This window comes from Mobula birostris, chromosome 13 (assembly GCF_030028105.1).
Source record: "Mobula birostris isolate sMobBir1 chromosome 13, sMobBir1.hap1, whole genome shotgun sequence".
In the NCBI taxonomy this organism is placed as follows: domain Eukaryota; kingdom Metazoa; phylum Chordata; class Chondrichthyes; order Myliobatiformes; family Myliobatidae; genus Mobula; species Mobula birostris.
The window spans coordinates 97,465,270-97,609,448 of record NC_092382.1 but is presented as its reverse complement, the minus strand read 5'-3'; the positions used below and the strand labels follow the sequence as shown (position 1 = coordinate 97,609,448).

General features: G+C 46.4%; 2 protein-coding genes across 5 annotated transcripts; one reads left to right on the top strand and one right to left on the bottom strand.

Annotated features, from left to right (window-relative positions):
- The first annotated feature begins 22,060 nt into the window (after positions 1–22,060).
- On the top strand, positions 22,061–54,951 carry LOC140207199 (NACHT, LRR and PYD domains-containing protein 3-like). The gene is made up of 14 exons (XM_072275559.1): positions 22,061–22,165; positions 23,942–24,113; positions 24,210–24,275; positions 30,554–32,345; positions 33,701–33,787; positions 39,660–39,830; positions 42,049–42,219; positions 42,958–43,128; positions 43,930–44,100; positions 47,371–47,541; positions 48,232–48,402; positions 48,943–49,113; positions 50,543–50,705; positions 54,733–54,951. The coding sequence occupies exons 1-14, from the start codon at positions 22,094–22,096 to the stop codon at positions 54,751–54,753; spliced, it is 3,570 nt and encodes a 1,189-aa protein (XP_072131660.1). The 5' UTR covers positions 22,061–22,093; the 3' UTR covers positions 54,754–54,951.
- Positions 54,952–74,162: 19,211 nt separating this feature from the next.
- LOC140207200 (NACHT, LRR and PYD domains-containing protein 3-like) lies at positions 74,163–130,754 on the bottom strand. Of its 4 annotated transcripts, none has more exons than XM_072275562.1 (16): positions 130,718–130,754; positions 120,743–120,920; positions 114,938–115,098; positions 112,890–112,943; positions 111,332–111,448; positions 101,365–101,538; positions 96,412–96,585; positions 91,459–91,632; positions 86,254–86,420; positions 83,444–83,615; positions 83,276–83,341; positions 76,777–78,514; positions 76,131–76,217; positions 75,820–75,993; positions 75,497–75,664; positions 74,163–75,332 (listed from the first exon to the last, which is right to left on the bottom strand). In XM_072275562.1, the coding sequence occupies exons 5-16, from the start codon at positions 111,429–111,431 to the stop codon at positions 75,251–75,253; spliced, it is 3,276 nt and encodes a 1,091-aa protein (XP_072131663.1). In that variant the 5' UTR covers positions 111,432–111,448; positions 112,890–112,943; positions 114,938–115,098; positions 120,743–120,920; positions 130,718–130,754; the 3' UTR covers positions 74,163–75,250. The 4 variants fall into 4 exon arrangements, with proteins under 4 accessions (XP_072131663.1, XP_072131661.1, XP_072131662.1 ...); XM_072275560.1 differs by lacking the exon at positions 130,718–130,754 and adding an exon at positions 123,898–124,251; XM_072275561.1 differs by lacking the exon at positions 130,718–130,754 and adding an exon at positions 123,898–124,251 and having other exon boundaries at positions 114,938–115,080.
- Between the last annotated feature and the right edge of the window lie 13,425 nt (positions 130,755–144,179).

Here is a 144,179-nt window from a genome sequence, read left to right as displayed (position 1 = left end):
TGCCGGTGTACCGATGACATGATTTGATAGAGGTGTGTAGGATTATGAGTGTCATGGGTAGAGTGGACAGTTGGAGCCTTTTTCCCAGGGTGGCCATGGCCAATATTTGAGGACATCTGTTGATGGTGAGTGGAGGAGAGTTTAGGGGAGATTTCAGTCTGGTTATTTTACACAGAGACCGCTGGGTGCCGGGACTGCACTGCCGGGGTGGTGGGAGAGGATGATATAATCGGGGCATTGAAGAGACTCTCAGATCGACACATGGATGGAAGAGAAATGGAGAGTTATGGGCTGTGTAGGAGGGAAGGTTCATACAGGTCAGCATCACATTGTGGGCTGAATGGCCTGTAGCGTGCTGTACTGTTTGGTGTTCTCTGTGAGGCTTGGGTAGCTGTGACTGGTGTGATGCTGAGGGATCGGTGCCGGAGATCCCAGTTGTTCACTCTGTTTCCCTGTGGATTTCCAGCGATCCTCCTTTTGAATTAACCCTGAATCTTGTGCCTGGTTCCTCTCCCCACAGACACTGTCCAGTCTGAGAGATTCCAGATCCCAATGTTGTTATTTCAGACCTGAATCATTCTCTCTGTTTCTCTGTTCACAGACACTGTCCAGTCTGAGAGATTCCAGATCCCAATGTTGTTATTTCAGACCTGAATCGTTCTCTCTATCTCTCTGTTCACAGACACTGTCCAGTCTGTGAGTTTCCAGCGCCCGATGTTGTTATTTCAGACCTGAATCGTTCTCTCTGTTCACAGACACTGTCCAGTCTGAGAATTTCCAGCGCCTGATGTTGTTATTTCAGACCTGAGTCATTCTCTCTGTTTCTCTGTTCATAGACACTGTCCAGTCTGAGAGTTTCCAGCAGCCGATGTTGTTATTTCAGACCTGAATCGTTCTCTCTGTTTCTCTGTTCACAGACACTGTCCAGTCTGAGAGATTCCAGATCCCAATGTTGTTATTTCAGACCTGAATCGTTCTCTCTATCTCTCTGTTCACAGACACTGTCCAGTCTGTGAGTTTCCAGCACCTTCTCTCTGTTCACAGACACTGTCCAGTCTGAGAATTTCCAGCGCCTGATGTTGTTATTTCAGACCTGAGTCGTTCTCTCTGTTTCTCTGTTCATAGACACTGTCCAGTCTGAGAGTTTCCAGCAGCCGATGTTGTTATTTCAGACCTGAATCGTTCTCTCTGTTTCTCTGTTCACAGACACTGTCCAGTCTGAGAGTTTCCAGATCCCGATGTTGTTATTTCAGACCTGAATCGTTCTCTCTGTTTCTCTGTTCGCGGTCACTGCCTGGTCCGCTGAGAGTTCCCAGCCTTTTCTGTTCACATATTTTCTAGAGATGTAGAAAGAGACCCTTTGCCCCGTCAAGCCTGTTCTGGATTTCCAGAGCATTCCTCTGTATATTGCGCTGGAACATTTCTGTCTCGCAGGCTCCCACCAGTTCCCCACCATTCCGCCACCGCCCACTGACGCTGGAGGTGATACGCTAGGTCTAACCGATCCTCTGATGCACATCTTGGGGGCGTGGGAGGGAATCGCAGCACCAGGAGCATACGCACACGGTACCAGGCAGAACATGGAAGCTCCACACAGACAGGAACTGATCAGACCCACGTCCCCAGACGTGTGTGTGTGTGTGTGTGTGTGTGTGTGTGTGTGCGCGCGCGCGCACCTATATGCGTCTCTGCGTCAGTGGTTGTGTGTGCTGGGTGAGGGGTCGGGGGGGAGGTGGGGGGGGGCGTGACGGGTGTCGGTGGTGATGTTCGTCGCAAATTTCTGAGAAAATACGGGCGCTGTGTGCCTTCTTTTTATGGGCAGTTGTATGTGCTGTGTCCGGGACTGATCCTCTGAAATGATAACTCTTCACCTCTGATCCCCAAAAGGTGCCTGGCTGATGGATCTCCGGGTTCCTCCTCCTGCCGTTAGTAAACAGCTTTTCGGTGTTGCGGAGGCTGAGTGAGAGGTTGTTGCGGTGGCGCTATTCCGTCAGATTTTTGATCTCCCACCCTCTATGCTGATTCGTCACCACCCTTGATTCGGCCAATGACCACGGTGTCGCCCGCAAGGCTAAGCAGGGGCGTTGGAGCTGTACGTAGCCTCACAGTGGGAAGTGTAAAGCCTTGAGGTGCACCCGCGCTGATGCTGATTGTGAAGGAAATGGTGCTGCCAATCCAAAGTGACTGGGGTCAGCACGTGAGGAAATGGAGGGCCCGATTGTACAAGGAGCTACTGAGGCCAGGTACTTGCAGCCTACTGACCAATTTTGCGTGGATGGTAGTCTTGAACACTGAGCTGTAGGAAATGCAGGGTATCTTTGCTGCCCAGAGATTCCAGAGTCGAGTGAAGAGCCAATGAAATGGCATCTGCTCTGGACTTGTTTGTGAGGGTCTCAGAGACTGAAATCAGAGTCCGATTTCTCCAGCCAGCTTCTGTCCAGCCAAATTTCTCCTGTCGCTCCTGTCCCGGGCCCAACTCCTCCCCACCATCACCCACTGACCCCAGAGTTCTCCATCGGATCCCACTGATTAAATCCCCATCCATATTCAGCAGCACCTACCCATCCCGCAATTTCCCTTCGGAACCCACTGACAGGGTGCCCGCACAATACACACCTGCTAACTACGATTGCCCATCCGCTCCTGCTGACCAACCCCCTCCCCCATGGCACCAGAACCCACTAACCCCATTATTCTGCATCAGCTCCCACTAAGCCTTTTATTATCACTCTGTTAACCCCTTTCTCCCGCCTTCACCCCCATAGCCTTTGAAGCAGTTAATAATCAGGAACCTATCGACCGCTGCTTTGATCATACCCAATGACTTGCCCTCCACAGCCTTCATACGTTAACGCTTTCATCCCCGGAATCACTTTTGTGATAGTCCTCTGAACGCTCCCCAATGCCAGCGCGATTCTTCTTCGATAAGGGACATAAAGTAGTTCCGAGCGCTCCCCGGCCAATTCCTGATAACGTCTCAGCATTGAACCATTCCTCTTAACACCTTTTAGTAATCAAGATCCTATTCACCTCCCCTTTCAATGTACCCAAATCCTGGCTACCAGAGCCGTTTGTGGCAATGAGTTCCCGATTCGCCACCCTGTGCCTAAAGCAAAAAAAAAAATCATTTTCATCTCTATTAGAAAGGCGTTGCCTTCTAATCTGAGCCACCCCGACCCTGCTTGTTTGTAGAATCCCCCCACTATAGGGAATACCTTGGCCTTTCAGTATTCGACAGGCTTCAATAGAGCCCTCCCCACTCATCCCGCTAAGCTCCATCGAGCACAGGTCCACAGGACTGTTGTAAATCTCTGCGTAATGGTTCAAACAGATTTGATGGGCCAGTTGGCCCGTTTTGGCACCCCCTTGGCCCTTTGGAGTGTATGGGGTGTCTAGGGAAGGGTAGCACCTCTGGTGGGGGGGTGCCTGCCGTGCCCTTTTTTAGGGCAGCTCGTCCACCTTTGGTCCCCACCTGGAGCTCAGCTCTCACCTGTGGCTCCAAGTAGCTGTAGCACACACAGCGGCCACACCCTGGTAAACCGTCTCGGCAGACAGGCCAAACCAGGTGAGGGTAGCCGACGGGTCTTCGACCCTCGGTGAGGTAGGGGATCTGCCTATCCCAGTGTGTGAAGTCTGGCCCCGGCAGATTGAGCGGAGGAGACCGATTAATGGTCCAACGGTCAAGAAGGCAGGCCAGCAGGCGTTGGTGGAGCGCTAAGAGCAGGACAGGGCACTCAGATGTCCTGGTCATCCACTGCAAGAGGTGGTGTCCTCTTTAACCTCACCCAGCAGAAGGCAAAGGCAAACCGCTGCTGTAAACTGCCACGTACATGATTTCCCAACATGTCAGAGCGGCGTGGAGGGAAATCGCCCGCCAAGTGGAAAATCCAGATGCGACCTAACGACGACGTCGGCGCTTTGGTCAGTGTAAATGGCCGCCGGATGGCCGGCACAATCCGGGGAGTCCCTGCCCTGCGTGACCGCACGTGGACTTACACAATGGCGAGAAATGCAGCATCACTTCTGTAGGGGAAGGCTGCGTGGATCCAGGAACTCTGCGCGTCTTCCAGCCTCTGTCGGGGAGCCGAGCGTGATACAGAAGGCCCGAAATCAATCTGTCATCGGTCGGATCGGCTCTAGGATCTCTCCTGAAAAGAAGGATAATCAAAACCTCTGGATAAAATACAGGGGACTGCAACTGACCGGGCAAGGGGAGAGCTCCAAGTCCTGGGCCTCGATACTTCCTTGTGCACCGTCAGCACAGGTGCACCACAAGATAGTACACTGGGGGGTTCAACTGGTCAGACGAGGGAGAGAACACCAAGGCCTAGTCTGCAATATCTCCTTGTGCTCGATTTCTTCACCTGCAGACCCAAGTGATTTCGGATCGGCAGGAACATCACCTCCACGATCGCCATCAGCACCAGCACAGCAGGCGATAAAAATGCGGCGAGTCCAACAGGGAGCAGTTCACAAACCTCCTTGTGCGGTGAAATGGTCGATGTCCTCACTTGCGGACTCCGAGCAGTTCGGACTGGCGGCAACACCCCCTCCACGATCCACATCAGCACAGATCCGCCACAGGGCTGAGCCCCCAGTGACCCTGTGATTTTAGGCTCAGGGGCTGGCACGGGCAGGTCCAGAGCAGGTGCCATTTCATTGGCTCTTCGCGACCCTGGAACGCCTGGACGGCAAAGATGCTCCTTATTGACTACAGCTCAGTACTGAGCTGGCCAAGTGGTTAGGGCGTTGGGCTCACGACCTGAAGGTCGTGGGTCCAAGTCTGGGCCAAGGCGCTTAACCACACACTGCTCCAGTCCACCCAGCTGAAAATGGGTACCAGCAAAATGCTGGGGGTTAACCTCGCGATAGACTGGCGTCCTATCCGGTGGGGTGGGGTGGGGTGGGGTGGGGGGGGGCGAGTCTCGTACTCTCAGTCGCTTCACGCCACAGAAACTGGCAAAAGCACCGGCCTGATGGGCCACAAAGCTCGGCTCGGGACAGACTTTAACTTTAACAGTATTCAATGCTACCAACTCAAAACATCTGTATTGACTGCTTCTCGGAATGCAATGTATATCAACCCCTCCATCTAATCAATAACCACCGAAGAACTTGGGCCTCAATAACTCCTTGTGTAATTCGATTTCCTGGATTTCCTCACTTGCGGACCCCAGCCAGTTCGGATGGGCAACAACATCTCATTCACAATCACAATCAGTACAGGGGCAACCACAAAGTTGCGTGCTTAGCTCCCTGCAGTACCTGCTTTATACTTATGACTTGTGAGGCTAAGCACGGCTCCAGCAGCCCGATGTAAGTTTGCTGTCGACACTATTGTCACTGGCCCAGTCAAGGGCGGTGACGAATCAGCCTACAGGGAGGGAGACTGAAAAAAAAATCTGGCCGAACGGCGCCGCATCAACGACCCCTCGCTCAATTGGCAACAAAAACCGCGGGGCCGTTTAACGGCGGCAGCAGGTTGAACCCGGAGGAGGAGAGAGTCAACACCTTCACATTCCTCAGCGCTGTCATTTCAGAGGATCGGTCCTGGGGGCCCAGCACGTCACTGTCATTAACTAGTTCACTCCCGATCGCTGAACAATCACGGGCGTGAACCTTTCGCTCTCCCCCTCTCTATCACAGTTGCAGGATCATCTATTAATCAATTCGGCTCTGTTACGACTTCAATTGGTCTAATTTCAATGTCATCATTAATATATCCAGCCACGTTCATAACCATATTCCCTCACACACGGTGTAGAAGTCTGTTGCCAAACCGGTCGGGTTAGATTTCAGCGGAGAGGCCGCTCCTTACCCCGAAGCAGGCGAGGAATGTTTCTGCTGAAACACGTACCGCGGCAGTCAGACCGGCTCCTGCAGGGGGGCGGAGCTCGGAGCCCCGGAGAACCAGCGGCGGATCAAATTCACAGGTTGCCACTGGTTGAGCCTATCACCAAAAAGCCAGGCGATAAACTGTCGGAGAATAACAAAATACCTATTATGCAAAGAACCCGCGCGGAAGCCGATACAGAAGCTACTTGCTGCCGCGAGGTAAGGTTAACTTTATTCCCCTCTTCAGTTTCCTTGATTTGCCCCACCGTTTCCCTCCACCGCCTTCCCCCTTCCCCACCCAATCCCTTTCGCTGTCTGACCCGTCCCGGGCAGAGGATCCGAAATTTCTGCGAGGGTGCAGCAGTCGAACCGCACCCTGGGCCAGAAGCCTCAGTGCTCAGCAGAGTTCGGGTACCCCCCACCCCCCACCCCCGCCTTCCCTTTCTCCCCCACCCCCCGGAGTACTGTGTCCAGTTCTGGTCGCCTCACTATAGGAAGGATGTGGAAGAATTGGAAAGGGTACAGAGGAGATTTACCGGGATGCTGTCTGGTTTAGAGAGTATGCATTATGATCAGAGATTAAGGGAGCTAGGGCTTTACTCTTTGGAGAGAAGGAGGATGGGAAGAGACATGATAGAGGTGTACAAGATAATAAGAGGAATAGATAGAGTGGATAGCCAGCGCCTCTTCCCCAGGGCACCACTGCTCAATACAAGAGGACATGGCTTTAAGGTAAGGGGTGGGAAGTTCAAGGGGGATATTAGAGGAAGGTTTTTTACTCAGAGAGTGGTTGGCGCGTGGAATGCACTGCCTGAGTCAGATACACTAGTGAAGTTTAAGAGACTACTAGACAGGTATATGGAGGAATTTAAGGTGGGGGCTTATATGGGAGGCAGGGTTTGAGGGTCGGCACTACATTGTGGGCGGAAGGGCCTGTACTGTGCTGTACTATTCTATGTTCTGTGTTCTATGTAATATTTAAAGTGATGAGTGATATGTTCGTATTTAGTAAGTGTGTTAAATATTACAAAGAGGAGGCAGGAGAATAGAGGTTGAGAGGGATAATGGATCAGTCATGATGGAGGGGCGGAATAGATTCGATGGGCCGAATGGCCTAATTTGCTCTTACGGCTTGCCCATGACCCAAGTGGAAATCAGCTCAGGGACACAGAGGAAGATTCAGATTCAAGTGGGGGGTGGGGTTCAGGTTTATCACAATCCAGTTCAGCGACATTTTCTGATCAAGGTGCGATATGAAATCCCACCCGGCTTGGCTTGTGACTTGCCGCATCTTTGCTGTTTTCCACTTCCCATTCGCACCTGGCTGGCTGGCGGCCATGACCTTCCTTTTTCAGAAGATCAGCTTCACGTTTCAGTCCAGTAACGAGAGCTGAAGTCGACACGGGTCATCTGTCACGCTCTGCCCTCCACTGCACCCACTGCGGTGACAGGTAGCGACTGCAATTTAGTGCAGGGAGTTCATATTGGCGGTGCTAGTCAGCGTCGCTTGATATGGGAAACGAATGCGCTGGGAGGCTCAAATCATCGTGACCACAAGAGATTCTGCAGAGAGCTGAAACCCAGAGCAAAACACGCACAAAATGCGAGAGCAGCGTCTCCTATCCACGGACCCCCTCGGTTAATAGTGGGGGTCCCTGGCGTTAAAAACAACGTCGGAAACCCTTGAGCTGGAAGAACTCAGTCGGTAACAGCCTCTATGGAAGCGAACAGACCGTCTATGTTTTGGAGCTAGACCTTTCCGGACTGGACAGGAAGGGGGAAGTCCCGTTCGGGTGAAACTTTCACTGACTGTGCGAGTTTCCGCGTTAAACCAGAATTCAAAACAGACGGAGCCTGCATTGCGAAATGCTGTTAAGGAATGCCCTGAGTCTGTTTCCCTGTGGAGAACATCAAGCCGACACGAACTGAGACATACAAATTCCTGGAGGAACTAAGCAGGTTGGGGAGCATTGGTGGAGGGGAATAAAGAGTCGATCTTTCGGGTGGAGACCCTTCAAGTAGACTGAGGAGGAAGGTGGAGAACCCCGGAATAAGAAGTTTGGGGGGGGGGGTGGGGAGTGGAGGAGATGGAGTTAATGTTAGAAGGTGGGTAGGTGAAGCCATGTGAGGATGTAGAAAGGTGGGTGAGAGAGGGGGCTGAAGTGAGAAGGTGGGATGTGATTGGTGGAAAAGGTAAAGGGCCGAAGAAGGAGGAATCTGACCATGGAAGAAAGGGAAGGAGGAAGCACACCGGAGGCAGGTGGTATGCAGGGAAGTGGAAGAGAAGAGGTGAGAGGGAAGCTCGAATGGGGAATGGAAGGAAAGGGAAAGAGGATTGGGGGTGAAATTAACAGAAGTTAGAGAAGTAAATGTTCATGCCATCAGGTTGGAGGTTACCACCACCCACAGCTGCCATCGGTAAGAAGGTACAGGGACAGTCGCCACTGTTTTAAGGAATGGTAGTTACCCCTCAGATATCAGGATCATGAACCAAAGGGGATAGCTTCACTTATCTTCACTTGCCCCAGCACCGAAATGCTCCCAAAACCTATGGAGTGGCCTTCAAGGACTCCTCATCTCATGTTCTCAATATTTATTTATCATTTGTTTATTATTATTACTTCTTTCTTTTTTCATTTGCAGAGATTTGTGTCTTCTGCACAGTGGTTGAATGCACAAGTTGGCCGGTCTTTCATTGACTCTGTTATACTTGTAATTCTATTATCGGTTTAGTGAGCATGTCTGCATGAAACTGCATCTCCAGCGAGTATATGGTGGCATAGATGGACTTTGAGGAAAAAAAATTACTTTATTCACTCACAACACGCTGTAGGAACTCAGCAGGTCGGGCAGCATCCGTGAAAACGATTAGTCAACGTTTTGGGCCGGAACCCTTTGTCAGGACCCTCCCCAGCTGTCTATCACCTCCCTCATGGTCCCACCTCCTTCCACTACCTATTGTGCTTTTCCCCATTCCTCCTTCATCTTTCCTGCCTATCCCCTCCCCCACCCTTTTATCTTTCCCCTTACTGGTTTTTCACCTGGAACCTACCAACCTTCTCCTTCCCACCTTCTTTACAGGGCCTCTGCCCCTTCCCTCTACAGTCCCGATGAAGGGTTCCGGCCCGAAACATCGACTGATCGTTTCCACGGATGCTGCCCAACATGCTGAGATCCTCCAGCGTATCCCGAGTGTTGCTTTGACCCCGGCACCCGCAGAGTATTTTGTGTTTAAAATTTACTTTGGCGTTTGCTTGCACTTAAAATGGTTGGCCACCGGGATATCTGAAAGGTTTTTACTTAAGTGAATGATATCTAAATTGACCTAGAGGTGCAAAAGTTTTATTAACTCAGGATTAACCGCGGTCAGGATGCCACAGAGAACAACGGAGGGCACAGTTTATATAATGTTGTGTCCCTGGTGCTTGCAGAGAAACACAAAACTCATGTGTTAAATTTAATTACATTGGGAGGTCACTTTATGAAGCTCCTCCTGTAACTAATAAAGTGGCCACTTAGTGCATGTCGGCCTGCTGCAGTTGAACATTTGCCTCAGTGCACATCATTGCTGTAACACGTGGTTATCTGTGGTACTGTCGCCTTCAAACAGTCCGGCCATTCTCCTCTGACTTCTCTCATCATTAACAAGGTGTTCTTGCTCACTGAACTGCCACTCACTGGATGTTTCTCTTTTTTTTTTGGGACATTTTCTGTAACGTCTAGGGAACTGTTGTGTGTGAAAATCCCCGGAGAAAAGCTTCTGAGGTGCTCAGACCCCTCCGTCTGGCACCAACAATCATTCCTCAATCAGCCACTTAGACCACATTTCTTCCCCGTTCTGAGCAACTGAACCTCTCGACCATGTCTACAGACTTCGGTGCAATAACTTGCTGCCCGACGATTGGCTGATTGGGCGACGGCGTTAATGAGCAGGAGTACCCAATAGAGTGGCCACCGAGCGCATGTGATATTGTATCCCTGTCACCCACAGAAAGGAAATGTGTTAAATGTAATTGCAAAGAACCTCTGTTCAGAGCTTAACCGAGCGTGGATTGTGAAACCTGTTCCAAAACTTTTCAACAGGACGGCCTCTCCCTGTTGTGAGGAATGCGAGAGTTGGAATCCATGCGGTGGGCGGGCATGCAGATTTTTTTTTACACGCACGCAGAGCAAGCTGAGATTCTCTCAGGACAGCAACTGATGCATATTGAAGCAATCAAAGAAGCGTGTTGGTCCAGACGAAAAATAGAAACAGCTTGAAAAAAAAAAGAGACATTTGCGGATTTAAGGTAAGATTTCCATAACACAGTTTGGTCTGTGTCTTTTATTTTTAGTTGGGTCTGTGTTTTTTATTTTTAATTGGGAACATGAAATATTGAACGTAGAGCAGTACAGCATCGCGCAGAGCATTGTGCCCACGATGTTGTTCTGAACTTTTACCCTACTCTCTGATCAATCTAAGTCTTTCCTACACACAGTCGTCCACTTTTCTTTCACCCATCTGCCTTTCCAATGGTTTGTTAAAATTCCTTAAGGCAACTGTCCCTACCACCAGCGTGACAGTGCATTCCACGCACCCATCACTCTCTGTGTAAAAAGAACTTCCTTACCTTCTGGCACCCTCCTCTCGCTAACCTCCAATCATAATAAAAATTATTTCCCTTATGTGATAAGCATTTCCTCCCTTGTGGGGAAAAAAAAGCTGCTGGCCGCACACTCCATCTGTGCCTCTTCTCATCCTGTACACCTTCATGAAGTCTGCTTTGCTCCACAGAGAGAAAGTCCCTACTTCACTCAGCCTATCTTCTGAAGACAATGCTGTCCAACCCAGGCAGCGCCCTGCTGTACCTTCTCTGCACTCGCTCTCTAAAGCTTACAGATCCATCTTGAAATGATTTCAGTGCTTTTAAAGGGATGGGGGTGGGGGAGGGAGAAGGGGAGGCATTACTGGTCAGGGATACTATTACAGCTACAGAAAGGGTGGGTGATGAAGCAGGATCCTCTTTTGAGTCAGTATGGGTGGAAGTCAGGAACAGGAAGGGAGCAACCCACCCTTCTACCCCCACATCCAGGTCGTTAATAAAAATCACGAAAAGTAGAGGTCCCAGAACCGATCCTTGTGGGACACCACTAGTCACAACCCTCCAATCCACATGTACTCCCTCCACCACCACCCTCTGCCTTTTGCAGGCAAGCCAATTCTGAATCTACTTGGCCAAACTGCATTGGATCCCATGCCTTCTGACTTTCTGAATGAGCCTATCATGTAAAACCTGTCAAATGCCTTACTAAAATCCATATAGATCACATTCACTGCACTACCCTCATCTATACGCCTGGTCACCTCCTCAAAGAACTCTGTCAGGATTCTTAGACATGAAATCTCCTTCACAAGGCCATACTGACTGTCCCTGATCAGACCATGATTCTCTAAATTCCCGTAGATCCTATCTCTAATAATCTTTTCCACAGCTTTTCCACCACAAATGTAAGGTTCACTGGTCTACAATTACCCGGACTATCCATACTACCTTTTTTGAACAAGGGGACAACATTAGCCTCCTTCCAATCCTCTGGTACCATTCCCGTAGAGAACATAAAGATCCTAGCCAGAGGCTCAGCAGTCTCTTCTCTCTTCTCGTGGAGCAGCCTTGGGAATATTCCCTCAGGCCCCAGGGACTTATCCATCCAAATGTATTTTAACAACTGCGACACCTCCTCTCCCTTAATATCAACATGCTCCAGAACATCATCCTCACTTAGATTGCGTCACCATCATCAAGTTCCCTCTCAGTGGTGAGTACCGAAGAGAAGTATTCATTGAGGACTTCGCTCACTTCCACCGCCTCCAGGCACATCTTCCCACCTTCATCTCTAATCCGTCCTACCTTCACTCCTGTCATCCTTTTGTTCTTCACATAATTGAAGAATGCCTTGGGGTTTTCCTTTACCCTACTCACCAAAGCCTTCTCATGCCCACTTCTTGTTCTTCTCAGCCCCTTGCTCCTTGCTTCCTGAACCTCATGTATGCTGCCTTCTTCTACCTGACTAGATTTACCACCTCACTTGTCACCCATGGTTCCTTCACCCTATCATTCTTTATCTTCCTCACCAGGACAAATTTATCCCTAATATCCTGCAAGAGATCCCTAAACATTGACCACATGTCCATAGTACATTTCCCTGCAAAAACATCATCCCAATTCACACCCACAGGTTCTAGCCTTATAGCCTCATAATTTGCCCTTCCCCAATTAAAAAGTTTCCTGTCCTCTCTGATTCTATCCTTTTCCATGATAACGCTAAAGGCCAGGGAGCAGTAGTCACTGTCCCCCAGATGCTCACGCACTGAGAGATCTGTGACCTGACCCAGTTCTTTACCTAATACTAGATCTAGTATGGCATTCCCCCTAGTCGGCCTGTCAACATATTGTGACAGGAATCCTTCCTGGACACTCTTAACAAACTCTGCCCCGTCTAAACCCTTGGAGCTAATCAGGTGCCAATCAATATTATGGAAGTTAAAGTCACCCATGATAACAACCCTGTTATTTTTGCATCTTTCCAAAATCTGCCTCCCAATCTGCTCGTCCGTATCTCTGCTGATACCAGGGAGCCTATAGAATACTCCCAATAGAGTAACCGACCCCTTCCTGTTCCTGACTTCCACCCATACTGACTCAAAAGAGGATCCTGCTTCATTACCCACCTTTTCTGTAGCTGTACTAGTATCCCTGACCAGTAATGCCACCCCTCCTCCCTCCCCCCATCCCCTTAAAAGCACTGAAATCCAGGAATATTGAGAATCCATTCCTGCCCTGGTGCCAGCCAAGTCTCTGTAATGGCCACTACATTATAATTCCATGTATGTATCCAAGCTCTCAGTTCATCACCTTTGTCCCTGATGCTTCTTGTATTGAAGTACACACATTTCAGCCCTTCTACCTTACTATCTTTGCACCGTTTATTCTGCTTCTCTTTCCTCAAAGCCACTCTGTATGTTAGATCTGGCATCTTGAGGATTTGTTAATAGCGAGATCTTATAGCACACTGGTGAGGTCACTGTTCGCGTATTAAGAGCCACTTGGTCACCTAATTTAAGAAAGGATATGCTGACATTGGAAAGGGTTCAGAGGAAGTTCACGAGAATGATTCCGTGGATGAAAGTCTTATTGTATGAAGAGAGATCTGGAATTTTGAAGAATGAGTGTGTTATCTCATGGAACCCTTTTGAATGTTGAAAGGCCAAGGTAGAGTGAACATGGGGAAGTATTGGGACAGAGGGCACAGCCTCAGTTTAAAGCAAAGCCCATTTAGAATGGAGGAATATCTTTAGCCAGATGATGAGTATCTGTGGAATTCATTTCCACCGGCAGCTGCGGAGGTCAGGTCATTGGGTGTATTTAAGGCAGATGTCGATAGATTCTACGTTAGTCAAGGTGTGAACAGTTACGGGGAGAAGGTAAACGATACGCGTTGAGAGGGAAATGGATCAGCCGTGATGACATGGTGGAACAGACTGGGTGGGCCGATTGGAATAATTCTATTCCTATGCCTCATGATCGTTCATTGTAAAGATAAACAGACCTGTTCAGACGTATATTTGTACTTCTGCTATTTTTGAAAAGCTTCCTACTGCTTCTTAATTAGTTTTCTGAAGTAAGATTAGTATTCTATACAGTTCTTCGGATGAGGGCTAGCTGATGTCTTGAAGTATGACTAACAAGCTCCGGACATTTCTATGCAACTCCATTAAATTCTGCGAGACCAATATTAGACAAGTCACTGAGATGTTGTATCTGCGTGTGAGCGCTTTAGGATCATTAATGTAAATGTGACAAACTTTGAATTACTGAAATAACGTTGCAATGATGTCCAAGAGAAATTAAATATTGTATCGTGAGCAAAGTCTTCTATTGAGCCGAATTTAATTGAATTTACTTTATTTCTTACATCCTTCACATACATGAGGAGCAAAAATATTTACTTTTCCGTTAATGTGTAATTTGCAAATTTTAGTAATTTGTAATAAATAGTATGTACAGTAGGATATACAACAGAACAGCCAATTTAGCTTAGAAATGCAATTGTGTCAGCGTGAATTAATCAGTCTGATGTCCTGGTGGAAGAAGCGGCCCCGGAGCCTGTTGGTCCTGGCTTTTACACTCTGGTACCGTTTCATGGATGGTGGCAGATGAAAAAGTTTGTGATTGGGTTGACTCGGTTTGCCAATAATCCTCCGAGTCCTTTGTACACACCTGTCACTGTAAATGTCCTGAACCGTGGGATCCTAATGCCACAAAGAGGGAATCAAGCCGGTCGATTCCTTGTAGTCGCAGACTTCGAAAAAGAAGGGACCAAGAAATAGGGAAGTGAGAAGAATGTTTATTATGTGAGAATTGAACGAGGGACACAACGAAGCAAAGAATGTCTTCAGCACTGGGTTCTAAAGTTATTTTATTCTTTATTTTTCCAATTATTTGGAGCAATTTCACGTCAGAATTTGTCGAACTATGGATGAAGGCAAGGCAGTGCATTGACCTTAGTAAGATATTTCCCAAATTCCCGCATTGGAGGTCGCTCGGCATTCAGCATGAGGTAGAACATGGGATAAGACATTGGCTTTGTGAGGGAAGCCAAAGGTTGGCAGTAGAAGTTCGCCTCTCTGACTGGAGAGCTGCTACAAGTGTAGTGCCGCAGGGATCTTTGCTGGGCCCATGATCTGGATGGTAATATGGTTAACTGGATAAGCAGATCTGCGAGTGACATGAAGATTGGGGGTGTAGTGGACAGCGAGGAAGGCTATCATGGTTTGCCAAAGGGTCTGCGACAGCTGGAAGTATGGACTGAAAAATGGCAAATGGCACTTAATGCAGACAAGTGCAAGGTTTTGCACTTTGATTGGACCAACCAGCCAAGGTCTCACAAAGTGATCGGTAGGACAATTAGTAATATTGTAGCACAAAGGGATCTGGGAACACAGGCTCATTATTCTTGGAAAGTGGCGTCACAGGTAGAGAGCGTCCTAAAGAAAACTTTTGGCACATTGGTGAGTGCAGAAGATGGGATGTTCTGTTAAAGTTGAACAAGGTGTTGGTGAGGTCTAATTTGGAATATTGTACGCAGTTTTGGTCACCTACCTCCAAGGAAGATATAAACAAAGTTGAAAGAATAGAAAGAAAATTTACAAGAGCCGGGTCTGGAGGATCAGTGTTCTGAAGAAAGATTGGGTAGGTCAGCACTGAATTCTTCACAACATAGCAGATTGAGATGTTATTTTATAGAGCTATACACACCTATGAGGGGGGTATGGGTAAGGAAAATACAAACAGACATTTTCCACAGAGGTTTGGTGGGACCACGACCAGTGGTCATGCGTTAATGGTGAACGGTGAGAAGTTTAAGAGGAACATGAGGGTAATCTTCTTCACTCAGAAGGCTGGGAGTGTGGAATGAGCTGCCAACACAGGTGGTGCATGCGAACACAATTTCAACATTTCAGAGGAGCTTGGATAGGTACATGGATAGTAGGGGTACGGAGGGCGATGGTCTTGGTGCAGGTCAATGGTATTAAGCAGTTTAAATGGTTTCAGTGTGGACTATATGGGACGAAGGGCCTGTTTCTGTGCTGTAGTTCCCTCTGACTATGACTCTATGAACACATTCTGATGGGAGATGTTAACAGTTTCTTTCTGCAAGGTAGCGGAGACCAATACTAGGTGTCGGGTGAGAGGGACAAGATTTAAAAGGGACCTGAGATGCAACTTTTTTCTCGCAGCAGGTAGTGATCGATCTGCCTGGGGAAATGGTTGAGGAAAGCGCTATTGTGTCGTTTAAGAAGCACTTCAATAGGTACAGTTCCTTACGGTTACTACAGTCCGGGGTGGTAATGGGGATAAGCTGCCACTACCTATTAAATGCCCCCAATCGCGTGCGCCTCATATAGCCTCTGACGACGAAGTCCAGCTCCTGGCCTTCACGTGTGGCTCAGCTATGCAGCATGATGGAACCGTTTCTATTGACGGGAGAAGGAGCAAATGCCATACGACCATAAGACATAGGAATAGAATTGGGCCACCCAGTCCCTCGAGTCTGCTCCACCATTCCATCATGGCTGATCCTGGATCTCACTCAACCCCATACACCTGCCTTCTCGCCATAACCTTTGACGCCCTGACAGGTCAGGACACAGTCGGATTTCCGCCTTAAATATAGGGATGGAAATGTTCTCCGCCGCAGTCTGTGGCAGGGTATTCCACAGATTTACTACTCTCCAGCTGAAAGAAAATCTTCCTCACCTCTGTTCTAAAAGGCCGCCCCTCAATTTTGAAGCTTCAATCCAGTGGGTGACTGGCGCCTTAAGACCAGTCGGGCAGATGGGGCTCCTAAGCCGTGATTGGCAGCTCAACTAGGAGAAAGAAGCCAATGATCTTAAATGTCCGCTGCCTTGCGTCCATACCCACGCAGGGGGAAGGAGTCGGCAGTAAACCCCGAGGGGAAAAAGCCGGAGCTGGGCACCCTAAGGCAGTTCTACGCCGTGTTCAACGCTGACAGGCAACTCCCTGGACGCTGCCGGTGCCAGACGGAATTGCTCTCTGCCGTTCCTTTGGGTTGGTCAGATGCGTGGAGAGGGGGAGCTTCCGGCACGGGCATCAGTTGCTCTCCACGCTGTACTACCCAGGCTTGGGATGTAATATCAACTCTGACTGACGGAGGCCTGAGCTCAGCAGGACGGGGACATGACCTGGAGGGTTCCCGGAGAGCTGCGACGCAAGCCAATAGGCTGGGACTGCTGGACGGCAGACTCCACATGAACCTGTTCGCTGCAGCGCCTGGATCCACGATGTATTGCTCTATCACTCCACCTCTCGTGATTATCATCTAAAACAACATAATTTTCTGAGAATATATCTGCAAGCCTCATCCCCTTTTAATGTGTGGTCATTGACGTAAAGTTCTTTGAACTGTCCGATTTCCCTGTCGCAAAGGATCAGCCCAATCATCCACAAACAAGAGAAAGTCTGCAGACACTGGGAATGATATGCGAAGGGAAGATGTATTTGCACAGTTGTTCCCCTTTGTCGAAAGAATTGACATTTCTAGTTAACCACCTTTGATCAGAGCTCGGAAGTACTGAGCCTATTGACTAGTAGAGGGAGGTGGGCCGGGGAAGGGGAGGAGGGATAGCGACGGGAGCTGGAGAGGGGAGAGGGGAGAGCATGGGGCGGCGGAGAGTAAGGCGAGTGGGAGAGGGTGGAGGGAAGATGGAGAGGGAGGGGTGTGGCAGTGAGGAAGTGGGGAGGGAGCAACGGGAATTAGTGAGAGGGAGGGGTTGAGAGGGATGGGGAGAATAAGTGTCAGAGTTAGAGGTACTTTTGAAGGAAATAATGTGAGTACAGGCTAGAGGGGGAGAGAGCGGGGGGGAGAGGGGGAAGAGAATCGGGATGGAGAGGAAGGGGAGGGAGGGGAAGAGGAGGGGCAGAGGCAGGGAGAGGGTGGGGAGGGAGCAACAGGGGTGAATGAGACGGAGGGGGTGTGTGAGATGGGGAGAATAAATGTCAGAGTTGGAGGTACTTTTGAAGGAAACAATGTGAGTACAGGCCAGAGAGGGAGAGAGCGGGGGGGAGGGGGAAGAGGATCGGGGTGGAGAGGAAGGGGAGGGCAGGTGGCAGGGAGAGGAAGGGGAGGGGTAGAGGCAGGGAGAGGGTGGGGAGGGAGCAACAGGGGTGAGTGGGACGGAGGGGGTGTGTGAGATGGGGAGAATAAATGTCAGAGTTAGAGGTAGTTTTGAAGAAAACAATGTTAGTACAGGCTAGAAGGGGAGAAAGGATGGGAGGGAGGGAGAGAGGGAAAGGATCGGAGGGAGGGAGGGAAGGATGGAGGGAGAGAGGGAGAAGCAGCGGGGAGTGTTCGAGTTAGAGTGACTTTTGAGGTAAGCATTGATGCCTGTCACCAGGAGCGGCGAGGCGGAGAAAGTGGCAGCGTTAGCTCAGGCCCTGTGACGTCACGGAACAAAATACACAGCAGACTGTCGGAGGAAGAACAGGTCGGCCAGAGACTCAGTGAGCGTGGAGCAGGAAGATGTGCTTTTAAAAAGGAGAGAGGGAAAGTGGTGACGCGGTGAATGGCAGGTGATCAGTGGATTGAGGAGGCTTGATGGATGAAGGTCACACTTCTGAACAGATGAACACTACCTCACGTCTCTGGCTCTCGCTTTGCATTACTTAATCAATTATTTATATTTATAATGCTGTATTCATAGATATTAAACAATTATCTAATGCAGAAAATGATGAGGTAGAATTAATCATATACCAACACCGACAATAAGCTGGGGGAACTCAACAGGTCAGGCAGTATCGAAGGCAGTCGATTCTCAGGACCAGATCTTTTTTCAGGACTGGAACGGAAGCGGGAATAAAAAAAAGGTGGGTGGGGGTGGGGGTGGGGGAGAGTTGAAAGAGGACAGCTCGAAGAAAATAGGTGAAGCCAGGCGGGTTGGGAATGAGAAGGGCTGAAATGAAAGGAATCTGACAACAGGAGAGCGGATCATTGGTGTGTAACAGTCGTTGCATCAGGTGGCATGACCTCGGGGTTGGCACCCCGTACCCGGCAAAACTTTAGCACTCTTGCCTGGGTGGATGCTGCGTGTTGTGTCCCCTGTGTAACATCAGTACCCCGAAATAACATTCAGTCCACAATGTGCAGTTAAATGATTAAGATTTTATACTTTTTATGATGGGGTTAGTGGAGAAACAAAAGAAAAGGAAAACAAATAAAAGGCACCAATAATCTCATAAACATGTCCAGTGCACAAACGTTGAAGCTCACGGATTCCCTTTCGCTGATCCTCCTTCGCTCGCCATCGACCCCCAGGATCCCGCCCCGAGCCCAGGCCGAGCGGGTCCAGCAACCATCTCCTCAAGCCACGTCTTCTCTCTTCACCCTCCCCACACCTTCTCCCCCGAAGCCCGCGTGAGCTAATAGCTTTCACACAGACAGAAAGAATAACATCTATCCCAATTGGTTAGCAAATCAATACAAGTCCCGTTATCACTAATTGTCACCCTATATAGAGAATCACTGCCTCAGCAGCTAACAGTACAGAGAAGCCATTTTATGCACCTCAGCAGTAACATAAAAAAGAAAGAAACCCTTAGAGGTGAAAGGGAAGTAGGTAGTGTACCGACGGAGATGATAGACAGGTGAGAAGTGGTGAGGAGCCAGAGTGGGGAATATAAGAATATGCAGGGGCGGGGGGGACGGGATGCGTCGGGAATTTTTTTTCCTCCAGAGAGATCAATATTCATTCTATCAGGTTGGAGCCTACCCAGACGGGACCGAGTGTGTTGTTCCTCCAACCCGAGAGTGGCCTCAACTTGGCACAGGAGGAGGCTGTTGACAGACATGTTGGAACAGGAATGGGAATCAGAATTCAATTAAAGGCAGACAGAATGGCAGAGAAATGGAAAGAGATACGGCAATAGAATGCTAGATAGGTCATCGTCATATGACGCAGGCGATCAGGATTAGTCTTGACATTTTTTTTTGTCTGCAGAAGTAGTTTGGCATTGCCTTCTTCTGGGCAGTGTCCTTACAAGACGGGTGACCACCAGCCATGATCAATATACTTCAGGCATTGACTGCCTGGCGTCATTGGTCGCATATCCAGGACTTGTGATTTACTGCTGACATGACCAACAACGCTTGCTCCAATGGCGTCATGTGAACCTATTGGAGGGGGTGAGGGTGGGGTGCTAAATTGGAGGGGGTGAGGGTGGGGTGCTAAAGTGACCAAGGTTGACCTGCAGACCTAGCGGAGCGAAGGAGCACTTTACACCTCCTTTGTTAGGGACGTATACCCACCCCGCCACACGAGATAGAAAGAACTAATAAATTTGATTTTTGATTATGAATTCAACTTAAACTCACGATGGCCCTGAAACTAAAGTCACCCCCTCGCCTTTCATGATTCCGCAGGGACGGCCATGGAAACGGCGATCGCCATGGCTGCAGATTCGAGTGGAAATCAGGATCTGAGCGGATCGCAAGTGAGCCCAGGCAAGTGCAAGCTATTTATAAATTGCGCATGTTCTGGTTCAGTCAAAATTGTCGGTGACTCACTGCTGTAAGTACGGTCAGTTCGTGGATAAGGAGTGTCTTGGACTGCAACATCACCGATAGAAGTTTTGCCAGAACTCGGGTTTTGTGGTCACGATAGTTCAAAGGAAATTTTCTTTCTTCTCGTGATTAAGAGCATCAGCAGTTGGTAGCCAAACTTAGAACTGTGTGCTGGGCTAATTAATTCCCCGGGGGAAAAAAAACTCCCTTCCGGAAGACGTGGGCACCAGCGAACAACGGGACCGAGGGCGACATCTCCAGATGGTTCGTGAATTTATTTCTGTTTCTTTCAAATGTCGCTCTACTACCGTTGCAGCGTGTGATCTACATGTTGGTGGCGTGGGTTTTGGACTGGGTGAGCAATCTGGCCCTTTAGCGTCTACGAGTGTGTTTGGCGAGGTCTTGAGCGAAATGTGCGGCCTCAAGGCCAGGAACCCTGTAGACGCGACAACTCCAGTTCTCGCCGATCCGGCCGACTTAAGCATTGAGGAAGATTGAATTCATCGAGGCGAGAGTATTGGGCACGGGTGGTCACAGCCGTCTACCAGCCTCTCATTCGCTGCTGCCGGGGGAAGGTGGCTGCTAATTAGGTTCTCTCTCTCTCCCTCTCACTCACTGCTAATGGAGGAAGGTGACTGTGTGTGACTGTCCTTTCTCTCTCCCTCCCCCTCGCTTGACACTGTGCTGGAATCCCGGGTCTTAGGCAAGGTTTAATCGATGCAGTTTGTACAATGGACTCCGTACTGCTCTGTTTCTGGTCGCTCCTGTTTAGTGTTGCTATTTTGAGCGATGTTGATCGGGGAGGCTTGCAAAAACAGAAACGAACGACGTCGCACAGGACTGAACAAGAATGAGCTGAGCTCAGTTTTTGCCATTTGGGCAATTTGATTTTCAGTGTGAGTGTGTGTGTGTGTGTGTGTGTGTGTGAGTGTGTGTGTCTGGGGGAGGGGGTGGTGTTGGTTTATGTCTTTCTCTGAATATGTTTCATGCTTTTCTTTGCTTCGTGTCTATCCATGGGAAGACAACTCTCAAAGCTGTAAACTGCATACATACTTGGACAATAAATGCACTTTGAATCCTCGGGTGAGACCTTTCAAATCCATTTTCAAAAGTGAAAGGGGCAAACAAAAAAAGTAATGCCAACACAGCTGGTGGGAATCCCTGGGCAGGTATCCAGTGAAAATGGAGAGTGTGCATTTGGGAAGGGTCATGAACTTTGCGTTTATTCACGAGCAGCACATGGGAGATCAGTGTAGTTACAGGGATCAGGATGAGCTCATGCAAACAAACCGATCGTCCTCCATGTAGTCACCTATCCTTCACTTCAGCGCCCCCAAGTGGACATATCGGCCGGACATAACCTACAACACACACACACACACACACTCACACTCACACTCACACTCACACTCACACACTGCTGGAGAAAGTCAGGTAACACCTATGGAAATCAATAAAACAGCCATCTTTCCGGGATGAGACTGGAAGTGGACAATGATTAACCAGCAAAGGTCATCAAGGAGACTCAGAAAGGAGGGTGAGAGAGAGAATGGGAGAGAAAGAAAGAGATTCACAGAGATATACGGTCAGTCAGACATATAGATAGAAGACAGAGATAGATATATAGAGCGAAAGAAATTTAGATAGACAGACAACCACTTAGATACCAGATGATAGAGAAAGGGGGATAAGTGAGCAAGTGTTTACAGAGAGAAAGGAGGACAGAAGAAAGGGTGCTACAGAGAGGGGGAGGAATGTAACAAGGTGCCAATAGGAGAAATAGCGATGGTGCAAATATCCGCCAAGAGAGAATGGGAGGAGGAGGAAAGACTCGAGTAGAGAGTGCGGGTGCGGAAGGAGTGCAAGATGGAGAAAGAAAAAGAGCAAAAGAGAGAGAAATAAGAGATTCTACTGTGCAGAGAGTAACCTTTGCAGTGGAACATTTCATTCTTTTTAAAGTACTTTGTGGAATCTTTAACGAGAATCGAGACAAGTGCAGTTTTTTTTTGTTTTCTATCCTTCTCAATACATTTGTGTTTTTAATTTCCCAGACACAGCTTCTTTCACTCTTCATCGTTTGAATGACTCCGACATTTTGAACGTGACGAAATTCTACCACAAGAGATTGCTACAGGCAATGGAAGAGGGGGTGATGGGCGTCAGCCTAACATTGACCTTCAGAGAACACTTTAATGAGGAACAGCATCGGGTGAGCGGGTGCAGCTATTGGGTGGGGTAGATGTTGGAGAGGGGAGTTCTACTGGGCGTCACATCAAATACACAATGCTCTGGAGTTTGTGCATTGTGTGTTTTCTCTAACAGCCAAAGGGCAAGTTCGAATATTTATTTATTGAGATAGAGCCTGGAATATATCCTCCTGTCCCTTCGAGCCATGCTCCCTAGCAATCCCCCGACGCAGTCAGGGGATAATCACGGAACAATATCCAAGGACCAATTAACTTACTAACCAGTATTGTCTTTGGACTATGGGGGGAGACCCACGCGGTCATCTCGATAACATACAAGCTCCTTACTTACAAGCTAACTTACAAGGAAATGAATTTGAAATGGGGTCTCGAGTTAAGATAAAATAAATCTCTTCAAAGTGAAATAAAACTCTGTAAGGCTGGCAGGATTCACAATGGGAGGACATAATATAAATAACATCAGACATGCTGATGACATCGTACTAATAGCTGACTCAGAAACAAAATTTCAAGAACTACTCACTACAGTGGCAGCAGAAAGTAATTGCAGAGGCCTCTCAATCAACAGCAAGAAGACAGAAAGCATGGTCATCTCCAGAAAGACAAACATCCCACAATGTGTGATCAAGATCGGAAATACAAACATCAAACAAGTCAACAAATTCAGATATCTTGACAGCCTAATAACAAGTGATGGCAGGTGCGACACAGATATCAAATACAGAATAGCAATAGCGAAAGAAGCTTTCCAAAAAATGAAGACCATATTAACAGACAGAAAGATGAGCACGTACACTAAAAACAGAATACTGCAGTGCTACATTGATTCTATCCTGACTTATGGATGTTAATGCTGGACCATTTCCCCAGCAATGGAAAAGAGACCAGAAGCAGCTGAATTATGGTTCTGTAGGAGAATGTTAAAAATATCATGGACCACACACACATCAAATGAAGAAGTTCGCAGAAGAGCCCAAGCAGTTCGATCACTCATACCAACAATAAGAGAAAGACAACTCAGATTCATAGGACACATCATGCAGAAAGATGAACTAGAAAAACTCATACTCTTGGGAAAGATTGAAGGGAGCAAACTTAGAGGAAGACCTCGGCTTATGTACGTCAAAAGCCTAGCCAGGTGGCTACACATCGAGGAAATGGAAGTCATCCAAAACACGAAGGATAGATCTATCTGGAAAACCATGGTCATCAACGTCCGCATCGGATATAGTACCGAGACAGACAAAAACTGGCAGGAGCAAAGGATGTTGGGAATGGTGAGGGTGGCGCATCGCAGGAGGGGTGTGGGAGAAGTGGCGGAGAAGTATTGCCTGGGGCAGAGATATGGCGCGAATGCAGACACACCCAGCCCTGAGACATCAGACAAGGCCACTTGATTTCAAACAATTGGTTTATTGATCATTAAAGAAGGTCTCTCTGGTGTTTCTTGTTCCCTGCCCTCTTCCTTTCCCTATTCTCAACCATGATTCCCCTTTCCCAGTCCCCTTCCCCACTCTCTGATGGAGACACTTATCAGAATCAGGTTTATCATCACTCACATATGTAATGAAATTTGTTATTTTTTTTATCTGCAGTGCTATGTAATACCAAAAAATTCAGCAGAACTGTGACAAAGTCTCTGGTACCAGAGCTGTATATATGTGCCCCAGACTTTTACACAGTACTCTTCACTTGTGATTGCTCCAACTGAGCCTCTTCTTTGCGCGCCAAATCCATTTACCCCAGTTTCTGATCATGCTGCTGCCTGTTTCCTTCAGAGGGTCAGCGAACTTGCGGACAAGGGGCAGAAAACAGAAAGCTCTGAACTTCTCCTGGATCTGGTGATGAGGAAGGGTCCCGCGGCCCAAAGAGCCATGTGGGAGTCCTTTGTGAACATGCGTCATGGAGTACCCAAGCTGGACACAATACTGAAGGAAGTTGAGGAACACGGTACGGCGCCGTCGCGTGCTCGCCTGGCTTTTAACGCGGCCTCCTGTGCGAATACGATGCATTGCTGAACTGATCGGATGTGCTTCGATCCAACAGGTACCACTCTCCCAAGCTACGCAGTCGTGACAGAAGTTGCATCAGAACTACCCAGCAAACTGCATGGTAAGTGGGTAGGTTTAGCAGGAGATGCTGAGGAAGAGGCTGAGGCGAGTAAAATTGCAACATTTTAGGATGCATTTGGATGCAGTCCTGTGCAAAGGACTTTGGTGGTTAACAAGATCAGCAAATTTGACACCAAGATTGGGGTGTAGTGGACAGCGGGGAAGACCATCACGATGTGCAGTGGGCTCAGGACCAGATGGGAAAAAATGAAGTGAAAAATGGCGGATGGAATTCAATGCAAACAATCTCGAGGTGTTGCACTTTGGTAGGACCAAACAGGGTAAGGTTTTACATTGTGAGTGGTGGGGAACTTGAGAAGTGCTGTAGAACAAAGAGATCTTGGAATACAGTTCCACTATTTATTGAAAGTAGCGTCACATGTAGATTGGGATGTAAAGAAAGCCCTTGGCACATTGGCCTTCATAAATCAAAGTACTGAGTACAGGAGATGGGATGTTATGTTGAAGTTGGTAGGATGTAGATGAGGCCCAACTTGTACCATCGTGTAGCATTTTCATCACCTACCTGCAGGAAAGATGTAAGTAAAGCTGAAAGAGTGCAGAGGTATTGAGGAACACAAAGAGATAGAGGTATAGAAAAGCACAAGGGGTATTGACGGTCTGTCCAATCAGCAACACACGGAAAATGCTGGAACGAATCAGCAGATCAGTCAGCCTGCATGGAAATGATTCGGCTGCTGACGTTTCGGGCCGAGACGCTTTTTCAGGGCTGAGAAGGAAGGGAGAAGACGCCGGAGTAAGAAAAGGTGGGAGGAGGGGAAGGAAGAGAGCTGGAAGGAGATAGGCGAGGCCATGTGGATGCAGAAGGTCAAGGGCTGGAGAAGAAAGAATCTGACAGGAGAGGAGATCGGCCTATATCTGAAAGGAAAGGAGGAGGGTTTCCTGGGGGAGGTAATAGGCAGGTGAGAAGAGGTAAAATGCCACAGAGGGGAATAGAGGAAGGGGGAGGGGGGAATATGTTTGGCGAAAGGAGAAATTGATATTCATCCCAGCAGGTTGGAGGCTCCCCAGATGGAATATAACGTGTTGCTCCTGCACCCTGAGTGTGTCCTCATCTTGGCACAAGATGAGGCTGTGAATTGTCACGTTGGAATGGGAATGGGAAACAAAAAGTTGGTCCACTGGGACGTCCTGCCTATGGGGGGAGGTGGGGAGGTGATGGACAAAATGGTCCGCCAATTTATGGCGGGTCTCATGAATGCAAAGGAGGCCGCAACGGGAGTACGGGATGCAAGAGACGACCCCAGCAGATGTGCGGGTGCAGTGTCGCCTGGGAGGTCCGCCTGGAGACCTGAATGGACATGAGGGAGGAGGTGTCTGGACTCGGTTCGCTTGCAGCGATAAGTGCCGTAGGGAGACACGAATGGACAAGGGCATCTCAGGGAGCGAGCGGTCCCTGCAGAAGGAGGGGTGGGGGAGGGTGGAAGGTGAAAATGCGTTCCGTGGTAGGCTTCATTTGGAGATGGCGGACGTTGTGAAGGATGTTGCGTTGGATGGGGACGATGATGAGGAAATGGATAAGGAGAAGAGGAATTCCCATCACTGTTAAGGCGGCGGGAAGATGTGGTGTGCACAGTGAGGGCAGCATCAATAGTGGAGGGAGGATACCAATGGTCGTTAAAGGAGGGGGACATTTCTGATGTCCTGGAACTGAAAGCCGTGTCCTGGTGAGGTGGTGAAGAAGGCGTTTGGCACAATTTGCATTGTTACCAAATGCAATGAGTTCGAAAGTCAGGAATTTACATTGCAGCTTCATTAAAAACTCTAGTTACACCGTATCAGGAGTGGGGTAGACAGTTCTGATCACCCCAACTTACGAAGGATGTCAGAGCTTTGGTTCGGGTGCTGACGGGGTTCAGCAGGACATTGCATGGATTAGAGGACACGAGCTATCAGGAGAGGTTGGACAAACTTGGATTGTTTCCTCTGGAGTGGTGGATGCTGAGGGGAGTTCTTATCGAGGTTTGTAAGATTACGGGAGGCTCAGAGAAGGTAGCTGGATGGTATCTTTCTTCCAGCGTTGAAATGGATTTAAAGAGAAACTGGGTCAGTCAAAGGAGATAAGATAGTTCGACAAGGGGTGATTGATAAGTTCGTGGACTAAGGTAGAAGGAGTCAATTTTAGAAAACCTAGCACACTTATTTTTCAACATCGTCCCCTCTTACGTGTACACACTTAGTCCAGCGGTCGTGGAGCATACAGATTCCTTCTTTGCAAGAAGTGGTCCACAGCATGGGGTGATCGATAAGTTTGTGGCCTAGGGTAGAAGGAGATGAGTTGTCAACTTCAAACTTTCTGCATTATCACTTAAAGAGTTGAACTGCACGTGCATGTAACGAGAGCGTCTTGGACCTCCAGGTGGTCCACAACAGGGGCGATTGATAAGTTCGTGGCCTAAGGTACAGGGAGAAGACTTATACAGCTCTCGTCACATGCACGTGCAGTTCAACTCTTTGAGTGAAAATGTAGAAAGTTTGAAGTTTCTGCTCATTTCCTTCTACTTCAGGCCACGGACTTGTCAATCACCCCTGCTGTGGTCCACTTTCCGGAGGTCCAAGACACCGACTTCTACAAAGGCGGGATCTGTATGCTCCACGACCGCTGGACCAATGTGTAAATGTGGGACAAATAAATGTGCTAGGTTTTCTGAAATTGAATCCTATCTTAGGCCACAAACTTATCGATCACCCCTCGTGTACGGAGCGTGGTGGCCGGGGGTGATCGAAGCAGATACTTTCGGGATTTTTAACATATATTCAGATAGGGGCATGAATAGGAGGGAAAAAGTGCGGAATATTTAGATAGGGACATGAATGAGAGAGACTTGGGGGTCCTTGTGCAAGATAACCTAAAGGTTCACTTGCAGGTTGAGTCGGTTGTGAAGAAGGCGAATGCAATGTTGGCATTCATTTCTGGAGGTATAGAATATAAGAGCAGGGATGTGATGCTGAGGCTCAATAAGGCACTCGCGAGACCACACTTGAAGTATTGTGTGCAGTTTTGGGCTCCTTATTTCGGAAAAGATATACTGACATTGGAGAGGGTTCAGAGAAGATTCACGAGAATATTTCCAGCAATGAAAGAGTTACCGTATGAGGGACGTCTGGCAGCTCTTGGGCTGGAGTTCAGAAGAATGGGCGGGGAGGATCTCATAGAAACATTCTGAATGTTAAAAGGCCTGAACACATTAGATTTGGCAAAGTTATATCCCATGGTAGGGGCTTCTAGGACAAGAGGGCACGACTTCGGGATAGAAGGGCGTCCTTTCAGAACTGAGATGCAGAGAAATTGCTTTACTCATATGGTGGTAAATCTGTGGAATTTGTTACCACGAGCGGCTGTGAAGGCCAAGTCACTGGGTGTATTTGACCCTTACATGCAGTTCATATTCTATACCTTCACAGTACGGTCCAGGTCAATTTTGACCCGGCCCAAGAATCCCCTCATAACAAGTGTCCATACCAAATTTTAAACCACACATCTATTTAGATTGTATAAATAGCCTATCTGACATTAATAAATGGGTGATTGACCCTTAATTAATGTTTCAGACATCTAAAATCCATTTCAATAGATACGGGTCAAATTTAAACTGGAACAGCCTCAATTTATATTAATCCTTGATTAATGTTTCTGATTTTAATATCCGATTCAATAGATACGGGTCAAATTTGATGCGGAACAGCTTCAATGTACTAAAATTTGTAGCGCCTGTACAAAAGTATAAATTTTTTAATATTTTCATTTTTCTGTATTTTGTGTCACTTCAGGAAAAGTCATCAAATTTCGGGTAAAAAATGGTATTTAGGGCGTTTTTGCTGCTGTCAAATGTCAAAATGGGTCAAATTTGACCCAATCAGTATGTAAAGGTTAAAGGCAGTGATAGATAGCTTCTTGACTAGCCAGGGCATCAAAGGGTATGGGGTGAAAGTAAGGGAGTGGGGATCACTGGAAAAATTGGATCAGCTCATGATGGAATAGACAATAGATAATAGACAGTGGACAATAGGAGCAGGAGTAGGCCATTCGGCCCTTCGAGCCAGCACCGCCATTCACTGTGATCATGGCTGATCATCCACAATCAGTATCCAGTTCCTGCCTCATCCCCATAACCTTTGATTCCACTATCTTTAAGAGCTCTATCCATCTATTTCGTGAAAGCATCCAGGGACTTGGCCTCCACAGCCTTCTGGAGCATTTCCTTTGCGACATGCCAATTTTAAACTCTTGATTCAACTTACACCCTACATCCAGACCACTGTTTGGGGACCTGTAGATAACTCCCATTAGGGTCTTTCTACCCTTAGAATTTCTCAGTTCTATCCATACTGACTCTGCGTCTCCTGATTCTATGTCCCCCCTGGCAAGGGACTGAATATCATTCCTCACCAACAGAGCAACCCCATCCCCTCTGCCCATCAGTCTGTCCTTTCGATAGGATGTATACCCTTGAATATTCATTTCCCAGGCCCTGTCCACTTGAAGCCATGTCTCTGTTATCCCCACATCATACTTACCAATTTCCAACTGAGCCTCAAGCTCATCCACTTTATTTCTTATACTCCGTGCATTCATATATAATACTTTTAATTCATTACTCCCCTCACCTCCCATATCAATTTCTATTTCACATGGCCATACTGTACGATCCCTTCTTGAGCTTTCTGCTCTGTTGATTCTGCTGTCATTCTTAACTTTTCTTATTCTCACTTTCCCTTTATCTCCATCCTTATGTTTCTAGTTCGTCCCCTCCCCCCCACTATTTAGTTTAAACACCCCCGTGTTGCAGAGGCAAACCTGCCTGCCAGAATGCTGGTGCCCCGCTTATTAAGGTGCAACCCGTCCCTTTTGTACAATTCACCCTTACCCCGAAACATACCCCAGTGGTCCGAGAATGTAAATCTCTGCTTCCTGCACCAGTTCCTCAGCCACATATTCAGATCCATTATTTCCCTGTTCTTGACCACTCCAGCAAGGGGAACTGGAAGCAAACCTGGGATAACCACCCTGGAAGTCCTGCTTTTCAGCCTTCTTCCGAGTTCTCTGAAGTCCCGCTGCAGAATGTCTTTTCTCTTCTTCCCCATGTCATTTGTGCTGACATGCACCACCGGATGTTCACCTTCACTCTTGAGGATTCCCTGCAATCGGTCCGTGACATCCTGGATCCCGGCACCAGGGAGGCAACACACCATCCTTAAATCTCGCCTGTTGCCACAGAAACCCCTTTCTGTAACTCTCACTATGGAATCCCCTACTACCAAGGCTCTGCCTGACATCTGTCTCCTTGGCTTTGCCTCAGCACCAGTTGTTGACTCGCAGACCCGTCCGCCTCTCAGGCTGGCATCATCTTCTGTCCCAACAGCTTCCAAGAGGGAGGACCTGTTTACGAGAGGCACATCTCCCGTGGTCTCCTGTACTTCAAGCATCCTTTCCTTGCTCATCGTCGTCCTCCTTCTCTCTTCCTGTATCCTGGGTGTAACGACCTCACTGTAGATCCTGTCCAGAAAACTCTCGTTTTCCTGGATTAACCTAATGTCATCCAGTTGCCTCTCCAGTGCTGCAACACTGTCCTTCAGAAGCTAAATCTGGACACATTTTCCGCAGGTGTAGGATCCAGAGGCACCATCAGTGTCCCTGACCTCCCACATCATGAACGCAGCACACTGAATCAGCCTAGCGGTCATCTCTTCACCACTTCTCACCCTCTCCAATTGTGGCGTAGTCTCCTCTGTCAGCCTCCTCGCCGAAGACTCCTGAGACAAAGACTTGCACTTTTCTCACAAGGCACTTCCCTCGACAAGGCCGCTCCCTGACAGGCCGCTCCCCTAGAGCGAGCCTTGCTTATATTAGCTGATAATTTGAGTAATTTGCTTCACCTGCCGCGCCTCCTCCAACCTGGAAGGTCTGTTTAGCACGCTGCTCAGGACCGGCTTTTTCAATCAGCCGCTCCCTCTCAGCCAGAGAATGGGCTGAATGGCCTACATCTGCTCCTGTATCTTATGGTCTTATGATATAAATGGAAGGATATGGGAATTGTGCAGACAGAAAGGATTAGTTTTGTTTGCCATTTCATTACTAGTTAGCTTGGGACATCTTTGTTTGCCGAAGAACCCATTCCAGAGCTGTTCTATACTCTATCCTTTAAGTCAAGTTTAGTGTAAATGACCGGCTCACATTTCTCTTCGACGGGGAAGGATTCTTAATATTGCAGTTTACAAGCCGCTGAGGTGGTAAAACTTTGTCTACTCTGTTCAAAGGCGTACAAAAGCAACACAAAGAATACCTCCTGAAGCTGACCGAGACTTTTGAATTGAAGTCAAGCCTGAAAAAGGGAAAGGTGAAGCTTTCTCAGCTGGGCGACCGATACACGGAGCTGACCATCATTTCCCCGATACGTCAGTGGAGGCTGGTGGAGCACGAGCTGCTGGCGCGCGGCAGTGATCACGAGGAATGCCGGGATTCGTATCTACGTAGAAACCTGGAGAAAATCCGCATTGGGGAACTATTTCGCAGCTGCTTTTCTCGGGAGGTCCGCGTGGTGCAGAGGTCAAACGGGCAGGCGGAGGAATTTCATTCGGGGTGTTCAGCGGCTGCCTGCGGAGTTCCGGGGATTGGGAAAACGACCTTGGTGCAGAAAATAACTCACGACTGGGCCGCCGGAGATCTGTATCCACAGTTCCAATTTGTTTTTAGTTTCAAATTCCGCGACCTGAACACCATTAACGGAAAAGTATCTTTGAAATATTTGGTTGTACTTTTCTATCCTTATTTGCAGAAAATTATAGATGAAATTTGGAAGAATCCAACAGTTCTGCTCTTTGTATTCGACGGATTTGATGAATTCAAGGGCAGCATCGACTTTGATGACAGCAGGAGTGGAACAAAGCCTCAGCACATGTGTCCCGATCCCGATAGCCCTGGTAAAGTATCAGACATTGTCTACAGTTTAATCCAGCGCAAACTGCTCCCGGGGTGTTCAGTGTTGCTAACCACCCGCCCCACAGCGTTGTATCTATTAGAAAAGGCACAGATCAATCTCTGGGTTGAAATTCTTGGATTTTCTGGTGAGGAACGGAAAGACTACTTCCACAAGTTTTTTGACAAGGATGAGAAGGTGTCATCAGCTTTTTTCAAATACATGGAGGAGAACAAGATCCTGTACACCATGAGCTACAACCCCTCCTACTGCTGTATCCTCGGTCAGGTTCTGGGCCCCTTCTTTACGCAAGATGGGAAACGTACATTAATTCCCAAGACCGTCACCCAGCTTTATTCCCATTTTATTTACAACATCCTGAAAAATCATATTGCCGACACTGAAAGATGTAAAGATATATTGCTAAGTGTCGGTCAGATGGCCTTCACAGGATTGTACGAGAAGAAGATTGTGTTTACGGATGAAGATTTGACGAAGCACAAACTGCAGCCTTCCCAGTTCCTGTCTGGGTTCCTGGTGGAGCTTGTAGAGAGAGATGATTTTGATAGGAAAGTTGTGTATGCCTTCCCGCACCTCACCGTCCAGGAGTTTGTCGCTGCACTTGCGCAATACCTGACTCCGGATCCTGGGGACGTCCTGAAAACTCTCACTGAGGCCCACAGCGAGGGCGATGGGCGGTTTGAGGTCTTCCTGCGCTTTGTAGTGGGTCTGTCCTCCCCCGGGGCAGCTCGAATACTGGATGAGTTTCTGGGTTCTTTCAATGGCGAAACCACCCGCCAAGTGATTGACTGGCTGAAGGAGAAGATGGAAAGCCGGATTGGACTGACTTGGAGCGAGCAAGGTAAAAGGAGCTTGTTGAACACTTTGCACTACCTGTTTGAGACTCAGAATCCTGGGCTGGCTCAGACCACGCTGGGCTCTGTACCAAGACTTGCATTTGGAGATTCGGACTCTGAGAAGGCATTGTTACTCACTCCCATCGACTGCGCCGTTCTGTCGCATGCGATTCGGCTCTGCCAGTCTGTCAACCAACTTGACCTGCGGAACTGCTCTCTTCAATGTGAGGGGCTCCTCCAGCTGGAAGCTGTCCTGCACAAGTGTCAAGTGTTGAGGTGACTCTGTCTTTCTTTTTACCTGACGTTGCAACAAGATATGTCTTTAATGTTACTTTTGTTTTATTTTGCATTGTATTAGGTGTTTTATATACGAGCAATTATGACAAGGCATGTACGAGCACATAAATACTCAGGAATCGACAGGTCACAGATTGGTGCTGCAATTCTTCGTCTGGAAATCTAATTCTGGTCCGCAGAAAGCAATCATTCACTAAACAGACACTGATTAATCTCAATGTAGCCCGATAAGACGTGGGAGCAGGATGGGGCGAGTCTGCCATCCGATCGCGGCTAGTCCATTATCGCTCTCAATCCCATTCTCCTGCCTTCTCCCCGTAAACTTGCCCTTACTAACCAGGAACTTATCAGCTTCCGTTTCAAATACACCCAATGATTTGACCTCTTCACCGGTCAATGGAACCAATTCTCCCGATTTACCACGCTCCAGCTGAAGAGCTTCCTCCTTGAATTCTGTGGCTGTGCCCTTTGGTCCTAGACTCTCCCACTGTAGCAAACATCCCCTCCACGTCCATTCTATCCAGGCCTTTCAATATTCGACAGATTTAAATGAGACGCTCCCCTCAGCCTTCTGAACTCCACAAGTAGAGGCCTCGTGCCATCGAATGCCCCTCCTGCTTTTAACCTTTGATTCCTGGGATCATCCTTTCGACTATAAACTCTGTTGAATATAGCACCTGACATTGGGTTCCTATATATGACAAGCATTGCACCACCGTAAATACAAATTTTATGACAATCTACCAGAAACAGATTGCACTTCTGAGAAAAGGGTATTTTGACATGAAAGTTATCAGGTGTGTTCCTTCTTCTACCAAATTTGAAAGCCAAGATGTAGAACCTTTTGACAAAATATAGGCACACATTACCTGTCTTCTGGACGTGAAAACACATACATATAGCGCGCAGACACATGCACGCGCACAGAAAAGGGAGGAAGTTTCAGGAGTATCGAGTGTACACATCCCGTATGTCACGATAATGCTAAATATAAAATATGTGTGTCAGGATTTACCTTAGTTACATAAAGTTCTGTTGTATTCCTAAAACAAAACCATGATTATAAAGCAATAAAAAATATGAAGTGGTCCCCCTCAAGACAGGGCAAGGTTCTGGAGGATATTTCCCAGGGCTAGTACATGGGACAATGCCAAGGAACATTTAAAGCACTTGATTTAAGTGTCCCTTCAATCCGTATGAAGTCAATTAACTTTAATTTACTGCAGCATACTTTGCATCGATGATACAATTCATGTTCTCGCAATGATCACAGAAAGCCCCGAATCGATAAACCATCCATAATTGTTTTGTGTAATCTGTCCATTTCCATTCAGGTTGGAAGGAAACAACCTGGGAGATTCTGGAGTGAAAATATTGTCCAAGATTCTGACGGAGTCCAACTCCAAAATACAAGCAGTGGGGTAAGTCACTAACTGTGAAAATGTAAACAGAATAACTGGATGTTTTACATCTACGGTTGGTTATTAGTAGAGACAGGTGTATAATTAACAGGTTATTTTCAAACTCGCATCATATTAGTTGACTTTTATCTTCACTGTTTCAATCCATTATCTTTCTCTCTCTGCTTTCCTTATTCATTCTGTAGACATATACGTCTTTTCTCTTTCCCACTTGCACCTCGAATGCTTTCAAATGCACCAACTGCTTGCAGAGGGCTCCCACCCTGACTGGCTAACTCAAGGAAGGACAGTAGTCAGAATGAAGGACCCTCACAAAGGAGCAACACCATCAAACAACCGGCCCATAACCTGCCTTTCAACAACACGGAAGATCCTGTTGGGCATCACAGCCACCAAGTTGACGGAACATGTGTAAAACTTCCTGAGCCCTGGTCAGAGAAGTTCGGTAATGGAGTCAGAGGCTCCAAACATGAACTACTGGTAGACAAGTAGTCAAGCGAGTCTCCGAGCGGGTAAACCAAGCTAAGAACAGCCTGGATCATCTGCCAGAACACATATGACTCAATGCCCAGCACATGAATCCTTGAATGCCTGTCTCTGCACAAAGTCAACGAGACACTAAGGACCTTCATCAAGAACTCAATGGCCTTTGAAGGACAATGTTAGAAGTTATCTCAAAGCCAATAGCACAAGTGACCGTCAGATGTGGAATACGCCAGGGTGGTGCACTATCCCCACTGCAGTTCTGCATCGGCTTGAACCCCCTCAGTCAGAGAGTGGATGTGGGTACAGGTTCAAGAATGGAGTGAGCATCAGCCACCTCCTGTGCATGGATGACACCCAGCCATCTGCCAGACATGAAGGAGACATTGACTCAGTAATCCACACGACCAGGCGTACGGCAGAGACATTGGGATGTCATTTGGAAAAGTGCACCCAGATGGCAGTGAAAAAAGGCAAACTCATGAAGACGGAAAGAGTCGAGTTACCTGAAGGCCACGTACCAGGTGTGCAGGACAGCTTCACACACCTGGGGATCGTGCAGGCGCATGGAAGCAATAATGAGGACACGAGGAAGTCTGCCACGTCCAAGCACCTCTACAGAGAGTGAGGTGTGAAAAAGTCGGCTGATTGGGAAGAACAAGATGAGAGCCATTAACACATCACCCTGCCTGTTACCAGATATCTGGACGCAATAGTGTGCTGACCAAGGAACGGAATGGAAGCCGCTGACGTCACTAACAATACATGGAGGATTCCATCCAAAGTCCAATGTCGAGCGACTGTACATTCACCAGAATATAGGATGACGGGAACTTGGAAGTGTCAGAGCTACAGTCCCAGAAGAAAAGTGGAACATCTATGCATATGGCAGAAAGATGGCTCCTAAGGATGACCTGCTGGGAGAATATCTCAGAAAGCAGGCAGGGGCCAGGGAAATGGAAGTGGGTGAAGCAAAGCCAGAGGAGCAAAGCCCACGGCAGGACAAAGCCACTTCCCGAGATGTACCACCACCAGATATCGGAGGTAACTGACATAAGAAAGTCCATCCAATGGCTGGAAATGGCAGGGCTGAGGGACATCGCCCAGTTACTCCTCACGGCTGCACAAGAACAGGCACTGAGCACAGGAACAATACAAGTGTCACAATGGGGAGCTGGGAACAGACCAAAATGCAAGACACAGACACTGAAGTACAAGGAGCAGGAGTTGACTAGAGAAGGGACATGCAGGATTCAGACCAGGAGCAGGGACAAGAACGTAGACTTGGGCTAGAGAAAGCGGGACCAGGAAAAGGAACCATGGACGGGAAGCAAGGCTTCAACTCCGAGCCCGAGACTGGACAAGGACCCAGAACTTGGGTCTTGCCTCGGGCTTGAACCCCAGAACCAGGCAAGGACATGACATGGCTTCAGGACAGGACATGGCTGTGGTCTAGAGGCCTGAGCTTGGAGACAAGACAAGGCTTGGACTCCGATCCCGAGACTGGACAAGGACCCAGAACCTGGGTCTTGCCTTGGGCTCGGACCCCAGACCCAGGCAAGGACATGACAATGCTTGAGGCTGGGGTCTTGGGTCTCTAAGCCTGGCTTGAGGCTGGAGTCTTTGGTCTCGAGGTTTGGCTTGAGGCTGGGGTCTTGGGTCTCGAGGCTGGGGTCTTGAGGCTTGGCTTGAGGCTGGGGTCTTGGGTCTAGAGCTTGGCTTGAGGCTGGGGTCCAGGGTCTTGAGGCTAGGCTTGAGGCTGGGGTCCAGGGTCTTGAGGCTGGGGTCTTGGGTCTTGAGTTTGGCTTGAGGCTGGGGTCTTGGGTCTTGAGCTTGGCTTGAGGCTGGGGTCTTGGGTCTTGAGCTTGGCTGCGGGATCCCTGAGGCTTGGGATCTTGAGTCTTGTGCTTGGCTGCGGGATCATCGAGGCTTGGGTTCTTGGAGCTCAGAGACATACTTGGAACCGAGCATCAACATAGAGCCAGGACTTATCCTTCTACAGGCCGGGGCTCATCTTTAACATGGCACTAACATGAGACAGGACAGAACATAGACAAAGAGCCGGGGCTTACCTAAAGACAAGCCAGGACTGAACTTCATCTCCACACCAAGGTGGGACAGGACTTTCCGTCAGGTAATGGCAGAACGGCCAGACTTACACAACAGAGGCAAGAACAAGACAAGACAGATCCCCCCACAGGGCAAAGGCAAAATGGCATGACTTCCACCACAGAGGCGAGGACCAGACAAGGCAAGACAGGAACCCCCACAGGGAAACAGCAAAACGGCCTGACTTACCCCACGGAGTCAAGGACAAGATAAGACAAGACACGACCCCCGCAGGGCAACGGCAAAATGGCCTGGCTTATCCCACAGAGGTGAGGACAAGAAGAGACAAACACCAAAGAACAACAGACAATCCCATCTCTGCTCCAGGGTAGCTCCAGGTCTCAGTTCAGCCAGCAACCTCAGCTGGCGACAGAAACAGCCGGATCCCTACCTAGCTCAGAGCAGCTGGCAGCCACTCAGCTAGCCCAGGAAACAGCCGAATCCATATTACAAAGACTACTCCAATGAGTGCAGCGAGGCTCCATGAAGCAGTGGTCCTCCAACCAGGCCTAGAGATCACAAATGGTTTCACTAGCCTTCCATCAGCAGGTTGTTCCAAGGGGGACTGACAAGACAAGCCAGCAGCCCACACTCAATCCCAAGACTACTTATATCGCAAGCCCAAAGATGGGAATCAGGTGCCTATGATTAATTCAAACAAGGGACAGCTGGAAGAGCCGGAGTCCTGAGTCCACGAACCGGACCGTGAACCGGAATGCGGACTTCACGGACCGGACCATGACAACAAGCAGGGGTATACCACACCAGACAAGGCCCAAGATGCAGATTATGCAAGGAACCCGCTGAAACCAGCCGGCACATAATAGCAGGCAGACACAGCGTACTCTGAACGGCACAATCAAGCTGCAGGAATTGTGTGCATTAACCTCAGCGCTGAGTATAAACTGGACACTCTGAACTCCGAATGGGAAACTCCCGAGTATGTGGTGGAGAATGTCAGATCTAGGATCCCATGGGACTTAGACTGACAGACTGATGAGCAGGTACTGCCCAACCAACCAGATATAGTAATACTGGACAAGGACCAGGAGCAAGCAATTGTAATATGAATTAAAAAGTTAAAATACATAAGTAGTGCAAAAAGAGAAAATAAACAAGGGAATAAACAGCAGTGTGTCACAATGGCGGGGGCATTGGGAGCAAGGGTGGACCCAAATGCAAGACACAGCTTGTGAGGTTAATTAGATTTAGTTTATTGTTCAATACCAGGAGAGCAAAGAAGGAGTAGGTATAGTGAACTGGATAAGGACTGAGGACTACGACTGGGCTGGGACCAAGGGTCTGGGCTTGGACTTGGAATTGGCTCCCAGAACTAGAGGAGACATGAAGAGGCTAGGGTATGGACTCCGAGCCCGAGACTGGGCAAAGACTCAGTACCTGGGTCTTGCCTCGGGCTCAGACTCCAGAACCAGGCATGGACATGACATGGGCTAGGGAGAGGAGGAACATGGAAAAACAAAGCCTCAGTCTTGGGAGAGCAGGTACATGGAACCATGGACACATACACAAAATACAGAGTCAGGACCCCTCCTTGGGTACAGGATATAGGGCTGGGACTCATGACCCTCCGCAGGGCAACGGCAAGATGGCCTGACTTACACCACGGAGGCGAGGACAAGACAAGACAAAACATGACCCCCTGCGGGGCAACGGCAAGACAGCCTGACTTACCCCATGGAGGCGAGGACAAGACAAGACCAACATGGAAGCACACCAGACAATACCTGTCTAGCTCCGGTAATAGAACTAGACTGAAGCGCAAGCGAGGGCTGCAGATGAGGGCTAGAGGTGAGAGGGGCAGAGAAGGGATTCAGACAGAGGGGTAGGACAGGAATCACAGACCACCAGGGCCAGGACTCGACTTGGAACTTGGAAGCCGCCGGGGCCAGGACTCGACTCGGAACTTGGAAGCCGCCGGGGCCAGGACTCGACTCGGAACTTGGAAGCCGCCGGGACTAGGACTTGGCTTGGTACTTGAATGCCCCCAGAGCTAGGATTTGACTTGGTACCTGAATGCTGCCAGGATCAGGACTTGACTTGGTACTTGAGTGCCGCCAGGACTAGGACGTGACTTGGTACTTGAATGCCCCCGGAGCCAGGACTTGACTTGAAGCCTCCGGGTAGTGGCAAGCTCTTGACTTGGCCCGGGAACAGTAGACAGCGGTTCTTGATTCCCTCCGGCGGGTTAACTGACGGACCCATCTTGATGAGGAAACTTTGCAGGCTCGCTTTGGCGAGGTAACTGGACAGGGTTGCTCCGGTGAGGAAAGGCGAATTACCGGCACTCGCTTCGGGCGGAGACCAGGCTTGCTCCGGCCAGATGACATTGGCACACCGTGACTTTGCAGATGCTCCCGCACCGAACGGCTGAAAGCCGGAGACTATGAACTACTGGTTCAGTCGAGAGTAAATGCCTCCAATCATCAAAGCCGAGGGACACGGGAAAACAACCAATCAACGGTCCAGATCGTAACTTAAACAAAGTAAACTTAAATGGACCCCGATCCGGACCATGACAGTATCCCCAATCTGGACAATGACACAATGAGGGAGTATTCATGGGTTCAACGCCCATTCAGTAATCTGCTGACAGGGGGGAGGGAAGCTACTCCTGAATCGTTGAGTGTGTGCCTCCAGGCTCCTGTACCTCCTTCCTGATGGTAACAGTGAGAAGAGGGCACTTCCCGGTGAATGCGTGTCCTTCATGGAGGATGCCTCGTCTTTCAGGCATCGCTCCTTGAGGATACCCCAGATGCCGGGGAGGGTAGTGTCTATGATGGAGATGAAATAGTTCACAAATTGAATGAAGGGTCTTGTCCCGAATCGACAACTGATTATCCATTGCCATCGATGCTGCCTGACCTGGCCAGCATTTTGCATGTGTTGTTTTGGATTTCCAGCATCTGCAGGCTTTCTGGTGTTTATAAGTTCACAGTTATCTCTCGCTCTGCCTCACCCCCTTCTTCCCTCTTTTCCCTTTACTTTGCTCTTCACCGCCACCTCACCGCTTGCCCTATGCCATGATGCCCACTTTGGGACTTTACTTCTGACTCCTTCGTTAGGCCTTTCCTCTCTCCATTTCAAGTTTGTTCAATCTCCTTTCCCCTTTATCTCGTTCTTTCTTTCCTTCGCGCTTTCTTCTCTCCTTCCATTTCCTTTCTCCTGCCATATCTGCTTCATTAAGTAGTATCCCGTCCCTCTCTTCCTTGCATTCATTCTCTCACTCTCACTCACGTATACCGTTTCTGTCGCACCGCAGGCTGGATAATAACAAGCTGACGGACTCCTGTGCCGAACATCTCGTGTCTGCTATCACTAAAAACCCATCGTTGATGGAGTTGGAGCTGGGTTATAACAATCTCGGGGATCCTGGAGCGGAACAACTGTTCGCGGCTCTCGGAAGCCCTGAGTGTAAAATGAAGAAAGTACGGTAAGCCCCCGATTGTACAAGGAAAGCCCCAATCACAGTGAAGGGTGGAAAGCGATTCGACCACTGCAATATATCTGAACCACTAATGTGCAACTGCTCCATTATAATCACTCAAGATTCAATGTGCTTTATTGTCCAAATACCACAATAAACAATTTTGAGTCTTCAGTAATTATAGTGGAGCGGTTACTGTCGTCACGCAAAGAACTTCACCGGAGAGAAGTATTGGCAGGTAGGAAGCAATCTCTGTACTCGACAAAATGAGATACAGCAGGCGTAGATGGAGACCCTCTCGGAGGAAGAGGGTCTGCCTGATCCAACGCTACATGACATTTTATGTGTTAAACACCAAAGTAGAATTCCATATTTACAATGCATCCATAATGCTTTCTTTGAACTACAGACAAACTTCACAGCACGCGCTTGGCACCCACACCAAGAAACGAACTTTAATCAGCATTGTCTGGTCTTCTGATTAACTGTGGTTCACAGTTCTTCAGAAGCCATTGTTCAGAGCTGCAATTTAGATTTAATCCGGAGTGCATATTCACATCCGAGGATCAGTGGCTGAAGTCAGTTGCTGCAGTTGTGTGACCCCTCAAAAAAAGCTCCAACGGTTAGAAACGAGTGGCTGGAATATACCGCAGTTATCCAAATCAAGATTCAGGGTTGTTTGTTGTCATTCTTCAGTACACGATTGCAAAGGAAAACAAAATGATTGTTCCTCCGTATTCGGTGGAGGATAAAAAACACAATAAGCTGAAGTAACACAGTAAATATAAAGATATAAGCAATATGAAACATAATTCAGGAGTGTTATATAAGATCAGTTCATGCACGTAGACTGATGATTGATATATAAAGTGATTCGAGGTGCAGGGGTATCTGCTCATATGGTAGTTGACAGGAAATGCTGAAGTGAGGACGTGACTCTCAGGTAAAGGAACTCTTCAAGGGAGGACCGGGGCTCCTGAAAACACAGTAGAGCTGCTAATTCTATTTATTTATTTATTGAGATACCGCGTGGAAAAGGCCTTTCTGGCCCTTCGAGCCACACTGACCAGCAACCCCAAATTTAACCCTTCCCTGTACGCCGGACAATTTCTGATGACCAACTTACCAACCAGCCTGTACGTCTTTGGACACCGTTGGGATACCGGAGCACCCGCGGTAAACCCACGTGGTCGGGGGGGTGGGAGTGGGGTGACGTACAGACTCTGTTCAGGCAGCTGCAGAAATTGAACCTGCTGTGCTGACCACGAGGCTACAGTCCACACTTTGAGTGGGTTGCTTTGCATTTCCAGCCCTTGCAGGACGTCTCGTGTTTACAGTTTACATCCCCTCCATCGATGCCTTGGGTATTTGGTTTGAAAAGGCTGTAATGAAAGGCGTTGTCCTAACCACCACGATAAGCCCTTCTCATGCTCGACACACAAATCAACACACACACACACACACACAATGCTGTTACAACTCAGCAGGTCAGGCAGTATCGATGGGAGTGAATAAACTGTTGATGTTTCCGGCCGAGGCCCTTCTTCAGGACTGTCGAGGAAGGGCGAAGACGCTGGTATAAGAGGGTGGGGCGAGGTGAAAGAGGTTGGTCAGCAGGTGATTAGGGAAGCCAGGTGGGTAGAAAAATTAAAGGGCTGGAGAGGAAAGAATGTGTTAGGAGCAGAATATGGACCACTGGAGGAGGAGGGGACCCAGCGGGAAGTAACAGGCAGCTGAGAAGAGGTAAGGGATCAGAGTGCGAATTGAAAAAAGAAAGAGAAGGAAAGGGAAATTGATCTTTTCTTCCACCGGAAGTAGAAATCAACAGTAGGTCGATGTAGTTATGAGGTGTGGAACACAAGTGTAAAGTGGTCGTGCATGGAATAGGGTGAGCAGGTGATGGGTGCCGAGAGTCTGAGGTGGATGGAGTAGCGGTGCGGAGGAGGTGTTGATCGGTCTTGACGGCTTGAGGGAAGGACTGTTCTTGAGCCTGGTGGTCCTGGTTTGGCTGGTGTGTTGCATCTTCCCAGATGGGAGTGGGGAAAACAGTCCACAGGCAGGGTGGGTGGGATCCACCATGATATTGTGGGTCTTTGTCCATCACCTTTATGTATATATGACCTTGATGGCAGGTTGTCTGGTGCCGGCGAGTGTTGGGGTAATTTTAACCTGTTTTCCCCGTTTTCCTTCAATCTCTTTATTTGCTTCCATGTGCGACCCCCAGCCTGAATAACAACAGCCTCACATCCTCCTGTGCCGAGGATTTGGCCTCGGCTCTTCTCACTAACCGTTCACTGACGGAGCTGGACCTGGGTGGTAATAAGCTGGGAGATTCTGGAGTTCATCTACTGTGTATGGCTTTCATGGACCCGGAGTGCCAAATACAGACGTTGCGGTAAGATGACGTGAGCAGAGCAGGAAGAAGGATCACCCTTCTGTGTGTGTGTGTGTGTGTGTGAGAGAGAGAGAGACTGTGAAAGAGAGAGGGAGAGAGATCGAGAGAGAGATGGGGGGGCGGAGAGAGAGCGAGCAGATAGTGTGAAATTAAACGTGTGTGTGTGATTAAGAGAGAGCGGGTAGATGGTATGGAAGAAACTATGAGAGAGAGAGAGAACGAGCAGATTTTGTGGCAGAAACTGTGTGTGTGTGTGAGAGAGAGAGATCAGATTGTGTGGAAAAAACTCGGTGAGGGAGAGAGACAGAGAGTCAGCACATGGTGAACCCACACCTCCTTTCGCAGGTGAAATTGGGACTGCCCGTGGCAGAATTCAGCAGCTACTAGAATCCATTCAATATTCTTCCGGTCTTTCTTCCCTGCCGAACTGAGAAAGACCAGGGACGGCTCAAATCGAGGCGGCGGGGCGAGGAATGACCCGATGTTTGGACGATTTCAGTAATGGCCGGGTTCATGGCTGTGGATTCACTGTTGTGAACTTCATTTCAAAATGTTATTTGCTTACATTTATTTTCCGCACAATTTGTTTCTGACATTGGGTGTTTAGTTCTGTCAGGGTTATTAGCTTTGTGGCTGCTGGAAGGAGACAAATCTCAAGGATGTATTTTGTAAACATATTTTGGTAATGCTTGCACTTTGACCTTCTCCCTGTTTTGTTTTCACCTTGTTTGGCTCCAGTCTGAACAGCAACGGCCTCACGGCTTCTTGTGCTGAAAGTCTCGCCGAGGTTTTCCGTGGAAACGGCTCTCTGAAGGAGCTGGACCTTGGACACAATGAACTGGGCGATCTGGGAATAAAGCGGCTGTCTTCTGCTCTAAGGGAATTCGACTGCTCGGTGCAGGAGCTGTCGTAAGTGTCTCGCTGAGGGGGAATTTGAGATCATCTGAAAATCCCAGAAGAAAAGTAGACGATAAGACATACGAGCAGAACAGGGAAATGATTTAACATCACTCTCAACCCCATTCTCTTGCCTTCACCCCATAACCTTTGACACCCTCATTAATCAGCAACCAATCAGCGCCTGCTTTAAATGTACTCAATGATGTGGCCTCAGTAGCCGTCCGAGGCAATCACCGCTCTCTGTCTAAATCTCTGTCTCATTCTCATCTCTGTTCAATACGAGTCCCTTAATCTGAGGAAATACCCGCTCTTCCTGGACTTACCCCTCATCCTTCTGCGGTAATGAATTCTATAGATTCTCCGCCTTCCTCAATATCTCTTTTATTCTGATCCTGTGCGCTCTGGCCTTAACAATCCACCGCCCCCACCCCCCCGGCCCAAAACTATAGGAAACATTCTCTCCACGTCCACTCTATTTTGGCCTTTCAATACTTGATAGGTTTCATTGACATCCCCCGGCACTCTGCTCAGCTCTAGCGATTCCAGGCCCAGAGCCATCAAACGCCCCTCATACATTAACCCTTCCATTCCTGGGATAATTCCTGAAGCCTCTTCTGGACCCTGTCCAATGCCAGCACATCCGTTCTTAGATAAGGGCCCCCAAGTAGAGGGTAGATGAACCTTCAGGGCAATCCCTGATCTGGTAACTGCTTTGCTTTAATGTTGGGCGTCAATCGCTCCCAGTAACGTTACCACATTAATCCTGAGTTTACCTTAGTCATCTGCATTTTGTCTCTTTCCGATGCTCAGGGTGAATGACAACGGCCTCACTGCCTCCTGTTCTGAGGACCTCGCGTCTGCCCTCCGTGCCACCCCCTCGCTGACGAGGCTGGAGGTGGGCAACAACAACTTGGGAGATTCAGGTGTGAAGACACTCTCTACTGCCCTGAAGGATCCAAACTGTAAAATGCAGAAACTGTGGTAAGCAGGCGATTGAGTCTGACTGTGGAGAACACTAAACACAGGGGTGGCTGATGCCCAGAGGCCACTTTATAAGGTGCACCTGTGCACCTGGTCGTTAATGTGAATATCGGACCAGCCAATCACGTGGCAGCAAATTGACGCATAAAAGGATGGTCAAGAGGTTCATTGGCTGTTCAGGCAAAACATGAGACTGGGGAAGTCATGTGATCACAGTGCCAGACGGGGTGGTTTGGGTATCTCTGGAACTGCTGATCTCTGGGGATTTTCATGCACAGCAGAGTCTAGAGTTTACGAGAGACTTGTGTGAAACAAACAAACAAACAAAGTTGTGTGAAACAAACAAAAAAAAAAATCCAGTGAGCAGCAGTTCTGTGGGCGAAAATGCCTTGTTAATGGGAGAGGTCAGAGGAGAACGGCAGGATTGGCTGAAGCTGACAGGAAAGTGACAGCAGCTCAAATAACCAGACATTGCAACAGTGGTGTGGAGCAGAGCAGCTTTGAACGTACAACACGTTGAATTGTAGAAGTCATGTTATGTTTATGATTAGAGATAACGGGTGCTTTGGAATATGAGCCATCCAATCCAGGAAGCGCTTTTTTTTTTTTGCTGCATGCCTGTGTGAGCTGGGCGCTTTATTCGGCGGGAGATGAAGCGAGAAGACGCCAGAGAGAACCGGTCGTAGGATTCGACCCGTCGGGGGACGCTGAGTGGATGGAGCAGGGTGCCGAGGTCAACTGAGGGGTGGCGAATATGACTTTGGGAAGAGTTGAGCTCCGACCTGTGCGCATTTGACTGTTTCATTATTGTTCTCTTTTCTTTCTTTGCTGTCCTAACCCTTTATTTAGGTTAAGATTCATAAATATAGTTCATAGGACATAGAATAGTACAGCATGGTACAGGCCCTTCAGCCCACAATGTTGTGCCGACTCTCAAATCCTAACCCCCACCTTAAATTCCTCCATATACCTGTCTAGCAGTCTCTTAAACTTCACTAGTGTATCTGCATCCACCACTGACTCAGGCAGTGCATTCCACGCACCAACCACTCTCTGAGTAAAAAACCTTCCTCTAATATCCCCCTTGAACATCCCACCCCTTACCTTAAAGCCATGTCCTCTTGTATTTAGCAGTGGTGCCCTGGGGAAGAGGCGCTGGCTATCCACTCTATCTATTCCTCTTAATATCTTGTACACCTTTATCATGTCTCCTCTCATTCTCCTTCTCTCCAGAGAGTAAAGCCCTGGCTCCCTTAATCTCTGATCATAATGCATACTCTCTAAACCAGGCAGCATCCTGGTAAATCTCCTCTGTACCCTTTCCAATGCTTCCACATCCTTCCTATAGTGAGGCGACCAGAAATGGACACAGTACTCCAAGTGTGGCCTAACCAGAGTTTTATAGAGCTGCATCATTACCCTGAGACTCTTAAACTCCATTCCTCGACTTATGAAAGCTAACACCCCATCAACTTTCTTAATTACCTTATCTACTTGTGAGGCAACTTTCAGGGATCTGTCGACATGTACCCCAAGATCCCTCTGCTCCACCACACTACCAAGTATCTTGCCATTTACTTTGTACTCTGCCTTGGAGTTTGTCCTTCCAAAGTGTACCACCTCACACTTCTCCGGGTTGAACTCCATCTGCCACTTCTCAGCCCACTTCTGCATCCTATCAATGTCTCTCTGTAATCTTCGACAATCCTCTACACTATCCACAACACCAGCAACCTTTGCGTCGTCTGCAAACTTGCCAAACCCACCCTTCTACCCCCACATCCAGTTCGTTAACAAAAATCAGGAAAAGCAGAGGTAAAAGAACCGATCTTTGTGGGACACCAGTAGTGACAACCCTCCAATCCGCGTGTACTCCCTCCACCACCATACTCTGCCATCTGCAGGCAAGCCAATTCTGAATCCACCTGGCCAAACCTCCCTGGATCCCATGCCTTTAATCGTGTGCAGTGCGCTGCATGCTACTTCTTGGCACCAAGTTGTGACAGGGTAGCAATTTACACAGCATCCACACAAACCAGATTCTAGGGTGGGAGAGCCAATTGAATGGGACCGTAGTGTGCATTCCCTGGACTTACTCAGCCCAAGGAAACCGGAACTGGGGGGTTTCATATACCTTGCTAATAACTTTACTTTAACTTTTCTCCTAAATGCCGTTTTTAGGATATATTTATTATTTCTTTATTTGTTTGTGATATTACTATTTTATGTGTGGTGTCTGAGTTACATGTGTTGCGTTGTGCACCTTGGTCTGGAGGAATGTTGTCTTGATTGGTGCTATATGGAGGAGAAGATGGCGGCGCGACACAGAGCGCACACTCCGATTGATATCGTATTTCTGAAGTAGAATGCTGTGCACAATCCTGATTTGATGGAGACAGACGTGAAGAAGCACGGAGGAACATCTGGAGAAACTTCTGACATGCCTGCTTTGCTGCCGCTGCTACTGTGCGGTCGAGAATCTCCGGAGAGGAAGGCCCCAAATCCTCGGCTTTGCCTATTGCCTGTTGCCGTGACCAGGGTCGAAGTGCTCGGCAGAGACGGTGCTCGGTGCTCGGTGTCGGAGGGCTGGTCGGAGGCTCGAAGTTTTCGGGTGGACTCAGAGTCGGACTGTGGTCGGGTTGCTTCCCTGATGCTGCATCAGTAAGTTTGCGGCGCTGGAAGCTCATGGAAGGAAGAGTTTCTCTCTTCAACCGTCTGCGTGAGATGATGGGACTTTCAAGAGACTTTGAGACTTTGTTTTTACGTGCCCATGGTCTGTTCTTCATCAAATTACGCTATTGTTTTGCACTGTTGTAACTATAAGTTATAATTATATGTTTTTGTCCATTTTTTTAGTCTTGGTTTGTCTTGTGTTTCTGTAATATCATTCTGGAGGAATAAATTGTATCATTCCTTAATGCAAGCATTACTAAATGACAATAAAAGAGGACTGCGTGTCCTCATAATCTAATAATCCAATCTAATATGTGTAAACGGTTGAAAAACAAAGAACGTGATCTTTGCTGTAATGGTACAATTTATTTTCAAATCATTTATGGATATTCTTACATTTGTTTGTGATATCATTGCTTTGTGTCTGCATTTTGCAATTTGGTCTGGTGGAATGTTGTCTCGATTTGTGGTATACATGTATACAGACAACTTCAGAATGAACTTGTCATCGCTGTAATGGTTAGATTGAGTTGCTGTACATTTATGGATATTTTATCTTTATAATATTTACTTTTTATTCCTTCTAATGACCCTCAGCCTGAGTAAAAACGGTCTTACCGCTGACTGCGCTATAGATCTCACCTCCATTGTCGATACAAACCCAACGCTGACTGAGCTGGATCTGGATCAAAACCGGTTAGGGGATTCCGGAGTGGAAGTGTTGTCCGTGGCCCTCAGGAAGTCGGACTGTAAGGTCCAGGAGCTGAGGCAAGTGTCAGGCTGAACGACATTGCGGACGGGACAGTAGCGGGGCGGTTAACGTGATGCTACAACAGCGCCAGCGACCCAGGCTCAGTTCCCTCTGCTGTCCGAGATGAGTTTGTACACTCTCCCCGCGACCACGTGGGTTTCATCCGTGTGCTCTGGTTCACTCCCCTATTCCAAAGATGGACCGCCTTGTAGGTTAAGTGGGAGGCGCAGACTCGTCTGGATGGAAGGGCACGTCACCGTGCTGAAATACAAAAGAAATAAAAAAATTAAAACCAGTTTTTAAATGCCTCAGTAACATTAGGGCCACCAGACGTAGGAGCAGAATTAGGCCATTTGGCCCATCGAGTCTGCTCTTGGCTGACCCAGTTCCCTCTCAGTTCCAATTCCCCACCTTCTCTCCGTATCCGTTCATGCCCTGACTCACCATAAACTCATTAACCCGTGTCTTAAGTACATGGCCTCCATAGCCGCCTGTGGCAATGAATTCCGCAGATTCACCACTCTCCGGCTAAAAAAAACTCCACCTCATCACTCTTCTCAATGCACATCCTTCTATTGGGTGGCTGTGTCCTCTGGCCTTAGACTTGGCCCACCGTACAATTACGTGGAGCGCAGTCGGGCATATCCTTTCCCTCCAGTCTGAAGCTCACCTTATCTTCATTCCTCTTTCCTTTCTCCGTTCCCCAGTCTAAATGACAACAGTCTCACCGCGTCTGCCGCCGAGCATCTCGCCTCGGCTCTCGGCACTAACCCCTCACTGACAGCACTCTCAGTGGGCGACAATAATTTGGGAGATTCGGGAGTGAAGCTGCTGTCTGAAGCTCTGAAGACCACAGAATGTAACATACAGGAATTATGGTAAGAAAGTGTGGGGCATACCCAAAACCTGACAGACTTCACGGGAGCCGCTAATCTGTAAATAGACTTTATTAGGCACAAGAGTGCAGTTGTTGTTAATTGTTGTTGGTGTCACCACTCACATCAGAATGGCACGTTTGCCTGTTTTTTATGATGCTAACGGTTGGAAAGCTGTCAAACTGCTGGCCGGATTCGAACTGGGCACCATCCGCCCGGAGGTCTGGTGTTGGTGCCACTGCACCACCGGCCGGCTGGCGGGTGTGAATGCAAATGTCCAGTTAGCCAGTCATGTGGCAGCACCCCAAAGCATAACAGAACATGCAGACATGGTCAGGAATTGCTGTTCAGACCAAACATCAGAGTAAAGAAGAAAGGTGACTGTCGCCGTGGAATGATTGTTGGCGTGAGACAAGGCAGGTTTGAATATCTCAGAAACTACAGGAGCTACCGCATAAAGCGGGCAAGGAGTGTATTGCATCAAATTTACCGGTAAATCAAATTTTCATTTTGTTTCTGGGGACGTGATTCTCTGATCCCTAGGCTGAACAACAATGGTCTCACACCGTCCTGCGCGGAGGACCTGGCTTCGGCGCTCGTCACAAGCTACACGTTGACGGGGCTGTACCTGAATGATAATAATCTGGGAGATGCCGGGATGAAAGTGCTTAACGAGGCGCTGATGCACCCAGACTGTAAGATAGAGAAACTGGGGTGAGTACCAGCCTTTGAGAGGCACTGAGGCATTGGACCTGCCCGGGCCTTTCAAGATTACAGCTGCAGCACATCTTCCAATGCAGTAGCTCATTGCATTAAAAACGATGGGCGACTCTGGAGCCAGGATTCAGGATTGCCTACTGCAACAAATTTAAAGGGGAGCAAAATGAATGTTACTCCAAATCCCATTCAGAATGAAGAAACACGTTGCCATAAAACATGAATCATACAGAGTACTGTACAAAAGTCTTAGGCACATACAGTATATCTGGCAAGGGTGCCCAAGAATTGTGCACTTTACTGTAACAAGTCTATGTATTACACTGTCCTGCTGCAGCCAAAGAGAATCACGACACATGATAAACCTGATTCTGATATGGGCCTGCACTGTGGGCTGTAAGTGGGAAGGGGAAAGGTAGAGAGGAGGGAGCAGAAAACATTCCGGAATGATCAATATCTCAGGGCTGGGTGCATCGGCACCCGCGCCAAACCCCTGACCCTGGCACTCCTCTGTCAACTGTCCGCACCCCTCCCACGGTGCTCCACCCTTGCCATTCCCGACATCCTCTGCTCGCATGGGGTTTACCATCTCGCACTCTGTTCTCCACGTTGGCCAATGTAATATTATGCGAAAAGTTTAGAACCCTAGCTCTATCTATATGTACTCCTAAATCTTTTGTGCAGTCCTGTATATAATCATGTAATCAGTCCTATACAACATAGTGTACAACGATCTAAGTGGGAGATGTGATTACTTATATAAATTGACAGATTCTGTATACCGAAACTGATACTAGGCTCAGGAATATATGAAATTAAGGGGACTTAGACATGAAGTAACAAGAGTTAAACTGTGACTCTTGGCAAGAGCAAACCTTGTTCTATTTTGTCTCTCTCTTTTTCCCTCCCCCTCTCTGCCCTCTCCAACTCCCACCATGTTTGTTTTACTCCCTCTTTCTCTCTGGCTTTCTGTCTCGGTCTCTCTGGCTTTCCGGCTCTTCCTCTGTCTGTCTGTGTCTGTCTGTCTCACTCTCCTCTCTCCCTCGTTCTCCTCTCTCTGTCATACACACACACACACATTATGTTTCTTCTACAAACTCCACTTTCTCCCCCCTCCCTCTCACTCACACTCGCATACATAAACGATTTCTCCGTCTTCTCCATCTGGCACACTTGTTCTTCCCCTCTCTTTTGCCCTTTCCCATACTACTTCACTGTCACACACTTTCTCTCTCTCCTACACCTCCCTACTGGCTCTGACCCACTCTTTCACCCCGTTCTCTCTCTACCCGAACCCCTCCAACACCCTCCCCCTCTCCCCACTCTCCTTCTCCTTCTTCTCGGTTCGCCCCTCTCCCCTCCCTCTCTCTCATCCCTCCCCCTCCCTTTCCCCCTCTCCCTCCTTCTCCCTCTCTCACACCCTTAGACTTGCCGGCACTGGGCTCACTGACTCCGGCTCGGAGGACCTGATCTCCAACCTCAGCACCAATCCCAAAATGAAGGACGTGAACCTGGGGTCCAGCTTCTCATCAGACCAACTCAGTTGCTCATTCTCCTCGACCGATCATCAGGAGTCTGATGTGGACGCAGTGAGTGTTTCCCATGTTGATTGGAAAGCATAGAATTCCACGCAATGTCTCACTGATAGAAACCAAATTGTAACTTGGAGCAGCTGTAACTTTCACTCTCTGTGGATGCTTTATGGCTTGCCGAACAGGACCAGATTTTTTTCTATTTCAATGCCAGATTTCAGCCATCTGTAACTATTGGCTTTGGGGGCACAACAAATCATACAGGATGCCAAAGGGATGAAGGTCTTCTTTGCAATGCAGCACAGAACCAAAAGCTGTCAGTCTGTCTGCTATTAGTACTGTGTTTGGACAGTTCGGGGTTTTTTTGCGTGCAAAGGTCTTTGTATGTGTAGTTTTATAGGTTTCGTTTTCATTTTTTGAAATCTTTTTATTGATACATAATCTTCTACGGCTTAAAAACGGTGCGAGATTTCAGCAAATTGAAATACATGCAGTTAATAAAGCTGAAGAAAAGAAACTTATCAAAAAAGAATAATACATGATAGTAAAAAGAAATGTATAAAGAAAAGAAGGAAAAAAAGAACCCCAACTACTAAAAGAAAAAAAACAGTAACTACAAGAGAAAAAAAGAAAAAAGAGAGAGATAAAAAAAACATTAAGAACCAACTCCCAGAGCAATACGTCTCACGATCATCTATATATATAAAGAAGAAAAATCATCAACCGCCAATTCACATTTATATAAAATAAGATTGGAATGAAACCATATAAATTAATTCAAATTAAATGATAATATTTGGCAAAAGAGCCCCATCTTCTCTCAAAATCGAATCAAGGATCGAAGATTCTACTCTAATTTTTTCCACGCTAAGGCATAACATTACTTGAGAAAACCATTGAATTAACATAGGGACAGAGGTAGCTTTCCATTTCAATAAAATAGCCCTTCTTACCAAAAATGTGACAAATGCAATTACATGTTGGTCTGAAGATGAAATACACTGAATAGGATGCGGAACTATTCCAAATAAGGCAGTGAATCTATTAGGTTGTAAATTAATTTTCAGAGCTTTAGAAATTGTAGAAAATAAAGATTTCCAAAAAGATTGTAATGAAGAACATCAGTAGAACATATGTGACAAAGTGACTACTTCAGTTTTACACCTATCACAATAGTTGTCTATGTTAGGAAATGTTTTGGATAGTCTCTCCTTTGTTAAATAATAACGATGAACAATTTAAAATTGAATTAAACAGTGATTGGCGCATATCGAAGAAGAATCGATCATTTTCAAAACTCGCACCTATTCATTTATAGGTTTCAATGGTCCTTCTCAGTTCTTTAAATGTGTGTAAGGAAATGAATCTCAAAGCATAAGGTGACATGTATGAACTTTGATAATAAATTTACTTTGAGCTTTGAACTTAAGACCATAAGACTGTAAAATAGAGGAGCGGAAGTGAGCCATTCGACCCATCCAGTCTGCTCTGCCATTCACTCATGGGCTGATCCAATTCTTCCAGTCATCTGCACTCCCCTGCTTTCACCCCATACCCTTTGATAACCCAGCTAATCACGAACCTATCTATCTCTGCCATTATTACACCCAATGACATGGCCTCCACAGCCTCTCATGGCAACAAATTCCACAGATTGGCCACCCTCCGACTAAAGTAATTTCTCAGCATCTTAGTTCTAAAACGATGTCCTTCAATCCTGAAGTCGTGCTCTCTTGTCCTAGAATCACCTACCATAGGAAATAACTTTGCCATATCTAGTCTGTTCAGGCTTTTTAACATTCAGAATGTTTCTATGAGATCCCCCCTCATTCTCCTAAACGCCAGGGAATTCAGCCCAAGAGCTGCCAGATGTTCCTCATATGGTAACCCTTTCATTCCTGGAATCAATCTTGTGAATCTACTCTGAACTCTCTCCAATGTCAGGACATCCTTTCTAAAATAAGGAGCCCTAAACTGCAAACAATACTCCAAGTGTGGTCTCACAAATGGCTTAGAGAGCCCCAACATCACAACCCTGTCCTTATATTCTATACCTTTGAACTTTGTTCAGCATGAGATTATATCCATCTATTTCTTTATTTATTGACCTGTTTATTCATTTTTTGATCTATTTACCTGTGTATTCATTTATTGACTTACCTTATTTATTCATTTATTGATCTGTCTGCCTATTTATCTACCTGCTTCTCTATTGTTTGGTTTATCTGTCTATTTATCTATTGTTGAGTTACAACACAGCAGCAGGTCCTTCTAGCCCATCGAGCCCATGTTGTCCCATTGCACCCATGTGACCAATTCGCCTACTCGCCCCGGACGTCTTTGGGACGTGGGATGAAAGCAGAGCACGCGGAGGAAACCCAGGCAGCCACGGGTGGAAGGCAAAGCTCCTCACGGGCAGCCGCCGGGATTGAAACCGGGTCGCAGCTGCTGTACTAGCTTTGCGCCGACCGCGGTGCAACCGCCTCGACCTGTGCACCACATAACACCTGGAGTAGTGCGGGCAGTTTTCATTACGTATTCGGCAGGGGTTATAGGTGGACTTGTCGAAAACCTTTCAGCGCGTCAGTGGAAAGCTGAGCAGGTTGGGTCTGTGCTGATTCAAGCTTAGAAGAGTAAAACACACACACACACACACACACATATACATCTATATTTATTTCACTCACACATGTAGATGTGTGTCTCTGACTGTGTGTGTGTGTGTGTGTGTGTGTGTGTGTGTGTGTGTGTGTGTGTGTGTGTGTGTCTGAGTGTGCACATATTTTGCTTAAAGTAGCCGTTTTTTCTAACAGGGGCAGAATTGAAAATAAGGACCCGTCGATTTGATGAGCATTGGGATCTGGAAACAGTGTTATCCACCCCAGATGCTTTGTTCAAAGTAAAATTTGTTATCAAAGTACACCTACTGTATGGGACCTTATACTACCCTGAGATTTATTTTTGTGGGCATTTGCAGTAAAACAAGGTAACTACAAGAGAATCATTGAAAAAAAAACTACACATAAAGACTGATAAACGACCAGTGTTCAAAAGAAAACAAATTGTGCAAATGCAACAAAAAACTAAATAATGATAATTAGATAGTTTAGTAAGTGAACAAATAAACAAAGACATAATAAAGTAATAATGCTGAAACAAGCAAGAACAACTTACTTCATCCAAACACACAACACTTACAGAAATGAATAAGTGGTTAACACAAGAAATATGGTGAATTAAAAGAGGAAATTGAAAGATGAACAGGGTATACATTGTCCCGATAATGGGTATCATCACAAAGGCACTAATGCAATAGCATTAAACAGTTCGGGCTACATAGTATTATCTATGTAAATATTCAGAAAGCCACATTTATACTAGAATAGTCTGAAAGCTTCTAGGAATTGAGAAATGAGTGTCCTTGGCTGTATCCCTACGTCTGGTTTTACCAGCTTGAGCTCAGAAAATAATATTCATAACAATAATAAATTGAGAATATGAGTTGTATATTTCTTTAAATCGTGAGTCCACGTTTTGAGGAATCAGTTCAGTTTTCAGTTGTGTAGTTTTCCTTCAATGATTCTCTTGTATTTACCTTGTTCAAATGCCCACATTACTGAATCTCAGGGTAGTTTTCTACTCTGCTTCAGGAGCCTGATGTTTGAAGGATGACAACAGTTCCTGAACCTGGTGGTGTGGGACCGGAGGCTCCTGTACCTCCTTCCCAATGGCGGCAGTGAGAAGGGAGCATGGCCTGGATGGTGGGCTCCTGGACACAGATGCTTCTTTCTTGTAGCAGTGCTCCTTGTGGATCTGCTCAATGGTAGAGAGGGCTTTTCCCTGCGATGGACTGTGCTGTAGAGTTTTATGCTTTAGGGGAGAGAATTGGGGGTACGTGAAACAGCCAGTGATGTAGATTTGCAAGCAACTCCAACTGACATGATGTCACCTAGAGCTGAGCCTATTCTTATCAATTGGGCTATTACACCTCGCCCATGATTCACGAGAAAGCGTAATGTGTTTGTGCCACTCTGCGTTATGTGATACAGCGGACTTTATTGTCTAATCTCACGTTATTTTACAGCCTGCGGCAGAATCTGTTTAAAAATTTCGGGCTGAAAGGGCCAGGGCTGCTGCAGAAATCTGGATCGTGCTTGTTGGTGCAAGTGTGTTGGACCCACTGTTTTGGCATTGACAGTTGCCTTGTATAAAGAAAAAAAACTTCTGGTGATACGATGATGATGATGATGATGATGTGTCTTTTTGTATTTATATTTTTTTACAGTGCAGTATTCATCTTGTTAACCCAATAAAATGCAATAAAGTTCACATAAAAGTGCATTGCTTGTTTATTGTGCAAGATCCTTTTTTTCAGATTAGGGCCTACAAACTTACCTGTAACTTTGATAACAATTGCAGATGTCCCTATTGATCTTTCTGGCAGAATTTTCTCCAGCATTTATCCAGTCACAGAGACAGTCGATGTTTCACGTCAAGGCCTGCATCTGGACCTGGATAGTTGACGCGTGAGGTAACCAGTAAAAACAGTTGAGAAGGAGAGGCGAGAGGAGACGGGACCTGGGAGGTGATGTCTGACCAGCTGAGGTCGGAGATGATGAAAATAGTCACAGAGGAGAACGTTGAGAGATGGAGGCCAGTGGAATTCAGATGGGTCCTCTGGATAGGGAAAGACTTGTCAGGGTGAAGTGGATAACTCTTGCGTGTCTATTAACTTAACGTGGTTTCATAATTTCAAACCAACTAACACGTGGTCTTGGCAGAGTGAGATCTTGGTTCACTGACGGGGAGTGTCAATGGCGCTGAGAACTGAGGCTCGTATCATGAAATTTGTTGTTTTGCAGGAGCGAACCCTTCGTTCATCATGTGCCGTGTTGTATGACGAGGGCGATTATGGTCTTTCCATAACATAAAATTACTCTGCAGATGCTGGGGTCAAAGAAAAGGCATGGGAATTGAATTCTCCAGCTTCCGGTAATTCCCTCCCCCTTCCCTTCCCCTATCCCTATTTCACTCTGCTCCTCCCTCAGCTGCCTATCACCTCCATCATGGTTCCGCCTCCTTCTACTACCCATTGTGCTTCCCCCTATTCCTTCACCTTTCCTGCTTATCCCCTCCCCCGCCCATTGATCTTTCCCCTTACTGGTTCTTCACCTGGCATCTACCAGCCTTCTCCTTCCCACCCTCCCCCCACCTTCTTTATAGGGAAAGCAATCATTGTGTCATCAAGCTCGATACAAGCCAGACAGAATATAAGGTGTTGCTCCTCCATAGTGAGGGTGGCCTCATCTTATCTCAAGAGGAAGTCACGGACTGGCATGTCGGAACTGGAATGAAAATCGGAAGTAAAATAGCACACACAAAATGCTGGAGGAACTCAGCAGGCCAGGCAGGGACCCTAAAACGTCCGAGCCCGAAACATCGATTGTTGACTCTTTTCCATAGATGCTGCCTGGTCTGCTGAGTTCCTGCAGCATTTTCTGTGTGTGTTGCTTTGATTTCCAGCATCTGTAGATTTTCTCTTGCTTGTGATCAAATTAATATGTTTGTTCACTGGGGAATTATGCGTATGGCAGTTGGTGCTGAGGTGCTTGACAAAGCGGCCCCCAATCTATGGTGGTCTCACCAATGTAGAGGAGGCCACAGCCGGAGCTCTAGACGGAATACTCGACCCCAGCAGATTTGCAGGTGAAGTGTGGCATCACCTGGAAGGTCAGATTCAGGCCTGAATGAGGTGCCAGTCCGCCTTTCCCTCTTTGCACCTTTTTACTGTACGGTATTCCCCCTTTTTTTCCAGTCCTGAAGAAGGGTCTCGCACCGGAACATCAACTGCTTGTCCCGTCCTCTTCGTGATTTCTGTAAATGACCTGGATGAAGAAATAGAAAGGTGGGTTAGAAATTTTGCTGATGACACAAATGTTGGATGTGTTGTGGATGGTCTTGGGGGGTTGTCAGAGATTACAGCGCGACATCGATAAGATGCAGAACTGGGCTGAAAGGTGGCAGATCGAGTTGAACCCAGATAAGTGTGGAGTAGTTCATTTTGGTAGGTCCAAATTGAAGACAGAATGTAATATAAATGGTAAAACACTTGGCAGTGTGGAGGATCTGAGAGATCTTGGGGTCTGTGTCGATCGGACACTCAAAGCTGCTGCGTAGGTTGACAGTGTTTGTTAAGTAGGCATATGGTGTGTTGTCATTGAGTTCAAGAGCTGTGAGGTAATGTCTTACAGAAGGCTGTGTAATTGGTCAGACGTCACCTGGTGAACTGTGTTCGTTTCTGGTCACCTCACAACATGAAAGATGTGGATACTATCGAGAGAGTGCAGAGGACATTTACAAGGATGGTGCCTGAATGGGAGCTCGTATCCTTCTGAGAATAGGTTGAGTGAAATTGGCCTTTTCTCCTTGGAGCGACGGAGGATGAGAGGTAACCTGATAGAGGTGTATAAGATGATGAGAGGCATTGATCATGTGGATTGCCAGAGGCGTTCCTCCCAGGAATGAAATGGATAACACGAGGGGGCATAGTCTTTCACACAGAGCGTGGTGGATGAGTGCAATGCACTGCCGGCGGCGGTGGTGGAAGCGGACACAATCGGGTCTTTTAAGAGCCTCTTATATAGGTACATGGAGCTTAGAAAAATAGAGGGTTATGCGGTAGAGAAATTCTAGGCAGTCTCAAGAGTAGGTTACATGGTCGGCACCACATTGTGCGCCTGCAGTGTGCGGTATATTTCTATGTTCTATGTTTATTCTTTTCCCGAGATGTTGCCTCATCTGCTCAGTTCTTCCATCATTGTGTGTGTGTGTGTATGTGAGAGAGATTTATTTGGGGCACGATGCCGCTTAATTGGGACAGGACACTGTCACCGAACAATTTCTCGGTGGTCAGATCCGATTGAGAAACTTAGAGCAAGCAGATTTTAAATCGGGTCAGTTGCATGTGGTTGCACTTAAAAAAGCAGGATTTTTTGTCAGTAGTAGCTGACGAGAAATAAGCAGTAAGACAATTCAGAATGGCTTTGCTGTCTGCGGTTTCAGGCATCCAGGGAATGAAATGTGATCTAAGTGAAATTGACCGTGGAACGATTGTTCGTACCCGGCGGTGTGGTTTGAGTCTCTCAGAAACTGCTGACCTCCTGGGGCTTTCACGCACAGCGGTCTCTGGAGAACTCAGAGGACGGTGCAAAACAGTAACATCTGGTGAGCAGCCGGTCTGCGGCCGAGGGGAGTGAGCAAGACTGGTACAAACCGGAAGGAAGGCGACGGGAGCTCAAATAACCGCGCTTCACGACACTGATTTGCAGGACAGCATCAATGAACGGACATCACGTCAAACCTTAAAGCGGATGGGCTGAAGCCCAGGAAACCACGTGACCATCTTCTTGTCGTAAATTATACTTTTAAAAATGTATTGCATTGTCCTGCCGCCACAAAGCGAAAAAAGAAAATAAAATAAAAGAAAATCAGGACATATGGCGATAACATTGAAGCTGTCTTCGCATGCTCGGTAGACGTGTCCCTAACTCACCAGGGTATGAGGCCCTTCGGCTACTCTCGCCTGGTTTATCCCGCCAGTCGGGCTGTGGCCGCAGTCGCACGCAAACTGTGTCTTAGAGCCACAGGTGAGAGCTGAGAGTCACCCCTTCTACCCTCTTCCCTCCTTCCTTCTAGCATCACTCCAACTCCCCTCTCCTGCCCTACCTCCGATCCACTACCCCGCTTCTTTTCTCCAATCCCCACCCTCATCTGTCTTCCCTCTCACTGTGACCAAAACCCCACGTCGGTTCTTTCCACCGGACTGTATCCCGAATCCGTTTCATTGCGCGCTGACGTCTGCTCTAGCGACCCCGCCCTCCAGTCCATTCCCCGGACCCCTCCCCAAGTGGTTCGCCTACTGATTAGCCATAATTTCGTCTCATCAGCAATCGTGAGGAAATATCTCGGCCAGAAACGTCCACTGTTGATTTCTCATACCCGCTGAGTTCCTGTATCATTTTGTGTCTATGGCTCAGGATTTCAGATATCCGAATCCTTCCCTTCCTCTTTCCTTTCAGTGGATCGCTCCGCACCCCAGCGTTTCCATCGGCCCACGTCACCTCCCGTTACTGGAGACCACGCTCCGGCTCCACTTCCTTTCACATGCCATTTGGGAGGCACTTTAATGCCATTACCGATCACCACCCCCAACGCCCTACCCAACTCCACCTGCCTTTTTCTCTTTCTCACCGTATCAGCACTTGTGCAACCTCTCTCTTTCCTTTTTCATACCAGCTTTTACAATTTCTGTCCAGATCAATGGTATTGATTGGAAATTTCAAGAACCCTTTTCCTTCCGCGTGTGCTGTTCCAGGATATTCTTTTCGGCTCCGGTGCGGCTGGCTCTGGAGTAATTTGTTGCCCGGCCAGTGTGGGGCGCTGTTGCCCTCTGTTGCGCGACTCCGCCGGCCTGCGGCGTTTTGGAAACCGGTGCAGTGCACTGGGACCGTTCCGTCATTGAATCGAATTGGCTTTATTTGTTACATCTCTCACATGCACGAAGAGTAAACATCTTTACCTTACGTTTCCGTCTAAATGGGCAATGTAAAATCATAGTAATCATAATCATTTATAATAAATCGAACAGTCAATGTAACACAGAAATACACTGAAATCAGCGTCAGTTAATCAGTCTGATGGCCTGGTGGAAGAAGCTGTCCCGGAGCCTGTTGGTCCCGGCTTTTGTGCTGCGGTACCGTTTCCCGGATGGTAGCAGCTGGAATAGATTGTGGTTGGGTTGACTCGGTTCACTAGTGATCCTACGGGTCCTTTTTCACACCCGTCTTTGTAAATGTCCTGAATAGTGGGAAGTTCACATCTACAGATGCGCTGGGCTGTCCGCACCACTCTCTGCAGAGTCCTGTGATTGAGGGAAGTACAGTTCTCATACCAGGCAGTGATGCAGCCAGTCAGGATGCTCTCAATTGTGCCCCTGTAGAAAGTTCTTCGGAGTTAGGGGCCCATACCAAACTTCCTCAACCGTCTCAGGTGAAAGAGGCGCTGTTGCGAGATGGTCGGTGATGTGGATGCCGAGGAATTTTAAGCTGTTCACCCTCTCAACCCCAGATCCATTGATGTCAATAGGGGCTAGCCCGTCTCCATTCCTCCTGTAATCCAGAACTAGCTCCTTTGTTTCTGTGATATTGAGGGAGAGGTTGTTTTCTTGACACCACTGTGTTAGAGAGATGATTTGCTCCCTGTAGGCCACTTCGTTATTGTTTGAGATTAGGCAATTAATATAGTGTCGTCAGCAAATTTAATTAGCGCATTAGAGCTATTTGTGGTGATACAGTCATGGGTATACAGGGCGAAAAGGATGGGACTTAGTACACAGCCCTGAAGGGCTCCTGTGTTGAGAGTCAGAGGGGTGGAGGTGAAGGAGCCCACTCTTACAACATGTTGGCGATCTGACTGGAAGTCCACTATACAGCTGCACAAGGCAGGGCCATAGGCCGAGATCTCTCAGCTTCTTGTCAAGCATGGATGGAACTGTGGCGTTGGATGCTGAACTGTAGTCCAAGAACTGCATTCTCACATAAGCATCATTCTTCTCCAGATGGGTAAGGAGGGTATGTTGAGCAGTGGCTATTGCGTCGTCTCTTCCTCACCTTATCCGCCCTTGTGCCAACTCTCCCCTTCCTTTTTAGCTTCCACGATCCACAATTTCTGTCCAGGTCTATACTAATTATCCGAAATTTCCAGAAATCACTTCCTTCTGCGTGTGCCCTTCTAGCATATATTTTCGCTCCGGCGCCAGTGGCTCTGGGACAATTTGCTTCTTGGCCAGTGTGGGGCGCTGTTCACACAAAATACTCTGCAGATGCCGGGGGTCGAAGCAGCACGCACAACACTCCGGAGGAACTCAGTAGGTCGGGCAGCATCCGTGGAAACGAACAGTCAACGTTTCGGGCCAAGACCCTTCGTCAGGACCCTTCGTGTTGTCTGGCCAGCTGTACTCGACTGCGTATGTAGGAACCATGCACCCCTAAATTTGATGATGGGCTGGAGATATGTCCACACCAAAGGAGGTGTAAGTCCCTGCTTCCATCCGCTAGCCTGCATGTCACCTTTAGGCAAGGTTTAGCACCTGCTTAGACCCTACCATCCCCCCACCACGCTAACTCAGGATTATATCAAGTCATGGGAGCAGGTGCTAGATGGTCGTACGAGCAACTGGTGCATATCACAAGTCCTGATTATGTGATCACTGACGCCAGGCGGACAATCTCAAAAGAGTATTAATACCGACTGGGGTCACCCGTCTTGTAAGGACACAGTCCAGAAGAAGGCAATGGCAAGCCACTTTTGCAGAAAAAAATCGCAAAGATCAATCATAGTCATGACGGCACGATCGCCCACGTCATACGACACGGCACATAATGGTGATAATCCATAACGCCAATCTATCCGTACAGTTATATAGATGGATATTCAGTCTTCTAATATGAGTGCATCAACTATTTCTACTGGCAGATGAACCCCTCATACTGCATCTGATGGCCTATTCAAATCACTCCCATTCAGTTTAAACCTGGGACAGGGGAGAAGAAAAACTTCCAACATCAAACATTTAAAACCAGCCACACGCAGAGCCTCATATCCCTGATAACCATCCCATACAAGATCTCTCCAAGCCGCTTTGTCCCAGTCTAGGATCTTAACCTGCGAATCGATAACATACTTCTCTGCAACTAATATCTTTCTATCTGTCTGTCTGTCTATCTGTCTGTCTGCTATCTATCTATCTATTCATCTATCCATCCATCCATCAATTCATCTATCCAACCATGCTTCTATCAATCTATCCATCTATCTCTCCACCTATACATACATAATGAAATATTTATTTATTTATTTATTTTTAATAATAAACCTTTCTCGCCTTTTGAGCCGTGGCGTGTAACAACCCCGGAATTAACCCTAGTTCAATCATGGGACAGTTTACGATAACAAAATTGACCTACCAACCGGCACGTCTTTGCACTGTAGCAGGAAACCCGAGCACTTGGAGGAAATCGACGAGGTCACGGGCAGAACATACAAATTCCTTTCAGTTTCCGGCGGGAATCGAACCCGGGACGCCGATGCTGTAAAACTGTTGTGCTAACCACTACGCTATTGTACCTCGCCACTTCTATTAATTTAAATACTTGGAGAATTTTTGTCACATGACCAAGAGGAAGCCGCTCCTTCCACTTGTCCTACATCCTTCCGCAGATCTATGTCCAATGTCTCTCTATAGGTCCCACTCCGTCTAAGACTTCGCGTGTCGAGTAAGTTAAAACCACCCACTAATGCTACCTTATTATGTATGCTGGTAGTTGCTGTCTCTTTACATATCTGCTCCTGTAAGTAACAAAGTACAGAGAAAGACTAAAAGCATATTCCCGGGACACATTATAGGGAATATAGGGAATTATAGGGAAAGTTTGATTACGTTAGCACCGGGCCTAGGAGCGACGTTTGATCAATTTAAGCGCCAGGCTGAATTGGAAAGCTCGGATACGGGCCAAGCCAAGACAGTGGGGCCTGCGACCAAGAGCGAGGAACGACCCAAGATTTGGACGATTTAAGCAAGATTTGGAAAGGTCAGCGTATCGGTGGAGTTGGGGGGGGGGCGTGGTCTGGCCTGTTCAGATCACAGCTCTTCGACGTTTACTCATCTCGGCCCTGGACTGAGGTCGCGGCCTGAAACTAACCGGCTATTGAATTGGTTGCTGTGATGACTGGCTTCGTGGCTGTGGACTCACATTCGTGAACTCCAGTTGTTGGCTGGCTTTTCTTGTTAGCACAATTAGTGTTTTTTTTTTACCCATCACAGAGTGTGTTTAACGGTCTTTTTAAATGGGTTCCACTGGGTTTCTTTAATTAATCCCTGTCTGTACAGACACAAATCTCAAGGTTGTAAACAGTATACGTGCTTTCATAACAAATACACTTCCACCCTTCAACTTTATTCCCTAGGGCGCAAGAGAATGAGGGGAGATTTCATTGAGGTACTAGGGTGCGTAGACGGGGTAACTATAAGCAGGCCTTTTCCATTGAGAACTATAGGTTAAGGCTGCGTTACAAAGATTAACTTTTAATAATAATGACCAATTGGACATAGGGAGAATCTGTATTGACTGTCAAGTACACTTATTGGCTCAGTTCACAAGCACGGGGATTTACACAAATGGGCACCTGTGTGCGTAGCCACTTGGATTCCCTGACCCTCCATTAACAAAGAAAAAAAAAACATTACATGAGGGGAAGAAGTTCACGCTGCCAAGGGATAGAAGATCAGTAGCTGAAACTCCCTGCGCGCACGTTCAGTTGTTCTGCTTAAGTTATCCCGAGTTCACCAAACAGTTCACGAAATGGCAGTGCCACGAAAAACTCACAAAATGGCGGCCTCCATTGCTGCAACTACGTGGCAAGGACAAAGATTTTAGTTTTGTCTGTTTCCACTGCCCTTGTCACATCCTTATTTGCCGATTTGTAGATTGTTCTATGAGGCTGCTCAACAAAATTCCATGGTAGTACAGGAAATATAATAGCATGGACAGAGCATTGGCTGAATTGGCAAGAGGCAAAGAGTGGGAACAAAAAGGAAGCCTTTTTCTAGTCGGCTGTGAGTGAGTAGTGATGTTCCACAGGGGTCTGTATTGGGACCGCTTCTTTTTACGTTGTGTCAGTGGTTTGGATGATGGAACTGAGGGCTTTGTGACCAAGTTGGCGGATGATACAAAGATAGTTGGAGGGGTGTATAGTGTTGAGCAAGCAGGGAGGTTTCTAGACAGACAGATTAGGATAATGGGCAAAGAAATAGCGGGTACAGTGCAGACTGAGAAAGTATGTGGTCGCACACTTGTAAAAGGAATAAAAGTATATTCTATTTTCTTAACCAGAAGAAAATTCAAGGATCCGAGGTGCACAAGATCTTGGGAGGCCTCGTACAGGGATTCCCTAAAGGTTTAGTTTGCAGGGTAGGAAGTCAAATGCGATGTTAACATTCATTTTAAGAGGACTTGGATATTAAAGCAAGGATGCAATGCTGAGTTGAGTATTGTTGCAGGTTTGAGTCCTTTATCTTTTTTTTTAAAGAAAAGGATGTGCTAACATTGCAAACAACAGGCATTCTGCAGATGCTGGAAATTCAATGCTGAAAATGCTGCCTGGCCTGCTGCGTTCACCAGCAACTTTGATGTGTGTGCTAACATTGGATAGGTTTCAGAGGAGGTTCATGAGAATGATTTTGGGAGAGAAAGTGTTTTCGCAAAGATAAAGTGTGTTTGAAGGCTCTGGGCCTGTACTTGCTGAAATTTAGAAGAATGGTTTGGGGGGGGGAATCTCATTGAACTCTATAGAATATTAAAAGGACCATATAGAGTGGCTGTCGGAAGGGTGTTCCCTATAGTGGGTGTGTCTAGGGCCCGAGGGCACAACGTCAGAATAGACGGACATCCATTTAGGATGGAGGTGAGAAGCAGCTGTTCTTTTTAAACAAAAGATGATGAATCTGTGCAATTTTTTGCCATAGGCAGATGTGGAGGCCCAAAGGCAGGACCATGGGATTGAGATGGTAGCGAATCAACATGAAGAAATGGCAGAGCACCCTCAATAGGCTGAATGCTCATACATTTCTGCAGACTCAGCCACCTTAGTGCTCTATAAGAGACCCATCTACCTAATCTTTTACAACATAATGCTCTCACATATTAATATGCTTAGCACTGATCACCCAACCCTCCAAATCCTTCAGTATATACTGATGCAAAGTATTCATTTGAGACCACACACACAAACGCCCTCTGTATCCAACTGTTTCCCCCTTTTCATTCATTGCTCTTAATCTATCCTTGTTTATCCGCTTGGTCTTCAAGTATGTCTTCGAATTTGCTTTAATCCTACTTTCCACGGACTTTTCATAGACCCTTCTGGTTTGTCCACTTCCCTTATGGATTCTTTTATTTTTAACTTCGATTATTTTCTGGAATTTTTATATTCCTTAATTGCTGTGTTTGATTCTAGCTTCCTGAGTTTTACAAACTTTTTCTTTTTTTCTTCCTGACTAAAATCATACCTTCGATCTCCAAGGTTCCAATACCTTACCATCCTTGTCCTTCCTTCTGTCTGGAACATACCTGTCCTGTACCCTGTGCTGTTCTGTGGACTCTACCAAAAACAACAGTTCCCAATAAATTCTCCACGTTCCTGCCAAATATTGTAATTTGCCCAATTCTATTCTTTCCTGCGAGGTCCATACTTATCCATATCTATACCTATCTTAAAACTTAAGGAGTTCTGGGCACTGTATCCTAACTGCTCATCGACTGAATGGTCGATCACCTATTCCCTTCTTTTGTTGGAACTACCTATATATTGATTAAAGTACACCACCACCCTCTCCCCTACATGCACCTAACAAATTCTCTGCTGTTTAAACCTCTTGTATTAAGATCCCAGTTATATTAGGTAAGTTGTAGTTCCCCATGAAGTCAACTTTGCTGTTCAAATCAAAGGTATCCGTTAGTCTTGTGAGACCATGGAATCTGCACCTGGAAAGTCTTCATTCTCCAGGGCGCAGGTCTAGGCAAGGCTATATGGAAGATTGGCAGTTGCCCATTCTGCAAGTCTCCCCTCTCCACGACATTGATGTTGTCCAAGGGAAGAACATTAGGACTCATACAGTTTGACACCAGTGTCGTCGCAGAGCACTGTGTGATTAAGTGCCCTGCTCAAGGACACAACACGCTGCCTCGGCTGGGAATCGAACTCACGACCTTCAGGTCGCTAGTCGAACGCCTTAACCACTTGGCCACGTGCCCACACACTTTGCTGTTACATATTTCTTTAATCTTCCTCAATTCCCAGTGGCTTTGCTGGGTTGGGGGTGGGGGGTTTCTAAAGTACAAATAACCAGTGACACCCTGGAACTCAGCAGGCCAGGCAACATCTATGAGGGAAAAAAGTACATTACTTGTCAACTATCAGTCTTTGGCGTTTCAGTACTCTTTTCCATAGATTCCGCCTGGCCTGCTGAGTTTCTCCAGCATTTTGAGTGTGTTTCTTGGATTTCCGGCGTCTGCAGACTTTTACTTGTTACTAATTGCATCCTTATTTTTGAGTTCTAACAATATGTTCAGTGGACAAACCACCCAGTCTATTTTCTAATGTAAGGGGGTTTCGACTTTTATGTTACGGCGGAGGCTAATTAAAATGGCGTCTTTGTTATGTTAATCTGGGGAATGCGGCTTTGTTGTGTTAAATACTGAGAAAGTTTGCGCTAGCAGTTTGTTTTTGTTTTAGTGTGTGATAAGTGAGTGCTATTAACCAATTGGGATAGTATTTATGGTTTTGGTGTATTTGAAGATACTGTATGCGCGGGGTTTTGCGGGAGAAGGCGGGAGAGTGAGACAGAGGATGGACGAGGTGCTGTGATGTCCGCTAACGGGGTCGGACCCCGAGCGGGACGTTCGGCGAGGAGACGGACTCGGACTCGTGTGGAGCGTCTGGTCGACCACCGTTGTTGGTCCCAGGCGGCCGGTCGAGGTGGTCCGAGGGGGGGTCGCAGGATGAAGAAGGTCCTTGAGCTCCAACGGTTTTTGTGCACGAAGAGATTGAACTTTGATAAGTGTGGCGCCTTTTATTTTCCCTTTATATTTTATTCTCTTTTAATTATATAGTTCCAGTAATATCTATAAACTGTATATCATTTAATTGCATCTTGTGTATTGTCTGTTATTTGGGCGGGGTGGGGTACCTCACACAGCATCCACACAAACTATTACCCAGTTTGGCGGGGCCGAGGCCGTTTCCCTAGACGACAGCGAGCCGAGGGACCTGAGGGTGGCCAGAGGGGGGGCTACACTAAAACATCTGAACCCCGGGACGTTAAGCAGCCACTCCTGTCCCTCTCTCAACAAGTCTCTGTAATTGTCGAAACATCACAGTACTGATCTATGGTCGAGGTTTATCATCTTTACCCGAAATAGCCCTAGCATTAAAGTACACAGACTTTGAACAACATGCCCCATTGTAACCATCCTCCCTGCTGCAATGGTTTCCACCTCCCTGACAAACCAGTTTAGGAAGCACTTGCATGGGGGTCTGGATAATTTGGTCCAATTGTGGTAGTGTGACGGCCGATGGTTGTCAAGTGGTGTGGAATATCTTCAAAGAGAAGAAAGCAACTTAATTTCAGCCCAACCCGTCTATGATGACCAAGCTCGATGACGCCTGAGCTAATTTTTTTTTTTTTGTCAGCATTTTGGTCAACATGCCCCAAACCTTCCCTGTCCATGTATCTGCAGAAGTGTCTTTAAACACCGTTATTCTACTAACCCCGACTACTGCCTCATTCAATATATGTAGCAGCTCTTTTTAAATACCGAACACAATCTGCATGGATCTCATGCCCCTCAGTTCCCCTTCGAAATCTTTAATTTCACTTTGAACTGACGCCTTCAAATTGTAGACGACCTAGCCCAGTGACAAACATTGTGACCATCCGCCTTAGCTACTGTAACGTGGAAGCAGTTCACAGGTTTTGTGAATGAGACAGAAGAAACAAATTATGAATAAGACCATAAGACCCATCGAGTCTGCTCCGCCATTCAACCATGACCGATACTTTTTTACTCTCTCCTCCTCAGCCCAAGTTCCTGTCCTTCTCCCCGTAACCTTTGATGTCATGTCCAATCAAGAATCTATCCATCTCTGCCATAAATACACCCAACAACCTGGCCTCTAAAGCTGCATGTAGCAACAAATTCCACAAATTCACCACCCTTTGGCTAAAGATATTTCTCCACAATCCTGTTTTGAAAGGGCGCCCCACGATGTTGAGGTTGTGACCTCTTGTCCTGGACTCTCCCACCATGGGAAACATCCTTTCCACATCGACACTGTCTAGGCTATTCAACATTTGAATGGTTTCAATGATTATTGTATGTGATTATGGCTTGGTTTTTTTCTCTCCATTAATAGTCTGATGTGCTGGGCATGTAGCACAGCCCTGCAATTTGCAAAGTAAGTGTATTAATAATTTGTTCACAAGCAGTAAAATATTTGACCAAACAGTTTAAGCTCCCCCAATTTACACAAACTACAAAACTTCATTCCAATACTTGACGAAGAATGTGAGTGGGCTTCCTAAGTCTGGAGCATACTTTCCCAATGATGTTTCAGCAGTAGACACTGGAGACAAAAAAGACACAGAGAGCCTCCTGCATGCGCTATGTGCTGTTGCAGAGAAGCCAGCCAATGGTAAAGAGCTGCTGCCGATTTCAAATGGGCCTTTCAATGACAGGCACGATGGAAGCGGCTTTTAATGAACAGGTAAACTAACCCCCACATAACATTTACCACCTTCAAGGAAGTTCACTTCTCAGCCTCATCTGCTGCAAGGAAACCTATAAATTGTTTGATGTTTGTCACGTGTGCCGAGTTACAAGGGGAACTTTGTTTTGCAAGGAGTTACTGCGAGCGAAAATGCAATAACGCAGAATACTGTTATAGAGGCAGTGCTAGTAGCCAATTTGGTGCAAAATTTTAAAGTATGTTGTGAGGTTAGGAGATCATCCCCATCAGATTTCTGAGACCATTCCATACACACCCACCCCCACAATGGCAGGAACTGTCACACTTGTTCCTGCACCTCATTTCTCCTGCATTACGCTGAGAACATGTGTTGATTAGGAGACCTCTTTCCTCTTGCACCTCAGCTCTGTCCACCATGGTCACTTGGTCCTCTCAGCTGTGAGCAATGTTAAATCCCCTCTCAGTTAAAAGGCCATTACACCTGCTTTTGGCCTTCTCCATCATAGTGAGCTCAAATACAAACTAGAGGAACAGCATCTCATATCCAGTTGGCCTTCATTCCGTGATTTTGTTCTTTGCTCCATCTTCCATTCCTATCAGGTTCCTTTATCTCTGGCCCTGTGCTTCCTCACATATCACCACATGGCCTCTGGCAATATTTACGTCTGTCGCTCCTCCATCTGCCAATCACTTGTCTGCAGCTGGATTCAGCCAGCTTCTGCCAGCATGCCTGCAGTATTCCTTCCCGCTTTATACCAGCTACCTTCCCATCTACTCTCCGGTCAAGATAAATAATCACGTCCCAAAATGAGAACTGTCCATTTTTTTTCCTCCTCAGATGCTGCACGGCCCGCTGAGTTCTTCCAGCCGCTCACGATTGGCTGCTATGTGGAGCAGTTTTGAGATGGCTGCACTGCAGTGGCGCTGCTCTGCCAGTGTGGGGCGCACTAGACTGCGACTATAGTGCAACATTAAGACAACAGTTTAATGATTTCATTATTACAATTGTATATTATACAAGGTGTGCTCTGGTAACATGTTTGAAAAAACCTGCTCACAATTTTATGTGCAAAGTTATACATATAGAACATAGAAATCTACAGCACATAATCAGCTCTTTGGCCCACAAAGGTTAAGATGGACTGAATGTCCTTTTTCTATGACTCTACTTCACTTCCAATGAGACACAACTAACTGTCCAGCATCAAAGAGTGACAGGCTGAGTAATCAGTCCTATTTCTCAGGTTACACCGGATTATATATAAAAAAAATCACACTTCAGGACAGTGTCTGAGATTGTCACTGGGGGTGTTAGGAATGGGGAAAGGTGGGCATGGGGTGTTAGGAATGGGGAAAGGTGGTCATGAGGGTGTCAGGAATGGGGAACGGTGGTCACGGGGGCTGTTAGGAATGGGGAAGGGTGGTCATGGGGTGCTAGATCTGATCGAGGTATTTTGTGAAACTGATATCATGGTATCGGCCAGACTTCTGAATGCACTGTCCTCAGTACAATGAGCAAACAATGGTCTCCCCATGAAATCTCACCTTGGGACACGAGTGTCCCAGACTAAGTTGCACCCCTAGATCTTGCAGCCTGTAAATTGATTGATGACTTTGTGACCAAGTTGGCGGATGATACAAAAAGAGATGGAAGGGCATATAGTGTTGAGCAAGCAGGGAGGTTGCTGGACAGACAGATTAGGAAAATGGGCAAAGAAATGGCGGGTTGAATGCAGAGTGAGAAAGTGTATTTGCACACACTTTATTAGAAGGAATAAAAGTACATTCTATTTTCTTAACGGGGAGAAAAAGCAAGGATTTGAAGTGCACAGGGACTTGGGAGGCCACGTGCAGGGACTCCCAAAAGGTTTAATTTGCAGGCGAGGAAGTCAAATGCGATGTTATCATTTATTTCAAGTGGACTTGGACATAAAAGCAAGGATGTAATGCTGAGTCGAGTATTGTGACCAATTTTGAGTCCCTTATGGGCTAATATTGGGTAAGGTTTAGAGGAGTTTCATGAGAATGATTTTGGGAAAGAAAGTGTTATCGCAACAGCCAGCGCGTGTTTGAAGTCTCTGGAGGAATAGTGGAGGTGGGGATCTCACAGAACTCTTATCAAATACCAAAAGGTACATAGAGTGGATGTCAGAAGGGTGTTTCCTATGGTGGGTGTGTCTAGGACCTCAAGGCACAAGGTCAGAATAGACTGACATCCATTTAGAATGGAGATAAGGAGCAGTTGTTTTTTTTTTAAACAAAAGATGATGAATCTGTGGAATTTGTTGCCATAGGCGGCTGAAGAGACCCAAAGGCAGGACCATGGGTTGATATGGAAGCAGATCAGCATGATGAAATGGCAGAGCAGCCTCAATAGGCTGAATGCTTATATCCCATCAGGCCCTGGAGACTTAACCACCTTAATGCTCTTTAAGAGCCCCATCTACAAACGTTTGTACTAATCCTTTACATCATAATGCTCTTACATATTAACATGCTTCGCACTGATCACCCAACCGTCCAAATCCTTCGGTAAATACTAATGCAAGGTACTCATTTAAGACTACACACACAAGCACCCTCCGTATCCAAACAACTGTTTGTCCCCTTATCATTCACTGCTCTTAATCTATCCTTGCTTATCCTCTTGCTCTTGATCTATGCCTGATATGTTAATCCTACTTTCCACAGACTTTTCCTGGTCTCTCCAGGCTTGTCTAATTCCCTTCTGGCATTTTTTTTAAGCTTTGATTTTTTTTTAGGCATTTTTATATTCCTGAACGGCTCCGTTTGATTCTTGCCTCCTGAGCTTTACAAACTTTTGCTTTTTCCTCCTGACCTTTCGATCTCCCAGGTTCCAATACCTTACCATCCTTGTCCTTCCTTCTGACTGGAACATACCTGTCCTGTACTCTGTGCTGCTCTGTGGACTCTGCCAAAAACAACAGTTCCCAATAAACCCTCCACGTTCCTGCCCAGTATTGCAATCTGCCCGGCTCCAATTCTATTCTCTCCCGCAGGGTCCATACTTATCCTTATCTATACCTATCTTGAAACTTAAGGAGCTCTGGTCACCATTTTCTAACAGTTCACCACCTGAATGGTCGATCACCTGGCCAGGTCCATTGCAGTCCCTCCACTTGTTGGGACTACGTACATGTTGATTAAAGAACACCCACACTCTACCTGCCAAATCCCCTGCATGCACCTAACAAATTCTCCACTATTTAAACCTCCTGTATTTAGATCCCAGTTTATATTAGGGAAGTTGAAGTTCACCATGACAACTTTACTGTCTTTAATCTTCTTCAATTCCCAGTGGCTTTGTTGGGTGGGGGGGTTTTAAGTAGAAATAACCAGTGACACCCTGGAACTCAGCAGGCCAGGCAATGTCTAGGAGGGGAAAAAAAAGTACATTACTTGCCAACCATCAGTCCTCGACGTTTCAGTACTATTTCCATAGACGCTGCCTGGCCTGTCGAGATCCCCCAGCATTTTGAGTGTGTTCCTTGGATTTCCAGCGGCTGCAGACTTTTACTCGCTACTAACTGCATCCTTACTTTTGAGTTCTACCCGTATGTTCAGTGGACAAACCATCCATTATGGCCCCTCTGAGTGCAGCTGTGATAATTTTCCTGGTTAGTTTTACAGAACCCCTCCCCCAAACCTCATTTACCTCCCACTCTATTTTCTAAAACATCTGAACCCTGGGATATCAAGCAGCCACTCCTGTCCCTCTCTCAACAAGTCACTGTAATTGTCGAAACATCACAGTACTGATCTATGGTCGAGGTTTATCATCTTTACCCGAAATAGCCCTAGCATTAAAGTACACAGACTTTGAACAACATGCCCCATCGTAACCATCCTCCCTGCTGCAATGGTTTCCACCTCCCTGACAAACCAGTTTAGGAAGCACTTGCATGGGGTTCTGGATAATTTGGTCCAAATGTGGTAGTGTGACGGCCGATGGTTGTCAACTGGTATGGAGTATTTTCAAGGGGAAGAAAGACACTTAATTCAGCCCAACCCATCTATGATGACCAAGCTCGATGACGCCTGAGCTCAATTTTTTTTTTTGATTTTGCCAGCATATGCCCTAAACCTTCCCTGTCCATGTTCCTGCACAAATGTCTTTAAACACAGTTATTCTATTCACCCCTACTACTGCCTCATTCCATATATGCAGCAGCTCATTTTAAATACCAACCACAATCTGCATGAATCCCATGCCCTTCAGAATCTTTTAATTTCACTTTGAACTGACGCCCTCAAATTACAGACGACCCAGCCCAGTGACAAACATTGTGACCATCTGCCTTATCTACTGTAACGTGGAAGCAGTCCACAGGTTTTGTGAATGAGACAGAAGAAACAAATTACGAGATAAGGCATAGGAACAGGATCAAGCCTTCTGGCCCATCGAGTTTGCTCCGCCATTCAACCATGACTGATCCTTTTTACTCTCTCCTCCTCAACCCCAGTTCCCGTCCTTCTCCCCGTAACCTTTGATGTCATGTCCAATCAAGAATTTATCAATCTCTGCCATAAATACACCCAATGACCTGGCCTCCAGAGTAGCACGTAGCAACAAATTCCTCAAATTCACCACCCTTTGGCTAAAGATATTTCTCCACATCTCTGTTTTGAAAGGGCGCCCTCTATCCTGAGGCTGCGCCCTCTTGTCCTAGACTCTCCCACCATGGGAAACATCCTTTCCACATCAACTCTGTCTAAGCCTTTCAACATTTGAATGGTTTCGATAATTATGTCTGTGATTATGGCTTTGTTTTCTTCTCTCCATTGATAGTCTGATGTGCCGGGCACGCAGCACAGCTCTGCAATTTGCAAAACAAGTGTATTAATAATTTGTTTGCAAGCAGTAAAATATTTGACCAAACATTTTAAGCTCTCCCAACTTACAAAAACTACAGAACTAATTATTCATTCCCATACTTAGCGAAGAATGTGAGTTGGCTTTCTAAGTCTGGAACACACTTTCCCAATGATATTTCAGCAGTAGACACTGGAGACAAAAGAGGTAGAGAGAGCCTCCCGCATGCACTATTCATGTGTTGTTGCAGAGAAAGCAGCCAATGGCAAAGAGTTGCTACAGATTTAAAATGGGCCAATCAATGACAGGCATGATGGATGCGGCTTTTAATCAACATGTAAACTAACCCCTACATAGCATTTACCACCACCAAGGAGGCAGATTATTAGTTCACCCCTCAGCCTCATCTGCTGCAGGGAAACCTATAAATTGTTTGATGGTTGTCACGTGTGCCGAGTTAGAAGGGGAACCTTGTTTTGCAAAGAGGTACTGCAAGGGGAAATGCAAGAACACAGAATACTGTTATAGAGGCAGTGCCGGTAGCCAAATTCGCGCAAGATTTTTAGGTACGTTGTGAGGTTAGGAGATCATAACCATCCAATTTCTGACAGCATTCCATGCCTCCCTGATCCACATAATCCTCCACACCTCCCCCTCCCCCCACAATGGCAGGAGCTGTCACACTTGTTCCTGAACCTCATTTCTCCTGCATACTGCTGAGAATATTTGTAGATTAGGAGACCTCTTTCCCCTTGCACATCTGCTTTGTCCAACTTGGTCCTCTCAGTTGTGAGCAATTTTAAATCCCCTCTCAGTTAAAAGGCCATTACACCTGCTTTTGGCCTTCTCCATCATGGTGAGCTCAAACACAAACTAGAGGAACAGCATCTCATATCCAGTTGGCCTTCATTCCGTGATTTTGTTCTTTGCTCCATCTTCCATTCCTATCAGGTTCCTTTATCTCTGGCCCTGTGCTTCCTCACATATCACCACATGGCCTCTGGCAATATTTACATCTGTCACTCCTCCATCTGCCAATCACTTGTCTGCAGCTGGATTCAGCCAGCTTCTGCCAGCATGCCTGCAGTATTCCTTCCCGCTTTATACCAGCTACCTTCCCATCTACTCTCCGGTCAAGATAAATAATCATGTCCCAAAATGTCAACTGTCCATTTTTTTTCTCCTCAGATGCTGCACGGCCCGCCGAGCTCTTCCAGCCGCTCACGATTGGCTGCTATGTGGAGCAGTTTTGAGATGGCTGCACTGCAGTGGCGCTGCTCTGCCAGTGTGGGGCGCACTAGACTGCGACTATAGTGCAACATTAAGACAACAGTTTAATAATTTCATTATTACAATTGTAAATTATACAAGGTGTGCTCTGGTAACATGTTTAAAAATATCTGCTCATGATCTTATATACAAAGCTATGAACATAGATCTACAGCACATAACAGGCTCTTTGGCCCACAAAGGTCAAGGTGGACTGAACGTTCTTTTTCTATGACTCTACTTCACTTCCAATGAGACATAACTAACTGTCCAGCATCAAAGAGTGACAGGCTGAGTAATCAGTCCCATTTCCCAAGTTACACCAGATTATATAAAAAAAAAAATCACACTTCAGGACAGTGCCTGACATCTGATCGAGGTATTTTGTGAAACTGACATCACTGTATCGGCCAGACTCCTGAATGCACCGTCCTCAGTACAGTGAGCAAACGATGCTCTCCCCATATCATCTCACCTTGGGACCTGGGTGTCCCAGACCAAGCTGCACCCCTGGCTCGTCCAGCCTGTACAATTCACCACGGGGGGCAACTGACGCCAGGCACCCAGCAGGAGCAGAGTGCAGCTAACAGGCAAAGGTGTCACATGGTTGTGGCATCACAGGAATTCATCTTGTAGTTTAGCTTTCTTATGCGTGTTTGTTTTTTTCATATGCATTGGTCCATGATTGTTCAGTGAGTTTTCCAGTGGTTCTATTTGTCTCTGTAGGTTTACGGAAACTTCTTGTTTTCAGTGGTGGGTGACACATTATTTCAATCAGGCTATTTAATCGGTTAGCTGTTATCCATGGAATTTCAATGGAACATTGGTTATCCGTAGCCTAGTATGAGGAGACACTACTTTGAACCTCTTACCCTGTTCTTTTCGTTGTCTACTCTCTCTTCTTTACCCTTCGTCATGTCCCTGCGTTTCCCCCCCACTCTCTTTCACTGCTCTCGTAACACTTAATAAAAATGATCGTAAGCAACAGGCCCCGTTCTTGACTTCCAAAGAATCTTTCGAATTCAGAAGGACCAGTGCCTGGCTGGAGCTAAAATCCGTCAGTACCACTGGGACTGAAACCTGGATCGTGGTCGTTAAAGGGGAAGGCAGGAATCCCAATCCTGGGCGGGGAATTTCATATGTCCACGTGCAGTCTGTGCTTCAGCAGAAATTTCAGATGGCGCTTCCCGTCCAGACTGAACTGATTGCCCACCAGCCTGAGACAGAGTGAGGAATAAAGAGGAAACAAAAATTACACAGAAGTGTCAGTAATGGGACACTGGGGTGAATGCTTCTTCAACACTTAAGAGCCAAATATCACCACAGATGCCCGTGGTTTCACTGATAGGTTACCACATTAAACATTTACACAGACACTCACCCAATCTGCTTCAGATTCTGGAGGGTCAACATGTGATGCTCAAGCTTGTGGAGAGACAAGTCTGTGAGTGGGTTACATCCCAGCTCTAGCTCCATCAGTGAGTCATTCATATGGAGAGTGAGGGTGAGATCCTCAGTACCAGAATCTGTGAGACCAACGTCCCATAGTCTGGAGATGAGAGAGTGTGAGGGTAAAGGGAAAAAAAAACATGAGCTGGTGCAAATCTCCACTTATTAACCATGAACATAAATACTGATCACGTGAATGTTTAGTGTCAGACACACAGTGACAGTAAACACGATCTCCCGCAGTCTGGTACTCACACCAGTCTCTGTATTTTGCACTCTGGGTTCCCCAAAGCTGCAGTCACCAGTATCACCCCTGAATCTCCCAGGCCATTATTGTAACTCAGGTCCAGTTCTGTCAGTGATCGGTTGACACCGAGAGCAGAGGAAAGATCCTCAGCACCAGAATCTGTGAGACGGACTTGGTCCAACCTGGAGATGAGAAGGAGCGAGACAGGAGATGGTGAGAATCCCCAGTGTTCTTCAATAACACAGCTACTGATCACAATAGTGCTCAGCATCAAATACCCAGTGACTGTAAGCCCAGTCTCTCTCAGTCTGGTACTTACCCCAGTTTCTGTATTTTGCACTCTGGATTCCTCAGAGCCGCAGACACCAGCCTCACTCCTGAATCTCCCAGTTCATTGTTCCCCAGTCTAAACACAGGGAATGAAAAACAAATTGACTCACATCCTGGGTCCAACAGCATACAACTTCAATATTACTGTAAGCTCTTTGGAAAATTAGTAATGCAAAATTATTGTCCTCAGAGCCTGGTTTAGTGGTTCATGGAATGTCAGTAATTAAGTTGAAGAAGAGCTGTCAGTGTGTCTCCTGTAAATTTTCCTCGTTCAGTCCTATTCCCTCGGAGTGAAAATGTTCCCTGTGCGTACGAGAGCGAGAGAACCATGGATAGGGTAAGCTGGAGGGTTGTCAGGCCCAGATGGGACGGTAGGGGGACAAAGGCAACCACTCATAAGTAAGACAGGGTAATTCACACACAGGGTGGGAGAGAGGGCAGAATAGACAAGCTGAAAGCTCAGTGGGCAGAGGAGGGGAAGATTATAAGTGGACAGGACGAGGAAGTCAACAAGGCAGTGCCATGTTCCCCAGTCCAGAGCAGTAAGGCATTGGTCAGGGACAACTGTGCTACGAAAAAGACCGAAGTGGGGAAAAAGAAGTACTATTTAGATTTAGAGACAATTAAACAGTTACCGCAACTCCAGGCATTTGTGTAACACAGGTCCCAGACGCTGGAGTCCTTCACACTGAATGCGACAGTTCCACAATTCGAGGTGTTTTATTGTCTCACAGATTCCGATCACATAGGACAGGACCGCGCAGTCAATTGGGGTCAGTCGCAATTCACTGAATGAAAGGGTGATCACAGACCCCAGTGTGGCCTGAGTCAGTCCACGATTCTGAGACTCAAACAAGTAGTGCAATGTGTTCAGGAGGCTCCTTTTACCAGTTTCACTCCCTGCGTTTTCAATCTGACGTTCAATCTCCTCCTTCACCCAGTCAATCACTTGGCAGGTTGTTTGATGAGGAAATGGACCCAGAAACTCTTGTAGGCCCCGAGTTGTCATTGGGGAGGAGAGACCTACAACAAAACGGAGAAATACCTCAAATCGCCCATCCTCTTCACCATGAATTTCACTGAGGGATTTAAGGATATCTGCAGGATGTGGATTCAGGAATTGTGCGAGTGCAGCTACAAACTCTTGGATAGTGATGTGTGGGAATGTGTACACCACGCTCCGGGCAGAATCCTCTCTCTCCAAAAGCTCCATTAGGAATCCGGACAGGAACTGGGAAGGCTGCAGATTGTAGTTGCTCAAATCTGCATCCGTAAACACAATCTTCTTCTCAGCTACTCCCCTGAAGGCCATCTCCCCAAGCCTCAAAAAAACATCACGGGGGTTCTCAATCTCATGGCCATGGTTTTTCAGGATGTTGTAAATATAGTAGGAGTATAGTTGGGTAATGGTCTTGGGAACTCGCTGTGGGTCGCTGACTCTTTGTGTGAAGAAGGGGCCCAGTGCCAGAGCAAGGATCCAGCAGTAGGAGGGGTTGAAGCTCATGGTGTACAGGATCTCGTTCTCCTCCACATGTTTGAAAACAGCTGCTGCCACCGTCTGATCTTCAAAATGTCTGATGAAATATTCCTTCCGTTCCTCACCAACAAATCCTAGGATTTCAGCCCAGACACTGATCTTCGCCTTTTCCAATAAATGTAACGCAGTGGGACGTGTGGTCACCAGCACTGAACACCCTGGGAGCAGCTTGCCCTGGATTAAACTGTACACGATGTCAGACACTTCACACCACCACTCGGGATCTGGGCACTGGTGCTTGGGTTCTGTATCTCTCCGACTGTCAGCAAAATCGATGTTGTGTTTGAATTCATTTAAACCATCGAATATAAACAGCAATCCCTCTGGATTGTTCCAGATCTCTCTGAGGTTATTCCCAAAATAAGGATACTGATTCAGAATAAGTTCTTTCAGGGCTATTCTGCATTTAATTAAGTTTAAATCCCGGAATTTGAAACTGAAGACAAATTGGAATTGTTGGTATATTTTCCCTGTGGCCCAGTCATAGACAATCTTTTGCACTATTGTTGTTTTCCCTATACCTGTGACTCCAGCCACTGCAGCTGAATTCCCAGACTGGGATTTACTTCGGGAAAAACTGCTCTGGAAGAATTGATCAGTTCGGATTTTTTCCAGCTCTCCACGGAGATGTCTCTTTCTCCACCGTTCATGCTCTCGGCCCCTGGCCAGCAGCTCATGTTCCACCAGTCTCCGATCTCGAACAGTGGAAATAACCGTCAGCTCAGCGTATTGATCAGCCATCTGGAAAACCTTCTCCTTCTCCCTCATCAGGATCGTGTTCACTCTCAATGTCTCAGTCTGTGCCCGCAGCGTCTCCTTGTGTTTCTGTTGAACACCTTCCATGGAACAGAGAAGAAAAAAATCACATTAAGTTTTTCATAAATGAACTTGGAAACTCTAACCAGAACTCGCTGCTAAGATAGCAAGAATTAATTTAATGCTTCTTAAGATGACAGCACAGAGAGTAAAATGAGGTGCACAGGCCACTAACACAACAGTTATCAATGACCAGAATATCAGATCTCTACAAACTGATACTTGCTGAAAATGAAGATGAAAATTCCTCTGGACATTCCTTGAGTTACTGTGTGTAGTTTTTTTTTTAAATAATCGATTCTGCTGTATGTCTTTTTTCTCCTATGAATGCCTGGAAGAAAGTACACGTACAGCAGCCAGTTTATTAGGTACCGGAGTAGAACTCCACGTGGTCATCTACTGCTCTGGTTCATCAGCTTCAAGGTTTGACCTGTTGTGCATACAGAAGAGCTCTTCTGTGAACCACTGTTAGGACACATGGTTTCCAGTCTAGCTATTCTTTGACCTCTCTCATTAATAAGGCATTTTACCCACAGTACAGTCATTCACTCGATGTCTTTTGTTTTGCATTAGTTTTTGTAAACCCTGGAGCAGGAGCTCCCAAGCTGCGGTCCATGGACCAGTCAATTAATGGTGAGGGTCCATGACAAAAAAACAGTGGGGAACCCCTGCTCCAGAGACTGATGCCTGTGAAAATCTCAGGATATCTGCAGTTTCTGAAATACCAAAAAACATTCCATCTGGCAACAACAATCAGTCTACGGTCAAAGTCATTTAGATCACATTTCTTCTCCATTCTGATGTTTGGTCTGAACAACCATTGAACCTCTTGACCACGTCTGCAGGCCTTCATCCATTGAGTTTCTGCCACATGATTGGCTGAATAGATGTTTGTATTAACGATCATTTGTGTAGGTGTACCTAATAATAGTGGCCTGTAAACTGTATAAATATTTATAAACTGTATAGGTGGTTTGATAACAAATTTACTATGAACTTCCACACTTTTAAAATCGTAAGCACTCACTAATGGTACATTCAATTACAAAGACGGCTGTCACTCCTCTTGTAAAGAAAAAATTGCTTTGAGAACCTCTGATGATCCGATGATGTGAAGATTGGAAGCAAGGATTGTGGGCATTAAGGAAAGTGCCAGATTGGGAAATCACTACAGCTGTGTCAAAGTAGAAATCAATGTACGAGAAATTATCAGAGTATCACAGTTTTGAAGTTTTGTGTTAATTGACTTGCTATTACAACGAGAAAGTAGAAAATCAAAATGTCTTTGGCTGGAGTCAGAAAAGGAAGAGTGGACAGAAGGAGATGGTGGCGTATACTGGGTGAGCTGGAGGGGAAGACCAAGGAAGACTCAGTTCTAATATCATTGTTGGAGTAGGGATGTTGAAGGTTTGTAAATTCACACTCATTTGTTTCATGCTGGGCAGATGATTGAAGTACCGCGCAGATGTAACATGAGGGATCCTGTGCAGGTCCGACAAACAGCTTTTAAATACCCAGTCTCTATGAAAGAGAAGTAAAACTTAGCGGAGTGGTCATTGTGACAGCGGTTGTCATCAGAGTAGACTTGAGGTGGAGTAGGAAGACTTTGACTCAACAAGGCTTCATCAAGAACAGGTGAAGGTCAGGTAAGTTCATTCCTTTATTCTTATTTAATTCTAGAGAAAATGAGCCAGGGTTCTGTTCTGGGTATCAGATGTGAGATTTCCGAGAACCTCCAAGCCTTCACGATGGCCACATTTGCACCAGCTGCATCGAGTTGCAGCTCCTTAAGAGATCGTGTTAGGAAACTGGAGCTGCAGATTGATGACCTTCAGTTTTGTTAGGGAAAGTGAAGCAGTGTTTTAGACAGGAGCTACAGGTAGGTAGTCACCCCAAGGACACAGATAAATGGGTGACTATCAGGAGAGGGAAGGAGGTACAACAGAAAGTGCAGAGCACCCCTGTGGCCATCCCCCTCAACAATAAGCACTCCATTGTGAGTATGTGAGTATGCAGCATCTCTAGGAAGAGGCACAGTCGACGTTTCAGGCCGAGACCCTTCGTCAGGACTAACTGAAGGAAGAGTGAGTAAGGGGTTTGAAAGTTGGAGGGGGAGGGGGAGATCTAAAATGATAGGGGAAGACAGGAGGGGGAGGGATGGAGCCAAGAGCTGGACAGGTGATTGGCAAGAGGGGATACGAGAGGATCATGGGACAGGAGGTCCGGGAAGAAAGACGGGGGGGGGGACCCAGAGGATGGGCAAGGGGTATATTCAGAGGGACAGAGGGAGAAAAAGGAGAGTGAGAGAAAGAATGTGTGTATAAAAATAAATAACGGATGGGGTACGAGGGGGAGGTGGGGAATTAGTGGAAGTTAGAGAAGTCGATGTTCATGCCATCAGGTTGGAGGCTACCCAGACGGAATATAAGGTGTTGTTCCTCCAACCTGAGTGTGGCTTCATCTTTACAGTAGAGGAGGCCGTGGATAGACATGTCAGAATGGGAATGGGATGTGGAATTAAAATGTGTGGCCACTGGGAGATCCTGCTTTCTCTGACGGACAGAGCGTAGGTGTTCAGCAAAGCGGTCTCCATAGGGGTAATAGGGGACTCTATAGTCAGGGAGATAGATAGGCAATTCTGTGGATGCAAAAAGGATGCAAAATGGTAGTTTGCCTCCCAGGTACCAGGGTCTGAGATGTTTCTAGATGCGTCCACAATATTCTGAAAAGGGAGTGCGAGCATTCAGAAGTTGTTGTACATATTGTTACCAATGACATAGGAAAAAAAGGAAGGAATCCTGAAAAAGGAATACAGGGAGTTAGGGAGGAAGCTGAGCAGCAGGACCTCAGAGGTAGTAATCTCAGGATTGCTGCCCGTGCCACACGACAGTGAGGATAAAGAGGAATAGAATGAGGTGGCAGATAAATGTGAAGCTGAAAAATTGGACAAGGGGGCAGGGATTCACATTTCTGGCTAATTGGGAACTCTTCTGGGGTAGGTGGGACCTGTACAAAAGGGACTGGTTGTACTTGAATCTGAGGGCTACCAGTATTCTTGCTGGCAGGTTTATGAGAGCAGTTGGTATTAGTTCAAACTAATAAGGCAGGGGAATGGGAACCAGGACAGTCACCCAATTATCTGTCTTGTGTAGCCTTGGGGTGACTACTTCCCTGTAGTTCCTGTCTCTTACCTCTTCACTTTCCCAAACATGCTGAAGGTCATCGAGCTGCAGCTCCAGTTCCTTAACACAGTCTCGAAGAAGCTGCATCTCGATGCACCTGGTGCAGATGTGGCCATCGGGGAGGCTGGTAGACCCCCCCGGAAATCCCACATCTGACACCCAGAACAGGGCACTCGCCCTGTAGACATACCCTCTAATTCAATTTAATTGTAATATTAACAATGACTGTCCGTACCTTCAAATTCTTCACAGCTCCTAACTTGTTGAGGATGAAAAATTGTTTTAAGACATAGAAACATAGAAAACCTATAGCACAATACAGGCCTTTCGGTCCGCAAAGTTGGGCAGAACATGTCCCTACCTTAGAAATTACTAGGCTTACCCATAGCCCTCTATTTTTCTAAGCTCCATGTACCTATCCAGAAGTCTATTAAAAGACCCTATCATATCTGCCTCCACCACCATTGCTGGCAGCCCATTCCAAGCACTCAGCACTCTCTGTGTAAAAAACTTACCCCTGACATCTCCTCTGTACCTACTCCCCAGCACCTTAAACCTACGTCCTCTTGTGGCAACCATTTCAGCCCTGGGAAAAAGCCTCTGTGTATCCACACGATCAATGCCTCTCATCATCTTATACACCTCTATCAGGTCACCTCTCATCCTCCGTCGCTTTATTTATTTTCACCCCTGGCTGCTTCTGGTATCTTCCAAGCCTGAATGCTTGAAACCACAGTGAGGAAAACACCTCTAAGTTGTCTTACTGTGCATGTCTCTCCAACTATCAGTGACAAAAATCACTGCTTTTTGAACACAAACACATGCACCCAACACTATTTAAACACTGCTTGTTCTAAGGACAGTGTGGAGTCTAATGGCCGCACACATTTGCGTGACTGACGCTAGTTGGAAACTGTTCGGTAACAGATTCCTGTCCCAATTACGTGGCATAGAATCCCAAATAAGACTACACTGGCTTCCACTCATCTGAAGTGAGCTCCAACATTCATGGACCCATTTGGATTGGCTTAACTGTACTGGGCACTTTCACTTCATTTCCTGTTAACCATTCATTAAAGTTGAAATATCTGTAACTGCATTTCCATTTTAATGTTATCCTGGTTTAAGGTCTATTTCCTGTTGAATGATAACCTTGCATGTCGCAGCATTTACACAGCATTCACCACAATTTTCTTTACCTGATCAGAACATTCCCACTTTCCTGTTTGGTTGAACCTGAATCATACTGACCCTTGACCCTGCTTATTGATGGTGGCCTTCTCACTCTTGCCAATACAGCAATGAGTCATGTGGCTGTTAGGCATAGTTAGATTACGAGCTAAATTTGTTACAAGCCACAGAGAGAGGGTTACAAATGACACGAGGTGTAATTTAAGCTCAGAGTACAAATGAATGATAATCAATTCAAATTTATTTATTAAGCACATTTAAAAACAACCCATGTTGACCAAAGTGAAAGAACATCCTTTTCCCCAAACGCTGACATCTGGACTCTCAGCTTCAGTGATCTGCGAACAATCACAGATCAATTTCAATTATGTGAAGTAATTGGTTTGAATAAAGGTTTTCATTACTTACCCTTCAGATCAGTTGATAAATCCCAAAAGGGTCGGGCGATATTCACGTGTTCATATGGATCAGGACCTGTTGACATCAAAAAGCTTCCATGAAACAGCATCCAACATACTTTGTTATATCTGGATTGTTTCAATCAGATTTAGGACCGCGTGAGTTATTTCACCATACCGAATTCCTGGATTTCTTTCAGGATCTTGTCCAATTTTGGCAACTCATTCCGCATTTTCGCAAAGCATTCCCATGTTGCTCTTCGGGCTTTGGGTCCTTTCTCCATCACCAGACTGAGCAAGAGTCTGGAACTCTCTGTCAGGTGCCCTTTCTCTGTGAGCTCAATAACTTGCTGTGGAAAATACATTGAGGAGACACAGAACAATGAAGAAAATTTTGAAGTGCAAAGTAAATTATCAAAGTACGTTTGTACATATATGTCACCACATACTGCCCTGAGATAGACTTTCTTACAGGCATTCACAGCAGACACAAAGCAACATAATAGAATCAATGAAAGACAACATGCAAACACAGTCAACGAGCAAAACGATGAAAAAGACTACAGTCGACATTTCAGGCCGAGTCCTGATGAAGCCTGCTGAGTTCCTTCCTCCAGTATTTTGTGTGTGTTGCTAAGATTTCCAGCATCTGCAGATTTTTTTTGTTTGTGGTAACCTGCCTCGGTGACTATTGTCTGGTGGCACTTCTGTCCACTGATAAAAGTGCTTTGAGAAGTTGGCGAGGAACATATGAACTCCTGCCTGAGGGATGACTTGGATTTTGCCTATCAAAACAGGTCAACAACAGCTGTAATTTCATTGGCTTTTCAATAGCAAAGATGCATACATCAGGATGCTCTTCAAAGACTACAGCTCGGTCTTCAAGACTATCGTCCCCTAAAATCTAATTAAGAAGCTTCAAAGCCTTGTTGTTGCCAATCCAAACTGACTAGATTCTGCAAGTGAGGACATCAAGGATTCAATTGCACAAGACAGTATTGAATGTAAGGGCTGAAATAGGATGGAATTTGCTAAGTGTGCTCAGAAATTCTCTGCCCACCCCACCCCCCCAGCAATATAGTTGACACCTTATCAGAGAGATGACAAAACTTAACCAACAGACTGCAGTGTTAGCGGGGATCACTTTGGGACCGAAGCCCTTCGATTTTTTAGTCTTAAATTAGATCTGGGATGGCAGAGTGGAGATAAATCTCGACCAAAGGAGTGCAAGGTGTTTCCTCCCTTCAGTAGCCTGCAGATCTGGAAAGGGGTGGTTTGGTCCACAAGTTAAAGTTCTAAATTGTAGCAACACAAATTTTGATGGCACTAGGCAGGAAGGTGTAGAAGTTGATTGAAGTTGTTTAACAGAAAAGGCCAACATTTCTTCTCTGATTTACCGTGGAGAAGTAAATGAAGACTTTGAAAATTGAAGAAGTTATCGGAATATCTTGCGTGTTTGCACAAAGCAAGAACCTATCAACCTCCACTTTAAATATACCAAATAACATGGCCTCCGCGGCCATCTGTGCTGATGAATTCCACAGATTCACAACCACATGGCTAATAAAATTCCTTATCTTTTCTAAAGGGACTGAAGTTTTAAGGACAAATTTAAGAAAGGCTGCAAAGAAAAACCTGGCAACTATTGACCAGTACACTTCAGTTCTATGGTAGGCAAGATAGAAGAGTGGAATTTGGAGGATAAGATATACAGCATCTGCAAAGGCAGGGTTTGATTTAGGATAGTCGGCATGGCTTGATAGTAGAAAAGAAAGGGTGGTGGTGGTGTAAAGGGCATTTTTCATATGAATGCCTGTGACTGGTTGTGTTAACCATTGCTCCTTGCCCTCTGTATAATGATTTGTAATTGTTCTCTATATAATGATTCATACTTTTTCTTCTTGTTCCCATTCATGCCTTGTCATGCATTAGTGGCATTTTGCATTCCTCTAGCATTTGTCTGTCTTTAAAGAGGCCAAGTTTTTAGCTTGACTCTCAACCCAGCATGGGTGACAAACATGCAAGGGGGCCGGCTGGATTCAAACCCAGGACCATTCCCCTCAAAGTCTGATGTTGATGCCACCACCCCACTGGCCAGCAACAACTCACACATGTCACCAAGTTTGCAGATAACACTAAAATAGATGGTGGCATTGTCAGTCAATGAAGGATTAGGGAACAAGGGAATATTGGAATGAAGGAACAAGGGAAATAACGCACAAGATCAAGGTGTTGTATTTTGAGTAGATGCATCAGGACAGGAGATTCATAGTGAATGATAGGGCCATGGGTTGTGTTGGAGCACAGTGGGGTTTTGAAACAAAATGCATATGGTTCTCTGAAAGTGACATCACAGATCAACTAGGCGGTGGAATGGCATTAGACTTGCTGGCCTTCTATAATTCGGGCACTGAGAATAGAAGTTGGGATGTTATGCTTTAGGTGTACATGTTGGTGAGAGCACACTTCCAACACTTTCTTCAGTTTTGGCTGTGCTGACATATGAAAGATGACATTAAGCTGGAAAGAGTTCAGAGGAGATTTCAAAGATGTTGCTAGGACCTGAAGGACTGACTTATGGAGGTGGGTTGCTCCGGTTGGGACTTTTGTCACTGGACCATAGAAAAATATGCAATGATTTTACAGAGGTTTATAAAATCACCAGAGTCAGAGTGCTTCTCCCAGGGCTGGGGTAATCAGGAACTGGAAGACAGGTTTAAGATGAGAATGGAGAGATTTAATAGGAACCCATGGGGCAAAACCAATCCAAATTTGACCAAGGGCTGGGATGTAGTTCAATCAGATAATCATTTCTGATTCTGACTCACATTTCCCACACAACTGTGTTTTGGGCACAAATTATTCAGTGATCAACGTCACCACTACAGTGTACAGAACTGAGAACATGAGCCAGACTGCCCTTTATCTCTCTTTTCTTGTGCTGCAATCAGTTCTGTAACAGAATTCCCCAGCGGTCCACCTGCTCACCTTGTGTTCCCGTCTACTGAAATGTCCCTCCCGTTCCAACATGCAGACCAGTTCTTCAACCCTGTCCTCAATTGCAGGTTTCAGTCTCTCCCGGTAGAAATTTATCAACTGAAACAGTTGGTAATCTGTGCATCGTGCAAGCAGCTCAAAAATTCCAGCATCGGTATCTGTGCGTGCAAATAAGTAACATAAGTTTTGACAAAACAACATCTGCCTCACATCCACCATCACTATGAGCCTTCTAGACCTGCCATGCTTTCCAACCCTCTCATTGCTCATTGACACAATTATACCTTTCAATTCAGTTTATATATTTAATGCCAACAAGATTACTGAGAAGGTACAAAATATTGCATCTCCGCATGTCACCTGGATCCCTCTCCCACAATGAACAATGTACACAGGGCAACAAATTCCAGTAGGGTTGTCAAGAAGGTGTGTGGTGAGTTGGCCTTCATTTGTTTACGGATTGAGTTCGAGAACCATGAGGTAATGTTGCAGCTCTATAAATCCTGGTTAGACCACACTTGGAGAGTTGTGTTCAGTTCTGGTCACCTCCTTACAAGATGACGTGGAGGCTTTGGAGAGGAGGCAGAGATTCACCAGGATGCTGCTGTAACAAACGTAGGTTGAGTGAGCTGAGAGGTGATCTGGTAGAGGTTAAAAAGATGTATAAAGCAGAGATACAGTGGAGAGCCAGAGACTTTTTCCTAGGGTGGAGGTGGCTAGTACAAGGGGGCACAACATCAATATGATCAGAGGAAAGTATATGGGGAGGTGGTGGGAGATGTTGGAATTGGTGGGCGTGAGGAATATCCTGCTGGGGTGGTGGTAGTGGCGGATACATCAGTGGGATTTAAGGAATGTGTAAGCACATGGATGAGAGGAAAATGGAGAACTATGTGGAAGGGGAAGTGTTAGACTAAGAGTAGCCTGCACTTCACAGTAATGTTCTATAGAATTGCAATACTACCATTTTTCTTGTTGATCATGTATTCTGAGATTATTTCATAATATAACACCTTGCCAGATCTCTGTTAACATGCTCATTAACAGGTTCTGAACAGTCGGTCAGTTATTGTGTATCACGTTCTAGTGGTAGCGACTGTCTTCGTATCAGTGGCCTGGTGAGAATTGTCTGCATTAGGTCTGGCGGTCACACTTAGTCAGGTATTAACAAAGTAGGGTTTCCATTACCGAATGGAAGGCCTAATGTGCCCAAATATCACAAATTGCCAGCATTTTGTTGAAAATCCAGTGAATTTTCTTAGCAGCACTAATGCTTAAGTATGCAAGTTTACCAATTCTGAAGCTCTGCAAGAACCTGTTACCATTTCCTTTGTCCCTCTCCAAAGGCATCTGAAGACTGCCTGAGCGCGAGTCAAATGGAGACTCGGGCTCTGTCTTCCAGATAAAAGGGTCACACCTCTCCTTGAAGGATTGGCTGGAAGGGACGATGTACAGACATCCACATCTGTCCTTACTAACAGCCACAGCAACTTTCTTTTAACACTTCGCTTCCTACAGACTGCTCCACCTGTTGGAATTTCCTCTTTCCTAAACATCGAGGGAGACAGCCTCTGGCTATCCACACAATCAATGCCTCTCGTCATCATATACACCTTTATCAGGTCAGCCTATCCTCCGACACTCCAAGGAGAAAAGGCCTATTCTCATATGGCATACACTCCAATTCATTCAACGTCCTTGTAAATCTCCTCTACACTCTCTCTATACTATTCCTGTAGTGAGGTGATCAGAAATGAACACAATACTCTAAGCTCAGATCTTATATCGCTGTAATGTTACCTCACAGCATTTGAACTCAATCCCACGGTTGATGAATGCCAACACACCATAAGCCTTCTTAGCAGCACTGCCAACTGGCACAGCAGCTTTGAGTGTCTTCTGGCCACGGCACCAAGCTCTCGCTGATCCTCCACACCGCCAAGAGTCTTAATATTAATATTATATTCTTTCTTCAAATTTGACCTACCAAAATGAACCACTTTGCACTTATCTGGGTTGAACACCATCTGTCAATTCTCAGCCCAGTTCTGTATCGTATTGATGTCCCGCTGTAACCTCTGATAACCCTCCAGACTATCCACTACAACCCCAACTTTTGTGTCATCAGTAAACTTACTGACCGCCCCTTTTACTTTGTCATCCAGGTCTTCTATAAAATTCACAAAGAGAACGTGTTACAGAACAGATCCCTGAGGCACATCACTGGTCACCGACCTCCATGCAGAATACAAACCACCTGCAACCACCATTTGCCTTTGTGGGCAAGCCAATTCTGGATCCACAAAGCAATGTCTCCATGGATCCCACACCTTCTTACATTCTGAAGGAGCCTTGCATGGGGTACTTCATCAAATGCCTTACTGAAATCCACATACACTACATCTACTGCTCTACCTTCATCAACGCATCACTACTGTTTTTAAGAAAAACTCCCATGCAAGGAGAAAGTAATCACCTCATTTGGTGATGCTTTGCCTGGCTTCCGCTACAGGAAATGATGATAATAATAATAATAATAATAATAATAACAACAACAACAACAACTCATCTCCCGCTACCTTAGCCCGTGACCTGATCAATTGTTTCTGATGAGTTATTAACTGATGTTATTAACTTCAAACTTTCTGCATAATCACTTGAAGTGTTGAACCACATGTGCATGTAACGACAGCTGTATAACTCATCTCCTACTTAGGCCACGAACTTATCAATCACCCCTGCTGTGAACCACCTTCTAGAGGTCCAAGACGCCGACTTCTACAAAAGAAGAGATCCATATGCTCCGCGACTGCTGGACCAAGTGTGTAAATGTAGGAGGGGACTATCTATGTTGAAAAATCTATGTGCTAGGTTTTCTAAAATTGACTCCTTCTACCTTAGGCCATAAACTTATCGATCAACCCTGTATTAAGGGGGGGGGGGCCTATCAAAAACACCCAGTAGACTTATTGCCCCCTTCCTGTTTCTGACATCCACCCACAATGACTCATTAGACAATACTTCCACGACTTCCTACTTTACTGCAGTTGTGATACTATTCTTCATTAGCAATGCCACACTACCACCTCTTTTGCCTCCCTCCCTGTCCTTTTTGAAAGATCCAAAACCCGGCACACTCAGCAACCTACCCCTGAGCCATCCATGACTGCGCAATGTCACAGCTCCACATATGAATCTATGCTCTAAGATCATTCACCTTGCTTATGATAGTCCTTACTTTAAGATAGGCATATCTCAGACCATCTGGCTGAGTACATCATTGCTCTATCATGTGCTTATCCTTCCTCACAAACTCACTGCAAGCTGTCTCTACTTGTTCAGCAACTGCCCCATCCTCTGCCTCTTCACTTCCGTTACCACCCTTCTGCAAATCCAGTTTCAAACCTCCCAAATACCATCAGCAAATCTTCCTCTCAGGATATTGGTTCCCCTCCAGTTCAGGTGCAACCGATCCCACTTGTACAGGTCACTCCTTCTCCAGCAAAGGCTCCAGTGATCCAAGAACTTGAAAACCTGCCCCAGTAACATCTCCCCAGCCGCTCATTCATCTGTTCTGAGCCTCACTAGTTCACTGCAATTGGAGTAATCCAGAGATTACCACCTTGGAGGTCCTGCTCTTCAGCCTCCTTCCTAACTCCTTAAACTGGCTGCGTAGAACATCTCCCCTTCTCCTGCCTCTGTCATTGGTACTGATATGTGCCATAGAACCATAGAACACTACAGCACAGAAAACAGGCCATTCGGCCCTTCTAGTGTGTGCTGAAACTTTATTCCGCTAGTCCCATTGACCCGCACCCAGTCCATAACCCTCCAGACCTCTCCCATCCATGTATTTATCCAATTTGTTCTTAAAACCTAAGAGTGAGCCTGCATTTACGTCAGATAGCAGCTCGTTCCACACTCCCACCACTCCCTGAGTGAAGTTGTTCCCCCTAAATCTTTCCCCTTTCGCCCACCATGACCTCTGACTGCTCACTCCCCTTCAAGAGACATCCTGGACACTCATCCCAGGGAGGCAACGCACTATCTGGCATCACTTTTGCTGCCTCCTAACTATCGAGACCCCTATGACTACTGCTTAGCCTGACTTCACCCTACCTTTCGGAGGCTTAAAGCTGACCACAGTGCTATTGTTCTGGCTGTTGCTGCCTTGCCAACATAGGTCATCCAGCTGATCAGTACCCGAAGGGTATACCTGTTGGTGAGAGGAATGGCGGACCCTACACTGACTATTTTCTCTCTCTTCACCCGAGTCCCTGAGTCCGGCTCACTTAGTGTAACCACCTGCTCAGAACTCTTATCTAATGATCGCTCTGTCTCCCGGGTGATCCTTACTTCATCCAGCTCCAGCTCCTTAAAGTGGTCTTTCGGGAGCTACAGTTGGCTGCGCTTCCCGGAGGTGTAGTCATCAGGGAGAGCATCCCGCTCCCATGGACTCCCACATCCTAAAGGAAGAGCATTCCAGAGCCATATCTGCCATCCTGCCTGCACTGTACTATGGGCAGCGAAGACCAGATCAGCAATAATGGATGGAAATCCCTACCCTTCTTGCTTGTTTCTTTGGCCTCAGCCCCTTCTTATTGAAGCCTCTCGAGTCAAAGGCTCCGGTTCCCACTCTGACTCTACTCCACAGTCTGCTTGACCAGCTCTCTCTTTAATGGTTTGAACAGTAAGAAGAAACAAATGAAAGCAGAAAGAAGTCACCGCATTTGGTGGTGCTCCACCTGCATTCCGCTGGCACCAAAAATAATAATATGGGCTATTATTACAACGAATGTCACATCCCTAACCACTCGAACAGTAAGCTTCTTCAAAACTGGTCAGCTTCTTCAAAACTTCTGAATGTTGAGGGTGGTGAAGACGTAGATGGAGCTGGGACAGGTACAATAATGTCAATAATGAAATTTGCAGAGGGATACCTTACAAACATGGGCAAATGGCATCAGCACAGGAGGGCACATTGCTTGGCATGAACTGCCAGTATTCCCACACTATCTGATTGACTATCTACATTTTCAAATGATCCCAATGGTTACTTTGATACAACAGATCATTAAATAAACATGCTCACTCTGAATGGCATCATTTCACTAAGCATTTAATCGAACAATATTATGTTTTAATAACCAACAAGGCATTTACTATTTCCCCCGAAATTACTTCCGTTCGACTAACCTGGAAAATGGGGAATACATCTCAATTTGCGTTGATGCAAGCTGAGATTTTTTAGATGATGTCGTAAGTGCCTGTGGGGAAAAACTTCACTTTCTTCTTCTTCACTGCTACTTGAGGATTGAAGATAATGTTCAGCTATCGAGACACCAGGGAAGATTTTATCTGTCTGTTGCGCTGTTAACAATGCAAATCCATATTAAAAAAGAGAAGCACAGAGAAATAAACCAAGAACACAAAAGTGGCAAGCACTGAGAGAGAAAGCCATTCCCACCATTGAGTACATCTGCAAGGTGCACAATCACAATGAAACAGCATCCATCAAACACCCCCTCCACGTCCAGACTATGCTCTCTCTTCACAATTGCCAGAAAAGTTGGCACTTGATTAGTCATGACATCAAAGGTTACGGGGAGAAGCAGGGGAATGGGAATGAGAGGGAATACTAAATCAGCCAAGATGGAATGACTGAGCAGACCAGACAGACTGTACTGCATAATTCTGCTCCACTGTCTTATGATCCAACCAGTTACAGGCTTCCCTGCAATTCACACCTTGATCAGTCACCTTTCAGGGATTGGAAGTGGAGATTGGCAATAAGTTCAAAATCTTCGGCATTCCAATTTTAAAGGATTTGTCCTGGGTCCAGCATGGAACAGTCCTAACAAAGACGGCACAAGAGCACCCGTATGTTATTTGAATCTTGTGCAAATTCAGCATGTCACCTGATACTTCAACAAACATCTGTAGAGACACAGTGGACAGAATCATAACTGGTTGCCTCACCGCCCGTTCTGGAAACACCAATGCCCAGGAAAGAAAAGCCAACAAAAAGTGATGGATACAGGCCTTTTCATCACAGGGAACGCCCTCTCCTCCACTGAGTGTTGCCACAAAAGAGCAGCCTCGCACATTTTGTGTGTTAGACAGAAGAGACAGATATCTCTTTGGAAGAGAGATAAGGAGGATTTTTTTTCAATCATAGGGTGATCAATCTGTGGAATTCATTGACAGAAAACTGCGGAGGCCTGGTCACTGGGTATATTTATTACACAGAGGTTGATAGATTCTGGATAAGTAAGCGTATTGAACGTTATTGGGCCAAAGCAAGAGAATGTGGTTGAGAAGGAGAATAAAAAATTAAAGATGGAATGGTGCAGCAAATTCAATGGGCCGAATGGCCTAATTCTGTTCGTATGTCTTCTCGCCCATCACCTCTTGCTCCGCACATTACTGGTTCTCAGGAAGCCTCTTCCTGAAGTTACACCTGATAAAATGTTTCACGGGGACGTGTGGGAAATATTGCAGAGTGGTAACATGCCAAACACAGCATGAGCGTAGGAGGGCACTTTGGTTGGCGTGGATGAGAAAGAATGAATCCTCTGTTTCTGTACTATATTACTCCATGACTCTGTATCCCCCCTTCATCTCTATGACTGTGTACATTTTCAGCCAAATGGTGATCAATCTTGGAATTGGTAAATCAATCTGCGGAGGCCGAGTCACTGGGAACACTGAAGCAGAGGTTGATGAATTCTGGATAACTAAGAGTATAGTTCACTGCAGGAGGTATAACAGGTAAACATCCGGATGCTAACTGCAGCACTTGACATACTGCTCTGTATCAGTCAAGTCACTGAATTTCGGTGATGGAACGTAATGTTCCCATAGCACAGGATACTGGTGAGGCCATACGTGGAGTATTGTTTACAGTTTTACTCATGGGAAAGATGTCAGTCAACTGCAAACATTGCAAAGAAATTCCGGGGTCTGACATACAGAGGGAGGTTCTGCAGGTTTAGAGTTTACTCCTTAGAGAGTAGGAAATTGAAAGGATAGCTAATTGAGGTATTTAAAATCAGAATAGGTATTATAACTGTGAATGCACACTCCCCTCCCGCATCACTACCACCTCCAAGGATATGCTTCTTAGAAACCGGAGAGCATGGGTTCAAGGTGAGAGGGTGACAATATTTAAAAGGGACAGAGTTCGAGCTTTGCACATGGCGTGTGGTGCAGATGCAGATGGTATGAAGTTGAGTTGAATACAAAAAAGACATTTTAGTCGGTATGTGGCTAAGCGTACCAACAAGAATTTTGCAGTGGTAACATGCTAAACATGGCATGAGCGTAGGAGGGCACCTTGGTTGGAGTGGATAAGATAGAATGAATCCTGTTTCTGTGCTATATTACTCCACGACTCTGTATTCCCCCTTCATCTATATGACTGTGTACATTTTCAGTCGAAGGGTGATCAATCTTGGAATTGGTAAATCAATCTGTGGGGGCCGAGTCACTGGGTAGACTGAAGCAGAGATTGATAGATTCTGGATAAGTAAGAGTATCAAACGTTACAGGGACAACGCGAGAGAATGGAGTTGAACAGGGGAATAAATCAGCAAAGGTGGAATGGCGCATCAAATTCAATGGGCTAAATGGCCTAATTCTGCTGATATGTCTTATTGCCCATCACCTGCAGCTCTCCGTGTTACCGGTTCTTAGGAAGCCTCACCCTGCGGTTACTGGTGATGAAATGTTTCAGGGGAAATTCTTCATGCCCAGGGTGATGAGAGTGTGGAACGAGCTGCCATTCGAGAGTCTGGAAGTGATGATGCGGGTTTGATTTGAGCAGGTAATAGAGGACTGGGTAAGTACATGGATGGGATCGATCTGGAGGTGAAGGTCAGTGGGGCGAGGCAGAATATTGTTTCAGCATTGACTCGATGGGCCAAAGGACCCATTTCTGCTCTGCAGTGTTCAGTGACCTGAACACACCTGTGTCCTTTGTCACTAATGAGGCTACTGGATAGCTGTCACTATTTGCACCTTTGAACGTGACGGGAATGGGTTTTTCAACATTCGAACTGTCTGCATAAACAGCATAGGAACATCAGGATAAGATGATAATTTGTATCAGGAAGACATAGTGATCTGTGAAATAATTATTCATTACATGTCTACAAACTATTCTCTCACAGGAAGGAAGTGCTATGCTGCAGAGAAACAGGCCCCTCAGACCATCTGGCTGAGTACATCATTGCTCTATCATGTGCTTATCCTTCCTCACAAACTCACTGCAAGCTGTGTCTACTTGTTCAGCAACTGCCCCATCCTCTGCCTCTTCACTTCCGTTACCACCCTTCTGCAAATCCAGTTTCAAACCTCCCAAATACCATCAGCAAATCTTCCTCTCAGGATATTGGTTCCCCTCCAGTTCAGGTGCAACCGATCCCACTTGTACAGGTCACTCCTTCTCCAGCAAAGGCTCCAGTGATCCAAGAACTTGAAAACCTGCCCCAGTAACATCTCCCCAGCCGCTCATTCATCTGTTCTGAGCCTCACTAGTTCACTGCAATTGGAGTAATCCAGAGATTACCACCTTGGAGGTCCTGCTCTTCAGCCTCCTTCCTAACTCCTTAAACTGGCTGCGTAGAACATCTCCCCTTCTCCTGCCTCTGTCATTGGTACTGATATGTGCCATAGAACCATAGAACACTACAGCACAGAAAACAGGCCATTCGGCCCTTCTAGTGTGTGCTGAAACTTTATTCCGCTAGTCCCATTGACCCGCACCCAGTCCATAACCCTCCAGACCTCTCCCATCCATGTATTTATCCAATTTGTTCTTAAAACCTAAGAGTGAGCCTGCATTTACCACGTCAGATAGCAGCTCGTTCCACACTCCCACCACTCCCTGAGTGAAGTTGTTCCCCCTAAATCTTTCCCCTTTCGCCCACCATGACCTCTGACTGCTCACTCCCCTTCAAGAGACATCCTGGACACTCATCCCAGGGAGGCAACGCACTATCTGGCATCACTTTTGCTGCCTCCTAACTATCGAGACCCCTATGACTACTGCTTAGCCTGACTTCACCCTACCTTTCGGAGGCTTAAAGCTGACCACAGTGCTATTGTTCTGGCTGTTGCTGCCTTGCCAACATAGGTCATCCAGCTGATCAGTACCCGAAGGGTATACCTGTTGGTGAGAGGAATGGCGGACCCTACACTGACTATTTTCTCTCTCTTCACCCGAGTCCCTGAGTCCGGCTCACTTAGTGTAACCACCTGCTCAGAACTCTTATCTAATGATCGCTCTGTCTCCCGGGTGATCCTTACTTCATCCAGCTCCAGCTCCTTAAAGTGGTCTTTCGGGAGCTACAGTTGGCTGCGCTTCCCGGAGGTGTAGTCATCAGGGAGAGCATCCCGCTCCCATGGACTCCCACATCCTAAAGGAAGAGCATTCCAGAGCCATATCTGCCATCCTGCCTGCACTGTACTATGGGCAGCGAAGACCAGATCAGCAATAATGGATGGAAATCCCTACCCTTCTTGCTTGTTTCTTTGGCCTCAGCCCCTTCTTATTGAAGCCTCTCGAGTCAAAGGCTCCGGTTCCCACTCTGACTCTACTCCACAGTCTGCTTGACCAGCTCTCTCTTTAATGGTTTGAACAGTAAGAAGAAACAAATGAAAGCAGAAAGAAGTCACCGCATTTGGTGGTGCTCCACCTGCATTCCGCTGGCACCAAAAATAACAATACGGGCTATTATTACAACGAATGTCACATCCCTAACCACTCGAACAGTAAGCTTCTTCAAAACTGGTCAGCTTCTTCAAAACTTCTGAATGTTGAGGGTGGTGAAGACGTAGATGGAGCTGGGACAGGTACAATAATGTCAATAATGAAATTTGCAGAGAGATACCTTACAAACATGGGCAAATGGCATCAGCACAGGAGGGCACATTGCTTGGCATGAACTGCCAGTATTCCCACACTATCTGATTGACTATCTACATTTTCAAATGATCCCAATGGTTACTTTGATACAACAGATCATTAAATAAACATGCTCACTCTGAATGGCATCATTTCACTAAGCATTTAATCGAACAATATTATGTTTTAATAACCAACAAGGCATTTACTATTTCCCCCGAAATTACTTCCGTTCGACTAACCTGGAAAATGGGGAATACATCTCAATAAGTGTTGATGCAAGCTGAGATTTTTTAGATGATGTCGTAAGTGCCTGTGGGGAAAAACTTCACTTTCTTCTTCTTCACTGCTACTTGAGGATTGAAGATAATGTTCAGCTATCGAGACACCAGGGAAGATTTTATCTGTCTGTTGCGCTGTTAACAATGCAAATCCATATTAAAAAAGAGAAGCACAGAGAAATAAACCAAGAACACAAAAGTGGCAAGCACTGAGAGAGAAAGCCATTCCCACCATTGAGTACATCTGCAAGGTGCACAATCACAATGAAACAGCATCCATCAAACACCCCCTCCACGTCCAGACTATGCTCTCTCTTCACAATTGCCAGAAAAGTTGGCACTTGATTAGTCATGACATCAAAGGTTACGGGGAGAAGCAGGGGAATGGGAATGAGAGGGAATACTAAATCAGCCAAGATGGAATGACTGAGCAGACCAGACAGACTGTACTGCATAATTCTGCTCCACTGTCTTATGATCCAACCAGTTACAGGCTTCCCTGCAATTCACACCTTGATCAGTCACCTTTCAGGGATTGGAAGTGGAGATTGGCAATAAGTTCAAAATCTTCGGCATTCCAATTTTAAAGGATTTGTCCTGGGTCCAGCATGGAACAGTCCTAACAAAGACGGCACAAGAGCACCCGTATGTTATTTGAATCTTGTGCAAATTCAGCATGTCACCTGATACTTCAACAAACATCTGTAGAGACACAGTGGACAGAATCATAACTGGTTGCCTCACCGCCCGTTCTGGAAACACCAATGCCCAGGAAAGAAAAGCCAACAAAAAGTGATGGATACAGGCCTTTTCATCACAGGGAACGCCCTCTCCTCCACTGAGTGTTGCCACAAAAGAGCAGCCTCGCACATTTTGTGTGTTAGACAGAAGAGACAGATATCTCTTTGGAAGAGAGATAAGGAGGATTTTTTTTCAATCATAGGGTGATCAATCTGTGGAATTCATTGACAGAAAACTGCGGAGGCCTGGTCACTGGGTATATTTATTACACAGAGGTTGATAGATTCTGGATAAGTAAGCGTATTGAACGTTATTGGGCCAAAGCAAGAGAATGTGGTTGAGAAGGAGAATAAAAAATTAAAGATGGAATGGTGCAGCAAATTCAATGGGCCGAATGGCCTAATTCTGTTCGTATGTCTTCTCGCCCATCACCTCTTGCTCCGCACATTACTGGTTCTCAGGAAGCCTCTTCCTGAAGTTACACCTGATAAAATGTTTCACGGGGACGTGTGGGAAATATTGCAGAGTGGTAACATGCCAAACACAGCATGAGCGTAGGAGGGCACTTTGGTTGGCGTGGATGAGAAAGAATGAATCCTCTGTTTCTGTACTATATTACTCCATGACTCTGTATCCCCCCTTCATCTCTATGACTGTGTACATTTTCAGCCAAATGGTGATCAATCTTGGAATTGGTAAATCAATCTGCGGAGGCCGAGTCACTGGGAACACTGAAGCAGAGGTTGATGAATTCTGGATAACTAAGAGTATAGTTCACTGCAGGAGGTATAACAGGTAAACATCCGGATGCTAACTGCAGCACTTGACATACTGCTCTGTATCAGTTAAGTCACTGAATTTCGGTGATGGAACGTAATGTTCCCATAGCACAGGATACTGGTGAGGCCATACGTGGAGTATTGTTTACAGTTTTACTCATGGGAAAGATGTCAGTCAACTGCAAACATTGCAAAGAAATTCCGGGGTCTGACATACAGAGGGAGGTTCTGCAGGTTTAGAGTTTACTCCTTAGAGAGTAGGAAATTGAAAGGATAGCTAATTGAGGTATTTAAAATCAGAATAGGTATTATAACTGTGAATGCACACTCCCCTCCCGCATCACTACCACCTCCAAGGATACGCTTCTTAGAAACCGGAGAGCATGGGTTCAAGGTGAGAGGGTGACAATATTTAAAAGGGACAGAGTTCGAGCTTTGCACATGGCGTGTGGTGCAGACGCAGATGGTATGAAGTTGAGTTGAATACAAAAAAGACATTTTAGTTGGTATGTGGCTAAGCGTACCAACAAGAATTTTGCAGTGGTAACATGCTAAACATGGCATGAGCATAGGAGGGCACCTTGGTTGGAGTGGATAAGATAGAATGAATCCTGTTTCTGTGCTATATTACTCCACGACTCTGTATTCCCCCTTCATCTATATGACTGTGTACATTTTCAGTCGAAGGGTGATCAATCTTGGAATTGGTAAATCAATCTGTGGGGGCCGAGTCACTGGGTAGACTGAAGCAGAGATTGATAGATTCTGGACAAGTAAGAGTATCAAACGTTACAGGGACAACGCGAGAGAATGGAGTTGAACAGGGGAATAAATCAGCAAAGGTGGAATGGCGCATCAAATTCAATGGGCTAAATGGCCTAATTCTGCTGATATGTCTTATTGCCCATCACCTGCAGCTCTCCGTGTTACCGGTTCTTAGGAAGCCTCACCCTGCGGTTACTGGTGATGAAATGTTTCAGGGGAAATTCTTCATGCCCAGGGTGATGAGAGTGTGGAACGAGCTGCCATTCGAGAGTCTGGAAGTGATGATGCGGGTTTGATTTGAGCAGGTAATAGAGGACTGGGTAAGTACATGGATGGGATCGATCTGGAGGTGAAGGTCAGTGGGGCGAGGCAGAATATTGTTTCAGCATTGACTCGATGGGCCAAAGGACCCATTTCTGCTCTGCAGTGTTCAGTGACCTGAACACACCTGAGTCCTTTGTCACTAATGAGGCTACTGGATAGCTGTCACTATTTGCACCTTTGAACGTGATGGGAATGGGTTTTTCAACATTCGAACTGTCTGCATAAACAGCATAGGAACATCAGGATAAGATGATAATTTGTATCAGGAAGACATAGTGATCTGTGAAATAATTATTCATTACATGTCTACAAACTATTCTCTCACAGGAAGGAAGTGCTATGCTGCAGAGAAACAGGCCCCTCAGACCATCTGGCTGAGTACATCATTGCTCTATCATGTGCTTATCCTTCCTCACAAACTCACTGCAAGCTGTGTCTACTTGTTCAGCAACTGCCCCATCCTCTGCCTCTTCACTTCCGTTACCACCCTTCTGCAAATCCAGTTTCAAACCTCCCAAATACCATCAGCAAATCTTCCTCTCAGGATATTGGTTCCCCTCCAGTTCAGGTGCAACCGATCCCACTTGTACAGGTCACTCCTTCTCCAGCAAAGGCTCCAGTGATCCAAGAACTTGAAAACCTGCCCCAGTAACATCTCCCCAGCCGCTCATTCATCTGTTCTGAGCCTCACTAGTTCACTGCAATTGGAGTAATCCAGAGATTACCACCTTGGAGGTCCTGCTCTTCAGCCTCCTTCCTAACTCCTTAAACTGGCTGCGTAGAACATCTCCCCTTCTCCTGCCTCTGTCATTGGTACTGATATGTGCCATAGAACCATAGAACACTACAGCACAGAAAACAGGCCATTCGGCCCTTCTAGTGTGTGCTGAAACTTTATTCCGCTAGTCCCATTGACCCGCACCCAGTCCATAACCCTCCAGACCTCTCCCATCCATGTATTTATCCAATTTGTTCTTAAAACCTAAGAGTGAGCCTGCATTTACCACGTCAGATAGCAGCTCGTTCCACACTCCCACCACTCCCTGAGTGAAGTTGTTCCCCCTAAATCTTTCCCCTTTCGCCCACCATGACCTCTGACTGCTCACTCCCCTTCAAGAGACATCCTGGACACTCATCCCAGGGAGGCAACGCACTATCTGGCATCACTTTTGCTGCCTCCTAACTATCGAGACCCCTATGACTACTGCTTAGCCTGACTTCACCCTACCTTTCGGAGGCTTAAAGCTGACCACAGTGCTATTGTTCTGGCTGTTGCTGCCTTGCCAACATAGGTCATCCAGCTGATCAGTACCCGAAGGGTATACCTGTTGGTGAGAGGAATGGCGGACCCTACACTGACTATTTTCTCTCTCTTCACCCGAGTCCCTGAGTCCGGCTCACTTAGTGTAACCACCTGCTCAGAACTCTTATCTAATGATCGCTCTGTCTCCCGGGTGATCCTTACTTCATCCAGCTCCAGCTCCTTAAAGTGGTCTTTCGGGAGCTACAGTTGGCTGCGCTTCCCGGAGGTGTAGTCATCAGGGAGAGCATCCCGCTCCCATGGACTCCCACATCCTAAAGGAAGAGCATTCCAGAGCCATATCTGCCATCCTGCCTGCACTGTACTATGGGCAGCGAAGACCAGATCAGCAATAATGGATGGAAATCCCTACCCTTCTTGCTTGTTTCTTTGGCCTCAGCCCCTTCTTATTGAAGCCTCTCGAGTCAAAGGCTCCGGTTCCCACTCTGACTCTACTCCACAGTCTGCTTGACCAGCTCTCTCTTTAATGGTTTGAACAGTAAGAAGAAACAAATGAAAGCAGAAAGAAGTCACCGCATTTGGTGGTGCTCCACCTGCATTCCGCTGGCACCAAAAATAACAATACGGGCTATTATTACAACGAATGTCACATCCCTAACCACTCGAACAGTAAGCTTCTTCAAAACTGGTCAGCTTCTTCAAAACTTCTGAATGTTGAGGGTGGTGAAGACGTAGATGGAGCTGGGACAGGTACAATAATGTCAATAATGAAATTTGCAGAGAGATACCTTACAAACATGGGCAAATGGCATCAGCACAGGAGGGCACATTGCTTGGCATGAACTGCCAGTATTCCCACACTATCTGATTGACTATCTACATTTTCAAATGATCCCAATGGTTACTTTGATACAACAGATCATTAAATAAACATGCTCACTCTGAATGGCATCATTTCACTAAGCATTTAATCGAACAATATTATGTTTTAATAACCAACAAGGCATTTACTATTTCCCCCGAAATTACTTCCGTTCGACTAACCTGGAAAATGGGGAATACATCTCAATAAGTGTTGATGCAAGCTGAGATTTTTTAGATGATGTCGTAAGTGCCTGTGGGGAAAAACTTCACTTTCTTCTTCTTCACTGCTACTTGAGGATTGAAGATAATGTTCAGCTATCGAGACACCAGGGAAGATTTTATCTGTCTGTTGCGCTGTTAACAATGCAAATCCATATTAAAAAAGAGAAGCACAGAGAAATAAACCAAGAACACAAAAGTGGCAAGCACTGAGAGAGAAAGCCATTCCCACCATTGAGTACATCTGCAAGGTGCACAATCACAATGAAACAGCATCCATCAAACACCCCCTCCACGTCCAGACTATGCTCTCTCTTCACAATTGCCAGAAAAGTTGGCACTTGATTAGTCATGACATCAAAGGTTACGGGGAGAAGCAGGGGAATGGGAATGAGAGGGAATACTAAATCAGCCAAGATGGAATGACTGAGCAGACCAGACAGACTGTACTGCATAATTCTGCTCCACTGTCTTATGATCCAACCAGTTACAGGCTTCCCTGCAATTCACACCTTGATCAGTCACCTTTCAGGGATTGGAAGTGGAGATTGGCAATAAGTTCAAAATCTTCGGCATTCCAATTTTAAAGGATTTGTCCTGGGTCCAGCATGGAACAGTCCTAACAAAGACGGCACAAGAGCACCCGTATGTTATTTGAATCTTGTGCAAATTCAGCATGTCACCTGATACTTCAACAAACATCTGTAGAGACACAGTGGACAGAATCATAACTGGTTGCCTCACCGCCCGTTCTGGAAACACCAATGCCCAGGAAAGAAAAGCCAACAAAAAGTGATGGATACAGGCCTTTTCATCACAGGGAACGCCCTCTCCTCCACTGAGTGTTGCCACAAAAGAGCAGCCTCGCACATTTTGTGTGTTAGACAGAAGAGACAGATATCTCTTTGGAAGAGAGATAAGGAGGATTTTTTTTCAATCATAGGGTGATCAATCTGTGGAATTCATTGACAGAAAACTGCGGAGGCCTGGTCACTGGGTATATTTATTACACAGAGGTTGATAGATTCTGGATAAGTAAGCGTATTGAACGTTATTGGGCCAAAGCAAGAGAATGTGGTTGAGAAGGAGAATAAAAAATTAAAGATGGAATGGTGCAGCAAATTCAATGGGCCGAATGGCCTAATTCTGTTCGTATGTCTTCTCGCCCATCACCTCTTGCTCCGCACATTACTGGTTCTCAGGAAGCCTCTTCCTGAAGTTACACCTGATAAAATGTTTCACGGGGACGTGTGGGAAATATTGCAGAGTGGTAACATGCCAAACACAGCATGAGCGTAGGAGGGCACTTTGGTTGGCGTGGATGAGAAAGAATGAATCCTCTGTTTCTGTACTATATTACTCCATGACTCTGTATCCCCCCTTCATCTCTATGACTGTGTACATTTTCAGCCAAATGGTGATCAATCTTGGAATTGGTAAATCAATCTGCGGAGGCCGAGTCACTGGGAACACTGAAGCAGAGGTTGATGAATTCTGGATAACTAAGAGTATAGTTCACTGCAGGAGGTATAACAGGTAAACATCCGGATGCTAACTGCAGCACTTGACATACTGCTCTGTATCAGTTAAGTCACTGAATTTCGGTGATGGAACGTAATGTTCCCATAGCACAGGATACTGGTGAGGCCATACGTGGAGTATTGTTTACAGTTTTACTCATGGGAAAGATGTCAGTCAACTGCAAACATTGCAAAGAAATTCCGGGGTCTGACATACAGAGGGAGGTTCTGCAGGTTTAGAGTTTACTCCTTAGAGAGTAGGAAATTGAAAGGATAGCTAATTGAGGTATTTAAAATCAGAATAGGTATTATAACTGTGAATGCACACTCCCCTCCCGCATCACTACCACCTCCAAGGATACGCTTCTTAGAAACCGGAGAGCATGGGTTCAAGGTGAGAGGGTGACAATATTTAAAAGGGACAGAGTTCGAGCTTTGCACATGGCGTGTGGTGCAGACGCAGATGGTATGAAGTTGAGTTGAATACAAAAAAGACATTTTAGTTGGTATGTGGCTAAGCGTACCAACAAGAATTTTGCAGTGGTAACATGCTAAACATGGCATGAGCATAGGAGGGCACCTTGGTTGGAGTGGATAAGATAGAATGAATCCTGTTTCTGTGCTATATTACTCCACGACTCTGTATTCCCCCTTCATCTATATGACTGTGTACATTTTCAGTCGAAGGGTGATCAATCTTGGAATTGGTAAATCAATCTGTGGGGGCCGAGTCACTGGGTAGACTGAAGCAGAGATTGATAGATTCTGGACAAGTAAGAGTATCAAACGTTACAGGGACAACGCGAGAGAATGGAGTTGAACAGGGGAATAAATCAGCAAAGGTGGAATGGCGCATCAAATTCAATGGGCTAAATGGCCTAATTCTGCTGATATGTCTTATTGCCCATCACCTGCAGCTCTCCGTGTTACCGGTTCTTAGGAAGCCTCACCCTGCGGTTACTGGTGATGAAATGTTTCAGGGGAAATTCTTCATGCCCAGGGTGATGAGAGTGTGGAACGAGCTGCCATTCGAGAGTCTGGAAGTGATGATGCGGGTTTGATTTGAGCAGGTAATAGAGGACTGGGTAAGTACATGGATGGGATCGATCTGGAGGTGAAGGTCAGTGGGGCGAGGCAGAATATTGTTTCAGCATTGACTCGATGGGCCAAAGGACCCATTTCTGCTCTGCAGTGTTCAGTGACCTGAACACACCTGAGTCCTTTGTCACTAATGAGGCTACTGGATAGCTGTCACTATTTGCACCTTTGAACGTGATGGGAATGGGTTTTTCAACATTCGAACTGTCTGCATAAACAGCATAGGAACATCAGGATAAGATGATAATTTGTATCAGGAAGACATAGTGATCTGTGAAATAATTATTCATTACATGTCTACAAACTATTCTCTCACAGGAAGGAAGTGCTATGCTGCAGAGAAACAGGCCCCTCAGCCGAACATGTCGATAGCAACCATCCACATACAGTGTCTAATTTATCAGATGCATGTGTGCTATTCGGCTGTAGCTCATCCACTTTGGTTAGAGCAAATGAACCTCTTGACCAGGTCTGCTATTTTTATGCCTTGAGTTGCTGCCACATGATTGGCTGATTAGATATTTACAGTATTGAGCAGGTAGACAAGTGTAACTAAAGGCTGATTTATAGTTGTGCGTCAAATGTGCAAACCCTACCCAGTACCTACATGGATCCCTGCGCCATAGCCTAACACGCACCTCTCACAAAATGTAACTATGCGTTGCGGCAACGCAGACCACAACAACTGTGATTGGTCTGCTTGGTAGCATTGCATTTCCTCCTACGCTGCACAGCTCCCAACTGGGCAACTGAAGGGCAGGGAAGGAACTCTGGCTGCAATGCTTTCCGTAAAGCTCTACAGACCTCCGAAATTATGGAGGACACATTTCGCTTTTATGAAAAAAGACACGCGCATTAAACTTGTTTACCCCGAGAAAGACTACCATGACTTTGAGCCTTGCACGGGCAGGTGTGTGCGCATATGTGACGTGCAAATGCGTGAATGCACATGCGTGTATGTGCATGAATTGCAGAGCGATGTAGATACACCAACGCTCACAACAGCGCAGCCCACTTGCGCAAGTATAAATCAGCCTTAATAAAGTGGCCGCTGGGAGTGCACGTGGGCTGCTCAGTGAATTTTCCAGCAATTACGGTTTTGGTTGCCTTTGCTTTTTCTGGAAACTTTGTTCAGCAGCAAGTATCATATTACTTGAACCTGCCATCTTAATATTTAACCATGTAGAAAGGATATTTTGTTATCAGTATTCTGCTTCGAGGAGACCACATTACTTTTTTATGCTCTTCCACACTTGAGTGTTTCGACAGCTCTTCTCTGGTCTTCTAACACTTAAGGAAACAGACTTCAGCAATAGGTTATGTGTCTTTTTCTTGATGTTTGGATCACAAAAGCATCGGGATTCAACAAATTGCATTTTGGTAGGTCAAATCAAGGTAGCAATTTCATAGTAAAGTGTGGGCCCTGCAGTGTGTTGTGGAAGAGGGGAACATAAGAGTCCAGGTAAATAGTTCACTGAAAGAGGCTTCAGAGGTGAGGAGCCAGATCAATGAATTTCGGTGATGGAACATAATGTTCCAATAGTACAGGATGTTGGTGAGGGCATACTATAGTTTTGGTCACACTTTTACAGGAAACATTTCATTCAATTGCAAATATTTCAAACAAACTCCAGGGCCTGACTTACAGGGAGTGGTTGTGCAGGATAAGTATTTAACTCGTTGGAGAGCAGAAAACTGAATGGTATCCCAATTATATTTACATCCACTAGTCTCCTGAGACCATGGATTTGCACCTTGGAAGGTTTCCAGTGTGCAGGCCTGGGCAAGGTTGTATGCAAGACCAGCAGTTGCCCATGCTGCAAGTCTCCCCTCCCCACCCCACCGTGGTGTCCAAGGGAAGGGCATTAGGGCCGATACAGCTTGGTACCGGTGTCGTTGCAGAGCTAGGACAGAGCAAGGCCTTGCTCAAGGACACAACACACTGCCACTTGACCATGCACCAACAATAATCCCAACAGAGGTATTGAAAACCATAAGGGCTATTATTATTATTGTGACCGCACACATCCCCACTCTATCACCACCCTCTCTCAGGGCAAGCTTCTTAAAAACTGGACAGCATTGGTTGAAGGTGAGGAGTGGAAATAATTAAAAAGGTCTTTAGTTGGAGCTTCTGCATGTGGAAGGTGACGATATAAAGAGAACTAAGTTGAATTGATACAGGTACAATAAAAACATTTTAGGGACATTTGGCTGAGCGTACGGATTGGAAAAGTGATGAGGGACACATGCCAAAACAAGTTATTAGCATAGGAGGGCACCTTGGCTGGCATGGACAATTTAGAATAAATAGCCAGTTTCTGTGCTGTGTCACTCTGTGACTCTGTATTCCCACTCTTTCTGTTTGACTATCTACATTTTCAAACAATCCCAATGGTTATTCAGGTACAGCAGAACAATAAATAAACATGCTCACTCTGAACGGTATCATTTCACTGAGCATTTAATCGAACAATATTCTGTTGCAATAATCAACAAGGCATTCACTATTTCCTTAGAAATTACTTTCATTCTACTAATCTTTTAAGAATGAGTGCACACTTTGATTGCAACATCACGCTATGGATTCAAGGTAATCAGCTATTGAGGAATCAAACAAGATTATATCAGTCTGTTGCACCGTTAACAATGCAAATCCATAATAAAGAAGAGAAGTACAGAGAAAGTTACCAAGAAAACAAAAGCGGCAGTCACTGAGAAAGAAAAAACCATCCCACCATTGAGTATATCTACACAGTGTGCTACCACAATGAAACAGCATCCAGCAAATACCCCCTCCATATCTAGACTATGCTCCCTTTTCACTGCTGCCAGAAATGCTGGTTCTTGATTAGTAACAACATCAAAGGTTACGGGGAGAAGCAGGAGAATGGGGATGAGAGGGAATATTCAATCAGCCATGATGAAATGACTGAGCAGACCAGACGGACTGCACTGCACAGTTCTGCTCCTCTGTCTCATGGTCCTACCAGCTGTAGATTTCCCTGAAATTCACACATTGATCAGTAGCCTTTAAGGGATTGGTGGTGGAGGTGGTCGATAAGGTCAAAATCTTTGGCATTACAATTTCAGAGGATTGGTCCTGGGTCCAGCACAGAACCCTAACAACAAAGACAGCACAAGAGCATCCCTATATTATTTGAAACTTGTGCAAATTCAGCATGTCACCTGACACTTTGACAAACTTTTGTAGATGCACAGTGGCCAGAATCCTAACTGGATGCATCACTGCCAGTTCTGGAAACTCCAATGCCCAGAATGGAAAAGCCAACAAAAAGTGATGGATACAGGTCTTTTCATCACAGGGGATGCCCTCTCCTCCACTGAGTGTTGCCACAAAAGAGCAGCTTCGTGCATTGTGTGTGTTAGTCAGAATAGAAAGATATCTCTTTAGAAGTGAGGAAGGAAGGATTTTTTTTTTCAGTCAATGGGTGATCAATCCGTGGAATTCATTGCAGAAAGGCTGTGCAGACCAGATCACTGGGTACATTTAAGCACAGGTTGACAGGTTCTGGATCAGTAAGATTACCAAACGTTACAGGGAGAAAGCAAGAGAATGGGGTTGTGCGGGAAAGTAAATCAGCAAAGATGGAATGGTGAAGCAAAATCAAAGGGCCAAACGGCCTAATTCTGCTCGTATGTCTTATTGTCCATCACCTGCTATTTCCCGCATTACCGGTTCTCAGGAAGCCTCACCCTGCAGTTACTACTGATGAAATGTTTCAGGGGAACTTTTTCATGCCCAGGGTGATGAGAGTGTGGAACGAGCTGCCAGGGGAAGTGATGATGCGGGCTTGATTTGAGCAGGTAACAGAAGATTGGATAAGTACATGGGTGGGATCAGTCTGGAGGGGAAGGTCAGTGGGGCGAGGCAGAATATTCTATCAGCATTGACTCGATGGGCCAAAGGACCCATTTCTACTCTGAAGTGTTCAGTGACCTGAACACACCTGTGTAACACTACTGAAGTCACTGGATCCCCGTCACTATTGGCACCTTTAGACGTGGCGGGAACGGGTTTTTCCAACATTTGATCTGTCCGCATGGGTGTGGCATCCGTTAGTCTTGCGAGACCATGGATCTGCACCTGGAAAGTCTTGCTTCGGTCTGTGTTGGTAGAGCACCGTCTGTTGTGGCTGCAGAGGCCTACACGGGAGTGACAGTCTGGGCTGCAGTGACTGCACTTGAAGGCGCTGTCCTCAAGTGTTGTCTTGGTGCTGTTTTTATCTGTGAGTGCACTTTTCTTCAGCAGCCAGCCTCAGCTTCTCTTCTCTTTTTAGCCATCTGCAAAGTTCCAGCCTCCAGCGAGAGCGATCGCTAGCGGTGTCCTCCCACCTCTCGACGTTTATGTTCAGTGACTTCATGTCTCTCTTGCAGACATCTTTGAAACGAAGATGGGGCTGCCCTTGTGCTCTCTTGCCAGAGGCCAGTTCTCCGTACAACAGGTCTTTCAGGATCCTCCCGTCTGACATGCGGTGTACGTGGCCCAGCCAGCAGAGACGGCGTTGTTGGAGCAGGGTGAAGAGGCTGGGTGTCTGGGCACGGGCCAGGACCTCATTGTTGGTGACTCGGTCAGTCCACGTGATGTCCAGGATGCGTCTCAGGCTGTGAAGGCAAAAGGAGTCGCGACGCCGCTCTTGTCTGGAGTAGAGGCTCCAGGTCTCGCTGCCGTAAGGTAGTGTGCTGAGGACGCAGGCCCTGTAGACTGCAACTTTGGTGTGCGTCGTTTGCTTTCTGTTCTCCCAGACTCTCCTTGTCAGCCTGATGAATGTCGAAGCTGCTCGTCCGATCTGCCTCTTGATCTCGGGGTCTAGGGAGAGGCTGTCCGTGATGGTGAAGCCAAGGTATGTAAACTCGTGAACTACCTCCAGCTCGTAGTTGTTGATGGTAAAGGCAGGGGGGTACTGAACGCCTTGGCCCAACATGTTGGTCTTCTTCAGGCTGATGGTCAAACTGAAGTCCGGGCAGGCTCTTGAAAAGCTGTCCTGAGGAGTTGCAGTTGTCTGCAGAGTGTGTTGCCAGTGCCGCATCGTCTGCAAACAACATGTCCCTGATGAGTACTTCACGAACCTTGGTTTTCACCCTCAGCCGGGACAGACTGAACACCCTCCCATCCGATCTGGTGTGCAGGTAGGCGCCATCAAGAACACAGCCCTGCTTCACACCGCTGCGGATGCTGAAGGCCTCCAAAGAAGAGCCATCAAAGTGAACGACACCCTTCATGTCTGTGTGGAATGACTGAACTACCCCGAGGAGCCTCGGGGCACAACCAATCCTGGAAAGGATTTTGAACACGACGGCACTGGTGCCAAGCTGTCTGCATGAGCAGCATACTAACATCACAATTAGATGATAATTTGCATCAAGAAGACGCAGCAATGTGAACTGTGAACTACAGTTGTTCATGACCTGTCTGCAGCATATTCTCTCTCATGAAGGAATGGACACACTGCAGAGAAACAGGCCCCTCAGCCGATCATGTCGACATCAACCATCCACATACAGTGTCGAATTTATCAGTTGCACGTGTGGTCTTCTGCTGTAGCTCACCCACTTTGCTTTGAGCAAATGAACCTCTTGACCAGGTTTGCATATTTTATGCAATGAGTTGCTGCCACATGATTGGCTGATTAATTATCTATGCTAATGAGCATATGGACGTGGCCACTGACTGTGCACGTGATTGCTCAGTGAATTTTCCAGCATTACAGTTGCAGGTTCAGAAGCAAGGTTGACATTACTTGAATCAGCCATCTTATTGGTTGACAAAATAGAATGAATTTTTTTACTAAGCAGTAATCTGATGGAAGAACATCATACTTTTTTGTCTCTCTCCTTTGAGTCTTTGGTCACCTCTTCTTTGTTCTTCTAACTTTTAACAAAATAAACTCAAATTACAGTGGTGGGTGCGTGGAGATGGATACAATTGGGTCTTTTAAGACATGGAGCATCGAAAAATAGAGGGCTATGCACCTGGGAAATTATAGGTAGTTTCTAGAGTAGGTTGCATGGTCGGCACGACATTGTGGGCCGAAGGGCCTGTAATGTGCTGTAGATTTCTATGTTCTGAGCAACTTTTATGCATTATTCTTGACCTTAGGATTGCCAAAAGCATCAGGATCCCACACTATTTACACAAACAATTTTGAATAAAATGTATCAGTTGTGCTTAGTAAGTTTGCAGATGATAATAACTTAGGTGGTTTGGTACACAGTGAAGAAAGTTGTCAAAAATTACGGGGGCATTTTGATCAACTAGTTTTGTAGCCTAAGGATTGTCAAATGGCATTCAATCCATTTTTGTGTGAAGTATTGCAATTGGGAAATCACTTTCATAGTAAAGGGTAGGTCCTGCAGAATGTTGTGGAACAGGGACATAAGAGTACAGGTAAATAGTTCACTGCAGGAGGCAGAACAGGTAAACATCTGGTGTAATGTGATGTCACAGGTAAACCGGATGCTAACAGCGGCACACCGATCTATATCAGTCAGGTCACTAAATTTCAGTGATGGAACGTAATGTTCCCAAAGCACAGGATGTTGGTGAGGCCATACATGAAGTACTGTGTCCAGTTTTTCCTCACAGGAAAGATGTCAAGTCAACTGCAAACATTGCGAAGAAACTCCAGGGTCTGACGTACAGTGAGAGGTTGTGCAGGTTTAGAGTTTACTCCTTACAGAGTAGGAAATTGAAAGGATAGCCAATTGAGGTATTCAAAATCAGAATGGGTATGATAACTGTGAATGTACACTTCCCTCTCCCATCACCACCCCCTCCAAGGGTGCGCTTCTTAGAAACCGGAGAGCATAGTTTCAAGGTGAGAGGGGGACAATATTTAAAAGGGACAGAGGTGGAGCTTTGCACATGGAGTGTGGTGCGGACGCAGACGGTGCGCAGTTGAGTTGAATACAAGTTGAGTACAAAAAAGACATTTTACGGATATCTGGCTAAGCGTATCACTAAGAATATTGCAGAGTGGTAACATGCCAAATGTGGCATCAGCGTAGGAGGGCACCTTGGTTGGCATGCACGAGTTAGAATGAATCCTCTGTTTCTGTACTATATTACACAACAACTCTGTATTCCCCCTTCGTCTATTTGACTGTGTACATTTTCAAACAACCCCAATGGTTACCCCAATACAATTGACCATTAAATAAACATGCTCACCCCGAAAAGCATCATTTCACTGGACGTGTAATTGACAACAGTCTGTTGCAATAATCAACACTTTCATTCTACTAAAATGCATAATAGTGAATGGGTCTAGTTTACACTGAGAACATACCAGAACATGCATTCTCCTGATGCTCAGCGGTACCAGAGGACTGAGCACCTTGCTCCGCCGGCTTGTCAGCAGACTGGGGTTGACTGGAGCCTCCACCCATTTCAGTTCTGTCACTCCCTGTAACAATGCAAATCCAGATTGAAGAAGAGAAAACAGAAGTGGCAAACACTGAGAAAGAGGGGCCTCCTGACCACTGAGTACATCTACAAGGAGTGCGATCACAACGAAACAGCAGCCATCATCAAGTGCCCACTCCCTTCTCACTGATGCCATAAGGGCCGGCTCGTGATCAGTGCCAGCTGCAGGTTCCCCTGCAGTTCACTGATTCATCAGTCATTGAGGGGTCAGAGGTGAGATGGTCGGTCACTTCAAATTTGTTGGGAGTTATAACTTCAGAGGATCTGTCCTGGGTCCAGCACGTTAAGTGCCATCGAAAACCAGGCACAACAGCAACTCCACTTCCTTTGACTTTTGCACAGATTCGCCATCTGTAGATGCACAGTGGACAGTATCCTGACTGGTTGCATTACGGCCTGGGTGGAAACACCAATGCCCAAGAACGGAAAAGCCAACACATGGAGACAGTCCTGTTCATCATAGTCAAAGGCGTCTCCACTCTTGGGCCTCGCCACAAGAGAGTAGCGCCCATCAGAGACTCTCACCACCCGAGCTATGCTCACTTCTCATCCAAGTCACCAGCAGGAGGTACAAGACCTTCAGTGGGGCTTCTGCTCAAGAGCATTGGTGTTTCCATACCAGGTCATGTTGCAGCCAGTAAATACCACACACCTGCAGAAGTTCTTGATGGCATGCCAAATCGCTGCAGACTCCCAAGGAAGTAGAGGGTCTGCCATGCTTTCTTCACAACTGCAATTACATGCCTGGATGGTCCTCTGGAATAGTAACGCCCTGTCATTGAAAGCTGCTCACCCTCTCTACCTTTGAACCTCCAATGAAGATCAGTTCATGGACCTCTGGGTTTCTCTCCTGAACTCCACCACCAGTTTCTTGGTCTTACTGACATTGAGTTCATGGTTGTTGTCACGACACCACTCAGCCAGTTTTTCCACCCCACCCCCCCCATACGCTAATTTGTCACCACACTCGATTCAGCCTGCAACAGTGATGCCACTAGCAAACTTGAATATGGTGTTGAAGCTGTGCTTAGGCCGCACAGTCATAGGCGCAAAGCGCGTGAAGTAGGAGGGGGCTAAGCACACATTCCTGCGATGTACCCTGTGTCGAAAGTGGAGAAAGTCCTGACTTCTTGCACCGTGGCATGGTTTGGAAATATCAATGCCCAGGAACGGAAAAGCCAAGAAAAAGTGATGGCTCCAGTCCAGCCCAGTCCATCTCAGGCCAGACTCACCCCACCACTGCGGTCCTAATTTTCCCAGGACAGTCAATGAAGCGTGTTCATCATACAAAGGAGAAAACAAAATTTCTGAGTTTCTGAATGTGGCGGGAGCAAAGGATGTTCGCAATGGCGAGAGTAGAACACCACACGGGAGGGAGGCCCAGAGAAGCACTGCCACAGGTGACACAGGTGCAGACTTACCATTTGATGCTATGGTGCGACCCGCTCCCAGTCAAGGTCCCCTTCTCCTTGTCCCTATGTCCACAACAGAGACCCATATCAGAAATAGGTTTATGATCATGTGTCATGAATTTTTTTTTCCGGCAGCAGCAGCATTACAGTGCAATACATAAAATTATTACAGCACTGTGCAAAATGTCCTGGAAACCCTAGCTACAGTGCCTATAAGTAGTATTCAATATAACCATGTAACAATTACAGCACGGAAACAGGCCATCTCGGCCCTTCTAGTCCGTGCCGAACTCTTATCCTATCCTAGTCCCACCGACCTGCATTCAGCCCATAACCCTCCATTCCTTTCCTGTCCACATAGCTGGCCAATTTAACTTTAAACGACAATATCGAACCTGCTTCAACCACTTCTGCTGGAAGCTTGTTCCACACAGCTACCACTCTCTGAGTAAAGAAGTTTCCCCTCATGTTACCCCTAAACTTTTGTCCTCTAATTCTCAACTCATGTCCTCTTGTTTGAATCTCCCCCACTCTCAATGGAAGAAGCCTATCCACATCAACTCTATCTAATGTTAAACACCTCTATTAAGTCTCCTCTCAACCTTCCACGCTCCAAAGAATAAAGACCTAACTTGTTCAACCTTTCTCTGTAACTTAGGAGATGAAACCCAGGTAACATTTTAGTAAACCTCCTCTGTACTCTCTCAATTTTATTGACATCTTTCCTATAATTCGGTGACTAGAACTGTACACAATACTCCAGATTTGGCTGCACCAATGCCTTACACAATTTCAACATTACATCCCAACTCCTATACTCAATGCTCTGATAATAAAGGCCAGCAAACCAAAAGCTTTCTTCACCACCCTATCCACATGAGATTCCACCTTCAGGGAACTATGCACCATTATTCCTAGATCCCTCTGTCCTACAGCATTCTTTAATGCCTACCATTTACCATGTATGTCCTGTTTTGATTAGTCCTACCAAAAAGTAGCACCTCACATTCAACTTCCCATGGAGGCTTTCTCGTTTTATTGTTTTAGAACACTGCATCGCAGTGGGTTTAATTTGGCTGTTTTTGACACCAATCAACAGAAAAAGACTTCTGTTTCAAAGTGAAAGCAGATCTCCACCAAACTATTAACATAAAACATTAAATAACTGATTGCATAAGTATTCAGCTCCTTTAATATGACACGGCAAATGGTCACTGGTGCAGCCAATTGGTCTTAGAAGTTACACGATCAGTCAAACGCAGCTCAGATCTCCAGCAGCAACGTTTAGGTTTCGGCTAGAGAGGCAGCAAAACTGCTTGCAGAGCAGAGGGGTCATTCAGGCAGCTGGGGTGGATCAGATAAGAATGGACCAAATAGCCAAGGGTGCCCAGACCCAAGACATGATTGCTTGTGGTCTCCTGACAGCCCCGTAATTTGCGCCTCTCCCCCTCCCTCCTTTGTTGAGCTGACTAGGGAGGTACGGGAGGAGGAGAGCACGTCGCAGGCACGGGAGGGCTCGGTAGTGGCCCCTTGCGGTGAAGTGACCACGGCTAGCCCAACCCAAAGAACGGTAAAGGAGATTGTGGCAGAGCTTAGAACTAAGATGTCCCGGGTGTTAACAGCAGGCGTGTGCCCCCATATGATAGGACGGGTAGTGAGGGGGACTCCACAAGGGGACGGACTACGCAGAGAGCTGCGGATGGCTGGGGTTATGCTAGAAGGTGGGCGGCCGGTATCGTCTGCTATAACTGTGGTGAAGAGGGCCACTTCAGGCGGCAAGTCCCTCAGAGAGTGAGCTCCCGGGTGCCTAAGTAGGGAGAGATGACGGTAATGTCCATTGTTCCTGTAAGACAAGCTGGGAAGAAACTATTGGAAAAAGGGGGAAAGTTGACAGCTGAGTCATTCAATTTTGTGGGCTCCCCGGTGCCTGTGGTGTGGAAAATTAAGGTGGTAGTGAATAATTTTTACAGGCACTGTATGCATGCTTAAGACTTTTACACGGCAAAAATCTGTACAAGAACTCCATACATTAACTATCTGAAGAAATGCATTCTCACCTCAGTTTCAAACAGAAGTTCCTTCACAGTGTGCGCTCAGGACTCTCGTACAAAGGGAAACATCCTCTCCGTGCCCACTCTCGACTTTGCAGTATTTGGGAGACGCAAGGAAAAAGTCGAATATGATTCCGTTTTGGGACACGCTAAAATAAAATCAAAGCCTGTTAAACAAAAGTGATGTTAGCTTGGAGAGGGATTGTTTTGAGAAAGTACAAGAGAAACAGTTCACTGGAATAATTCCTCAAAATATCCGCGGTATCTCTTTGTCTGACCAACATGTTATTGCATTTGTTACGTTGATAGCTAGGGGGCCCATTTTGTTGAAGTGGAAGGATACATCAGCTCCCACTTTGTCACAATGGTTCTCTCAAGTGATGCTATGTCTCAGTTTGGAGAAAATTAGAAGTCGAACCTTTGAACCTCTGTTTGATTTTGAGAAAAGATGGGGTTCATTTGCTCGTTACTATCATTTTAGTTAATTGATAGATTTCCTCCATGATCTAATTGTAAATTTTTGGTACTTTTTTTTTTCTTGCTGGCGGTTTGATGTTTATCTTTAGAAGCTTTTTGTATGACGCAGGGTTCCGGGGTTGAACACCTAATGGGTTTTTTTTCCCCTCACTTTTCCTTGCTTAGTAGGGTTTTTCTTTTCCTCTTTTTTTTGTCACCAAAAGTTTTTTTAATCTTTAAAACAATGTTTTTTTTCTTGAGACATTGTAAGTGTTGCTTACTTCGATATACTCTTGTTAATTATGGATAATAATAATAAAAAGATTTGAAAAGAAGAAAAACAGTTCACAGCAATGTTCTGAGAAATTTAAAGGAGTACAATTCTACAGCCACAATACTGGATAAAACCTGTTTTTCATGGGAGTGCGAGGTCAGTATGCAGGCACTAATTGCATGCAAAAGTACCAGTGTAAAGGGGTCTTGAAAGTTATAAAGGGGGCACCTGCTGGGTGCAAGGAGAGAGTTTTGTCTTAGGCTTGGTTACGGCTGGTGGCCAGCACCAAGGTAGGGAGCAGTACCTCGAACAGCATGTCAAATCGGAGTTAGACTGGGTGAAGAGCGCGAGAGGCTGCGTGGAAGCATTCCGCAGGTCAGTTCACTTAAGAGGTTGGTAAGCATTATTTTGATTTCTGTACTGCTACCTCTCCGGTAAATGATATCTGTTATTTGTCAAGTAGGGTACTGTGCACAATACTGAGTTGATGGAGACAGACGTGAGAGTACGGAGGAACATCTGGAGAAACTTCTGAAATTGCTGCTTCGCTGCCGCTGTTACTGTGTGATCCAGAATCTCCTGAGAAGGCCTCGAATCCTCGGCTTTGCTTGTTTCAGTGGTCGGGGAGAGGTCGAAGGCGCTCGGCAGAGGATGGCACTCGGGAGGCTGTATCGGAGGGGCTGGTTGGAGGCTCGAAGTTTTCAGACGGACGGACCCAATGTTGGCTGTGGTCGGGTGCTTCCAATGCATCGGCAGTTGTCGGTGCCTGGAGGTTTATGGCAGGGAGTGTCTCCCTTTTGCCGCCTGCTATCGGGGACTCGGGAGTCAATCAACTCGGGACTTTGAGACTTTTTTTTTACCATGCCCAGGGTCAGTTCTTTATCAAATTATGGTATTGCTTTGCACTGCTGTAACTATAAGTTATAATTATGTGGTTCTGTCAGTGTTAGTCTTTGGTTTGTCCTGTTTTCTGTGATATCACTCTGGAGGAACATTGTATCATTTCTTAATGCATGCATGCATTTCTAAATGACAATAAAAGAGGACTGAGTGTTCTCATAATCTAAATCTGAATTCATATGTAAGCACCTTAAGCTGAACCAGGAAAGAACACAAAAACATTTTAAAATTTAATTTACTGTCGGCTTAAATAAGGAGCCTCCCAGCACCCCCATCCTTCTGTACTCCATCGAGTGCAGGACTCAGAGCCATCCTCAGGCATTAAGCTTCTCATTTCTGGGATCATTCTTGTGAGCCTTTCAAGAAACAACTGCAGTGAACAGATTTTGCAGAGCAACATGAAGGTTGGGGGCAGGGTAACTTGACGGGAAAAGCTGTGGTATCTTTACTGCCCCATTAACTAAAAAAAGAGCGCTCTGTGCACAGGTCCAGGAGACTTAAACAATTCCAAGGAAAGGGTAACAGAAAATTAAAAATGAAGCCAAACATTCAGCAGGTAAAGATCAGCTGTGGAGAGAGGAACAAAGTTCAGGTCCAGCATCCTTTGATCAGGATGGTTTCAAACAAGTTTATTTCTTTCTTTTTAAAAAAAAAGATCTACAATATACTCGATTTGTACCGGCTCCCAGACAGGTGACAGTGAGGGGGAAACTTCCAAACATGCTTCAAAATGCGAACCAACACCCTCCCCCCCGCCACCCCAATATGTATCTAATGGAGCAAACAGTAAGCAGCTCATTTATTCATGTTGTTTCTCTGTGAAGTGGGGGGAGGGGGGATCCCTCTCCAGAGTAGCACCAGAGGAAGTGCACACCCAAACGTCTGAGCCCAGATGAAACTCAGCAGCACATCCAAACCCATGCGTTCCCAGTACTGGATCAGAAACTGTCTGATGGACTGCCACCCACCCTCCCCACGGCACGCACAGTCCGATCTGCGTCTCTCCCACCTGACGGCGTCACACACCGTCCGTGTCTCATGCTGGGTGGTGTAGTCGGTGACTTCCCCACAACCAATGTCCCAGCCCCTGGACTTCTGCTTCATTGCAGAATGAGGAAACTCCAACTGTCCCTGGACTGAAGACAATATACTGCCACTTTCATTTGTGACAAACACTGAAACTGAGCATTCAGCCATTTTGTTACAGAGAGACAGACATCCAAATGACCTTTTACACCTGATCCCTCAGCGATTTCAATGAACCTACTGCTCCCTCCAGCTTCACAGAACATTAGGCAGTGCAATAACCACAAGAGCAGATGCAGTATCCCAGATTACGATGGGGATCCCCTCCAAGACTCTCTGCTGCTGGCAATTTACTGCAGTGTTCCCATCATTAGTTCTGAAAGTAGGGTGGCACTTCTTCACCTTTCCATCAGCTAAATCCAGCTCATTATGTTACTGCCGTGTCAGTTCACGCCCTGCACAACGGGCCACATGCTTCCTGTCGCGTGGCATGATTAAAAAAAAATGCTTCCAACATAAAATTGACTGGAACCGGGCAGCAGCTGTGGGGAGGGAAATGGTGGAAGATGAAACATCAGCCCCTTACAGCCCTCCTAGAAATTTCTCTTTTTACTTTGTAACTACATTTTTTAAAAATTTAGATGAAGAAATATTAACCTACTGCGAAGTGTTTGGGACATCATGATATGGAAAAGGGATTTGTTTAAATGGCAACACCATCTCCCCACTCAGTTGTCACTTCTCACTTTATTCGAATGCACTGCATGCAGTAATTTTGCTCTGGGCACCCTATCTCCCGCTATCACTCTGTTGCAACAGCTCCCACTGAGCAGCTGTGGTCAGAGAATGAGAAGTATATGAAAACTACGCGGCTCTGACAGCTTGTTATCTTGGCTATAGAGGAAGTAACTCAACCGAAATAACACCACCAAAAAACAGAAGCCACAGACTCAGTCTCACAAGGGCCGCGTGACAAAGACTCAATAACTGAGCATTCAGCCATTTTCTCTAAACCGAGCATGCAGCCATTTTGTTACAGCGAGACAGAGATTCAAATGACTTTTCACACCCGATCCCTCCATGATTTCAACGAACCTACTGCTCCCTCCAGCTTCACAGAACATTAGGCAGTGCAATAACCACAAGAGCAGATGCAGTATCGTGACGTTGCCTGCTCGAAACACTCATTAGAACATGTAACAGTACAAGAGTCCACAGGGTTTTCAGCCAAGATCAATATGTGAAATTTTAACTAAGATCCATCTCTCATCATCCTCTATTTCTCCATCATCCATGTGCTTAAGAGTCTCTTAAATGCCCCTGAAGTAACTGCCTCTCTCTTGGAAGGGTGTTCCACACACCTTGAACTCTGTATAATAGAGAAAAAAAACTACCTCTGACATTTATTTAAAGAGGAATAGAATATAGAAGCAAGGAGATAATGCTGAGGCACTAGTCAGGCTGCACGTGAAGTATTGTCAACAGTTTTGGGCCCCTAATCGCAGAAAGGATATGTTGTCTTTAGAGAGTCCAGAGGAAGTTTGTGATGGTGATTCCAGGAAGGAAGGGGTTAACATATGAAGAGCTTGGCTGCTTTGGGCCTGAACTCACTGAAATTTAGAAGAATGCTGGGGCGGGGGGAATCGCATCGAAACTGACCAAATGTTGAAAGGACTAAATAGGGTGGATGTGGAGAGGACGTTTCCTCTGGTGGGGGGGGTATCCAGAACTAAAGGGCACAGTCTCCCTGCTTGTATTTAAGGCGGAAGTTGATCGTTTCCCGATTGGTCGAGGCATCAAAGGATATGGTGAGAAGGCAGATGTATGCGGTTGAGTGGGATCCAGGAAGCGATTGATGGAATAGCATGGCAGACTCGATGGGCTGAATGGCCTAATTCTGCTCCTATATCTCATGTTCTTATCGGCATTCCCTTATACACTCCTGCAATCACCTCTATCCACTCTATCTCTGCCTCTTTTGATCGTGTACATCTCTGTGAAGTCACATCTCATCCTCCTTCTCTCCCTACCTCGCCAACTCATCTTCATGGGACTTGCTCTCTAATCCAGGCAGCATCCTGGTAAATCTCTTCTGCACCTTTATTTGAAGCTTCCACAGCCTTCCTGTAATTAGGCAGCCTGAACTGATTACAATATTCCCAGGTTTTGTGGAGTTGTAACATTACCTCACGGCTCTTAAGCCAAATCACCTGACTAACGAAGGGCAAAACTTCGAGATTATCTGTGGTTGTGAACCCCCGAGACCCTTCTGCTCCTCCACCGTGCTATGAATTCTGCAATTCACCCTATTTTCTGCATTCAGAGTTGACCTTCGGAACGGTATCGCTTCACATGTCCCAGTGGGTGTCATAGGGAGCAGCACTCAGAGCCCAGTAGTTCCCAATCTGTGCCAATAGTTTGGCCGTGGGCCCAAATTCAACATCTCCAAGTCTGTTACTGACAGGGTACTGGTTGTGGATGATCAGCCATGATCACAGTGAATGGCGGTGCTGGCTCGAAGGGCCGAATGGCCTACTGCACCTATTGTCTATAAAATGTGTAATGATACATTATTAACGACAGACAATTGTATAATTTATGCTCCATGTGCTGTCTGAATCTTTCTGCCTGTGCTGTTGCCGCAAGTAATTGGCTGATTTTTTTATAACATTTATACCCTAGTTAGATTTGCCCAGGACAATAAACTTTAACACTAAACTTGTGAGTGGATCCAATGGAGCCTGAGGTGAGGGCCTGTTATTCCGGCTGTGGAGATCGATGGAGTGATGATCTGCCCAATTCCTCACGGTCTGGTGCATAGTATAGTTTCTGTATTTTACACTCCGGGTCTCTTCGAGCCTCAGACTTCAGTTTCACTGCTGAATCTCCCAGTTTATTTTTAGCCAGGCAATTTCCTGCTGTGCCCCTGTCATTTCTGGTTCTGTAACGAAGGTGGTACTGGAACTTAAGATCACTCTGCCTGGGCCACAGCTTGTCAAAGGCTCCTACACATTCTCATCAGCTAAATCCAGCTCATTTGATCATTATGTTACTACTAGTCGGTTCACGCCCTGCACAACCGGCCACATGCTTCCTGTTGCGTAGCAGGATAAAAAATGCTTCTAACACAAAAATGATTATAATTTGGTACTTACAAGCCTATTACTTGTAATATAATAGAAGTGTTCGTCAGAGGCTCAGACACCAGTTTCACTGCTGAATCTCCCGGTATGCTTTTTGCCAGAACCAGCTCGCTCCATCAACAAGTGGTTTGTACCGAAATAGCAGCCAAGCTACACAACACCAGCAGCTGTGAGACCAACACACCGTAGACTGTGGATCAGAGAGAGAAGAGAAATTTAATCCCAGGGTTTATTAGTCCCACTTTCACCAATACCCACAGTAATGCTCAGTGTTTATTAACCCCACAATTACCGATAACACCAATATCCAGCATCAGACACCAGTGAGTATAAACGTCACTGCACCTTCTGAACTGTAAACACTCAAATCTCCCAAGGACAAATGGCAGAATGTAGGGAGCATTGTATATTTCTGTTCACCCTCTACATCCCAGCCCCACTCCACAGTACATCACCACTCGGGACCTTGTGCTCTGTACTGAATCACAGTGAGGAAGTCTAACCTTCCACACTCCCAGCTTCCCCTCCACACTGCAAACTGGTTTCGCTGCTGCAAGAATGTTCTCCAACCTCACCCTGAGAGCTGAGGGTTGCAAAGGTTTACAGTACAGTGAAAATATTAAATTAGACTCCAGGTCAAAGGTTGGAGAATTAAAGCTACCAAGCACACTGAGTCAAGTTTAAATCCATCAGTGAGAAATGTTCAACACACAATCTGACCCTGAACATTTTGTCTGGGTCTGTGTTCCCTGACACCTTTCTCTGTGGGACTGATGGTGTCCAGCTGGTCAGTTATTCATTGTAGTGTCCGTGTCCCCACAGGGAACTGGGTAAAGGCAACCCCACACTCCTTCCACACACATGGACACTGTAGTGTGTCAGAAGAACTGACTTTTCCTCAGACCCACAACTGTGACCTGAGGTGAACAGACTGAAATGAAAACACACTGACTTTTGTAGAAAGCTTAAGACTACTCCTGCCTCATTATAGACCTGATCCCCCTTCAGGTCACCTATCAGAATCAGGTTTAATATCACCAGCATATGTCATGAAATTTGTTAACTTCACAATAGATTTATTTGCATAAATGTGCATAGACACTGGGTGCACATTGCCAATCATTCTTCTGTTTGCCCTGATATAAGGATCGACCTGAAATGCTGACTGGCATCTTTTGCCTGCAAAGATGATTCTTGACTTGGTGATTTCTTCCACCAGTCAGCGTTTTTTCTAACTGTGCTGGAGCTGATTCAGTCAATTTAGTAAAATTATTTTGAGTGGCATTTCAAGGAGAAGTTAGTTAAAAAAAAACTTCTTTGGCTTCACTACTGAATTCATTGTGTGATTTTAAATATTCCCTAACTTGTGAGGACAGTGCCAAGCAGGGTGATATGCTGCAGCACGTCGACGTTAAGAAAGAGGTTGTGCTGGAACTTTTGGAAAATACTGGGATAAATAAGTTCCCGGAAGTGAAGGAAGAGATGGCTGCCCCACCGAGAATGATCGTTATGTCACTGGACACAGGACTAGTGTCAGGTGATTGGAGGGTGGTAATTAAGACCACAATCAGGCCATTTGGCCCATCGAGTCTGCTCCATCATTTCTTCATGGCTGATGCAATTTCCCTCTCAGCTCCAGCTCCCTGCCTTCTTTCTCTAATCCTTCATGCCCTGACTGATGAAGAATCTATCAACCTCAGCCTTAAATATACATAAAGACTTGCTCTCCACAGCTGCCATTGACAACAAACTCCACAGATTCACCACTCTCTGGCTACACAAATTTCTCCTCATCTCCATTCTGTTCTGGGACTGACTGTGATCTCTGGTCTTAGACTCTCCCACCATAGGAAACATCCTCTTCCCATCCACTCTATCAAGACCTTTCACCATTCGATTGCTTTCAAGGAGGGCACTCCTTTGGTCAAGGAAGGGGGCAGGGACCGAAGTTTTATCCCTTCTCCATCTACATGCAGAAACCAGCAACAAGGGGGCAGTTCATGAAGCTTGCCCTGTCGCTCGATAAAATCCCAGCCGATCCAAACCCGCCCACAACACAACCGGCTCCGCCACCCTCCGATTTTCCTTAGACCATTGTCCCAACTTGCAGGTCAACAGTGTGCTGGTGTGTGGCCCCAGTGGGGGTGAATCTCTCTGTGACCCACCGCTGTGGAGCAGTCTTCCAAAGATGAAAGACTCAGCCGCTCTTAGACCCTCCCTACCGTCAATGGGCAAACTCCTCCCCATCCCGAACCCGAAGCCTTTGGCTCATTGACCGACCACTCGACACCTCGCCCCCACCCCCCACAGCTCAAACCTCTCAGCCCCTATCCTGACCACACTCTCCCATTCACTAAGAATCACCTTCCTCATCCTGTCCGGATCCCTCTCCTGGAAGCTGGCGGGGAGAAAAGTCGCCTGTCACTCGCCGGAGCCGTTTGCACAACATCCCCCCGGGAGTGAAATGAAAAGGCGGGACATTTGCTCTGAAGTGGGAACGGAAGACATCTCGCTGTGGGGCGTTCTTGCGTCCACCAACAGCCGCCCGATTCTCCCACTGTTAAGCACCACACAGAGTATGCTACCGAGCCTGCTGAGTTCCTTCAGCAGTTTGCGGGGTTTTTTTTGGATTTGCAGCATCTGTCGATGTTCTTGTGTCAGGAGCGTTCGAGCTGCGCCATTCCCATTAGTTTCAGGAGATGTCGATCACTGGTTATACCCAATAGCAGACTCGCTATGGGGGCCGGGGGTGTTATCTCCCGCAGTCCAAACCGAAGCGGGCGAAAATCAGCAACGCACTCAAAATGCCGGAGGAACTCAGCAGGCAAGGACAAAAGTACAGTCGATGTTTTGGGCAGACACCCTATATCAGGACTTCTGCAGAATTTATCTTGTTTGCGGGCGAAATCAGGTCTGGCAACCGCCAGCGAAAGACAGTCGCACGGCTGGAGTTGTGCCCGAAGGTCTGACACTCTCCCCTGGAAGGACACTAAGGGCCGAGCGGCCGGTTGCTGTATTGATTCCTAATATCGGAACCCGCTACCGGACAGACTGATAGGGGTAAGTGGATCCCACATGTAACTGTCTTGGCGTCACCACCCCTCAAGCAAGCAGCCACCCGCTTCTGCCCACGACACAGACCCCTCCCGACCGGTGGGGATACTCACCGATGACTCCGAAGAAAGTACGACATCACCTCTACTTCCTCAGTCGTCTGCGGAGGTTCAGCACGACATCAAAAACCTAAGTGGAAAATGGCGAGGGCCCACTCTCTTCTCAGATAACGGACTCCGATGCGCTTCGACAAAGCACGGAAATGAAGTTGTCGTCATACCCGTCCGGGGACATTGAGTATGCGCAGTGTGACACAAAAATCGGGTCCGAGCCCTCGGAATCAAACGCGCAGATGCTGCAGCGCTGCGGTAAAACGCGATCACGTGACCGGCGGAGGGTCTCCCGCCTCAATCGATGATTCTGCTCTTCTTCCCTCACACGCTGCCCGACCCACCTGCAGCAATTCATCGTTTATTTCACCATTGCAGCGTCTGCATACAGGAGGGAGATGCAAAATCTGGCCAGTTGGGGGCCAGAACAATAACCTCTCACTCAATGTCAGCATGGCCCAGGAACTGATCGTAGGAGGGGGGAAACCAGAGGTCCATGTGGCAGTGCTCATTGGAGGATCAGAGCTGGAGGGGGTGTCACTTTCTCAGATGTCCTGTCCTGGACCCATCATATAAATAGAATTGCGAGCAAAGCATAACAGCAGCTGTACTTCCTCAGGAGTCTGCGGAGGTTCAGTACGTTATCAAAAACGAAGGCAAACCTATATAGATATGTGGCGGAAAGTGTGCTGACTGGCTTGCATGATCGCCTGGTACAGGAACACCAATGCCTTTGAGCGGAAAATCCTACAAAAGGAAGTGGAGTCGGCCTCGTACATCACGGGTAAAGCCCTCCCAACCATGAAGCACATCTACATGATACACTGGCATCAGAAAGCAGCAGCCATCATCAAAGATCCCGACCACCCAGGCCATGCTCTATTCTCACTGCTGCCATCAGGTAGAAGGTACATGAGCCTCACGACTCGCACCACCAGGTTCAGGAACAGTTATTACCCCTCAACCATCAGGCTCTTGAACAAAAGGGGATGACTGCACTCACTTAAGGATTCAGTGATATTGTGATATCCTGCCAGTTATTTGTTGCTATTTATGTATATATATTTTCAGCTTATTTACAGTTAACAGTTCCTGATATTAACAGTTTGCACTTAGTGTTGTATAGTTTTGCTAAGCATGCCCGCAGAAAAAGAATCTCAAGTTTGTATGTAGTGACATGTATGCAGTCTGATAATAAGTTTTACTTTGAACTTTGCATTTTAATTTTTTTTCGTCTGTCTCCTCCCTGCATCAGCCACCATCCAGGTCACAGACTCCCGAGCTCAAACCCCAACCTGATCCGATACACGATTCACACGGGAACTGAGAATGTGCAGGTTTCATTCAAAACACTGAGCAACAACATGAGAATGTTCCAAAGAACGGGAAGGTAGGTCTTGGCCATTCAGCCCCTCGAACCGTCAACAAGATTAGAATCAGGTTTAATATCACCGGAATACATTGTGAAATTTGTTGTTATTCAGCAGATGTACATTGCAATAGATGATAATAAAAGAGTAAATTACTTTATATTGTATTAGTTCATTTAAAAACCATACTGATGTAGCCACACTAAGGTTGGAGGAACAGTAGCCTCCAACCTGATGGCATGAACATTGACTTCTCTAACTTTCGCTAATGCCCCACCTCCCCCTCGTACCCCATCCGTTATTTATTTATATACACACATTCTTTTTCTCTCCTTTTTCTCCCTCCGTCCCTCTGAACATACCCCTTGCCCATCCTCTGGGTCCCCCTCCCCCTTGTCTTTCTTCCCGGACCTCCTGTCCCATGATCCTCTCATATCCCTTTTGCCAATCACCTGTCCAGCTCTTGGCCCCATCCCTCCCCCTCCTGTCTTCTCCTATCATTTTGGATCTCCCCCTCCCCCTCCCCCTCCCACTTTCAAATCTCTTACTAACTCTTCCTTCAGTTAGTCCTGACGAAGGGTCTCGGCCCGAAATGTCGACTGTACCTCTTCCTAGAGATGCTACCCAGCCTGCTGCATTCACCAGCAACTTTTATGTGTGTTGCTTGAATTTCCAGCATCTGCAGAATTCCTGTTACTTACATCCCTGTATTCTCATGTTAGTCCAAGACCAACGTTATCCAGGGCTGTGTTCCCAAACATGTGTCTCTGTGGGTCTGCTGGTGTCCAACTGGTCAGTAACTTTGTGTTGTGTCATGTCCCCAAGGGAACCAGGCAAAGGCAACTTAACTCTCTTTTCACACTTACAGCTCTGTGGTGTGTTAAAGGAACTGGATTCACCTCAGACACACACTGTGACCTGAGGTGAACAGGCTGCATTAAAAACACTCTGACTGTTGTCAAAGGATTAAAACTACTCCTGCCTCAGAAAGGAACTGGACCCCCTTCATTTCCCTATCACCAGAACTAGTCTACTGCAGATGCTCTCCACTCTGATCTCACCAGCAACTTTGATGTGTCTTGAGTGATGTAGTGTTTACGAGTTCAATAATTCAGAAATCGGATGGCGGAGGGGAAGAAGCTGTCTGCGAATCTTTGACTGGTGTGCTTTCAGGCACCTGTACCCCCTCCCTGACGGTAGCATGAGAAGACGGCATGTCCTGTCCTGGAGGGTCTTAATGGTGGACGCTCTCCCATCTCCACCACATTTCTATCTCATCCTCACCTCAATCCCTCCAGTCCCTACAGATCTGCCGATATCTACTTAAAATGGACACAATGACTGAGCCTTTACGCCCTCAGCCGTTCGGATTTCCAGAGATTCGCCACCTTGGAGTTCAGACATCTTCCCTGGTCACATTTCATTCCTGAACCGTTCCTCCCACCCCTTTTCACTGAGGCTGGAACCTTAGTCCACATAAAACATCTCCGCGAAGCGTTGTCCAAGGAAAGCAGCATTCTTCACCAGGCACCCTGACTACCCGGGTTCTCCTCCTGCCAGCAGGAAGAAGGTAGAGGGACCTCAGGACTCACACCATCAGCTTCAGGAACAGTTACTACTCCACCAACATCCAGCTCTTGAACCAAAGGGGATAGCGTCACTTGCCCTATCACTGAAATGTCGCAAACCTTTGGCACAAACAGGAGAAAACCTGCAGATGCTGAAAATCCAAGCAACACACACAGGATGCTGCAGGCATCTGCCTGGCCTGCTAAGCACCCACAACCTATGGACTCACTTTCAAGAACTCTACATCTTATGTTCTCGATATTTATTGCTTGTTAATTCATTTATGATTATTTCTTCTTTTTGCATTTGCATGGCTTGTACCTTTTGCCCAATTTGGTGTGGCCTTTCATTGATTCTATTATGGTTATTATTCTATGATGGATTTACTGAGTATGCCCACAAAAAAAAATGAATTTCAGGGTTGTCTGGGTGCTTTGATAATGAACTTATGTTGAACTTTGATAATTTTGTACACTTCAGAGTTTGCCTTTTGGTTCTTGGAACTCGTCGAAGCTCAGGAGATTAGTGTGCAAACTTAATGCACACGGTATTGGGGGTAAGGTATTGATGTGGATAGAGAATTGGTTGGCCGACAGGAAACAAAGAGTGGGAATAAACGGGACCTTTTCAGAATGGCAGGCAGTGACTAGTGGGGTACCGCAAGGCTCAGTGCTGGGACTCCAGTTGTTCACAGTATATATTAATGACTTGGATGAGGGAATTAAATGCAGCATCTCCAAGTTTGCGGATGAGACGAAGCTGGGCAGCAGTGTTAACTGTGAGGAGGATGCTAAGAGGATGCAGGGTGACTTGGATAGGTTAGGTGAGTGGGCAAATTCATGGCGATTGCAATCTGATGTGGATAAATGTGAGGTTATAAACGCAAACACGAGGAATTCTGCAGATGCTGGAAATTCAAGCAACACACATCAAAGTTGCTGGTGAACGCAGCAGGCCAGGCAGCATCTCTAGGAAGAGGTACAGTCGACGTTTCATTCTGAGACCCTTTGTCAGGAAATGTGAGGTTATCCACTTTGGTGGCAAAAACAGGAAAACAGATTATTATTTGAATGGTGGCCGATTAGGAAAAGGGGAGGTACAATGAGACCTGGGTGTCATTGTACACCAGTCATTGAAAGTGGGTATGCAGGTACAGCAGGCGGTCAAAAAGGCGAATGGTATGCTGGCATTCATAGCAAGAGGATTCGAGTACAGGAGCAGGGAGGTACTACTGCAGTTGTACAAGGCCTTGGTGAGACCACACCTGCAGTATTGTGTGCAGTCTTGGTCCCCTAATCTGAGGAAAGACATCTTTGCCATAGAGGGAGTACAAAGAAGGTTCACCAGATCGATTCCTGGGATGGCAGGACTTTCATATGATGAAAGACTGGATCAACTAGGCTTATACACATTGGAATTTAGAAGATTGAGGGGGGATCTTATTGAAATGTATAAAATCCTAAAGGGATTGGACAGGCTAGATATAGGAAGATTGTTCCCGATGTTGGGGAAGCACAGAACGAGGAGTCACAGTTTGAGGATAAAGGGGAAGCCTTTTAGGACCGAGATGAGGAAAAACTTCTTCACACAGAGAGTGGTGAATCTGTGGAATTCTCTGCCACGGGAAACAGTTGAGGCCAGTTCATTGGCTATATTTAAGAGGGAGTTAGATATGGCCCTTGTCCCTAAAGGGATCGGGGGTATGGAGGGAAGGCTGGTACAGGGTTCTGAGTTGGATGATCAGCCATGATCATACTGAAAGGCGGTGCAGGCTCGAAGGGCCAAATGGCCTACTCCTGCACCTATTTTCTATGTTTCTATGAAGCAAAAAGAGCTATCACATTCGATCTCTCTTCATATGACGTCCCCACAACACCAGGGATTAGTCAGGTGAATTTCACTGCACTCTCTATAACAGATACTGTACAACCTTTTGTTGTGTTACTATGGTATTAACTTCCATGTGTCGTCCTTTGCCTATCATCTGCCAGCTCCTCACCTAGATCCACCTATCACTCCACAGCCCTTGCACCACTCCAGGTAAGGGGCCTCAGCCCAAAATGTTGGTTATCTATCCACCTTCGCAGATGGTCATGCATGTGAACCTCCTCCGGACCCTCTCCAATGCCAGCACATGAACACCACTGCTCCTATCTCACTGAGTTTTGTCAGCACGAGAGAAGCTTAAGGCCACGTGCACAAGTACAAAGCGGTACAGGCCCTGTATATTACTGTCTGTAGCTAATAGAAACATAGAAGCATGGAAAACCTATAGCACAATACAGGCCCTTTGGTCCACAAAGCTGTGCTGAACATGTCCTTACTTTAGAAATTACCTCGGGTTACCCATGGCCCTCTATTTTTCTAAGCTCCATGTACCAACCCAGGAGTCTCTTAAAAGACCCTATCATATCCGCTTCCAGCACAGTCGCCGGCAGCCCGTTCCACACACTCACCACTCTCTGTGTGAAGAACTTACCCTTGACGTCTCCTCTGTACCTACTTCCAAGCACCTTAAAACTGTGCCCCCTCATTTCAGCCATTTCAGTCCTGGAAAAAAGCCTCTGACTATCCACACAATCAATGTTTCTCATCATCTTGTAAACGTTTACCAGGTCACCTCTCATCCTCTGTCGCTCCAAGGAAAAAAGGCTGAGTTAACTCTTAACTCAACCTATTCTCTAAGGCATGCTTGTAATATCTGGTGTGTGTGTGTGTTTTTTCATATTGCTCTGGGTTTCCAGCATCTATGGGATCTCATGTATTTTCAGCAGGAAAAAAACCTACTTGCAGCAGATTCAGACAGCACAGGTAACATAAATTCTGCTGCAATGACAACATACAAGTTCTATGTCAACAAAAGACTTAGAAATAGTGCACTTGGATCCTTGGACAAATTGCTGACACGGTTTGGGAACGAGCACCTGTCCCTCAGCACCCACTGGGACATCCTGCTGGGCCCAAGGAGCGTCTATTTATTCCTTCTTTTTAAACCAGAACAGGCCACTCGGCCCCTCGAGTCCTCCTTGCTGGTCCATCCCCAACACCACACTGCTCACTTCCCCCAGACCATTGGCTCCACTTTAGGTCAACAGTCTGCCGGTGTTTGCCCCCCAATGTGGTGAATCCCTCTGCTCCCCACCAATATGGGCTCATACATTCCCATATTTCCTCCCTCCTCTTCCCCTCCCTTCTCCCTTAACTCACTTCCTCCTCCCCCACCCACTACCCTCTCTTCTACTCTCCTTTACGCCTTCCCTCCCTAGCCCTCCCCTTCCCCTTTTTTATCTCTTTCCCTTCCCTCACCTCCCTTCTCACTTCACCCTGCTTCCTCCACTACCCTCTCCTCTCTTCCCTACCCTCCTTTACCCCTGCACCTCTTCTCCTCCCTTACCCCCTCTCTCGTCCCTTCTCCAATCCCCCTCCTCCCTCCACTGCTCTCTCCCCTAACCTCCTTTACCCCTTTCCTACCCCTCCCCCCCTTCCCCTCCCCCCTCCCCCCTTCCCCTCCCCCCCTTCCCCCCTTCCCCTCCCCCCTCCCCCCTCCCCCTCCTCCCCCTCCCCCTCCTCCCCCTCCCCCTCCCCCTCCCCTTCCCCTTCTCCTTCTGTCACCTGTCAGGAAGCTGCTTCACCCGCCACCTACTCTGATGGGGTGTGAAAGGAGCCAAGGCGGGGATCAGATCCCACCTCCCAAACCTGTTTTAATTGAAAAGCTCCACAGGGCCCTCCGCACCATTTAAACTCCCCTGGAGCGACGGGGAACGAAACAGGACACCACCTCCCCTGTCCCATTCCTATCCCACCGTTTCTGCCATTCTCCCAAACCCCGCCAACTTAATACAAGACTTGGCGTCTTATGTTTGCACATTATTTGTAATATCTACCTCATACTTTGCTGTAACATTTCGCCCTTCATTCAAGGGCATTTTGTTCGGGTTTGGCAGCGAGATTACGGAGGTCGGGAGGCGGGAGTTAACGCCCCTTATGCGGATCCCGCTCCACCATTGCGTATAATCTGTGAGCGACGTCCAGCCGGACCAATGGGAGTGGAGTGGCTCTTTACAGCCTGTTTTGACAGTTGGACGTTTCGGTTCGCAATCTCTCGTAGAGCCCCGGCTTTCACCCTCACGAAGAGCAACTACCTCAGAGCGACCATCTCTTGGGATCGCAGCATCAATCTGATTTTCTCGATCTACCTGCGTGTTGACCACCCACGAGAGACATTAACTTTTTTTCTTTCGTGCATTTTCTATTTCCCCTTACAATTGTTACCACCTCAATCTGGCTACCGCTTGGGGGTCTGTATATAACTTCTATCAGGGTCTTTTCAATTAATTCTCAAGGGCCGAGGCTCCTCCAGCACTAACTCTTGGCACAGACTTGGCTGGCACCAGGGCAGAAATGGATTCGCAGTATTCCTGGATTTCAGTGCTTTAAAAGGGATGGGGGAGGAGTGGGCTTACTGGTAGGGATACTATTACAGCTACAGAAAGGGTGGGTAAAGTAGCAGGATCCTCTTTTCAGTCCGTATGGGGAAGTGAAGAACAGGAAGAGAGCAATTACTCATTTTGGGAGTAGTCTATAGCCCCCCTGGTCACAGCAGAAATACCGAGGAGCAGATTCGGAGGCAAATTTTGGAAAAGTTCAAAAATGACAGGGTTGTTATCATGCGTGACTGTAACTTCCCTAATATTGATTGGCACCTGATTAGTTCCAAGGGTTTGGAAGGGGCAGAGTTTGTTAATTGTGTCCAGGATGGATTCCTGTCACAGTATGTTGACAGGCGGACTAGGAGGAATGCCATACTAGATCTAGTACTGGGTAATGAACCGGGTCAGGTCACAGATCTCTCAGTGGGTGAGCATCTGCGGGACAGTGACCACCGCTCCCTGGCCTTTAGCATTATCATGGAAAAGGATAGAATCAGAGAGGACAGGAAAATTTTTAATTGGGGAAGGGCAAATTATGAGGCTATAAGGCTAGAACTTGCGGGTGTGAATTGGCATGATATTTTTGCGGGGAAATATACCATGCATATGTGGTCGGTGTTTAGGGATCTCTTGCAGGATGTTAGGGATAAATTTGTCCCGGTGAGGAAGATAAAGAATGGTAGGGTGAAGGAACCACGGGTGACAAGTGAGGTGGAAAATCTGGTCAGGTGGAAGAAAGCAACATACATGAGGTTTAGGAAGCAAGGATCAGATGGGTCTATTGAGGAATATAGGGTAACAAGAAAGGAGCTTAAGAAAAGGCTGAGGAGAGCAAGAAGGGGGCATAAGAAGGCCTTGGCGAGTAGGGTAAAGGAAAACCCCAAGGCATTCTTCAATTATGTGAAGAACAAAAGGATGACAGGAGTGGAGGTAGAACCGATTAGAGATAAAGGTGAGAAGATGTGCCTGGAGGCTGTGGAAGTGAGCGAGGTCCTCAATGAATACTTCTCTTCGGTATTCACCAATGAGAGAGAACTTGATGATGGTGAGGACAATATGAGTGAGGTTGATGTTCTGGAGCATGTTGATATTAAGGAAGAGGAGGTGTTGGAGTTGTTAAAATACATTAGGACAGATAAGTCCCCGGGGCCTGATGGAGTATTCCCCAGGCTGCTCCACGAGGTGAGAGAAGAGATTGCTGAGCCTCTGGCCAGGATCTTTATGTCCTCGTTGTCCACGGGAATGGTACCGGAGGATTGGAGGGAGGCGAATGTTGTTCCCTTGTTCAAAAAAGGTAGTAGGGATAGTCTGGGTAATTATAGACCAGTGAGCCTTACATCTGTGGTGGGAAAGCTGTTGGAAAAGATTCTTAGAGATAGGATCTTTGGGCATTTAGAGAATCATGGTCTGATCAGGGACAGTCAGCATGGCTTTGTGAAGGGCAGATCATGTCTAACAAGCCTGACAGAGTTATTTGAGGAGGTGACCAGGCATATAGATGAGGGTAGTGCAGTGGATGTGATCTATATGGATTTTATTAAGGCATTTGACAAGGTTCCGCACAGTAGGCTTATTCAGAAAGTTAGAAGGCATGGGATCCAGGGAAGTTTGGCCAGGTGGATTTAGAATTGGCTTGCCTGCAGAAGGCAGAGGGTGGTGGTGGAGGGAGTACATTCAGATTGAGGGATTGTGACTAGTGGTGTTCCACAAGAATCGGTTCTGGGACATCTACTTTTTGTGATTTTTATTAACGACCTGGATGTGGGGGTAGAAGGGTGGGTTGGCAAGGCTGCGGATGACACAAAGGTTGGTAGTGTTGCGGATAGTGTATAGGATTGTCGAAGGTGGCAGAGAGACATTGATAGGATGCAGAAGTGGGCTGAGAAGTGGCAGATGGAGTTCAACCCGGAGAAGTGTGAGGTGGTACACTTTGGAAGGACAAACTCCAAGGCAGAGTACAAAGTCAATGGCAGGATACTTAGTAGTGTGGAGGAGCAGAGGGATCGGGGGGTGCAGGTCCACAGATCCCTGAAAGTTGCATCAAAGGTAGATAGGGTAGTTAAGAAAGCTTATGGGGTGTTAACTATCATAAGTCGAGGGATAGAGTTTAAGAGTCGTGATGTAATGATACAGCTCTATAAAACTCTGGTTAGGCCACACTTGGAGTACCGTGTCCAGTTCTGGTCACCTCACTGTAGGAAGGATGTGGAAGCATTGGAAAGGGTACAGAGGAGATTTACCAGGATGCTGCCTGGTTTAGAGTGTATGGATTATGATCAGAGATTAAGGGAGCTAGGGGCTTTACTCTTTGGAGAGAAGGAGGATGAGAGGAGACACAATAGAGGTGTACAAGATAATAAGAGGAATGGATAGAGTGAACAGCCAGTGTCTTTTTCCCAGGACACCACTGCTCAGTACAAGAGGACATGGCTTTAAGGTAAAGGGTGGGAAGTTCAAGGGGGATATTAGAGGAAGGTTTTTCACTCAGAGAGTGGTTGGTGCATGGACTGCACTGCCTGAGTCAGTGGTGGAGGCAGATACACTAGTGAAGTTTAAGAGACTACTAGACAGGTATATGGAGGAATCTAAGGTGGGGAGTTATACGGGAGTCAGGGTTTGAGGGTCAGCACAACATTGTGGGCCGAAGGGCCTGTACTGTGCTGTACTGTTCTATGTTACCAGGAGCCACAATGGGGCCCACCAGCTCCTTCAGCATGCATCTACACTATATCTCCTGATTCCGCATCTATATTTCATTTAATTTGTTGAGAGTTTATGTTTTTTTATTTGTTATCTAAAACCTTTCTGAACCTTACTCCACTGCTAGTCCACTCTACCTCTTTGCGCCCAGCATCGCGAGCCAAAGGCTCGGCAGATGCGTGTGTGATGATCAGGCGCTTCAATCGGCATTTTTAAGGTTTCTGTTGGACAATGAAGGAAACTTCATGGGGTTCACCACTGAACTGTGTGATGTCACGTTCCCTTAAAGAAGCAGAATAACACTGCTGTAAATGTAGAAATTTGATATTTAATATTATAAATTAGCGCCATTTAATATCAGAGCACAGTAAGCCATATACATACTGAAATTCTAGTTCTTCGCAGACAGCCATGAAATCTGAGAGTGCCCCAAAGAATGAGTGACTGTTAAAACGTCTGAACCCCAAAGCTCCCCTTTTCCCACACACCGCCAGCAGCAAAGCAACAACCCTCCGCTTCCCCACCCACTCTGGGGAAAAAAAAAATTCTCGGCTCCCTCCACCCACCAATAGCAAAGCTCCGAATGAAGATCATGCTCTGTAGTACAACAAAAAGTATTTGTTTCCCCGACGTACCTCAGTCTCTCCCTCTCTCCCTCCCCTCTCTCCCTCCCCTCTCTCCCTCCCCTCTCTCCCTCCCCTCTCTCCCCCTCCTCTCTCCCCCCTCCCTTCTCCCCCCATCCACCCTCAACTAAATACCACGAACTGAACTTCACTCATCATCGTAAGACCTGAAGAGACTTGGTCTTAATGTATTTCCATGCTTACTTATATACATAATCATTGCTAACCTGTTTGATATATCTGCATTTATATTACTGTATTGTGCAGTTACAAATAAGTACCATTAGTTAATAGCAATACTGGACTCCAGAATGTTTTCCACTTCTGCTGGTTCTTTAACACGTCACGGGGTACGTGACAAAATTCGTGCCTGCAGCTGTGATATAAACAAATTGGTTGGGGGGGGGGTGTCTGTTTGAATTGATTGAGGAAAATCCCTTTTGATTTGCTTGTGTGGAAAAACAGCAGAAATGGACGTTAGGGACTCTCTGAAATCGCCAGACACGTGGGCTTTAGAGCAAGCGAGAAAGGATGATGTGCGGGATGTTGCTAAAGGATTGAGGTAAAGAAGGGTGTGGCGAAGGTAGAAATTCAAAGGAAAATAGTTGAATATTATATTTTGACGAAGCAGTTTACTGAGGATGTGTTGAAAATGTTCGTGGAAGGTAAAGTACTTACTGAGATTCAGCTTCATTTGGAAAAATTAAAGAAGGAGCATGAATTGAAATTAAAAGAGCTTAAGAGAGAGGCTAGAGAGGCAGCAAAACGGAGTCAGTTTGAGAGGGAGATGTGGCAGCTGAGAGGTCCAGTGTTGGACCCTGATGATTTTTACAGCATGAAAGGGCTTGTGTTGTTTGATGAATTTAAAAGTTGTGTACCCTGTGATGTAAGGGCATACCTTGATGAAGAGGATGCCCCCACCCTGAGGGGGTCCGCTAAGAAAGCAGATGAGTTTGTTTTAACCCAGGAGGTTGAGTTTACTCCAGATGAGAGTTACCCAAAGAGTAGCTGGGAGGTTCGGGGTGTCCTTGAGTTTGAAACTGGGGCAAGTGATGAAAGCCCAGAAGAGCCAGCTGTCCCGATTGCCTGTATTCAGGTTGGTGAAGTACCTGTGGATTCACAGGGAGCTGAACCTTGTGTTGAAGCTCGGTTAAGTTCTGAGGTGTCTGACTTGGTTGGAAAGGGAAGCAGTTCTTTTGTGTCAGGTGGTTATAGTTCAATGAATAAAGGGTTAACCTTGGTACCAGTGGAAATTGAGGATTTTCAGCCACTTGTATTAGACAATGTTTTAAAAGGTAGTAATGAGATGAAAGTTGGTAAGGTAAATTTGAAGTCTGGATTGGTTGCGCAACCTTTGACCCTGCTTGCAGGACAAAGGCCTGCTGAGGAAGAACGTGCCACTCCGTTGAATCTTGTTTGGACATTTGGAGGTAATCACCTTCAAGGTCATGATGTTGTTCAAGTTTGGAGTGTGGAGAGGGAGAGACAAAACTTGAAGTGTTGTTGTGACCAGGAGGGACTATTGGTAGTTGTTGCAATGGAAACAGGTCAGAATAAAGGTCGTAAGAATAAGATGTTTGGCCTCTTCCATAGTATACACATGGTAGTTTTAAGTCTTGTGTTTGTGCTAAGTTTACTAAACAATAAGGGGAGGTTGACACCTCTGCAAGGTAAGGTTGATTTAGCAATTCAACTAATTAGCAAAGCTGTTGCTAATGATCCACACAGAAAGACTGATGTTTATCCCACATGCACAGTTACCCGAAGCATGTTGAGGAAGTCTACTGAGGCCCATGAGAGCAAAACCAGGGGTTTAAAGTATGATGATGTGTCACAGACCTCTCTACCTTCCATGTTACATTAGGATTTGGAGAGTAAGGTGTATGATGAAGGTTTGTCCTTATTGAGGAAGGTATTTACAGAGGAACAGAATAAAGATTCTGAAATGGTGGCTGTAAAGAAGACAGCTCTCACAGAAGAGGAGGTTCAGAGCGAGTCAGTAGGATATTATCTTAAAGATGGGCGTTGATGAGGAAGTGGAGACCAGCCGCTGTGCCTGCAAGTGAGGACTGGGCCACTGAACATCTAGCAGTGGTTCCAAACGTTTACAGGGCTGAAATTTTAAACATGGCTTACAGTATGCCTTTAGGTGGACACTATGGAGTGAGAAAGACAGTGAACAGAATTATGAAGGAATTCTACTGGCCTAATTTAAGAAAGGATGTTGTGAATTTTTGCAGGAGTTGCCATACTTGCCAGGTTGAGAGGAAACTTAATCAGGTTATTCAAGTAACACCACTTAAACTGATATCTACTTTTGGTGAACCATTTTCCAAGGTCAAGGTGGATTGTGTGGGCCCATTGCCAAAGACTGCAGCTGGTCATCACTATGTGCTAACTGTTATGTGTGCTGCGTCTAGGTTCCCTGAAGCGATGCCTCTCGGAAACATCAAGGCCAAGACGGTGGTAAAAGAGTTCAGTAAGTTTTTCACACTGGTAGGTCTGCCCAAAGAAATTCAATTTGACCAGGGTAGTAACTTTACTTCAAGAACATTCCAGCAAATAGTTTCTGAACTGGGAGCTAAGCACATTGGGTAATCTGCATATCACACAGAGTCCGAGGGTGCCTTGGAACGGTTCAACTCCACTTTTAAGACCATGATTAAAACATATTGTGTGAAAAATGGGAAAAACTGGGATGAGGGGGTTCCCCTACTCTTATTTACCGTTAGAGACTTAATTTATGAACCCCTGGAGTTCAGTCCGTTTGAATTCATTTTCGGCCATAGGCCTAAAGGACATTTGAACTTGCTCAGAGAGCAATGGTCTAACCCAAAAGTGCGTGTCAGCATGTTAGATAATGTTTTGGAATTCCTGAAAAGATTTAATAATGTTTGTGCCCTTGCAAAGAAAAGTTTGCAAAATGTTCAAATTAAAATAAAACACTTGTTTGATAACGTAGCACTTGTGGGTATTGTTATAAAAACAAATGGAATCATTGAGGCTGGAAATGAGGTGAAAAACAATTTTAACCCGCTGAACCTAGTATCAGCAAGATTTAAGAATTCCATTGTTGGAAAATATTATTGAGAAGGTCCATCAGTTGGAACCTACACCGCAAAAAACAGTTGAAATAATTAATTAGCAAGCATAAAGATTTATTTTCTGACATTCCAAGATGGTGTACAACTGAAGTGCATTACGTCATTCTAAATTCAGCCAGGCCCGTCAAAGAGCGTTCTTACAGAATGAATTTGGAGGAAAGTAAAATGGTTGAAAAAGAAATTGGCTACATGCTGACAGCCAGTATCATTAGGCCCTCTACCTCAGACTGGGCGTCACCCTGCGTTCTTGTGCCTAAACCAGATGGTAGTATGAGATTCTGTACTGACTACGGAAAATCAATGCAAACCAAGACAGATGCTTATCCCATCCCGAGAGTGGATGACTGTATTGGTAAAGTGGGAAAGGCTGAGTACCTCTCAAAAACTGACTTGCGAAAAGGATGTTGGCATGTTCCTTTGACCGACAGGGCCAGAGAAATCTCAGCGTTTGTCACGCCTTCGGGGCTGTATGAATACAATGTCTTACCCTTCAGGATGAGAAATGCTCCAGGGACATTTCAAAGAATGATCAATTCTGTAATTAGAAGTTTAGAAAACACAGGGGCTTATATCAATGATTTAGTATTCTGGAATGACACGTGGGAAGAGCATATTGCAGCTGTAGAAAAACGGTTTGACAGGCTGTCCAAGGCCAATCTTACTGTGAACCTTGCTAAGAGTGAGTTTGGCCGTGCCGCAGTTACATATCTGGGCTATGTAGTAGACCAGGGCCAATTGGCTCCTGTACAGGTCAAGGTTTAAGCTGTTGCTGAGGTTCCTGTTCCGACTGGCAAGAAAGCTTTGAGAAGGTTTTTGGGAATGTTTGGGTATTACCGTAAGTTTTGTAAGAACTTTGCAGATATCACTCTCCCCCTAACAAAACTCCTAGGGAAGAGTGAAAGATTTGTATGGAATGACTTTTGCCTGGAGGCATTTGAATGCCTGAAAACCATCCTGTGTTATCATCCTGTGCTCAAAGCACCTGATTTTTTCAAAGCCATTTTCTATAGTAACAGATGCTAGTGACGAAGCTGTGAGGGCAGTACTGTTACAGAAAAGTGTGGATGACATTGAACACCCAGTAGCTTATTTCTCAAAGAAGTTTAAAAAGCATCAGGAAAACTATTCCACGGTTGAAAGCAATTGCTAGCATTTATTCTGGCTTTACAACATTTTGAAGTCTATGTTTCTCCTGCCCAGAGACCACTTGTAGTTTACACGGTTCACAATCCGTTGGTGTTTCTAACTAAGATGAAGGATCAGAATAGAAGGTTATTAAATTAGAGTCTGATATTGCAAGAATATGGCCTGAAAATCAAACATGTGAAAGGTACTGACAATATTATAGCTGATTGTTTATCCAGATGTTGTTAGGAATTGTACACCTTCTGCTCTGTTAACTGATGATTATACATGTATTGTTTCAAACTCTGTAATTTACATTTAAACTAAAAAAAAAATTGCCTGCATCATGTTTACACTGTTGCAAGGACACTAGCGGTTTCCTAGTTCTTACAGAGAGAAGGGAGGGGCTGCTTGAGAGAGAGTTGGTATTCAGCATGGTGAGATAAATAGAACGTCAGATGATAGACCTACAGACACATGGTTTCAGTCACTGAATGAGCTTTGATGTGCCCATAGCAAAGGTGGGTTTTTGGAGGATCGATCAGTGGCTCTCCCAGTGTGAAAAGGGTGTGACCAGTGGGCAGTTACTCATGTGTCCAACCCTCGCCTGGGTCTGATAATTCCACCACTGGAGAATGGTCCTCTTTGTTGTGGTCACAGATGGTGACTTCTAAAGGATTTCGGAGGGCAACGGAAAGATCGATGGCGTCAGCTCACCTGAGGACTCAAATCTCCCCCTCTCCCCCTCTCCTCAACTAAATACCAGAAACTGAACTTTACTCATCATCGTGAGACTATCTATTTACCCCTAGACGTGAAGAAGCTTGGTTTTCATATATTTCCACACTCACTTATATACATAATCATTGCTAACCTGCTTGATATATCTGCATTTATATTACTGTATTGCGTGGGGTGTATGGGGTGTCAAGGAGGAGTACCACCTCTGGAGGGGGAACATGTCGCATCCTTTTCAAGGCGGAGTCCACCTTTGGTCCCAACCTGGCACTCAGCTCTCAGCTGTGGCTCCTCGTAGCTGTTCGCATGCGACAGCGGCCACACCCCAGGCAACGGCTTCGACAAGCCGAATAAACCAGGTGAGGGTAGCCAACAGGTCTCAAACCCTTGGTGAGATAGGGGGCTGTCTATCCCAGCATGTGAAGACAGACTCTGGCGGATTGAGCGGACGAGACCAGTGGAAGGTCCAACGGTCAAGAAGGCGGTCTCTGCGAGCGTCATGGAACGCGTAGAGCAGGACAAGACACAGAAGACGTCCTGGTCACCCAATGCGCCCGGTCCCATCTCCAGCCGTCTGGACTCTGTCTTGCCACTGGATCCAGATGGGAATTGGGAAGAGAGAGTGAGGTTGACGCTGCACAGCTCTCCCTCACTTAAATCCAAATCATGCGCTAGTCTCGACACCATCAGTGTTGAGGTCCTCATCGATGTCGACGATGGACGAACACTGTATTGCATAGTTACTAATAAATACTTTCTTTAAGGATCGTGGTTTCCCTTCTGCCATCATCAATGATGCCCTCACCCGCATCTCCTCCATTTCCCGCACTTCAGCTCTCACCCCATCCTCCCGCCACCCCAACAGGGACAGAGTTCCCTTTGTCCTCACCTACCACCCCACCAGCGTCCGGATCCAGCACATTATCCTCCGCAACTTCCGCCACCTTCGACAGGACCCCACCACTAAGCAGATCTTTCCCTCTCCACCCCTCTCTGTTTTCTGCAGGGATCAGTCCCTCCGCGACTCCCTGGTCCACACGTCCATGCCCACAGATCTCCCACCTGGTACTTATCCCTGTAAGCACAAGTGCTACACCTGTCCCTACACCTCCTCTCTTGCCACAATTCAGGGCCCAAAAAGTCCTTCCAGGTGAGACAACACTTCACTTGTGAGTCTGTTGGGGTCATCTATTGCATCCAGTGCACCCGGTGCGGCCTCCTCTACATCAGTGTAACCCAACGCAGATTGGGGGACTGCTTCGTCGAGCACCTCCACTCCATCCGCCACAACAGACAGGATCTCCCGGTAGCCACCCACTTCAACTCTGCTTCCCACTCCCATTCAGATATGTCCATACATGGCCTCCTCTAGTGCCACGATGAGGCTAAGCTCAGGTTGGAGGATCAACACCTCATATACCATCCAGGTAGTCTCCAGCCCCTTGGTATGAACATAGAATTATCCAACTTCCGGTAATTCCCTTCCCCTTCCTTCCTTTATCCCTATTTCACTCTGCCCCTCCCCCAGCTGTCCATCACCTCCCTCATGGTTCCGCCCCCTTCTACTACCCATTGTGTTTTCCCCTATTCCTTCTTCACCTTTCCTGCCTATCCCCTTTCTGCCTCCCCTCCCCCATCCCTTTATCTTTCCCCTTACTGGTTTTTCACCTGGAACCTACCAGCCTTCTCCGTCCCACCCTCCCCCCACCTTCTTTATAGGGCCTCTGCCCCCTCCCTCTTCAGTCCTGACGAAGGGTTCCGGCCCGAAACATTGACTCATCGTTTCCACAGATGCTACCTGACCTGCTGAGTTCCTCCAGCGTGTTGTGAGTGTTGCTTTGACCCCAGCATCTGCAGAGTATTTTGAGTTTACTAATCAATACCATTAGTTAATAGCAATACTGGACTCCAGACTGTTTTCCATTTCTGCTGGTTCTTCAACCCTCTCTCTCCCCGCCCTCTCTTTCCTCCTCCCTCTGTCGGAAAAAAAAGCGTGTCTCATTTCACAGCGAAAGGCCAGACGTAGCAAAACAACTCGCTGATTTCCTGTGTCAAAAGCCCGTCACGCCGTTTGTTTTTTTTTGTATAGTGCAATACATAAAAATGAGTACAAAATAAAAGACAGCGCTAACAGTGTAGCCAAACAAATACATCAGCAATCAAATGGCCAACTAATCCACTTTGCCTACATAATATACATACCCCTCAGGCTCGTGTTACTATCTAAACATCTCTTAAGAGTCCATTAAGTATCTGCCTCTACCACCGCCCCCGGTAGCATATTCCAGGCACCCGTATCTCTCAGTGAAAAAAAGAGCTGCGCTTCCATCTCTCTTTAAACTAGCCCCTCTTACATTAAATGTGTGGGATCGGAAATTTCAGCTCTGGGATATATAAAAAAAATGCCGTCTGCCTATTCTGCGCATGCGATAAACATCAGATCACCCAGTCTCCACTGCTCTCGCGAAAACATCCCAAGTTTAGCCAACCTCATAGGAAGACATTCCTGCGTGTGGCCATCAAACTTTACAACTCCTCCCTTGGAGGGTCAGACACCCTGAGCCAATAGGCTGGTCCTGGACTTATTTCCTGGCATAATTTACATAATACTATTTAATTATTTATGCTTTTATTACTATTTAATTATTTATGGTGCAACTGTAATGAAAACCAATTTCCGTCGGGATCAATGAAGTATAACTATGACTATGATTCTGACTCTCGGTACAGCAATCGTCCTCTAATCGAGTCAGCACCGTCCCACCTCCCCCCATCTTCCCCTTCACCAATCACCTGCCAGCCAGTACTCTCCCACCTTCCCCTCCACCAATCACCGGCCACCCTGTACTCGCCCACCTTCCCCTTCACCAATCAGCAGCCAGCCTGTACTCTCTCACTTTCCCCTTCACGAATCATCAGCCAGCCTGTACTCTCTCACCTTCCCCTTCGCCAATCACCAGCCAGCCTGTACTCTCTGACTTTCCCCTTCACCAATCACCAGCCAGCCTGTACTCTCTCACCTTCCCCTTCACCAATCACCAATCAGCCTGTACTCTCTCACCTTCCCCTCCACCAATCACCAGCCAGCCTGTACTCTCTCACCTGCCAGCCAGTACTCTCCCACCTTCCCCTCCACCAATCACCAGCCAGCCTGTACTCTCTCACCTTCCCCTTCACCAATCACCGGCCTCTTACCTACGCTCTGCAAATCCTCAACGTCCAAACTGTAACGTAGCAACCTGAGCTACGTGGCCTAACTAGAGTTTTATAAAGCTGCAAAACAACTTACTGACATGATTAATAAAGTTAAGCATGCCACAGGTCTTCTTATCCACTCTATCGACCAGTGTAGCCAGGAATATACATTTATTCTAACACAAACAAACACACACATATTCACTCTCTCTTCTCTCTTCGGTTGTCCATCGAAATCCGATGATGACGTCCACTCCTTTAACGGGGAGATCTTTGATGACTGTACAGTCCTATCCTGGACCCACAAGCTCTATTGCAGGTGGGACATGTATATGTGGTAGGGGAGGCAACCATGGCTGCATTTCTCCTGGCTCTCCTCTGCTGTCTTCTGGCTGTTCTTTCCATCTCCAGAATACGAATTCCGTCTCTGCACAGCTGTCGCCAAGTGTTATGGTCAGCAGCAACCTCCTCCAGGTCCTCCGGTCACACACACACACACACACACACACACACACACACACACACACACACACACACACTCTCTCTTTCTCTCTGTCACACACACACGCACATACGAAATGAATATTATATATTTACGCTTCCTAACCGGAAGACCACAATCAATGTGGATTAGTGATAATATCTCCTCCTCACTGACAATCAACACTGGTGCACCTCAGGGGTGTGTGCTCAGCCCACTGCTCTTCTCTCTATTGTTACGAACCCATCGGTTTCGTTGGCTATGGACTGCCACTTTAAAGAGTGCCTGAATGAGGCGGGACTAAGAATGACGTCATCCGGCAGCTTTCTCAAGAGAGAGAGAGAGAGAGAGAGAGAGAGAGAGAGGAACAGTCAGTTGGAACGAGAGAGACAGAGCAGCTACTCTCGTCGTCTGAGTAAGGCTTGGATTTAAGAACTGCCGGGACAAGGTTTGCTACAGAATGTATGCCTGTCACTTCGTATAATCCAAAGGAATGGATTTAGGAATGTCTTGAGGGACCACTCGAAGTTAACCCTCGCCTGGGTATGTTATGTGGTAATCACCAGAAAGCGACATTCCTGTGACAGGTCACTTTGGTGATATGTCTAAGTGGACTTTGAACTGATTCAACGGTCAAGATCTTCGACGGCAGTTTTCGTTTACCTGTGGAATTCGACATAATCGCCATCTCTCTACATTTATCTTGGATTACTGAACTTTCCTACTTTACCATCTCAAGCTCTCTAAGCTTTGTTCCCCCAGGCTCGATAGTTTGGGAGTTATATTCACACACATTTATGCACATAACACTGTTAACTTTTGTTTATCTTCGTTAACTTACTATATTATAAGTAGATACTAATAAAGATAATGGTTTTGACATCAAAACTAGACTCCATTGTGAACTCTATTGCTGCTGGTTTGTTTTTAAAACGTTACATTTCGTAACA

Excerpts from the sequence above, each read along its gene's own strand:
- LOC140207199 (XM_072275559.1), top strand. The coding sequence starts at position 22,094 with ATGGAAGAGGGGGTGATGGGCGTCAGCCTAACATTGACCTTCAGAGAA. Across the intron at positions 43,129-43,929 it reads TGCTCGGTGCAGGAGCTGTC|GGTGAATGACAACGGCCTCA; the intron begins GTAAGTGTCTCG and ends TCCGATGCTCAG. Across the intron at positions 48,403-48,942 it reads TGTAACATACAGGAATTATG|GCTGAACAACAATGGTCTCA; the intron begins GTAAGAAAGTGT and ends TCTGATCCCTAG.
- LOC140207200 (XM_072275562.1), bottom strand. The coding sequence starts at position 111,431 with ATGGGTGGAGGCTCCAGTCAACCCCAGTCTGCTGACAAGCCGGCGGAG. Across the intron at positions 83,616-86,253 it reads TCAGTAGACGGGAACACAAG|CAAGTTATTGAGCTCACAGA; the intron begins GTGAGCAGGTGG and ends TATTTTCCACAG. Across the intron at positions 75,333-75,496 it reads CAGAATCTGAAGCAGATTGG|GCTGGTGGGCAATCAGTTCA; the intron begins GTGAGTGTCTGT and ends ACTCTGTCTCAG.